The sequence below is a fragment of the Echiichthys vipera genome (genome assembly GCF_963691815.1).
Source record: "Echiichthys vipera genome assembly, chromosome: 22".
Taxonomy (NCBI): domain Eukaryota; kingdom Metazoa; phylum Chordata; class Actinopteri; order Perciformes; family Trachinidae; genus Echiichthys; species Echiichthys vipera.
In genome coordinates, this window is record NC_139847.1 from 19,885,273 (window position 1) to 20,013,233 (window position 127,961).

Below are 127,961 nucleotides of genomic sequence, written 5' to 3' on the forward strand. Positions count from 1 at the left end.
AAAACCAGTGAGCACAAAACAAAAGGGAGCAGTCGGGCTGTACAAGCGCGTGTTTGGGGATCTAACTAAACAGCAAGAAGTCTGTCTGCCCATAACCTCTGAACCAGAAGTCTCAAACTCAATCAGACTCATTTTCTGCCATTTTGAATTATGTCCAAATGTGGATTTTCCTTACTTCTCCGACAAATTTCAAAGACAACTTTGGAGAACAGGGGTCACGCAATCGACCCCCTCTTAACGGGCGTCGCATTACTTTTCAACAATATACGGTAAACATGACGTGTGAGGCTCACACACACACACACACGCACACACACACCCCTCATGTTTTGTGCTCACTGTGTTTTTGACAGTGAGGGACAGAGGTGGAAGAAGGTGTAGGGACGAACTTGGCCGGTCAGGATTTCTGAGTTTCTGAACAGGTGTGTGTGTGTGTGTGTGTGTTTGTCTCCCGGCTGATGGGAGGAGCTGACATGGTGCCGTCTGTGAGAGAAAAGCAGGACCAAACACTGAGTGTGTGATCCCACTGACTGAGGGAACGGAGTAACGGAGCGTATCAGTGAAACCTTCTAATCAAATGAGACCTTCGGCCAGATGCAGCTGTCCCACAGCCCCCGCCCACCCGACCCCACCCCATTCTCCTCACACACTGGGGGTGTCACCACTTAAACGGTGCATATATTTACACAAAGATAGAGACGTGGAGAAAAAACAAAGTGTGCTTTATCACCATTGTTTCAGGATGAGAAATATCTTGATTTAAATTACACATTTAAAAACAGGCTGCATTGAAAAGGGAGCAAAAATAATTCAGGGTCTGGAATAAAATACTACAAAGCCCAAGGTGTTGTGTGTATTACAATGGAAGTGTACAGTCATCTAAGTGTGTGTGCGTGTGTGGGTGGTGTTTGTGTGTGTGCGCGTGTGTTGGACACATCAACGTTTGGGAATTAACAGAGGACTAAAGAAAGATGACACTGGAAAGAGGGGAAATAAAAGACTACTGGTATGGCGTACTGTGCTCCCACCCGACCCCCATGTCCTGTTAAAAGACCCCGTCCGTCATTCCCCTTCAGTCCTCCAGGACGATGGGTTCACTGGTGCTGGAGGGGAGCAGGGGCATGGCCAGGGAGCGGGGGGGCGGCGGCGGCAGTTTGATCCGGACGAGGAGATGAGGTTTCCTGGCCGCCCGACGCATCTCTGACTGGGTCAGGTGTTTCCTCAGAGCCCTGGATCAAAGAGAGCAGCAAAAGATCAGTCAACGTTCACTGGGGTTCAGTCAAACCGTCGGCTGATGAAGGCAGTGAGCTGCAGCCGAAACCAAACTGATGCGCTCACATGTTCTGTCGTGGTAACAAAAGAAATCTATCAATGTTGAAAAATATTCTAACAGTGACAGGAAAATGTGAAGACCGTCCTTTTGACAGATTAAAACACTGAAGACCGTCTGCCCTAACTTTAATTCACACCCCGTCCATGTCCACTTCAACTGAAAGTGTATGCAGCAGCAGGAGTCAGAAGAGTTTGCCGATGGAGGCCATGCTGGAGGATTTGGTGTCAAAGTGAAAGCAAAAGTTCCTATTTATCAATATTTCAGGTTTAAACCCAGCTCTAATATGGAACCTGATAACGTTACTGAGGCGACCTTTAAACTGTAAACTGCAGCTCCAGCAGAGAGGCCACAGCTGCACGGCAGGTGAATGCAAATGTTTATGTGAACCCCCGTCCTACTGCAAAACAGGTGAAGCAGTTCACTGAAGCTGAGAATATTGAAACAATGAAATGTTCAGCCCAGAGTCCAGAACTAAACCCCATAGAGAATCTCTGGAAAATCCTTGGTGACAAAGTAATGTGTAAGAAACCCACTCCAGTTAGTGAACTGTGTTAGAGAGTGAGTCAGAATGGACCCAGATCAAACCAGAGCAGTGTGAGAAACTAGTGATGTCCTGTGGGAGCAGATGTGCTGAAGTCATTCAAAGCTGTGGCCTCTACACTTCCTGTTCAGTTTTAAATCCTAGAGAAGAAAACATTGTTGAAATCTTCTCTTCTGACACAATCAACACTGTTCTCTCATTCTGATCACTGTTTTTTCACTAAATAAAGGTTTTTGTTGAAGTGCCTTGGTTATTTAAAAAACATGCTAGTGTTCTATCAAATAATGAATAAGTAATAATATATATAATTTTGTTTTTATTAATTATTAAAAATACGAGAATATATTAAATGAAATGCTTTTAAATATGTCTAACGCAGCCTCTGTCTCTGAGCAGCAGAAAAAATCCACCATCAGTTAAACTTCAGAGGACATGCTGGTGGACTGTTCTTCTCCTCCCGTCCTGCTGCCTCAGCTGTCAGAGCACAGGGCTGCAGTGACACCAGTAAAACAGTCACATGTACCTACCTGGTGTCCTTTGTAGCCACAAACACCACCGGGTTGGGGGCCTCCCCCTGGCTGACCTTCTGCCGCTTGATGACCGACTGAGAGGTGGTCCTCATACCTGAAGTATACGGCCTGCCATTGGCTGGGTAGGGCACACCTGTAGCCTGTGAACCAATGACAAACCAGGAGAGCGAATCAACCATTTACCTCAAAGGCAAACAGCCGGGGATCAGACTGATGTTGCTGAAGATGCCAAGTCTCTGTGTTAGAGGGACATTCTCACATGTAGACAGAGTGCTGCAAACTTCAGCTTTGTGTATGCACTGGTGAGGGGGGGGCAGTAGCTCACTCCATGGGTGACTTGGCTGGGAACCGTAGGGTCACTGGTTGAAGTCTCGGTGTGGAGCGTGGACTGGTGGCTGGAGAGGTGCCAGTTCATCTCCTGGGCACTGCCGAGGTGCTGTTAAGCAAGGCACCGAACCCCCAACTGCTCGGGACACCGGTCACTGGCAGCCCCCTCGCTCTAACATCTCTCCTTAATTGCATGTATATAGGTCCTGTCTGTGCATGTGTGTGTATTTCGGACCTGTGTGTGTAACATGATTAATAATAAGAGTGAAAAAATTAAATTTCCCCGTTGCGGGATCAATAAAGTAATTCTTCTTCTTCTTTCTGCTCATATTTTTATGTAACACTGGGAGGCTTCACATGAAGGTGTCCAAAAAAAGAGATGTTTACAAAGTCCCTCTTGTTTGAATTCTATGGCCAGTCATGCAAGTTGATTGGTTGATTGCTTTTGTCTCAACAGAGACAAAAAGAGGAAGTGTTGGACGTGTAACTCCAGTGTATGTGCGCATAAACCAGTAGTGCATGTGTGTGTGTGTGTGTGTGTGTGTGTGTGTGTGTGTGTGTGTGTGTGTGTGTGTGTGTGTGTGTGTGTGTGTGTGTGTGTGTGTGTGTGTGTGTGTGTGTGTGTGTGTGTGTGTGTAATACTAACGCTGTCAAAGCCTCTCTTCCCCAGCAGGCTTTGGCCCACTCGGGGCTGGCTGGCCTGATTCCTGTTGATGGGGGTTGGGGGTCCTCTAGACGCCTTGAGTTTCAGAGGAGCTGAGATGGCTGAGACACAACAACACTCGTCAAAAACCAGTAAGACGGGGAAAGGTGGAGACTTGCTGCTAAGTGGTGCTCCCACCACATGCTCTTACCTAAATCCTTCACTATGTTAGCCAGCGACGGTCGAGGCACCAGCTTGGTCTTCAGAGGGGTTTTTGTGGCTTTAGGCAGCCTGATTATACCTGAAGACACAACCAATGAAACTGGTTAATCCAAAGGATGTGACACCAACTAACCTCTCCTTGTTAGCATTTTCAAAATAAGCTTTTCACACTGAATGCATTTTTTTTACACATGATGGCTGCACATAAACCCTCATAAACCTTATCAATAACATTATCCAGGAGACTTAGTGAGAGCAGTGTGTGTGTGTGTGTGTGTGGACCTACACTCAGCCTTGACGGCGTTGGCGTTGATGGAAGCATAGGGCCGGCGTGCAGCGCGGCGAGGCTGCAGGATGTCCTCACACACCCGTCGGGCGATGCGGGTCAGCTTGGTGGTCTGCAGGATGAACGTCTGGCGGTTCTTGGCCAGCAGTTTGGCTCGACCCTCGTTGCGGGTGAACGGCGACATGCCCTGGACCTCCTGGCGTGTCATGTGACCGCGGGGGCCTGACTCCTGGACGCAGAGGCAGAAGAGTCAATGAGGCTGCACCATGTCATTGTGAGAGGTCAACTCTTGGGAACAATGTCTGAGCAGCTGTGCTCTTCTGACTGAACTGAAACACGCGACCTAACGTTCCGAGAGACTGAGAGGAAGGGGACTCACAGAGCCAGCTCGAGCAGCGCCCTCCAGCTGTGTGGGGGTCTTCAGGCCTCCGTACTTCTTCCAGTAGATCCAGCAGGAGGCGCACAGCCTGCACTGCATGTTGGGGGGACCCCAGGCATACCACTGAGGAGACTGGGCCGCTGGGTTGGTGAAGGGACAGTCAGTGTTAGGAGAGGGCATCTCTATAGGCAGACAACCAACGATTCATGTTCACTTCATGGACACAATGACATGACAAAGTGTGCAGGGGCATTTTCTACATGACAGCTTATATTCTCTACTTCTTCTGATGTTAGTCTTGTAAAATGTGCCTCATTTAATCTTCTATCATACATGTTTTCTTGTAATAAGTGTTATTTGATCTCATTCTTGTAAGAATCATTTTATATATATTATTCTTGTAATAAGTGTTCCTTATATTAAGTACTTTCTTCTGTAACTTAAATACTGTACTTTAGTCTTGTGACATACTCTTACTGACTCCACTCTCAATTAAAAAATTATTGAATGGCCAGTCTTTAGTGTTGTTAAACAATAAAACAAGAAATATTCACATCACTTCATCTTATTCAGGACATTATCCCCTGGACTTAAACTGTAAACTCCCGTCTGACGGTTGTTAAATGACCTGAACGTGCTGACAGTCAGCTGTCCTTTGAGCGGTGACTGTGGTGATCAGTGGTGTTCTCCTGCAGCTGTGTGTACTTACTGTGGCAGCTCTCGCAGCTGAGTCCTTTCTGAAAGCCTGCTGCCCCGTTCATCCCAGGCTTGCTGCCAGGCACCATGATCTGGTTGGGGTTGGGTTTGGTGCTGGTGAGGGGTGGAGAGGAACCAGTTATTCTGTCGGCAGTTCTAACCAAAGGTACTACAGGATGGAGCAGTTCACAGCAATACTCACTAGGTGGGGATGTACACCTGCTTCAGCTTGCTGTCGGCCTCTGCTGCCTTTAGTCGTTTCTGACGGAGAAAACAGTGAATGGGGTTGTTAAAAAAGGGCAGTCACAGCCAAATGTCATTGCTTTTGGTGATTTTGACTTACTGCAGACCTACCTGCTGGATGTAGCGGTCGGTAGTTTTCCACATGTAGTAGAACTGGACCACACTGGCTAGAGACTTCCAGGGCAGCTGAGAGACACAAACAGGACAGTTCAGCTCCACCTCATACTAAAGTTTAGAATGTGTCTCAACAGTCAGACATCAGTATCACCGCCAGTCAACACGCAGTATATACAACGCAGAGGAGATGAGCTTACAAAGTCCTGGCGGATGTCGTTGAAGTCTTTTCCGTATTTCTCCAGAGCCTCCTCAAACAGCATGGCCTCTGAGGCGCTCCACTCCTCCATCTCGTCGCGGCAGAGCACCGGACCCCCCTGAGGAACCAGGGTGGACATGGCTTTGGCCAGGTCATAGCTGTTCTTCTGCAACGTGTCCATAGCGTGGAACTGAGAGCAGAGAGGAGGTCGAGACATTAGAGACATGGCTGCTCTGAGAAACGATACGCTCCACAGATATTACCACAGAGTGACGCAGACGTGTCTCTCATGTAGTTGAATGGACGTAGCACTGTGCCTGCTCTTAATGTGACGGCCCATTAACCAGCTGCAGACATAAAAAGGTCTCATATTTTCAAAATGCACACATTCTCTAGGTAAAGCATTTTACCTTAGGTGTATATTAGTGATAGACCGACACACTGGCTCATATTATCGGCTGATATTTGTGTTTTTTAGGTGCATCATTATCAGCCCATGCAGGTTTCTGTGTTTTTCCTGTCATCATTTACAGACAGGCGTCCACAGGCAGCTCTGTGTTGCTGGAGATGCATTTAAGTTCAATAAATGTGCCTTTTTGTTTTATTTTATTGAGAGTCGTAACATTTGTTTTCATCATTGTGTCATTTTTATGATGTAGACTGAGGGAGAAAAAGTAGTATTGGCTCCAAATATCGGCTCAAAGAAATCATCAGTGCGTGTCAGTCATCGGCTAAGGCTGATGAAGAAGAAAATCCATATGGGTCTTTCCCTGGGTAAATGCCACATTTATTTTTATGTTAATGTTACATTTTCAGATAAAACTGTGAAACTCATCACACAAACGATGAGGGCAGACATGAATTTAAAATTTTGCTTTTCAACATTATCATTAGTTAAAATCATTTAAAGCGACCTTTAATAAAATACCGTACGAATAATAAGACAATCGATTAATCATCAAGATCTTTATTAAAATGAATGTGAAATATTAGAGACTAGAGGCAAATAGTGAGGTAACAGTGGTGTGCTTCTCCAGAAAATGTGGTTTCTGCAACGGGCCCCAAAAGCTAGAAGCGGCCCTGCTAAAGCTAGAAGCGGTCCTGCTAAAGCTAGAAGCGGCCCTGATAAAGCTAGAAGCGGTCCTGCTAAAGCTAGAAGCGGTCCTGCTAAAGCTGGAAGCGGCCCTGCTAAAGCTAGAAGCTGTCCTGCTATAGCTAGAAGCGGACCTGCTAAAGCTAGAAGCGGCCCTGCTAAACTAGAAGCGGCCCTGCTAAAGCTAGAAGCGGCCCTGCTAAAGCTAGAAGCGGCCCTGCTAAAGCTAGAAGCGGTCCTGCTAAAGCTAGAAGCGGCCCTGCTAAAGCTAGAAGCGGCCCTGCTAAAGCTAGAAGCAGTCTTGCTAAAGCTAGAAGCGGTTCTGCTAAAGCTAGAAGCGGCCCTGCTAAAGCTAGAAGCGGTCCTGCTAAAGCTAGAAGCGGTCCTGCTAAAGCTAGAAGCGGTCCTGCTAAAGCTAGAAGCGGTTCTGCTAAAGCTAGAAGCGGTTCTGCTAAAGCTAGAAGCAGCCCTGCTAAAGCTAGAAGCAGCCCTGCTAAAGCTAGAAGCAGCCCTGCTAAAGCTAGAAGCAGCCCTGCTAAAGCTAGAAGCAGCCCTGCTAAAGCTAGAGGCAGTCCTGCTAAAGCTAGAAGCGGTCCTGCTAAAGCTAGAAGCAGCCCTGCTAAAGCTAGAGGCAGTCCTGCTAAAGCTAGAAGCGGTCCTGCTAAAGCTAGAGGCAGTCCTGCTAAAGCTAGAAGCGGTCCTGCTAAAGCTAGAAGCAGCCCTGCTAAAGCTAGAAGCGGACCTGCTAAAGCTAGAAGCAGCCCTGCTAAAGCTAGAAGCAGCCCTGCTAAAGCTAGAGGCAGTCCTGCTAAAGCTAGAAGCAGTCCTGCTAAAGCTAGAAGCAGCCCTGCTAAAGCTAGAAGCGGTCCTGCTAAAGCTAGAAGCGGACCTGCTAGCTGGTGGTAGAAGTGTGGAGCTCGGCTGGACAACATGCACCTGTCATGTTCCCAAAGACACCATGAGATGGAGGGATCTGATTGCAGCCTCATGTCCCATGAAGAGGAGGAGTAAGTGAGTGGGTAATATTAGTAACATGATTTGAGCTGTCGCAGGGTTCCGACTCCTCATACTGTAGTTAATGGAACGTTCTCTGGAGCTCATTCACTCTACATGCAAAAGTCAGCTGCTGACTTTAGTCAAGTGTGAGCCAACCGTTAACTTGAACAATAATAATAACAAGCGAGCTTAACGGTCCCCTGCAGCTGAGGCTGTCATCAGGCCAGAGGCTGGTGGCTCAGGGTGCCTCTGCTGAAACCTTTCCTGAGCTTTGTTTCCTAATGTGTCGTTAACAACTACAGCATCCCTCCACAGGGACGGACAGTCAAAACCGGCAGTGATAGGCGTCTGATTCTGCGGATCTATCTATGTGCTGTGTGTGTGTTTATGTTAGGTCTAATATGAAAAGTGTGTGTGTTTATTTTTCATCGCTGCTCATTGTAACATCATCAGGGGTTTCTTCTTTCAACTCTTGTCCCAAATTCATCCCAAAATTAATTTACATCCTTCAAAATCATATTTTTTCCAGCTACAGGATGAGGGGACATGGTTAAGCTCTGGCCTCATCTTCACAGTCCGTCACATGGGCACAAACGCTCACGAAGGGCTGATACGACGTCATTTTAAAGCCATTATTGGCTAATACCACTGAAGTGCCGATGTCATAGTGCAGTCATATTGGTAATCCAACCTTGATATGTTTATTCACATAGTAAACTGTTCTGTTTTGTACGAACAATAAATGATACAGAAGACATTTGCCATGGGAATTCAAAGAAACACACACACACGCACACACACGCCTCACCAGTGTGATGTCTCTGGAGGCTGCGGCTGCACTCATGTGGAGGCTGGGCTGGCGGATGGAGCTGCTGCAGTCCAGGGCCCGAGCAAAGGTCCCCACAGCTCTGAAAAACAGACACTGGTTAGTCTTATTGTCTGGAGATAGTGCAGTAGTACTGTTTATGAGCAAACAGTGAAGTGCTGACCGTTCACTAAATGAACACTAGGTGGAGCATTGGACCAATTCATGAGCAGCAGGAGGATTCCCTCCAAAAATACCACTTATTGTGTAGATCCTTACAAAAACTGTGCTGGACCTCCAAACACTGGTGTGGGACACTCTCTCCCAAAGTCAGGGCCCACCCATTTTTATTGGGCTGCCAGTCAGCACAGTAACAATGCTGTGATATATGTTCTGTTTTCGCTCTCTGGCTGAGCATCCTCACTCTCCATTAACAATATTTCTGTAAGTCTGGGTCTGGATGAGACACCAAGTTTCTGTTTTGGGTCTCAAGCTGAAAAAGTCTGGGAACTCCTGGTGTATTAACATCGTTCCATTGCTAAACCACAGTGTTAAAGGCATACTTGTATGCATCTCTGGTATATGCTGTATATGGTAGCCCAAATATGTACTGTATATACCCTGAGTAGTAACAAATACGTCCAGGCAGTGATATTCTGACCTCAGTCTCAGAACATTTTACAGTGTGAAGCTCCTGCAAACATGATGTTACATGCATCGACCATGAAAAGAGGTTTATGTTCCCATGAGATTATCAAACTTGTTGCCAATTCACACATTCCCTGTAGAAAAGCTGTCCTGTGGAAGGCAGAGTCAGAAGTCGTCATGGAAACAGGATTTAGTGATGATGATGCAACTGAGTGACAGATGGCAGGGGAGCGTTACCTTGCCACCACCAGAAACTGGTCGATCTGAGGGTCCTTGAGCTGGTTGTTGGGGTCCCACACCTTGGTCTCCAGCTTCTCCTGGATGCGTGTGTCTGATTCACCTGAGACGAGGAGGAACCGGGTTACACTTTGCTGCTTCTGCTCGGTTTCTTCTTCGTTTTATACATATATAGGTTGAAATAGCTCAGGCAGTGAGTGAATCCAGGAAACATTTGCTTGCCTGGTATTTCTGACCGTAAATGTTGTGCTCACCTTCAGCTAGCTTGTCAGGGATCTCTGCCTGGTACTTAGAGCCCACCCGGATTTCGCCCTGGTCCGCCAGCAGGGTCTTCTGGACGGGGTCGAACACCAACGAGTAGAAGAAACAGTCCTGGACACACAGTAAGAGGTTACAGCTGCTTGCAAAATGCACATTGTTCCAATGATTCATTCATTCAGGTGAAAACTAATCATGGAATCTAAATGGTAATCTCTTCTAATAATGTGCTGATGACGGATGAACAGATGGTGTGTTACCTCTTTCTCCAGGTAGCCGGCCAAGACGTCTGTTTCGTTGAGGAGGGTGACGTTACATTTCCCCCTGAGGAGACAGAGAGGAGCGTGAACCTCCCTTGTGGAGCACAAGCAGACTTTCTATTTCACTTAAGCAATTTCTTCAGTCAGACCGGTCTTATGATTGACATTCACAGGAGAGGACAGAAAAGAGCTCGTCTCAACTTTTCTCTTCGGGTTCAAAGGGTTTCAAAGGTTTGATGCAAAGACGTGCATACTAGAAAATCAGGCCCAGAATAAGCCAATCATGGCTAAAGACGGGTTTCTTATCACAAACAATCATGTATGTGTAAAACGCACTGACTGTATATTTGGAAAATACAGGAGCCAATTAAATGACTGTTACGAAGCAAATGTGGAATATTTGATGGAATAAATGGAGATAAATGATGTGGGGAATGAAACTGACGGCCGTCCTCTGCACTGATCCAAAGCCATTTCTTTTCTCTTGATATGTGATTTCTTTATTCTGTGTGAACGGCACATCTAAATTTGTGTTTTTGATCTATCCATCCACAATAGTGAAATAACTTGGGCCAACTATTGATCGTTTGGGTTGGTTTTCTTGTGCTTCTGTTTGTTTTGTAGTCTTTCACCTAAGTGTTGCTCTGTGTTATCTCGTAAATACCTGACTTGTAAAGAAGGACAGTTTATCTGCGGGACAATCATTTAGTTCTCCCCGACATGAGAGCACTCTTATTTCTGTATATATATGTATTTTTGAAAACATTGTGAAAACTCAATAAAGATCATGTTGAAGAAGAGGCAAGTGTGTTTGAGCGACTCCACTTTTCCAAAACCGTTTTACGAATTTAACAACAAACAAAACACTGGAGCCAGAGCGTTTTATCAGTCTGCTCATATCATCACAGGCATATTGGATCTATGGGCATCAGAGAAAATGTTTTCTGATATGCTGCAATATGAAAACGTTCTGACACTATAATCTGTTTGCATGTAATCAGGGTTCGTACGCCTTTTCCCAGGTCAAATCAAGCACTTCTAAGGTCCATTATCAAGCTTTTCCAGCACCTTAGGGCTGTGATAAATGACATGTTCCTACAAATACATATTGAAAAGGATTATTTCACATTTTTATCCCATCAAAAGAGATGGTATTGTTCTATAAACAACTAAACTTGTGTTTTGTAACACCAGAAGGATGAGAAATTAAATTTCTGTTCAATAGCTATTGGCTGTGAAAGAAATGCAACACAGATACAATTTCAAGCATTCTTCAAACCTTGAAATCCTTGAAAATGCTTGAATTTTATTGTGTTTTCAAGCACCGTACGAACCCTGTTTAATGCAACAATAATGCAACTGTGAGCATTAATTGTACCAATACTGCATTTACTGCACAAAAGTTCATTTCATAGTTCAGTTCTGAAATTTCTGCACAGCATTATTAGTTCAATCTTTTCATATATTGTATTCTAATAGACATATTTCACATATTCCCTTCTTCCTGATATAGTAAAAATAATGCACACATTTTATTTCATTAACAATACCCGTTTGTGGCTCATGTTTAAACGTACATATTCTATTCCATTGTATTTATTATTCTTATTGAGTGTTATTGTTCATTCTTTATATATCAAGTGTAACAAACTAAATTTCCCTCTGGGGATCAATCAAGTATTCATATTCTATTCTATTCTACCATTAGCTGACGTTGTCATATATTGTATGTACAATGTATTATAATGTTAAATATCCTTTAATTATTCTGTTATGAAAGCAGCCTTCTGAGCACCTGTACATTGGTGCAAACTCTTTTAATCAGCTGCCACATTGTTCATTTTCCCCTCTAATCTGTATCAGTGTGTCTCTTAAAAAGCCGATCTGAAGATAAATCATTACTCTTCTGTCTTGTTCTAATCATCAATATGAAAGGAATAATGTAACAACTTGTACATGTGTTGCTGGTGCAGCTGCTTTTGCGATAAGAACACAGAGTGGCCACCATACATGGATACTGATGTAACACGCCTGCGTGACTAAGTCCAGCATGTGGTCTACACGTGTCCCTTGAGAACCCCTTCATCAGCAGCTGGAGAGGATGCTCCAGTGCAGGGACACGACGTATCTCAGCCTGAGCAGTTGGGCACAGGGCTCCGACGAGGAGCGTTTCCTCAGCTGTTCAGTCCCAACTGAGCGTGGCAGGTGTCTGGAGTCTAACGTGACCGCAGCTCTGTCAGTCTCTCCTGTTAGTAAACACATACCTTATGTGAGTGGCAGGTAGAGATTCAAACTGTCGGGACAGGAAGAGTTCTCTGTGTTTGAGCTGGTGTTTCTGTTGTTCAGACGGCGTCGGCTGCTTCGACTCCTCCTCGAATTCTCCTGCAACACAAATCGGCATGAGTGCGCCTTTTCTCCTGACGTGATACACACCATACACTGACACAGGTACACACTTCCAACACGTCCTGCTGGCTTAAAGGTCTGAAACACTGATCTGCAACCTTTGGATCGGCGCCCCACAGGTTTCAGGGTTTTCAGACCTGGGGGAGAAAAAAGATTTTGCCCCCTGGTGGCCGCCGGGCCCTGAGCAGTCACAAAGTAGTCCTGAGTGTGAGCATGAAATGTGGATCCTGTCATGGTTTGTTTCTTTCTCACATGGGGTGGGAAGAGGACAATTTCATCAGAGCCAAAAGTTTATCATGAGTTGTTGTCAATGTCAGCCCTGTGTGTTGCTTCAGGTGCAGGTGAGAGAACTAAATAGTTTCCATGAAGTCCAGTTGGAGTAATAGATCCAGGATTCTGAAGGCTTCTCACAATCCAAACTACTAACAGACTGGATTTTCAAACTCTGGAAAGTGTTTCCAGTGCCATCATCTATGTCCATCTATCTATGTCATCATCTATGTCCAACAGTTGAATGAAGGGTCACTGCCTGCCACTGAGGCAGGAAGCAGGCGGACATAACAGTTCTGTCCTTTATTGACAGGCCCATACGTCAGCCAGCTAATATTTGTGTTTTTTTAAGGGTACCGGTATCGGCCGATGCGGGCTGCTGCATTCGCTGATACGTTTCACAGATATTACCACACAGAGTGACGCAGACACGTCTCTCATGGAGTTGAATGGATGTAGCACTGTGCCTGCTCTTAATGTGACGGCCCATTAACCAGCTGCAGACATAAAAAGGTCTCATATTTTCAAAATGCACACATTCTCTAGGTAAAACATTTTACCTGAGGTGTAGATTAGTGATAGACCGACACACTGGCTCATATTCTCGGCCCATATTTGTGTTTTTTAGGTGTATTGTATCGGGCTGCTGTGTTTTTCCTGTCATTATTCACAGACAGGCGTCCACAGGCAGCTCTGTGTTGCTGGAGACGTCTTTAAATTCAATAAATGTTCCTTTTTAAAAAAAAAAAAAAAAGTTGAGACTCGTAACATTTGTTTTAATCATTTTGTAATTTTGATGATGTAAACTGTGGGAGCAAAAGTAGTATCGGATCCAAAAATCAGCAGTCCGTATCAGTCTTCAGCTACCTAAAAAATTCCTATCGGTTGATGCCTACTGTTGTTTCTCAGTCATCTCCCACTCCAGCACAGGCCATGGGGTCTAGTAAGCGAACGTTACGCTGTATCTTTAGCTGGATGCTATCGCCGGTATATGTGTTGTTTTTCATTCCTTGGATGCCCGCAAGTAGATGGGGTGGAGGGTCACTGTTTATTGTGTATTTCATACTTTGCTTTTATTGTATTTCCTTCCTAATCCTTCGTAAAAAGCACTTAATAAAAGGTTCAAAGATCATCAAACTATCAGGTTCGAGAGAATCGGTCCTGCTGATCAACGGTGTGCTTTCTTGAATCGAGGCTTCTAAAAGAAATGGAAGAATTTAAACAGTTCTTGATCTTTACCCTCCACTACAATGCACAGGCCCACAGACACAGTTATTAATGGACTTGGAGTAAAACAATGCCGCTGTTTCAAATGACCAAACCCATGTGACACAGCCAGTAAGATACATCAAAAAAAAAAAATGAAGCCATAAGCAGCTGTGTGTGTGTGTGTGTGTGTGTGTGTGTGTGTGTGTGTGTGTGTGTGTGTGTGTGTGGCCACTAGATTGCGCATTCCTAATTTCAGGCGGGTGAGTAATTTGTTTCAAGCTTGAGGGGAGGGACTATATCGCTCCATCTCCGTGGACTCCGCCCCTGCACTCAGCCACAGGAAACCCTGTCAGTGAGGGCAAGGGGGGGAGAGAGAGAGAGAGAGAGGGACGTACCTTAAGCCACACCCCTTTTCTGTTAACCTCTCAACCCCCCTCCCCCCTCCTGTCCGGTTAGTCCCTGCCAGACAAAGTAGGAAACCCTGTGTACCAAACCTGAGGCGCCCATCCCCCAAACATATGACACACACACACACACACACACACACACACACACACACACACACACACACACACACACACACACACACACACACACACACACACACACACACACACACACACACACACACACACACACACACACACACACACACACACACACACACACACACACACACACACACACACACACACACACACACACACACACACACACACACACACACACACACACACACACACACACACACACACACACACACACACACACAGAGAGCTAGGAACACACTCTTGCAGACACACACATTTTCTTTGCTCTGACAAAGACACAAGGCAAGTCAGAATTAACCCGTTGCAGGCTGTGGCCCTCGGGGACAGATCAAGGGCCCTTTGTTCTGCACAAAGAATTGGTGTGTGTGTGTGTGTGTGTGTGTGTGTGTGTGTGTGTGTGTGTGTGTGTGTGTGTGTGTGTGTGTGTGTGTGTGTGTGTCTAATGACGAGGAAGAGGAGGGAAGCAGTGATGGAAAAAAAAGTGAGGCAGATAAAGCGAGGCTTAGTAGAAATGAGCCGCAGCAGCAGCGGCAGCAGTAAGGAGGAGCGGACACACACTTCTTCGTTAGGCACATACATCACTCTGTGACAGGTAAGGTTGTCCCCCTACCTGTCTCACCTGCTCTTAGGGCGCACTTACACTGTCCATCCGTACCGTGCCTCGTGTTTTAGGGTACTTGTCCCCTCCTCCCTCTCCCCCCGCGGCCCAGGCCCGTTTGTACTCATGCTACCTGGGCCTCGTGCAAATGCTTCTTGCGTGTATACGCTTTGTTTACAAATCTTTCCATAGACCTCGGCATTTTTGTGCGTCTTGTCGACTGTTTTTGAATCTTTTCATCGACCAAATCTGCAGTAAACACTCCACCTCCGCATCACACCAACGTGAACCTTTTGCCGCCATTGTTTTAAATGTCCGCGCATGGTCCCTCCTTCTTTTTTCTATGTCCCAACAGGCGCACAGAAAATGACAACAGAACTGCCGTAGGCCTCGTGCGCGTGCTCGTACACGTGCGCACGCTTGTGCTGTTACATTTGCAAACGTCCTTTACAAAAGCTCACCTCTCCCAAACGGGCCGTGGACGGCAAGCGTGCCGAAATAGACTTTATCCGTTAAACGTGCTTGGGCATGATATGGATGGACAGTGGGAGTGCGCCCTTAGTCTAAATGCATTTTAGTGATGGCAGTAACTGGACAGGTAAGGTTGGCGCAACAGTACTGTTCATCCCTGGGACATCTGAGCAGCTGGGCTAACGGTAGCTACGTTACAAACACACTAGTCGTGGACTGATTTTACAGACACGTCATGTCAGTGGTTAAAGCTGTTTTCGAATAGAAAAAAACGTCTTAACTCATTTCCTCAATTATTAATGAATCGTCAAACATGGATTGTTAAGGCGGACTATGGATTAAAGATATTGCTTCAAATTTGCGTTCCTTATCTGAACCTTAAAGAACACGCCCCAACTTCAGGTGGTAACATCTTACTAGAAGCAATCCAGTTTTTAAGTCTGGACGCAACGCCCTTTCAAAATACAATTTCCGGGTCCAAGCCTTGCATTTCTACAGTGCAGTGGTCCTTGTTTGAACAGACCTGAGTAAAAAGACACAGCATCATTTTATTTAACCTCAGCGTTACCGATGAAGAGGTGTCTCTCAAAGAACAGGGCTCCAGACTAACTTTTGTCACTGGGAGCACTGTGGCCCCAAGTGAAGATTTTAGGGGCGCACACGTTAAATCAATAATAGATGAAGACATTACAATGTTGGTACTTTCAGAATAAGGGCTGTGACGAGACGATACACAAGAACGAGACGCAACGAGATTTTAACGCTAAAAAGGTGTCTTTGCATAGTACTTGGTGTAGCCTACAGTACTCACGAAGGTGCACCCTGTTGCCGTTTGGCCTCTTACATATTGATATGGAGAGACATCTGGTCGCGCATGTGCAGCTAGATGTAAAATTCAGTCGCAAACTCTCAAATTTTGGTCGCAGTCTGGAGTTCTGAAGAAGTGATTGTAATTGTTCACAGGTTCAGCCGTTGTTGTTTGATGGAGCGTTTGGACCCGGAAATAGTATTTTGTGTTACCAAAGACTTAAAGAGCGGATATTTCCAAAGGAGTGGACAAATGCAACATGTCAAGTCCAAACTACCATGAGATTAACGATATGGCTTGAAAACTACTATTATATTGATGATGCAGACACCAAGATCAGAAATGCCTCAGATACTATAGTATGCAAGTCTATGCAAGTGCAGGTATCGGAATCCTGAAAGAAAATCCATCTCTAACTCCACCAGAAACCGCTCCCACTGTCGGCGAGAGTGTGAGTGTGTGTGAAACTCTTACACAGGCAGAGAGAAGACTGTTTGGCAGTGATGACCGCAAAACATATTCCAGCATAGTTGTTTCTCTTTCTTACGTTACGCACAACTTATAGAGATATACCTTCAAAGGAGTTTGCCACTTCTTAAACACTTTTATGTCAAAATCATGTTAAAAACACATAAGAAAAAATCTCCCATGCTTAAACCAGGCCTGTAATATACTGGCGCACTGTGTTTTCCGCAGGGATTATTATTATGGTTGCACAAAGGGGTGTGGAAACCACGTCCATAGTGGACACATAGCGTGAAGAGTGGGTTACAAAGTGGAGGAAGAGATAGAAAATGGTGAGGGTCGAAGAGAAGAGACAAGTTGACAGGGCTCTCAAGTGTCATGCATTGAGCGTGACAGTCACGCATTTGGGTCTATATCACGCACTCCCGCCACACATTGGATTTCTCACACAGAAAAACATTTTATAATAAGCTGCAGCAGCGCTGCTCTCACTATGGAACCGGCAGGAATCAAGCGTGCCTCCTCTGGCACTCACCAGCCAATCAAAAAAACAACAGGGGCTACACAATGGCCAATCAGAAAATAGCACTTTCGTATCTGGGTAAGATTTAACGCAACAACCAATGGGGAAGAGGCATAGTTTTATTCACGCAAATCTTTGTTTTTTTCGTTTCGTAACACCTATGGTCATGAAAGTTTGGTCATGACGGAAAGAACGTGGTCGCGGGTACAAGCGGCCGAAACAGGTTTTCTCAGGAGGGTGGCTGGAGTCTCCCTTAGAGACAGGGGGAGAAGTTCAGCATCCGTGAGGAACTCGGAGTAGAGCCGCTGCTCCTTTGCGTTGAAAGGAGCCAGTTGAGGTGGTTCAGGATCATCTGGTAAGGATGAACCCTGGGCGCCTCCCTAGGGAGGTGTTCCAGGCACGTCCAGCTGGGAGGAGGCCTCGGGGAAGACCCAGGACCAGGTGGAGAGATTAGATCTCCACACTGGCCTGGGAACGCCTGAGGATCCCCCAGTTAGAGCTGGTTAACGTGGCCCGGGAAAGGGAAGTTTGGGGTCCCCTGCTAAAGCTGCTGCCCCCGCGACCCGACCCTGGATAAGCGGATGAAGATGAAATGAGAGGAACTTTTTTTCACACAAATAGACTTACAACAGTGATTACTGTTCAATCTTCAAACAATATAACAATAGTTACAATAATATCGCTCGAGGTAGTGCATATATCATAAATAAAACAAAACACTGAAGTACATAAATCATTACAGATCAAATTCATTACACGTCTTTGGTTTTCACAGTTTGCAGTTGCTACAGTAAGTAGTCCAGGTAGGAGTTAAAGTAAGAAATAAAAACAATACAATTAGGTTTCTGCTTTGCAAATTTACTAGTGTGTGTATAGAATTTAACTGATAAGATTAAAAACATACAACAATGCAAATTTCTAATCAGCCAATTACACGGCAGCAGCTCAGTGCATTTAGGCATGTAGACATGGTGAAGAGGTGCTGTAGTTCAAAGCAGCATCAGAACGGGGAAGAAAGGTGACTGAAGTGACTTTGGACGTGGCGTGGTTGTTGGTGCCAGACGGGCTGCTCTGAGGATTTCACAAACTGCTGATCTACTGGGATTTTGCCTTGTTTTAGCCAGAGGTCAGAGGAGAATGGCCAGACTGGTTGGAGCTGATAGGAAGGCAACAGTAACTCAAATATCCACTGGTTATAACAGAGGAATGCAGGAGAGCATCTGTGAACACACAACACCACCTACTTTCTAGCAGAGAGGGAACAGCAGCAGAAGACCACACTGACACTTTATCAAGCACCAGGTGTGCCTAATAAAGTGGCCGCTGAGTGTATGTCTTGGTTATTCCAAATGTAACATTTGTGAGGAGAAAAAATATGTTTATACATTAGGGACCAGCTTGGAAGCAGCTTTATGGGAATCAGAGACTTTTATGGGAAGCTTTTCTATCTTATAATTACATCTTAATAAAAAACTTCAATCCTCCTAAAGCTTCAAAAACATATGTTGAAATAAAATTCCGTAATTTTTTAACCACTCAATTTTAAGAGTGGAATGAAGAGTATGAAAATCTAAAATCCACCATTGCTTAGTTTGTAAATCATAACATCAGAACTTGTTTTGGTCAAGATTTTAAATTTGTTTGTAAATTAAGACATTTAATTAAACCAGTTAACTTGTGAGATTGTTTCTAAAGAAAGGAGATATATTTCATGTATTTTGTTATTTAGGATGACCATTTAAGTTGCACTTTGCACTGCAACAGAGTTTTCGGAAGAAAAAAAAAGCACCTCTAAAAATGTTTTCCTGTGAATATAAGATCATTTTATTATTATTATTATTTTTTTTTATCTTTATTTAAACAATCTTGAGAAAATCGTATTGTGAACAAAAAAATTGTGAAGCGTATCGACTTGTGAGTGGAGTGTATCGCTACATCCCTATACAGGCCACGCGGAGCCCAGCCCAGCAAAAGTCACACAGGACGGACTGAAAGTGGCACTTGTATCAGACCCCCTGTATTGTAATGTGACACCTAAACGCACTCAGTGGCTTTCGTTTTTTTATATTAAAGCATTATATTATTATATTATTATTATATTATAGCAGTATGCAATTTGAACATTTTTCAAAAAAAGGATGTTCATTCCTTGTTCATTTAAAGAAAGCCGTCATATTTTCTCTTTTGTATATTGACTATTGCTCTTTCAATAAGAAAAAGTATTTTGTATCCAGTTACTCAGATGGAATTAGCGATAGAGTATTTGATTACTGAAATAACTGATAGCTGCAGCTCTAGACTGAATACGGCAGTGGAAAATCTCAAGATAGTGAATGCTCATCAGTGTATGATGATAAGGTAGTCAATAATAACCAAAGCACCACCTTTCAAGTTGGTTAAAATGTTTAGAACAGGGCATTTATTTCACCATCATTGGAGACTTAACGCTTTGCTATTGAGGAAAGCTGCATGAAACCAAAGACACACACTGCTGTACGTGTCCATTAAGTTCATAATGTGCTGTCGTGGTTTGGCTCTGTCACCGCATCACCTATAGAATCTAAACAGACAAAGCCATGTGAGGCCGGTAAACGGCTCGGCCTCTTCAAAATAATAAGAACCTTTAAAGAGCGCAGGCGGCTAGCAGGCACGACGCATGATGAAATTACCATCACCGCATTTAGTCACATCTCAGACTCACAGTCCACACAGGACCAAACACCTAGCATCTGCGTGTGGGGCTGAGTACAATAAAAAAAAGCAGCATCAACGCATCCATTTTGAGGTGTGTGTGTGTGTGTGTGTGTGTGTGTGTGTGTGTGTGTGTGTGTGTGTGTGTGTGTGTGTGTGTGTGTGTGTGTGTGTGTGTGTGTGTGTGTGTGTGTGTGTGTATGTCTTTGTCTGGAGCACTGCGGCCCAGGAGGAGGGAGGGAGGAAGGGGGCTGGTGCTGATGTCGGGGTGGGGGTAATGAGTGAATGTGATCAGGCTTCAGTAGTCTGCATGCCATTAGCACCACCCCACTACCTCCACCCTCCCACCTCCTAGGATCCCTGATCACACACACAAGACGGAGGCTGGGCTCATAGGCTGGATCAGTGGCAGTGGGAGTTACACGTTAATGGCCGGTTAGTGCAACGTCCTGTGATGCGTTTTAACCCCCCAGTGTAGCACAAGTAGACTTCATATTTCACAATTGCTGTTTCCCGTCATATCATTTATAAGATCTTGACTTGCGAGCGCAACTGAGGGCAGCTTCAGTGCACGAGGGACTGAGCTTTGTGCTGTTGCAAGAAGCGTCGGCGTTCTGGAGGCAAAAGAAGCCCCAGTGTCCAGTGTGTCAGGGCCGAGCCGCACCGTTTATCAACCAGTCGAACACGACAAGGAGCCACTGCCCACTTTATACATTTAAGCACCCCAGCTGTCAGAAGAGAGGAGGACAGAGGCTAGGGTTGGGTACTGTTCACATTTTTTTAGAGATTATTTTTTTTGGCAGTTTTTCAAGCCTTTATTATGTAGAACAGACAGGAAATTGGGTTGAGAGAGGGGGTGACATGCAGCAAAGTCTCGCAGGTCGGAGTTGAACCCGCGGCCGCTGCCTCGAAGACCTTCAGCCTCTGGGGGCGACTGCTCGCCCCAGCCACGCGCAGCCCCACCGTTCACATTTGAAGTGATACCGGTGCCTGGAATTCAGTCCTTTAGTCTCTCTATTGTAACAAAACAATAAAGTAATTTCAGTTGTAAAAGTGAGTCAAAAAGTTATTTATCCAATTTACTTACAACAAATGATTTCTTTTGGATATTTTACACAAAATAAAAACCCCTCTCACCTCCCAAACCAACCTTACAACCTCCAGCCTGTCAGTCTGTGACCAGGGCACAGAGAACGCAGTTGTGGGTTCAGTGTAAATACCCACGACCACTTTGACTCGCCATTGCCCTGACTCACTGTAACTTAAACAAGATGCAGGTCGACCGTGTCTCACTCCGTGTGTGTGTGTGTCTCGGAGCTGAGCTGCACTCGGTCAAACACAGGAGGAGAGGGCAGAGAAGCTACGACTTAAATCAACCGGTAATGGTAAGTAGTGACAGCAGAAATGCCGCTGGAGATGTTTGTCATTTGAACCTATGGAAGTGACGGTCAGTGCCAGGTAAAATGGAATCTGAATGTTTTGAACACGGCTCTCTGCCAACGGCTAAGACAAAGTAGGGAAAAAAAGAGTCTTCAGCTTTTGAGTTTAGAGAATCAGTGCATTTCCCAACCTGGCTGTGAAAGTTTTTTTCATATTCTAATTCCCACTCATATATGTATGCAGCGTAACACTCGCACTAGGAGAGCTGCTCTGAAACACTAACAGGTGGACAAAAGTACAGAATCAGAGGACATTTACCTCCTACTACTCTCATCTACCCCCAGGTCACACTGCTGGAATGGATGATTTTTGAGGTTTGGGAACCAGCAGCATGAGAAGAGTCCCTTCACATAAAACGAAGCACCAACAATGTAGTTAGAGAACCCAGAGTTTATTAAAAGAGTCTTTTAGGTCGCACTCACACTATCCATCCGTACCGTGCCCAAACAGGTTTTATGGGTAAAGTCTAGTTTCTTTGATCAGTGTGAGTGCAACCACGTCCACGGCCCGTTTGGGAGAGGTGGGCTTTTGTAAAGCACGTCTGCACATCTACGAGCACGAGCGTGCACACGTGTATGAGCACGAGCACGAGGCCTACGGTGGTTCTGAGGTCATTTTCTGTGCGCCTGTTGGGACATAGAAAAAAGAAGGAGGGACCATGCGCGGACATTTAAATCAATGGCGGCGAAAGGTTCATGTTGGTGTGATGCGGAGTGTTTACTGCAGATTTGGTCGATGGTCGGACAAGATGCATAATAAATCTGAGGTCTATGGAAAGATTTGTAAACAAAGCGACGCATCGCGATGACGTCAATCAATGCGTGTGACGTGTTACGGCGTGATGACGTATAGGCAGCAAGAAGCATTCGCAGAGGCCCAGGTAGTGTGAGTACCAACGGGCCTGGCCCGTGGGGGGAGAGGGAGGGGGGACAAGTACCCTAAAGCCCGGGGCACGGTACCGATGGACAGCGTGAGTGCGCCCTTAAATACTTACCTACTGGCCCCTGTACCAGCTCCTCTCATAGTAAAGTCCATTCAAGTGGATTACCAAAGTCAATCCCAAAGGAAGGAGCCCATTGGTGCTTTGTTTCCTGTGTAGGGACTCTTCTCATGCTGCTGCAGAGGTTTGCTGTTATTTTGAGCAGTATTAGTGGTTAAAAAAGATGCTTTAATGCCTTCACTGTACTGCCCCAAGCTAATCACTGTTAGCCACATCCGTCTCTTAGCGACTATCCAGGATTTCTCCGTTAATAGTTGTTATACGAAAAAACTGCCTCGATGGTGTATTCGATGTATGCAGGTGTCGAAAAAGACCTTGGGATGATTTTGCACCAGAATTACACTTTAACTTAAGCAACCCAAGTTACAGTGCCGAATGCCAACTATGTTAAAGCATGCACAATATGATGGCTACATAACATTGACGGGCAGGTATTTTAGGTCTGGAACGGCTCCATGCAGCTTAATGTCTATTTAGATCTGCTGGTTATTAAACACACAGCATTGTAGCTAGTTCAACTGGTTTTGGGCTTGAATCAAATATTCTGGGCATTAGTCAGCTGTGTAGTAAGTAACTTGCATTGTATGCCGAGATGTAACAAATGTTTTTATTTTCAAATGTATGTAAATGCTACAAACTACTATAGTGTAGTTCAACACTACCACTAAGGCCATGTTGTTGAGGCCATGTTGTTTACAGTCGCTGTCAACTGTAAAGACAGCTTGTTCCATACATCCGAGGCTCTTATTGGTTCAACTGTGTTGGTTCAGAATAAAAACGCAAATAACAACATGATTCATGCCTGGACATGTTGCTGAAAATTGGTAACATCTGATCAGATGCGCTCTCAGCAGAGACTTAAGGTTTGGTCACCTAACAAAGCATGAGGTTATCTACGTATAACCAAAACTAACATCAACTTTTGATTTTAGCACTTTAAAGTAGCCCTTTTTCAATACACTGATTTATAGGAAACATGCGCTGATCATAATTTCATAGCCAACACATTTGAAATAAAACGGATAAACACTTTTCAGCACTGAGCCGTACACAAAAGTGATGGGCTTTCTTTAACCCCAGAAGCAGGCCTTGGTGCAGTTTAGAACATAAAAGCTGAAGAGGTGCTTTGAGGCTTTTATGTGAAACACAATGGGGAAGAGGTTCATTAAAGGCAGCGAGCCATATCATACCTGCTCTCACGCTGATGAGAACAAAGGGGGGAGCTGAGAGGAGCTGTGGGCTCTGTGGATGCTACTCACTTGCATTGCTGTCAGCCAGGGTGTTGAGGTTTCCTGAGATGTCTCGCCTCCTGAACAGACACACCACCTTCGCCTCCACATTCCCATTGGCCGTCTGTAAGGGGAGAGTCAGAGGTTACAGGATGCATTAAGAATCAAAGATGCTACAGATGATCCTAATAAAACAAACAAATACAGCACTGGTATAACTAGAGACGGACTGATATATCACCTGGATGATATCATTGGCAGATATCCTTTTTTGATATTCATTGTGTTAAGATCTTTTTTACATCTCATCTCATCTTCAACCTCTTATCCGGGGTCGGGTCGCGGGGGCAGCAGCTTTAGCAAGGGACCCTAAACTTCCCTTTCCATATAATGCAGAAAACTACCGTATTTTTCGATTATAAGTCGCAGTTTTTTTCATAGTTTGGGGGGTGCGACTTATACTCTGGAGCGACTTATGTGTGAAATTATTAACACATTACCGTAAAATATCAAATAATAGCCCGGGCTATTATTTACCTCAGTCACGTAAGAGACTAGGCGTATATCAGCAATCGTCACACACACAAGTCAACCAATCAAAATTTGACGGGGGCGGGACATGGCAGAAGAGCATTGTGAAAAAAAGATGCTACCTGCTACTTGGAGTTGTTCAGAAGTGACACCGAGGAAGAAGAGTTCAGTGGATTTAGTGATTAGGAGTGACAGATTGTTTGGTAAACGTATAGTATGTTCTCTATGTTATAGTTCTGTGAATGACTCTTACCGTAATATGTTACGTTAACACACCAGGCACGTTCTCAGTTCGTTGTTTATGCGTCATATAACGTACACTTATTCAGCCTGTTGTTCTCTGTTCTAGTTTTATTTTAAATTGCCTTTCAAGATGAAATGTCGTTTCTTGGTGTTGGATTTTATCAAATACATTTCCCCCAAAAATGCGACTTATACTCGAGTGCGACTTATATATGTTTTTTTCCTTCTTTATTCTGCATTTTAGGCCGGTGCGATTTATACTCCGGAGCGACTTTTAATCCGAAAAAATGCTGACATTAAGCTATTCATTATACATCAATATATATCAATTGACTGAATCTGAGTGAGCAAACAGTACTGTTTAGTTGTGTATTTTATTTTGATTTATTCTTTATGAAAATGGTCAGCAACAGACGGATACTGAACGTACCGTACTATTATTTACAGACAGGCATCCACAGGCAGCTCTGTGTTGCTGGAGACGCCTTTTTTAAGTTCAATTAAAGAAAATTTAAAATTGAGACTCGTGACATTCGTTTTCATCATTGTGTAATTTTTATGATGTAAACTGAGGGAGCAAAAATAGTATCGGCTCAAGAAAATCAGCAGCCTGTGTCAGTCTTCGGATAAGGCGGATGAAAAAAAAATCTGTATGGCTCTAAAAAAAATCCATATCAGTTGATCCCCACTATTTAGTTATTTATTTTATTTCTTATTTATCTAAATGGTCAGTGATTGACTGATGCTGAACATAATATTAAGCCATTTAAATGAGTTTCATTTCTTTATTTTGTAAGTGTTCACTTCTAGAATAAGGTGACAGTGGTAAATACATTTCATAACGTATGATAAATGTTAAATGCTCTGTAAGTAAGTTATTTGTTTTAGAAAGCAGTCTTCTGGAAACCTTTGAAGAGGCATATCGGTGCACAATCCACATAGAATAGGTCTAAATTCATTCCAGCTCAGGAACTCACCGTACTGGCAGCTGATAGGTAAACGTGAACTGTTCCCATCTAAAATCAGCATCGTTCTCAAACATCCCATATCGGTCGGGAACTAGTTAGAACTCCTGTCATGAGTCTAAGCCTTTGTAGCTGCCACTCATTTCTCTCAGTCTTGAGCCACACATGATATGTCAAAGCCAGAAACTAGGGCTCAGAATCACTGACGTTTGAGCCATACGGTTTCCCAATTCAGCTTTACTTTTCAGTTCTGGTTATCATAACGTCTGATTATGGTCATGTTGTTTGAGCGAGGCGAAAAGAAATTGCAGGTAAAACCACTTTAATTATGGGCAGCTGTAGGCTGCCACAGGGCGTTTTGCCAATCCTATCTATGCCAACCACTCACTAATCACAACCAACAATTCCCACAAGGAATCTGTGTTCTCATCGGCTCTGTGATCAAGTGGCATCCACGAGTAGAGCCGCACTGCTGAGCCGTCCCACACAGCAGCGACAATATAAACACATGTCGCATAGGTGATGACACAAGAAGGCTACTTTGGTGTGGAATAGCAGAGTGATTGTCTGCACCATGTTGTTGACTTGAAGGTTTTGGTGATTTGGTCATTTTTCCTTGACATTTGTGCCACTGGAGCTAACAGCTAACACAGCTAAACACGCCGAACTGCTGTGATAGCAGCAATGAGTTTAATATTCAGAAGAACATGAACTGCTGTTTAATGTGACACAACAGAAATGTACAGTTTGAATGGAGAAAATGACCATTTCCTCAACCTTTTAACCCTGAGGAGTCTGCTGTTTTCATTATGCCAGGGTATTACGTATGTTATTATTTGAATGATTATGCAAACACAAAGTGCACAGTGCTGTTATTTTATGTGTGATTTTCAATATAGAACTTGGTGAAATGACCAGAATGTATATTTGTATTGTATTATAGTCATGTATTTTGTATTGGCTGCTCATTAAGTTTGTCAGAAATGTGTTCGGTCGTGCTGCTGAGAGATAAAAAAAAAAAAGAGATGTTTAATGTCAGCGAGCTGTTCATGTGAAATCAATAAAAAATCCTCCAGCCTCTCAAACACAGTGTAATGGTTAAAGCTAATAACGCAGAAACATTAAAATGATGTGGTCAACAATAAAGCTGTATTGTAAACTTGCCTTTACTTGCTGACATTAATAATTAACGAGTATTGCTCACGGTTTAACGGCGTTAGTCAGCAGATGGAGGCACCGGCAAGAAAACCCTTTTCAAAAATATGTTATTTAATGAAAGCTAATCTAAAAGTTAACCTCTAACAAAGCTAACATTAATAGCAAGCTAAAGTTGATAGTTTATGCAGCTGAGCTGTGATTCTGTTGTTTGGGCTGTGCCTGAAGTTATTAAAGGCAAACAATATGACAAACTGTAATGTAACTGCAGCAGCAGAGCGGGGTGAAGTTAGTTTGAAGTTGGATATTTGGAGAGACTGGGACCAGGGTGGGTCTGTTGAATAGCCAACCTAAAACTAACTTTGCCCCAGCAGCAGCAGCAGCAGCAGCAGCAGCAGCAGCAGCAGCAGCAGCAGGTGACGTGTCATCTCTCCGTGTCATCCGTCAGTGTTGCCGCTCGTGCATCTCTGTGGGACAGAGGGACTTTCTGCTCCTGATGTTAATGCTCCAAAAAGGAAAAAAATAAAAAGATTGTGCACGAGTCTCAAAACTCAAGTCCCCATCTCTGCTGGACAGACAGCTAGAAATGCTCTACAGTGACACTGGTGGCTGGCAGACCTAATAGCTCTTCCTGCAAAGCCAACGGGGAGGAAATGGGCAGCCAGCAGAGTAATGGGGATTTGAATGGGACTAATGTATCGGTACTTGCGGCCAAAAACCCCCGATACTTTCTTTGAAAAAAAATATCGATTTATATTGCAGACTCGATAAAATCCTACAGCCCTACTTATAACCCGGGAGTATGTGCAGACGCGTAACCAGATAGTAATCCGGGAATGTTGTTTGTATGCACGAATAATCGGGTAACGGAGAAGTTCTCTAGGTCTGTTAACCGGGGTATGAGAACTCCCATTTCACCCTGGGTGTGGTGTTTACATGGTGTTTGAGTGTGCCCTTAACCTGGATATAATTGGGTTTTTAAACTGCATGTAAACCCAACGAGTGTGTGTGTGTGGCCTTTGTTGTGTCTTTCCCCCGAAGGTAAATGTTATCAAACCACCACATTGCTGAAGTTGTTCCTTTTCATGTAACCAATCCCTCCCTCGCAGTGTGTATCATGTGACACTTTTTTTCTTTTTAAATCCCATGAAGATTTATACGGGTGTTGTCATGAAGGCTGCGATATGGCACCTCCCTGGTAGCAGTACTTGATATGATGAGGGATGTCATTCTCCCTGAATTGACCGTGATCACACACACACACACACACACACGGCGCACACGCACACGCCTGGAGCTGGAGAGCTGGCCACTCTCTTACTAGCCATTCATTTGGCTCAGCAGCCATTAGCACTCAGGACGATGCAGTCCTCCTGGTGCTCAGCACAAGCCCTTCAATGTAAGAGTGTTACATAAATGAGCTTAATCCTTTGACTGGGAAACAAGCCTGTGTCATATGCTGCTGCTGTTATATAACATGGGCTCCTGTGATTACAGTAACCACGGTTTACCATGAGCAGTGTCCGGGAAAGACCGGGGGGAATGGGGTGTGTGCCTGCGTGCCTGCGTGCGTGTGTGCGTGCGTCACAGTATCCTAACTAAAACCATATTTGAGGTGTCCTAATATAAAACCACTGGCCAGTCGATGAGAATGTTGTGGGCCTATAGTATTTGACGTATGAAGACACGTCCAGGTTAGAGTGGACAAAAGCAGCGTTTAGTTAAAAACATTAAGTTATTGCTGCCACCAGACACCAGAGGCGGACCTACCATTAAGGCGAAGCAGGCCATTGCTTTATTCCCCCAACCAGTAGGGGCCCACGGCCACTGAGCATCAGCCCCAGGCTTCACAGGTGAGGAGACATTACAACTGACCAATGTTTCTGAGTGATATCAGGGCAGCCTGTAGACAGGCTCTGCAGCCTCTCATTAATGATACTCGTACATTGTAAGTATATAGCGCTTTTCTGGAAAGTGGCTCATTTAGATGAAAAGGGAAATAGTGACATTGATGTTTAAAAATGAGGCTTATATTTAATACCTAAAAGACGTTCAGTTTATTCATTTATTTATTTGTAGGTATTATTTGTGTTTTTAAAGGCAGCAGCTTGAGGTCATGTCATTTCTCCTTTTCCTGATTTAATTTGCACAGTTGACAGAATATGCTGAAGACTATCTGTGCTGTCGTATTTGACTTAAATCTCAAATCCATCTTGATGACACGTGTTCAGTGATATTTAACTTAACTTGTTTTCATGCAATTAAATTAAATGTTAAAAGAACAAAGGAAGAGGGCCCCTGGCCATTTTCTCATTAGGCCCCCAAATTGTTAAGTCCACCACTGGCCGCCACTGCTTTAGAATTTTATAAAAGGTCCTGACGTGGCAATAACTCAAAACTGTCCTCTCCAGTGAACTCAAACAAACAGCCTCCTGCTCTCTCTTACTTTGAGGATGAGCAAATGAAACCGCGACAGGACGTCAATCACTGGCAAAGTCATGGCAACCACACAGACAACAGGAAGTACGGTGTTTTCTCTTCAGACAGTGACAAATAGGGACAAAAGCATCAACAACTGAGTTCCTATATGACAGCTATGGTAGCTTGGAAAATGAAAAGGCGATTTTAGGGCACTGATTTAGATGCATTTACTATATATCAGACTTTAAGTGAGACAAGTATTAGCTTGGTAGCACACCCGCGGTCCCTCTGCCTCACTCTTCACCACTAGTAAACTTAACTACTTAGCTGGGACGTAGGGCTGAACGATTTTAATAAATGCATTTGGAAGTGGGAATAGACCGATACATCGGCCGGCCGATATTATCGACCAATATTTGTGTTTCTTTAGGGGAATCGTACCGGCCGGTGCAGGCTGCTGCGGTCGCCGATAGTTTTTCCCACTATTATTCACAGACAGGCGTCCACAGGCAGCTCTGTGTTGCTGGAGACGCCTTTTTTAAGTTCAATAAACGTTTCCTTTTTTTAAAAATGTAGACTGGTAACATTTGTTTTCATCACTGTGTAATTTTTATGATGTAAATTGAGGGAGCAAAAGAAGTATGGGCTTAAGAAAATCAGCAGTCTGTATCGGTCATCTGCTGAGGCCGATGAAAAAAACAAATAAATAAATCGGCCCTAAAAAACCCTCATCGGTCGATCCTTATTTGCAAGCAATTTTTAGCTTTAGTTTTCATCCTTGCATTAGAGTAACATTTAATGTTTCGAATCGCAATCTCTGCCAGAGGGCGGCAGCCAGCTCCCAAAACGGACCTTTGGTTAGTGGCTGTAGACACTTGAATTCACTGGGTCCATGCTGTGTGAAGGCAGCGACAGAAAGTAATCTGACCCGGCAGGGTTCTGGAATCAGTCAACTTTCTGTTAACCCTAATCCCCCCCACTGTTGAAAACGCTGAATAGGACAATACAACACTGGCAGGTATTACAGAAACAACTTTTGGACACATGTGAGGTCGAAGGAAGAAAGAGAGACAACCCACCTTGTTAAGCTCTTCTATTCTGCGGATCAGGTAAGGGTTGCTGGAGGAGTTCTCAAAGTACACGTAATCTGGAAAAAAAACAAGAGAAAACAAGATTAGACTCAGTAAATATTCCTCTAACATCAGCCCCAAATATGCATCAGGGGTTTGTCCTCTTGATGGTTCAGGTCTCCTCTGGACAGACACCAGCTCAGTTCTGTGGCTCCACTGATGGATAGGAAGTCATTCAACCTGACACACAGCTCTAATTGGAAGCCTGTCTGTACAACACTGAGAAGCTGTTAGGAGAACCAGACCGTGCCAGCTCAGTAAATGGACTCGTGTAATATGAGCTCCGGGCAGCAGACTGACCTCATGTGATACGATCAACTGAATTCCAGTGTTAACTAGAATTAGAATCATACTAGGTATGGGCATTTTAAGTCATTTCGTGCTCATAAATAAAAGTCTAATTTAAGAACAAGGTCCAAAATAAGTTCTTTAGGTTATATTTGTGGAAGTAGATGAACAGGGGGGGACAGGCAGACTTTAAGTAAACTGCTTTAAGCAACTCAGGTTCAGCCTGTGCACAGCCCAGCACCAGGGGTCTGATAAATGAGTACAATTGAATGCTTCATCCACACGCTCTTGTCAGCTGTCTTGAAAGCTCACTGGAAATGTCTCCCCGGGGACCATGTATAATCAGCGCCTTGACTTACTTTATGGAAAACTGCACAAGCACAGAATGCAGAAGTATAACTTGACTGGAAGTTTGAAGACGTCAATAAAAAATCCTGTCACATGCAGTGGCCTTTGGTGGCAACGCGTGCCATCGTTTAAGGACTAACACTTATTGAAATAGTAAAGTAACTGCTGGGAACGCCCCTAAAAGACAATATGAGTCATCAGTAGAGAAGACCTCGGGTCAACTTGCATTTTGTCAGTTAACGGGTCGGCAGGCTGGCAAAAAGACATCAACTTTTGGTAGGGAAAACTGAAACTATGGTTGTCAGAAGACACTATGAAGTTATGTCAGCCTAATAATGAAAATGTGACATAAAAGAATAGAAGTTATATTACAGTAACGGAATCAAATGTTTCCACCGTCAAAAAAACTTCTATTGCCTGACTGAGTAAGTCTATGTCCAGAGAAAGGCCAGGAATTGGTTTCAAATTTCTCAAAATCGCTGCCAATGGCAACCTGGCAATGGTCACTGTCACGGCCTGCAGATGCTGGTACCTGCCCTCCAGTGTGACCGAGCGAGCGAGCGGCTGACAGTGCTGTCAGCAGCCTGGCAGGTGGGATTTTAGAACTCAGCTATGATCAGGACACACACTTCGACTTTCTTTGACTATGTGAAAATGAACAATGAAATAAACTACAGCACATGGCTTGTGTTTTAGAGGCAAAACAAGAGACTAATGCTGAAACGATTCCTCCAGCCGTTCAATTACTAAAAATCATCAATGTTAATTATTTGCATTGAAGCTTTGTTTAATTTATTAATGAAATGTAAGTATACAGCACACTGTTTCCGTACAGATGATCATTACAGTCACACAACGGACTTATGTTGTGAACACCACATCCATTGAGGACAGGACACATGCTGTGCAGAAGAGAGGATGGCTGCCCCCCTGATTAGTCGGGGGGCAGCCCGACCAAAAAATCATTAGCCGACCAAAATTTCATTAGGACATTGGTCGCAGGAAAGAAGAAAAAAAAAGATTAAGTGAAAATCTATGTGCCTGGCGGTCGGCCTAAAAGGCTGGAGGGCTTTTAATTTGAAGAGCAAGATACATGAAGTCATGACACTCACTCACTGTTTTTTTAAGACGGCAGGTCACTTTGACATCGCGGTTAGACAGTTAATAATTAATAACCAACCATGTCGGGAAAGACTATTAAAATAAGAACGAGGACGACACCAAGAAGGTCACACAAACTTTGAAAGAAAAACTTTGCCTATCACTCGTCCAAGACAAACCTTAAACCTTAACCTACCACCTTAAAACATGTAAGTAACGTTAGACGAACATGACCTACCACCTTAAACATGTAAGTAACGTTAGACAAACATGACCTACCACCTTAAACATGTAAGTAACGTTAGAGGAACATGACCTACCACCTTAAACATGTAAGTAACGTTAGACGAACATGACCTACCACCTTAAACATGTAAGTAACGTTAGACGAACATGACCTACCACCTTAAACATGTAAGTAACGTTAGACGAACATGACCTACCACCTTAAACATGTAAGTAACGTTAGACGAACATGACCTACCACCTTAAAACATGTAAGAAACGTTAGACGAACATGACGTACCACCTTAAACATGTAAGAAACGTTAGACGAACATGACCTACCACCTTAAACATGTAAGTAAGGTTAGACAAACATGACCTACCACCTTAAACATATAAGTAACGTTAGACAAACATGAACTACCACCTTAAACATGTAAGTAAGGTTAGACGAACATGACCTACCACCTTAAACATGTAAGTAACGTTAGACGAACATGACCTACCACCTTAAACATGTAAGTAACGTTAGAAAAACATGACCTACCACCTTAAACATGTCAGTAACGTTAGACGAACATGACCTACCACCTTAAACATGTAAGTAACGTTAGACGAACATGACCTACCACCTTAAACATGTAAGTAAGGTTAGACGAACATGGCGTACCACCTTAAACATGTAAGTAACGTTAGACGAACATGGCCTACCACCTTAAACATGTAAGTAACGTTAGAGGAACATGGCCTACCACCTTAAAACATGGTCACCAGATAAATATATGCAACACAACGATGTTGTGTCCGATTAAATACACACTTGGGTTTAAACTGTGTTTTAAGGTTTGATGAAATCATATTGTGAGGGGACCTCATGTTCCAACCCTGTTGGGCTTTTCTCCAGCGGCCCACATGGCTAAGTAATAATCATTAAAATTCCCATAGACTTAATAACCCATCTACTTGCTTATGAATATTGAGTAGCCACATGGACCGCTGGTAGAACAGCCTTACAAGGTGGGAACACACAGTCTCCTCACAATACATCTAAATCAGACCGTATATCCACACTGTTTGATAACCTGTTACTTCTGTTTTCATTTTCAATATAGAAAAGAGCATTGAAAAGAGTATTCCACCTGTAAAGAAGTTTTTAAATGTTGAATTACCTGTTTTTGCCATTAATGGGTTACTTGTTTATATCCCTAATTATTTTACACCCCAATTCCCTTACAAGAAAAACTTCCAGGAATCCTCACCTGCACTGTCCAGTATCAAGGTATTATTCATTTGTTTTATCATTTTTGGGAAGAAAAAAAAAGTATACTGATTTCAAATCATTAGATCATATCATTGTAGAAGAGTCAAATATCGTCCTTTAATTGTATCAGAACCGTTGAAAATGATACGTATCTTATTGTTTTAAAAACATTGTTACACTCCTGCATTTATATCACGAATTCCGACGTAGCAGAAGAGTGATTCACACAAAAACAGCAACAACTGGAGAAACCATTGGGAACTTCTGTCAGTAAGGAGCGAGGCCTAAGTCATCAGACAACGTCAAAGATCAGCAAGAGACTTGTTATTTATGAGCAAATAACGGCTCCGTCAACGCAGTGCAATCTGCACCGTGTGCGGCCTCCTGCTGCTATACCCAGTCGCCCCTGGTCTGAACCAAACAGAGTTTTTCCAGTAAGTGAGAAGACGTCTGACACGGAGAATCTCCTATTGTGTGCTCTGTGTGTGGAAGAGAAACTCCGGATTCTCCCAACACTATCCAAGAGTTCAGAAGTGAAAATGGCTGGAGATAATACGTTTACAGCTGATCATGGGCGGGCGATGGTGGGTGGCCTATCAGATAAGAGTAATGCCACTGTTAACTAGTGCTGCAGCTAGAGTATTCTACCGATTAGTCCACCGATTAATCGGATTAAAAAAATTATAATTCTGCGTAAAAATGTATTATAATTTTCATGATTTTGCAAGAACAAAATACGTCTAGGGTAGGCCTATTTGGTGTGGTAATCTGACAGGTGTGTGTGTGTGTGTGTGTGTGTGTGTGTGTGTGTGAATACACAATAAGTTGACTTTTTAAACAGTTGAAAGTGGAGCATGAAATTCTCTGTGACACGCGCGTGTTTACTCAAACAGGTTTCAAAGACAAACAGATTAATTTATAAATGAATTAGAGATAGAGATTATCCCAGACGCCACGTTGAAGCCAAAAGATATTTCATATATTATATTTCAAGTGATATAAAAACAGAACCTCATCAGCTAATTTTCGCATTTTGAGGAACGTGAAACTGTTTTGATTAAGTGAGTAGAGGGAAGCTGGGTTCCAGACTAACTTTGGTCACTAGGAGCACTGTGGCCCCCAACTGAAAATTTTAGGGGCGCAACCAGAAATTCTAGGGGCGCACACGTTAAATCAATAATAGATGGAGAAATGACAATGTGTGGTACTTTCAGAATAAGGGCTGTGACGTGATGATACACAATATTGAGTCCATGAGAACGAGACGCAACGAGATTTTAACACCAAATTGTCAGTATTTTCTTTTCAGGGGGTTGATTTTAGCAGAGAGCTGTGGTGCTGCTGCAGGTGTCTTTGCATAGTACTCTGTTAGCCGCGGTGTAGCCTACAGTACTCACGCTGGTATAATATAACCCCATCCCCCCACCCGGTCCACTGCGGGGGGCTTCGCCGCCTAAAAGAGCCCCGCCCCAACCGACAACATACGGCACTGCTACACAGAGAGCGAGATATTAAGCGGCGTGTCAGCCGTCACTCGCTCATCTCACAGAACAGATAGGTTTCCATTTTATCTAGTGGATCAACTCACACCCAAGTTTTCTCCCGCTGTTTACGTTTTATATGAAACATGAGAAACAAAGTCAAGGAATCAGTTAAACACTGTTGATTTCTTCCCATAGAGCCGACATGAAAACTATTTTGGTTTGGTACATTTCTGTCACTGGCTTTCGTCACAGACGGAGACTTCAGGTCCGTCAGGTCCTGACTCTGTGACTAGTGTGTTACGTGTTTGTGTTACGGTGCTGATGGCACTTTCTTCTTAGGGCGCACTCACACTGTCCTTGCGTACCGCGACCCGGGCTTTAGGGTACTTGTCCCCCCTCCCTCTACACCCGCGCCCCAGCCCCGTTTGTACTCACACTACCTGGGCCTCGGCCAATGCTTCTTGCTGTCCATACGCCATCACGCCGTAACACGTCACACGCATTGATCACGTGTGTGTGGCTTTGTTTACAAATCTTTCCATAGACCTCGGAGTTTTTGTGCTTCTTGTCGACTGAATATTGAATATTTTCATCCGACCAAATCTGCAGTAAACACTCCACATCAACGTGAACCGCATGGTCCATCCTTCTATTTACATGTCCGAACAGGCGGACATAACGCTACTGCCGTAGGGCTCGTGCTCGTGCTTGTGCTCGTACACGTGCGCACGCTCGTGCTCGTACATGTGCAAACGGCTCCGCTAAAGCCCAACTCTTTCAAGCGGGCCGTGGGCGACCCGCTGTCGGCTTTTATGCGCGGAACGGTGCACTCACACTGTTTGAAAGGTACTAGGCTTTAGCTGAAAAAAAGGTTTTGGCCCGGGCCAGAAGGACAATGTGAGTGCGTCCTAACACTGCTTACATATTGTTCCTGTCTGATCTGTTGCTGTTTAGCCCCCTACATATTAATATGGAGAGACATGTGCAACTAGATGAAAAATTCAAATCAAACTAAAATTTTAGTCGCAAAATACTGGAGTCCTGGGAAGTCATGGCTGACAATGGAAAATAAACTTGCGCGGGACTGTCCAACTATTGTGTTGCATCGACGCTGTCTGTCCACACTTTGTTCACAGAATGCGTGGAACAAGCTGTAAAATATACGCCTGAAAAAATTAAATGTTAAATGTTCTGAGCACCAGCGGACTACTAATGTTTTTAAGGAGTGAATGCCATCACTTCACAGAGGCCGCCATCTCCCCAAAATCGTGATTTTACTGTAAAAAAAAATAAATTGGGTTATGATATTTTTGCCATATCGCCCACCCCTGTTGTATACTGCATCTTATCTAGTGTTCTTGTGTAGCCCTTTGTGTAAACAGCATACAGTCAAATGCTGCTGTAGTAGACTTGTCAATCTGGTTTTTACAGCTTCACTGAAAGCAAACATTAGGAACAGCATTGAAAGACTAGATTTAGAGCCTCTCATTGAGAGACCACTCTTATTTCAGTGTATACTGGGTTCTATTAATTCACCAATATTCTGTACGTAGAAATGTGTGCTGGCCTCAGCAAATCAAATCGAGAGCTCTTCACAGCTCATTCTGCCAACCACAAGCAATCCTTCCCACACACACTGACCCAGCCTATACCTCAACTAGGCAGTTATTACCAGTGAAATCAATGTGGCCGAGGGGGAACAGATCAAGTGAAATGTGGTTAAAACGTAATGCACACAGAAGAGCCTCAGACCCATACCCCCATACTGTCCATAATATCCAACAGCCTGTTTGGATCAAATCCAGCAGCTTAAATGATTTTTCTGCGTTAATGGTTCAGGTTCAGCTCCGGTGTGAATGAGATGAAGTTTCTCGTGTAGAGAAGCGCCTGCGTCTGTTTAGGAGACTTCTCCAAAGGGGGTTCATCATTGGCACTTTTGGTCACGCTGGGTCAAACCGTGAGGTGTTTATTTTGAATTACCAGCTGTGCAAAGTCTAGTGTAGAAATTAGGTAGATTTCCATCATGATTTCAGAATTCTGGCATCTACTTGGTACTGAAGCCTTGGTTCTCGTTCCATCCCTACTGTTGAGTATGGAAAAGGGGCTCAAGCTGCACCTAAAAGGTCAAAAGGCCAGCAGGCTATCCAAGAGCAGCATGACGGTCAGATGAGCAAGCAGTCTGCATTGGCATCAATATTCACTCCACACACAAAGCAAATGTCCTCACATTACAGCCCTTAACACTGGCATCAGTTCAGTCAAAACAGAAACTAGGTAAGAAGGAAGCTGCTGTGTCCGTAAAATCACCTCCCCATGCTTACATTTACATTGGAGAGATGTAAGACGCCCTGGGGCTCATGCAGGACCTAATATACCAACAAATGTTCAAATCCACAATGTTGTTGGTACCCATCAGAGCCAGGTGTAACCTCACAGCACAATACATATCGCACTACGCGTTGACTTTCAATAATGCCCATGTCCCGTACAGAATGTACTACGGCAGTCCTTTTATTTTTTGATTCACTTGCACAACTTTAAACACGTGAAATCCAAAACCAGAGATCTTAAGACAGCTCAAATATTCTTTTTCTGAAGTTATTAAAAATGCACATAAAATCTTGGCTGCCCCCTATCATCTTCCTTGTGCCCTGCACCCTAGGCCATGTTTCTTTTTCAAGAAGCTTTATTTATCCCGAGGGAAATTATTTTCAGAACTGCAGTCACAGCGTTTGCTGCTTTAGACATACATCACATTTTCTTGTACCAACAGCCCGTTTAAATCTAGTTATTTGATCTGGAACTGTAAAAAAAACTAAACAAAAAAACAATCAGAATGCAATCCAATTGTTCTCATATCCAGATTGTATCTCGATGTGATTGAACCGGATTACATTTACACCTGGTATTAATGTGTGTCTCCAGTGTTCACATTGAGATCAGCTCGCTCTGTTCAGCCCAAATAATTAAAAATGTCCTCCTGCTGCAGCTGTTGGTTGTTTTGGAGGCGTCTGGCTGCTGCTGCACTGAGGAACATGACGGCCACACCGCCCCACACGACGGATATACATGTTGCCGACATTTGCCATTTGAAATAAACGCAGTTTCAGGATGTTTAGGAGGTGCACAATCCACCAGAGCCGGCCGCTCTGCCTCAGCTCCCAGCACAGACACTACAGCAGGCTGCCCTTTCATTCTTCAGGCTTTTTTATTGTTATTCCTTAACAGGACTTTTCTTGTGTTGCTGCATGGACCTTTTCTTTGTGTCCGCTCTCAAAATTGTGTGCTCCTCCGTGTCCGTACTTGTTAATGGATGGTGCTGGTAGTTGTTCTGTGTAGTTTGAAAAAGGCCCGTCTGGCCTAAGCCCTGGGTCGGTCGCAGGCAAAAAAAGACACTTGTCACTGGGCCCTTTTTGGGGAAACCCAGGTGCATTTCAACCTGTACTTTTATGTGGTCAAGAACTATCCGATCACATTCCAATCAGCCCAAACACATTTTAATGCCAGGTGTAAGTGGGGCTGTAGAGATGGTGATAAGATCTCAGCCAGGTGTAAATGACATCTGCCCAACAAGCTGAAAGGACATCTAACGCCACCTCTTCCTGCTGACTTGAACCGTCTGTCCAAAAGCTACAGATGAGCTCCTCCTCTGCAATGCAAAAACAAGTAGAGCCCATAAAGCAGTATCACTTCCCATGACTTGAGACACTCCAGGTTTACTGACAAGCCCAGCAGCACAAAGATATCGAGCACACTTGATACTAAATGCAAAGTCTCGTGTTCAGATGGCATCATCCACACTAGGAGATCAGGATTCATTTCTCAATTAGGAAGCTGTTGATCAAATAAGAATTCATCTACGGCTGAGAAATGCGTCAAAAAACTCAATGGAAATGAGTTATTTTATCTTTTACGATATATAACATGTGTGTCTGTCCATGTTTTATGTTGGATTGTGAAGCTTGTGTTATGTGCAGTGGTGTAGCGATACATTGCTCTGGATCAATATATCGATTCAATGATCAACGATCCAGTGAAATTATCAATACATATCTTTAAGACGCACCCGTTTTTTGTAATTCCTGATTTATATTAATTCTTATATTTAAAAAGAATTGTTTATTATCGAACTCTTCTAGACATTGAAATAAAAAACCGTCAAATCATATTTTAGTTGCCTTTTTTGAGTCGATATAATTGGATATGTTAAATGGACACATGATATTGTCTCACATTGACCACAGGATGAAATCAATCAAACTAAAATTGTATGGTGGCAGACTGAGATCAGCAAATATCTCAATAGAATATTGTTTTGTGATCAAACTTGTGATTTACACCCTGGTTATGTGTATGCTGATTTTTGTTAGACTGAATCCAAACCATGTGCAACACAGTTGGCAAGAATAGGCCACCATATGCAAGGCTGTCTCATGCACGCTGCAATACGTTCCCACGGTGCAAACCTTAGAGACATCATGCAGCCCTAACTAAACCATTAAGGTTACTGCAACATTTAATACAAATGTTATGGACACGTATTTGTTGAGAAAAGGCATGGGTGCAAAGTTCAATCTCAGGTCAATTTTAAAAATCAATATACCATTCAAGTGAAAACTGCAATCAAGCTAATTATTTGTAGGCTAATTTAATCTTATTTGGTGCACACAAGCCAGTGATTTATCCTTAACCGTTGGCTAAATTGGTTCTTAGTTTAGAATAACTCACTGCACTTTTTAATGACCTGTAATTACTGGATTGTTTTTTATTTTTGTAAATATGTTCACATTTAATGAGTGAATATGGGCTCACAATACCAGCTGTTAACACTTGCTGACAGCTTTATCTGAGATATTTCTGCCTTTAAAATATTGATCCATTCATTCATCCTACAACTACCACAGACACAGTGCTTCCTTGGAGTGTTTGATGCGGTTCTGCACAGCACTGTGGCTTCGCATCAAGCTCCATCTGGTCCTCCCACAAGCAGGGACACAGCGCCTCGGGAGGATATCAGTGGGTTTCTGATGCATCATCACAAGCAAAGATGGAGAAGGAAGGATTCAGACAGGGAGAGGATTTCTTGCTCTACTTAGCACACTGATGAGGAGCCCGACCAGAAAAGCATCACCTCCTTGTTCACAGTGAAGGAACACAACAGCACCACATTACATAACACTGGCTGAAGCACCAAAAGGGGATCTGCACTCTCATGTGCCTGACATGACTGATTCTACCTCCAAAGACCGCGATGGTGAATGTAGGGAGTTTGTCTTTTATATTGCAGCCCTCCATCTTGACTTCTTGCCCAATTGGAATAATTAAAGAATGATCCTGTTCCACCAGCACTGTGGCCAGCTAAGTGTATCAGTGAGTGAGGCGGCTGATAGATCAATGATCCATGAAAAAAAAAACACACTGGACTTCAGAAGGTTCACGCCATCTACCCTTCAGGGGAAAAAAAGAATAGAATAGACTTTATTGACACACACTTCTCAGCTAAACCTGATGTTCAACATACTCACGTCAGGGATTCAGGGATCAGCGGGTTGTATGTTAATGTATGTGTGCAAGTAACAGTGGGTAGAAAAAAAAAAGATCTAAAAAAAGAAAGTGTCTGCTGAGGAGCTGCTGAGGCAGCCATGAGTGTTTGTTGTGGACGTATGCGGCTGGAGTGGCGCAGTATGCTGGGTACTTGGGGGTGAATGAAGAGGAGGAAGCCCTTTGACTAATCTCTGGGGAAGATAATGATCTTACATGCAGGCTGAACACTGTGTGCTTCTAGAGGACTGGTAACATAGGCGCCTGCTTATTAACAACTGCCAGCACCAGCCAGCTGCATCAACAGAAATCCTTATGGAATGCAACATTAGAAATCCATGGGCACTCGCTTCATACATGTGACCTCATTCTGACTTAAAGTTGAACAACATTTCTAATGATGCTTAGCCTGCATTACAAAACACATTTGTTTCTTTTTTGTTTCTGCATTAAACAGCCAAACGACTTAACATTGTTACTGTGTGCTCTACTTAAAAAAACAATTTCCGAGTCATTACATAATCACATGCTTGTTGCTAACTGCCTGACTTAGCAGTACACTGTAGCATTTTATTTGCTACATCATACTGCATTCTTGCTGTCACAGCACACTCATGATCCAGCAAGCTGGCAAAAAGGACAGCTTTGCCTGAGAGACCCAGCAGCTCCACACAACAATGGAGAAGGATGAGTGCCCCCAGACTGCATGTGGACTGTACATGAGACAGAGCCATCACAGGTAGAGCTGCACCACAAGGAAACTATGACATAATGTTCATGAATATTGTGATAACGATCTTATTTACGATATATGAAACTGATATTAAAGTGTACTCAGTTCTGCTGCTTTCACTATACTGCTCAAATCCAACAAACTGCTTGTTGAGTTAAAAAATTAAAGGAATATTTTTCTAACACCCTTTTATTGAACTGAATGCAAAATGCACCATTCGATAAAAGGATGATAGTTACATTCCAAAGTGCAGTTTTTACTGATACTCAAAAAACCTGTCTTTCGCAACGTGTCACAGTCTTTTGCAATGGGTTTATTGTGCAAGCCGATATCGTGATGACAATTAAAAAAAGAACTTTTGGTGCAGCCCAAGTCATGGGTCCATAACGGTTTGAAGAACAGCCATGATCAGCATGCCTCTGCATATGTCTACCTTTACATGTCTCATGCACACATTATTTGGATCAATAGCACATAAACCAAAATACACCTGAAAGCGTCCTTCGTGAAGTCCGAATGGGGAACTAAACCTAATAGATGTCAATGTAAACGCAAACACAGTAAGACTTAAGGAAGGCTGAAAATTTTAGAAGACCTCTTCACTGGGGAACAGTTGTATAGCATCACAGGACAAAACCCAATAAACCCCAATGTAATGTTTTAGTGGAAGTCATCTGTGCAGACTGAGCCACACACATGCATTACACCTTGACTGGAGAAATGGGGGGAAAAAACATTGTCTGAAACAATCACCGATACCTCATATTTTAAAAAAGCCCAATGTCAGCCATACCAGTGAGCCTCTAACACAGACTAGAGGTGCTCTTGCTCTCTGTGGACACACGTATTAACACCACACTCACCAGTGCACAAACTGGGATATGATGCAACCTTAGAACAAACCAGTAACATTGTAATATGCGACAAGAAACGAGTCTTTAAGTTAAGCAAATACAATTCTGCAGCATATTCGCCATTATGTTTAATCTACATGACCTAAATAGCCCACAGACATTACACAGCAGTAATAGCACACACTGTCACACCGCCGCTGTCAATTCAACCACCTCGACCCTCACACTCAAAGAAGGTACACCAAGTCCTAGCACCATTATTACTGATTAGAGACAATACACGTTAGCCACAAGCACCGGAGAGACGAGGCGACGGATGGACACTCGCTACGGAGCACAGCTACACTCGTCCGTATCGCAGTATCGACGGAAAGGGGAAGAATAGTACAAGCACACCGCTGGCAGCTAGCCGCCTTCTACCGGCGTTTCGTTTCTCTCCACAATAATGGTGATGCTGGGAAACCCGGTGTTAGCAAGCGAGCGAGGCGAACATTTAAATAAGGAAACATGCACCATTGTACCGTGACACACGTGCAAACACTTGACATTACATGTTGTGTAAGTTAATGTTGGTTATATATCTTAATTTAATTTTGCTGAGATGCTACGGTGTCCACCCAGTGACAAAGTAGCGGGACATAATGAAAGAGACATTGTTACACTTGTAGCAAGTTGGAGATAGCTAACTTAGTTAACTCGCGTGTTTTACCCGCCGGTGTTTGGTTGTTACAATGATAAATGGCGTAAGGCGAGATAGTTAGCATGCTCTTAACAAACTAACCACTTATTTGCAAGTGTTTTAAGAACACCGGCTAACACACGTAGCGCTAAGCTAACCAAACTTAGCACTCAGAGTTAGCTAGCACGGTTATTCGTTCCATGTGAAGTGATATGGCGGAGGCGATAATGACATTAACCCACCACAGACAAAGCTAGCCGGCCAGCTTCAGCTAGCTAACGACTCCCCAGACGTCTCTGTAATGTGTTGAATGCTGACCTCCCGACAGCTAACATAGCACTTTATGCTAACAGACACTGTGTTCACTTCCAGGACCGTATGTACAGACTCCACGTCCAGAAATGTGGTGAATTACAGCCGCTTCACGTACTTACAACTACATATCCAATTCGGTTAACTCTAATATCCACCGGGGTGCTTTTATTTATAATTAAATAGAAACTTTCACAGTCGGTTCATGCTGCCTGGCAGCCGCCCGCCCCGGGGTAACTTAACGTATTTAGGTGGACACTACTCGGGATATCGGTTTTAAAAGTTGATATTTTCTTGAAAAAAAATAACACTGTTTGGTTCTTTATAGCCATGCCGAATACCGGAGCATTTCCGGTGTGTTATAACTGAGTAGAACAAGTTATTAACATTTGCCCACTGGCTGAGTAACATTACATTGTTGTATGTTTTAATAGATTTGACGTTGTTCCATGCAGAGTGGACGCACGTACAGAGGCGAGGACAGAGCTAACTGTTAGCCTTAGTTAGCGGCTAACCCGAGCAGACAGCTAAAGCTAACTAGCCCCCTTGATGTCGAAAGGAACAATCACGTTGTGTGGGGGGTGTCTTAAAAATGTAAAACATTCCTTACCTCCCACTCGGTACATGTTGGCCGCCATTCTCTCGTCACCTTTATCAAAAGCAGTCCCAGGGTATTCCCCGCTCGGGTAGAAAGAGGTCGATGGGGATCTATTTTATTCCTTCATTTATCGCAGACACCCCCGCCGTGAAACAAAGCCGGCTCCGGACACAACAAGCCGAGATGTGGCGGGTAAAAAGTTGAAAGTTTCCGTTAGTAATGTTCCGGAGGTGATCCCCAAAATATTCGAGTCTTTGTTTTCGGTCCCTCCGACGACCTTCCTCTCCTCTTCCTCACTCACTCACTCATTCACACACACACACGGCTAGCCTGTCTCTTACTCCACTCTTCCTCCCATCCTCCGCTCCCAGCTTCATCCTCCTCTTCTTCACCTCCGCTCAGTTCAACACACACACTCGCACACAGAGAACACACACTCACTGGCCCCCTTCGTTCGTGCGCGAATCGTCATCTTCGGAGATTGTCGACAATTGTCGGCATCTCGCAATTAACTTTTCCGCCGGCCATGGTTTAATAAACAACCTGTTTAGAATATGAAAATAAAGCATACACACACACACACACACACACACACATGACCCAAGATGTAAACCTGTGTATATGTTATAGAGGCAAAAGGGATTCTCGTGTGCTCACCGGGGACCATAGTGTCAACATATTACACATACATACACAGGAGGTAAAGAAAGTTAAGTGGATGCGAGATCAAGTCAATTCAATTCAATTCAATTCAATTTTATTTATAGTGCCAAATCATAACCAAAGTGATCTCAAGACACTTTACAGAGTAGGTAAAGACCACACTCTATGACTTATTTATGATTTACACAGACCCAACAATTCCTCCATAGAGTATGAGCAGGAAGTTGGGAATGCGCACATACGAACAAACCCGCGTACACGCGCGCACGCACGCACGCACGCACGAACGCAGTAGAAGCAAATAAAACATACCTCCTTCAAAATAAAATCCTGAAAGCACCAAGGACATTGTTAGAATGTGTATGGCCATAAGAGTTAGGAGAGGTGATTCAAATGATAATAATGATAATAATAATGTATCAGCAACAAGGACTGGGCTGTATGAGGAGCACGCAGAGGGATCCCCACGCTCACAGGGTGTGTGTACGTCTGTGTCCAGAGAGGGATTTGTGCTCCACAGATTTGTGTGTTCCAGTCAGATATTTTGTATATTTAGATAATGTGTGCCTCGTGACTATTTTACGTCACATAGGGTCTGTATAAGCCAAAGTTCAGCCTATGTCTGTATGGTAGAAAAGCAATGCTGTTGTTTTCTCCTGCTATGTATTGTCGGGTAGAATTATTATCTTTCGCTATATTTTTTCATCTTCGTCCATTTGTTTGTGTAATTACATCAGGGACATAACCTATGTCACTTTATATTTTGACTTAATTATGTGAGGTTTGACTCTGTATCCCATTATTGGTGCTTAATATCACACACAGTCACAATTTGAATTTATTATCTGGTCCTTTTTGACTTACCATGTGTAGGGGTGGGACAAAATATTGTAAGAGCAATATAATACATTACTTACTCTTGCGATACATTATCAGTACATCAGGACATGGACATTAAATAGCAATATTTGTATTAAAGAGAAATGTGTATGTGTATGTAATGTATATTCGATGTATTTATTTATTCATTTTATACAATATATATTTATATATATATATACTGTATATATATATAACATTTGAATTATGGCAGAGATGGACAAGTTGCAGTAAGTGTGTGTGTGTGTGTGTGTGTGTGTGTGTGTGTTAAAGCTAATACTCAACTACAATTTATTGTGAATTGTTTCATCTCCGTTTTCAAATCCTGTGAAACTGTGAACACAATGCAGTGAATCCTCTCATAATTCCTGCTTACACAGATATGGTGATGTATGGTAGATGATTGTCTTGTAATGTATCGTGTATTGAGAATGGCGATAGCATCATAACTGTGGGCAACATAACATGAAAGTACTGTATCATGAGTTACTCTGTGATTCCCACCCGTAGCAGGAGTATTTCCATAATTCATTAGTTTTCATTCGTTGATTTTTCTTTGCCTGACAGAAATGGAGGTAAAACTGACATTGCACTAGTAAAAAAAAGAAAATAGACAAAGAGTCTGAAGAATATTAAACAACGTTGTGTTGCAGAAATCATTTTTCTTTTCCTTTCCTTAAAACTCCATCCTCATATGTTGTTCAGTAACTAAGTCCATTTACTCTCACATTGCTCTTTAATACAAATTAAGGGACTTTGGGTAGTTCTCATGAAATGGAAATACTACCTAAAGTACATCAATATTGCAATGCTTGAGTAAATTGACTCAGTTACTAAACAACTTGTGAGGGGTGAGTGAAAGGGAAAGAAATAACATTTCAGTTCTATATTTTCCAACTCCACTACACTGCAGAGGGACAGATTGTACTTTTTACTGTACGTTGTACAAAACAGTCGAAGGCTACACGCAAAATCACCTCAACCAGCTAAATACATGCATCAGTAATAATAATCCAGTCGTATACATTATATTATCCTTAACTAAAGTGGCCATTGTGTATCAGGAGTACTTTCATTAATAAAGTAATAATTCATCTCCTTCTTCTTCTTCTTCATTTGGTCACTTTTAAGTCAACATTTAGACCTTGTGGTTTTGTGACTTTCCTTCAGTAACTGATCTGTGTACTTGTTTCTTCACTGTTGAGGGCACCCTGACCCTGAAGACGTGTATCTGCATGTAAGTTTCATGAACTGAGCTGGGTTGGAGGATCCGACCCTGCTGTAGGGTTCAGTGCTTGGGAACATGGGTTTCCATCACCACAGCCACACACACACATTCCTGGAGCAGCACTGCCCACTAGTGACACTTGTCGCACGTTACACTCTCCAGTCTGCAGTTATTTATTGGTAAGCTTGACAGATACAACATCACAGTATTCCCAATGTTCTCTTAAATATATAAAACTGTACTAAAGTAATCATTTTCAAGTGCACTGATCTACTGTTAGAGAAACTAATTAGTCAGAAATGCTGAGGATTGATTTCATTGGAACAGGTTTGTCACAGTCTGTCTGATGCAAGCGTTAAAACAGCTTCACTATTAGCTGAGATGTTAACCCTGCGCTACACAGCTTAAAATGTTAAAAAGATGTAAAAACATTATGCAAACTTCTTTATAGGCCCAATGGCGAACGGCACGATGCAGCACTTTGGTTAGTTTGATACAGGAACACTGGTACGTTCAGTAAAACCAAAGTCTTTGTCCCCACAGAAGTCCTGTTCTGTACCAGCAAACGTAGATGACCGCCTCTAATGATCCTTGCCGCACATCCAACAGAATGACAAAGACTCTGTGTTAAGAGAAGAATCACACTGTCCAGTCTCACAACCATTTACATGATTAAGGAGGATTGTAAGTGGAGAGGATTCCTCCACATGTTGTGTATGAAACTGACGCAGCGGTGGCCCCACATAGGCCCGGCTGAGCCCACAACTGTGGCTGCTGTCCACTGACTAACGCCTCTCTGGCTGTGTAAACACCTTCCCTTCCGTCACTGTTGACAACGCGTGTCCTTCCTAGCCGGTGGCAGGTTCTGGGGAGCTGGTGGAGGTGGAAGAAGCAGAGGCCGGTCTCTCCCTGCTGTCGCCCGCCCCGCCTCCGATCACCCTCCACTGAAGGATGCAGGTGTCCTTCCCGCCCATGGAGAGGAGGTGGGAGTCACAGTGGGTGAAGCAGACGTTGGTGACGTGGCTACCGTGGCCCTCGTACCTGTGGCTCGGGGCCTGGAGAGAAAAGAGATGATTACGGATAAAACACTCGTGTGGACGGAGGTGGTTTGGTTTTAACAGGAAAATGCAGTTGTGCGGATGCAGCCTTGGAATCACTCAGCACTTACAATGTACTGATGTGCTGCCATTAAAGGACGATATTCCTCTTTATGTGAAGGAAGCAGTTAAAGTGTAATTCTGGCCTAACATCATCTTAGGTCTTTTTCCTAACTTACATACATCAAATAAGCCACCGAGACAGTTTTGTATCCTCTTTTAACGGAAATCCAGGAGAGTCGCTAACAGCCGAATGCGGCTAACAGTGATTAGCTTTGGGCAGCACGGTGAAGGCATTCAAACGTCTTTTTTAACCACTAATACTGCTCAAAATAACAGCAAACCTCTGCAGCAGCATGAGAAGAGTCCCTACACAGAAAACAAAGCACCAACAACGTAGATAGTGAACTTAGAGTTTATCAAAATGGTGTTTTAAAGACTTACCTACTGGTGCTTTATTCCAGTAAAACACGTAAAGTTTGTGGTTTGTGGCAGTTTGGTGAAATAGAAGTTAATAATAGCTGTAAAAGGTTTGGAAATATTTGGCATGTGTTGAAGGGGCTACAGGTGGAGGTAGCATCAGACCTAGCATCAGTCTCGGTGTTCAGCATTTTTTGGTGTGCCTGTGGGTACTGTGAGCCCATGGGCACTGAAGAAGAATGTTTATGCTGCCAACAGAGGGACATTTTTCACTGTGGCCTGGGATCATTGAATACTGCAGCACGCTGTGTGACTGCTCTGGAGGATCTCCCATCCCTCATCAACAGCACCGTACTGGACACTGTTTTCCATGTCCCCAGAATTAAGTGAAAGAGGCACCGATTCCTTAATTAATCACCTTTGGAATTGACTTTGGTAATCCACTTGAATGGACTTTACTATGAGAGGAGCTGGTACAGGGGCCGTAGGTAAGTCTTTAAAACACTCTTTAATAAGCTCTGGCTTCCCTAACTACGTTGTTGGTGCTTTGTTTTCTGTGTAGGGACTCTTCTCATGCTACTGCAGAGGTTTGCTGTTATTTTCAGCAGTATTAGTGGTTAAAAAAGACGTTTGAATGCCTTCACCATACTGCCCCGAGCTAATCAGTGTTAGCCACGGCCGGCTGTTAGCAACTGTTGGCGACTCTCCTGGATTTCTCCGTTAATAGTTCATACACAAAAAAAACCTGTCTGAATGCGTTATTTGATGGATGTAAGTGTCATAACAGACCATGGGATGATTTATGGCAGCGTTACACTTTAGGGAGTGTTGTGTAACATGTGCTACCTTAGGTTTAGGACAGGGGTACTGGAAGAGGTGGACTTTACAGAAGTCATCAGCCACAGCCACCATCCTCTCACTGTGAGAGCGACACAGGGCGTTGATGTCCGTGCCATCAGAGCCCTCCAACCACACACCTGGAACACCACAGCAACACGGTCACAAATGGGACTCCAGTCAACAACACGACGGCCACAGAGCGGCAGAGTGTCTCACCCATGACGTGGAAGCCCAGCACACAGGTGTAGGAGGCCCATTCTCTGTCCTTGCTCTCAAAGCGATTCCTCAGCAGTTTACACCCTGTTGCTATGTCCCCTGTCACAATACATCAGAATCAGAAGAGTAGACTGGCACACCGTCTGAGGATTTAGGTATTAAATGATACTTGTTCACTTACAGTAAAGGATCTCATAGTCGCCTGAATTTGACATAATGTACTTTCCATCTTTGGACCAGTCCAGGTGCGTTATGAAGCTGGAGTGACCCTGATTGGACAGATAAGCAGAGGCAATGTCACATAATGCTCTGTAACCCAACGGTAAAATCCGAGTTAGAGGACATGCAGATAGTGTTAGCCTTTGTTATTGGAATGAGAGAATAAATTACATTCTTTGTCTGTTTTAAGGTTAAAGATTGAAAGAAACCGTCCAAAAAGCGGGTAAAAAAGAGGCCACAACAAGAACTGTTACTACAACAATTACTGTGAATATGTAGTTTTAAAAATCCTTCTAACTCCAGTGGAAATGTGTTCAAAGAGTGGTGGTTTACCTATAATAATGTCAGTGATCTTTATTATGGACAGTTCTTTGATCCAGTCATTGAACCTGGGTTTAGCCTTCTTCTTCCAAAAAGAGTAAGACAACTATTTTTGCATGCAGTAAACATTTAGATTTAAAGCAACGATATCTTTCTTAGGTGCATGATGTTAATCAGGTTATAGACCTAGAATGAAAAGCTAGTTCTTTATAGTTGCCTTTTTCTGACGACTCCTTTTATAGAAACTATGGTATTTGGTGGTATTTAGTGACACAGCTGGTGAACACAGAGCATCAGGGTTCCTCAGTGTGGATAATCACATCATTATCATTATTGTCATTATAGTTAAAGTTATAGGTGTGGACGGCTCTTCAGCCTCAGCTCTTGGGTCAGGTTCACTTCTCAAATTTGACAAAGTTTGGTTCAGCTGGATCGGATTTTAAAGACACGAGCACGGGCCAAGTTGAGTGTCAGTAACAGCTCATAAATATATAGTTTTTTTAAAAAGCCTCGTAGTTTTTGGCAAACATCACTCAAACAGAAGGAATATTTTGATTGGAAATATTTTCAGCAGCAAAATAATCGGCATTCGGTGTTCTAGTGAGTATTTGTGGCAGCAGGACGGTGTGTGTGGGATTGAGTCAGTATAAACTGCAGTGTGTGTGTGTGTGTGTGTGTGTGTGTGTGTGTGTGTGTGTGTGTGTGTGTGTGTGTGTGTGTGTGTGTGTGCTCATAGTAATGAAGAAACATGTCACTCAACAGCAACAGTGTGGCTCACTGATGTGTTTGTAACAACAATGGAGCAAGAAGAGATGTCAGGCTGTGATAGACACACAACGATCACTTCATTGTTGGTTTGGGTCTGCACATGAGGTTTGTTGTCAGTCAGGCTCAAACCTTAAATCTGGTGACATTCTTTACTTTGTTCAAGAAGAAGCGTTAAAGGTTGAATATGTAGAATCTTTATTAAAAGCTATTTAAAAAAATGCACCCACGTTTTGAGGGGTACAGAATGAAAGTAGTGCTTTTCCGTAAAAACAATAAGATATTTATAATATTCAAAATATTCAGAATAAATATATATATATATATATAGTCTGAATTAATATTTATAAATGACGGGTTTGACAATGACTTTATGTCCCGTTGTGTTTCCATGGTAGCAGCCAATAGCGTTTGCCGTTGCTGTTTGCCAGGGTTGTCTGTTGTTGGGTGCAGCTACTGTAGGCTGGCACTGGGTGAAATCGAGTTTGCCAATCCTGCAGCTGCTTCGGAGCCTCAGTGAAGGGGGCGTTCTTTGTCCCAGCAGCTGAGTGAGCGGAGACGGGCAAAAACCAGAGTCACTATAGGCCGAGCATTCACTCCATGGACTGAGAGAAAGGAGAGGAACGCCATTCAAACGCACGCCCACATGGCTACGGTTCTCCTTGATCCCTAACATCACTTTCATCTTTCATCTTCTACTTAGCTGGAACGGCTAATGCTAGCTGCTAACGCTAACTGTCAGTCAAACTCCTCTAATCCATGTTTTTATGGTGCGATTTCCCGGAGGGGACGGGTTAAAACAGGCTCAAACAGACTCCGGTCTCCTCGCTTTACACACTTGCAACGAACATGGCAACCCAACTGCTGGAATTCTTTTTTGTTGTTGCCACTACGATCTTGAGACACTAGATGGCGGTGTTCAGCTCATTCTCCATATTCAACCTTTAACATTCGTTAGCATTAGCAGCGATAGCCGCCACAGCCACACAGGCTAAGAAGAAAAAACAAAGATAGAAAGTAAGCCTGGATCAGGAACAAATGGATCATTTAGACGTGGAATTGATATTTCACTCACATTACATTTCCCAAAGCGTGTGTAACGCCGGCCACTCTCTGTCACATTGTAGATGTAGATGAAGTTGTCATGGGATCCAACAGCTAAAAAGCTGCCATCTGAAAACACAAGAGGCCATTCAAGCAGTTAAAAGGTTTTCCACAATATCTCTTTTTTCATTAAGTGCATTGAAATGAAGTTCAGGCTGATGTTTTGGCTTTGGATCACGATCATTGTGAGATTAGTGAGACATCAGAGCGTCTGACCTGGTGAGTATCTCATGACTGACAGCTGCTCGTTCCCATCAGTGGACTCAGAGACCACCTCTCTGGTCAGCAGGTCAAGGACCAGCCACCTGTTGGTGTGACAGGCACAGGTGTCAACTCAAGTCACTGTATCGATGACTAGCATTGTCAAGTCAACCTGACAACTCCAACTTGGAAGTTAAAAACTTGACTGGAGGTATGGTGACTCGAATGACTTGTCTGTGTTAATTTGTGTTTTCAGTTGAAATCTATAAAAGTCTGTGTAACATTACCCGGTGTCTGTGAGGGCTGATGTTGGCTAACTCAGGATCAGAATTGATACGATTCTATTGATTGGTTCTTGTCAGAACCCTGAGCTACCTCTGACTCGGAACATATATAAAATCATTTTGAATAAGATGTGGGACAGGAACCCCTAATCAAATCCTAAAATGTTCAAATTATTAAAGTAAGGGCATTTATTCATGAATATTCATATTCATACGATTTATGTTGATTTTGAGGCTTGAGACACTTCTTGAACAGTGCAAAGCTGACTTTCTTACGTTGGGGGGGGGGGGGGGGGGGGTATTCAATTTTCCCACCACTTTTACTGAGAATGCTGACCAAAAGTAGTCTTTCTAAGTTGTGGTACCAAATCTCTTGGTGATGCTCTGGTCCTGACGCTGACAGCTCTGTCATTGCTAGGAAAGGCCAGGCTTGCTCTCAGAGGGGGAGGGGCCAGCCCATGGGGAGGGGACTTGACTTTGGACTTGACTTGCCTTAACTACTGACTTGACTTGACTTAAATTACCCAAGAAAAAGTGACTTGGACAAAATGACTTGAGTCACATGCTGCCATGGTTACAGGGGGATACGAGAAGTTCATTAATAAGAACATTTGTCTGGATTGCAGGCAGCACTTAAGTCTTTCTTGCATTGTGTCATCACTAACATCTATGTAATGGCATCGACTACATTGTTTGGATATCTCAAAGTGTTGAGACAAGACATTGATATTCACTTATATGATAACTTTTGTTAAGATTTGGCACTATAAATAAAATTGGATTGAAATTGAATTGAATTATATATACATGTATATTTTCACATGACTGGGTGTACTGTAAAAAGTGCCACTCGTAGTGATGACCGAGAGTTATCATCAACTCCTCTCTGCTCTACTGAGCTTTTTCCATCCAAACGTCTTAGAAAATTAATAAACATTTTACCCCAAACTTTTCCTTTTAAATGTTTCAGGTGCTGTATATACTGTACATATTGATTATTAAAATGATTTCCATGTAACAGTGTAACAGTGCTGTGTTACCTTCCTGTGCTGAGGCCGACCGAAACCACTGATCCGTTAGGGCAGAAACCAGCACACAGCCCGTACTCCTGTCAGAGACACACAGGACGAGTTAACAGAATGTGTGTTCTCACTGGAAGGAGCATCAGTGTGTTTCATTCACGCACAAGAATTGTTAGTCAGCTGAACGACAGTACATGAGAGCAGTGTGTCCTACCTCCAGGCTGATGCACCAGTCCAGCTTGTGTTCCTCTGTGTTCCACAAACACACCTGCCTGTCATGGCCACAGGTGAGGAAGATGTTCTGAGAGGGGTGTGTAGCCAGACCCCACATCTCATCTACATGCCCCTGAGACACACACACACTTTCATTTGAGAAAAATACGATCCAAGCTGTGCACTATATTAAGGTTGTGTAAATTTGGTTACATAACAAAATAATGGTGGTCGTTTGATCTTGTGAGGTGCAGTGATCACCGTAGCCTCTAGGAACCACCAGCATGGCTTCAGACTTCATGTTATCTGTATGGAAGTTGTTTCAGTTTCCCACAGATGCGAATCAAATGTGAGCAGGAAGCCAAATTCCAGTGGTCGGTTGAGACGTTGCAAAAATACATTTTGGTGCCAGCTGTTGACTGTAATCTGTTTGATCCAAACACGCTGAATGAATGTGGATACATGTTAGGGGACCATGAGACAAAAATGAGCCTCTGATCTCCAATTCCTCAATCTCCCCTGTGCCCATCATGTACAGTGTACACAGTAAACACTGGGAGCCCAGAGATTTATTCTGAAATACAATTATTTCCTGTTTTGCTGTGTGTCAGGTCGGGTAATATAAGGGTAACAGGGCAATGAAGGATTTATAACTAGATTTTGACAAGTGGTTCATAAAGAAGGGACTTGAGATGAAGTGAATATGCAGGACTTAAAGTCACAATCCTTAAAGTTTCCATGAAATCAAACTCAGTGTTTGATACTATTCACTCACTAGTATGGTCCAGCAGAACCCATTTTAAGTATTTACATTTAGTTATTATCCTTCTCTATAGTAGCTTTCAATGATATTGGCGCCATTCCTGCACTGCATTCAAATACCCCTTGCATGCGTGGGGGCTTATCAGGGAACCATGCAGAATGTAATCCAGTGTTACTGTTTATGATCTTATCTCACTGATGTTTAGGGCTGACGTGTTCTGGTCGGTCGGTTGACTAGGTGGTCGATATGCTCTTCTCTGACCATTCTGATTAGTCGGACAATCGCCGGTGTTACTTTTATGAGGCTGTGTCCACAATAGCATTTTTCCAAGCTGAAGATGCCATGCGCCCTTTTGAAAATGCCCAGCAGAGACCGCCAGAGCACTTAGGAGCCAGGAGGAGGTTTTTTTCAGTCAGCCAAGATTTTCTTTGGTTAACTACAGTAGACCATCATGTTAAAATGGGTCAATCCCAAGCCCCCACCACAGTGACTTCCTGGTTGATCCAATACGTAAGTGCCAAAAACTGCAGTTCTCTGAGTGTCCACTAAGAGTAGATTGCATAATAGAGCAGTTTCGAAATTGACCCCCATGTTAGACAAGCCGTTTTCAGCATCATTAAACCTGTTTAAGGCCTGGGACAAAAAAATTCTAGTCTGTATGTTTAGGTCATATCTCCATGACAACACTGAGGAGGGTGAAGTTTTTTGTAACAGGCTAGTTTTTATTTTATTGGAGGTTAAAGTTTATGAATAATTCGGGGTGTGGTCTCTTGAGTGACAGATAGCCTCTGGCCCTTACTTCTCCTCGGAGGCTAGTTGTCAGGATTAGCATCATTAGCATGCTAACTCTGTCATCAGGACCTGGGCTGCGGTCATTCCTGTGGTGGTGTTACGATAAGTGTCAAGATGGTTTGCTCTTCGCTCAACTGTACAAACAGATGGTTTAGGAACACACCGTGTAAACGTTAGATAGGTTATGCTAATTAGATAGCCGCACTTGCACCATGACTGACAGTAGCCTGCTATCCCTGACACATACACTCGATGCTAATCTGGAGCAGCGGGAGGATTCGGGCTGTGAGGGTCGGTGTTTTACAGTCTATGGGCATGGTACTGTGTTTAATATCAGTTTAAATCATAGATCATAAACGCTGCCTGCACTTCACTACCAGAGCCGGTGTAATCTCCGCTAGAGACACGTGACTCCCACTACCGTTTATCAAGTAACGTGTTCTGTTAGCCTAGCTCCCGGGCGGTGGAGCTAATGTGAGCTAATGTGGCTAATTCTGTAAACATCATCCAGACAGACGTATCTCCCTCCCCCCAACGTCACATCAATGCCCTTTTTGGTAAGAGGCAATGAGGCGAAGTCAAAGTCTGAAATGGCAGCTCCCAGAGGCGAATATGATTGGATCAAGTTGAAAGAATGGGCCCCAGCGGAGAGGCAACATCCATTTTTTATACAGTCTATGGTCACTTCCCATAGACCCCCCATGTTAAAATGGGTCAATCCCCATAGACCCCCAAATTAAAATGGGTCAATCCCCATAGACCCCCATGTTAAAATGGGTCAATCCACATAGACCCCATGTTAAAATGGGTCAATCCACATAGACACCCATGTTAAAATGGGTCAATCCACATAGACCCCCATGTTAAAATGAGACAATCCACATAGACCCCCATGTTAAAATGAGTCAATCCCCATAGACCCCCATGTTAAAATGAGTCAATCCCCATAGACCCCCATGTTAAAATGAGTCAATCCCCATAGACCCCCATGTTAAAATGAGTCAATCCCCATAGACCCCCATGTTAAAATGGGTCAATCCCCATAGACCCCCATGTTAAAATGAGTCAATCCCCATAGACCCCCATGTTAAAATGGGTCAATCCCCATAGACCCCCATGTTAAAATGAGTCAATCCCCATAGACCCCCATGTTAAAATGAGTCAATCCCCATAGACCCCCATGTTAAAATGGCCAACTTTACAGCAGCTGTTACAAAGAGCCTATTAACTGTGTGAACCTAAAAAGAGTATATGAAGCCCTTTAATGATTTAATGACAATTTAGTTCTGCTTCAACTGGTGAAACGCAGGTTGACTTTCATTGTGAAGAAGCCACAGGAATCGTGATGTATTTGTTGTCGGTTAGCACTGACTGAAATAAAAAAAGAATCAACAAAAGAATCAAATATTTGTTCATCAGTGGATCACTTTGAAATATGTCAGCCCTGTGTGAAGGAGGAAATCAAATCATAGTTGCTCACGACATGATGGAAAAAGACCAATTATTGTTGCTTTGGCTGCACTCTAAACAGATACACCAGCTATTCTTCTTCTACACTGAATAGCAATGTATGCTAACTTCAAGTGGAACTAGCAAATAAGAAACTTCCATTTAGTTGCTTCACTATGTTGATAGTAAAACTGCTTCTGCCATTTCTGCGGTTTGTGATTCTATCATCCATAAACAGAAGCATTTTCTTACACAAAAGAGTGGAAACGAGGCATCAGCTGCATGCTACCGGCTGGTAACCTTTGCTGTGTTGCCTCTGTTGTGATGTGTTGGTTTTTAGGTGTGCAAGTAAGCAGGGGTGGAGAAAAACAAATACTGTGTGAATCGTCAATACTGCTTTGGATATGGGTAACGTTGACACTCCTATTGATTAACATACCTGTACTATGGCCACAAATCCGTCTGAGAAGGTGCCTCTCAGGATGGCGTTACGGGTTGTACCAACCAATAGTTCTTCACCATCCACATCTGCAATGGTACGGACTGCACCGTAATTTTCTGGAATCTGGACAAATCATCACACTAATCACCAAGGCTGTCCCTCTTAATTGAATGTATCTTCACAAAGCCCTCCAACAACAGCATCACACACACACACACACACACACACACACATACAGTTGTGGTTCACCTCACACTCTCTCTCAGGTGCCAGGTCGGCGCTCCAGCGGATGATCTTACGGTCTTTCCCTCCTCCACTGAGCAGAGAGCCACCCTGCAGGGTGCACAGGGTGAACACGCTGCCTTCATGGGCTCTGGTCTGTCGCATGATCTGGAAGGTCTCTGTGGAAAAATAAGACAGTTCATCAGCGTATATGGAGACTAAAGTGTTGTCAATTTGCCCATATTAGTGTTGGACATCATTTATCTAGTAATATGGTTTTATTCATATTCTTACAGCTTCAAATTTGAGCTCTACATCTGGTTTTGTTATTCCAACTGACAAAACATTAGACTTCATATGGACATTTCATTTTGTACAGCGTATATTGATCTCCAGCACTGACCTTTGGCTCCTTTACCGAGCGTTTTGACATCTGCAGCTGATTTCCCCCACGTCAGGATGTTTCCTTCAGAGTCTCCGGTCAGAACATCTCCAGTCAGACTGAACACAAAGCACTGGATGAACTTGGGCTTCTTGTATTTCTGAAAAGATAGGTTTTAGAACAAGAATTTGATTGATCGTTAGAACAGGTGTAATAACTAAATTCACTTAACTATACTACACATTTCAACAGTTGACGTTAAATCAGATTTACTGTTCACCTTAGCTAGTCCTGTAACTCTCAAGTGTCACTCAAACTGAGGAAGCTTCATTTTGTAGTTTTACATGTTCTCAGACAGTAAAGGAACTGACAGGATAAAGTGACTTTGTCTTACTCCAAAGATGCCTTGTTTCTTGGTGAACTGTCCTGCGCTGAGCGTCCAGAAGTAGACGTGGGATTTACCACATGTGATGATGTTGGTGCTGTCGCTCGGATTAAACTCCACAGCGAACACAGCCTCGTTGGTGCTCTAGAAACATGACACGCAAAAACATGTGTTCAGCAGCATTACAGTGTTAAATGACTACTGGGTCAGTCAAGCCTTTGTCTGGAACTCATTCACTGTCCATGTATCGGTGTTTCATGCCGACATTTTGAAACAAAAGAATAGTTTGCAGTGTTTAGAGTCTCTGTATAAAGATGGCAGGTTTGTGCATTGTGCTTGTCGAGCAAGAGTATGTGAAACAAACGGAACTGAACCGAACTGCTCCCCTTAAAGTGTAATTCCATATCATGTCATCTTGTCTTTTTCGTCACTTGCATACATCAAATGAGCCATCAAGACAGTTTTTTTCATCTAATAACTATTAACGGAGAGATACAGTAGAGTCGCTAACAGCTGACGTGGCTAACAGTGATTAGCTTGTGGCAGGCCGGTGAAGGCATTCAAACGTCTTTTTTAACCACTAATACTGCTCATAATAACAGCAAACCTCTGCAGCAGCATGAGAAGAGTCTTTACACACAAAACAAAGCACCAACAACGTAGTTAGTGAACCCAGAGTTTATTAAAAGAGTGTTTTAAAGACTTACCTACTGGCCCCTGTACCAGCTCCTCTCATAGTAAAGTCCATTCAGGTGGATTACCAAAGTCAATCCCAAAGGAAGGAGCCCATTGGCCAGTAGGTAAGTCTTTAAAACATTCTTTTAATAAACTCTGGGTTCACTAACTACATTGTTGGGACTTTGTTTTGTGTGTAGGGACTCTTCTCATGCTACTGCTCGGGTTTGCTGTTATTTATTAGCAGTATAAGTGGTTACAAAAGACGTTTTAATGCCTTCACCATAATTCCCCAAGCTACTCAATGTTAGCCACGGCCGGCTGTTAGCAACTGTCAACTGTTAACTCTCCGGGGTTTCTCCGTTAATAAACTATACACATAAAAATACATAAAAAAACTGTCTCGATGGCTTATTTGATGGATGTAAGTGTCGAAACAGACAATGGGATGATTTCACACCAGAATTACACTTTAAGGTCAAATTGTATATTGTCATACTTTCTAAAGAGAAGAATAAAGGGTTTATTTTCTTCAGATGTTTTCTGCCACCAGGCACAGACACACAAAATGCACCCACAGACCCAGGGGCAGGTCCTGGATGACCATGTATACAGAATGTACAGAATGTATCATTTCTACACAAAAAGCCTCATTCATAGCTGTGCTGTAAAGTGGCATATGGATTCTTCCACTGCTGTGGAGAGGGGAGGGCGGTATAATTATCTTGTTCCTGTTGGCCGAACTCGTATGTTTATACAGTATGGGTCAGCACTGAGCTGAGCCATGTACACTGGATGCTGCAATCCACAAAACATAAGTTCCTCACAAGCCCATTATATTCTTGACTTGAGATGATATACAAGTTCAAACGCCGCCTATGCATTCCCACTGCTGCATTGGAGAACATACAGCTGGACACATTAACTGTATAAAATATTTACACTGTTGCCATGACAGCCGTGTTGAAATTGCTCTCAGGGAAGTTGAGGCGTTTTGGGATAAAAGCCCATAAAAGCATAGCAGAGACACCACCGCCATCTTTCCCCCCCTTAATCTCTCCAACCAGACCTCTTTTAGAGAGAGCATCTACACATTCAGCATGCAGCCACGCCAGGCTTCTGGCTGTCACTGATCCAAAAGGTTCTTATTGTTTCTGTAGGGATAATGAAACCCTGTGGGGACATCATTTCATAAATGTCAGATGACGTCAGACTTTCTAAAACTATAAATTCCTATCACCCTAAAGCAAAACCTGTTTAAGGAACAATCACTACATTTTGGGACCTAGGTTGACGTACATTTCTGTGTGTACAGAGATGCTTTAGAACATATGTAGCCTAGTTTAGCTCAAAGAATGAAAACTGGGATAAACTGCTGCGACATGCAACAAAGGGCCCCAGGTCAGAGTCGAAAGCTGGGCAAAGGTCAATCCCCTTAGACCCCCATGTTAAACTGAGTCAATCCCCTTAGACCCCCATGTTTAAATGAGTCAATCCCCATAGACCCCCATGTTAAACTGAGTCAATCCCCTTAGACCCCCATGTTAAAATGAGTCAATCCCCATAGACCCCCATGTTAAACTGAGTCAATCCCCTTAGACCGCCATGTTAAAATGAGTCAATCCCCTTAGACCCCCATGTTAAAATAAATCAATCCCCATAGACCCCCATGTTAAACTGAGTCAATCCCCATAGACCCCCATGTTAAACTGAGTCAATCCCCATAGACCCCATGTTAAAATAAGTCAATCCCCATAGACCTCCATGTTAAACTGAGTCAATTCCCATAGACCCCCATGGTAAAATGGGTCAGTCCCCATTGACCCCCAATGTTAAAATGGGTCAGTCCCCATAGACCTTCATGTTAAAATGGGTCAATCCCCATAGACCCCCATGTTAAAATGGGTCAGTCCCCATAGACCCCCATGTTAAAATGAGTCAATCCCCATAGACCCCCATGTTAAAATGGGTCAATCCCCATAGACCCCCATGTTAAAATGGGTCAGTCCCCATAGACCCCCATGTTAAAATGAGTCAATCCCCATAGACCCCCATGTTAAAATGAGTCGATCCCCATAGACCCCCATGTTAAAATGGGTCAGTCCCCATAGACCCCCATGTTAAAATGAGTCAGTCCCCATAGACCCCCATGTTAAAATTAGTCAATCCCCATAGACCCCCATGTTAAAATGAGTCAATCCCCATAGACCCCCATGTAAAAACTTTACAGCAGAAATAAACATGTTTACAGCAGCTACAAAGACACTTCAGGTTTTCCGTTCATGATAACTGTAGTGGGTAGTGTCCTGTATCATAAATAAATAACTTTCTGGCATTTGTAACAAACCAAACTCACTCCAATGGACAGCAGCGGACAATGCAACTTCTACGTATACTGTATATCTATGAATGTAATATCCTTGAGTAGAGCAGGAACTCAAAGGCAGGGCCAGCGGGACTCTGCACATATTCAATGTGCGGTATACCACGGAAGTAAACCCGGAAGCCCAAAAACATATTCGCTGTCAGACGAGGAATTTCCATTGAATTGAACTGAATAGGCACCATTTTGGGGTCCAATATCCAGTTCTTATTATACATCCATGGTTCTGTGTAGTCAGTTCAGATGAAGGAAACTTTATAATACACACTAAGAGGAATCCCCAAAGCAATTTCAGTCTAAAGCAACTGGACTTGGTTGTTTGTCTAGGAAGACGTTTCACCTCTCATCCAAGAGGCTTCATCAGTTCATGTACGCATCTGACCAGGCTGGGACTGGTCCAACTATCTGGTGTGGAGATCCAGGTATTTAACCTCTCGCAAGGCCGATGATGTCACTGAAACCCTTTGTGCTCCAAGTGCCAACGGCCGTGACAGTCGCTGGTGGGAAGTTGGTTTGGACTTTGTTAGCGCTCTACCGGGTCATAACGACAGTCGTTGGTGGGAAGTTGGTTTGGACTTTGTTAGTGCTCTATTGAGTCTGAACAACAGTCTTTGGTGGGAAGTTGGTTTCGACTTTGTTAGCGCTCTATTGAGTCTGAACGACAGTCGTTGGGGTCACCCGGGCCTTTTGTGAACAGTTGTTCTTTGAGGTTAGATTGTTGAACCTCCTGGGAAGGGATGAAAGGGCAGCATTGTAAATTGAAGATTAGTGGTGTCTTAGACCTCCTCCTCTGTTTAGCGATGGAAATAGACTCAATAGAGCACTAGCAAAGTCGAAACCAACTTCCCACCAACGACTGCCACTCTAACGACGGTCGTTGGCAATTGGAGCACAAAGGGTTCCAGTGACTTCATCAGCCTTGTGAAAGGTTAAAAACCTGGATCTCCACACCAGTTAGTTGGACCGGTCCCAGCCTGGTCAGATGCGTACATGAACTGATGAAGCCAAGTCCAGTTGCTTTTGACTGAAATTGCTTTGGAGATAACGATGACCTGGACAAATGAGAACATTCACAGACTAAGAGGAATGTTAAGTATTTTCTGCTGAAGTAAAGGCTGCTGAAATAGCTTCATCATAGTAAAGTCTTGAGCTTACTTTATGACTAAGCCTGTTCTTTACCTTGACCTCTGCATGCTTTGTCCCCTTATTGCAGTCCCATACTGACAGCATGTGTTCATTCGAGTCGTCGATCACACACAGGAACGCTCCACAATCCTGAATCCAGAACAAATAAACATCGTCAAACTCTGCTGCTCTCACTTCCTCTTTTGTGCACAAATACTCTTACTCACTAAATATTTCCAATCACTTCTACTAGAAGGTGTTCTCAGTCAAGTCAAGTCAAGATATCTTTATTGTCCTCGGATGGCAATTTGCGGTGCAGCCAACAACATGGTGACATGGGACCACGACACGGGAAAACAATTAACATCAACAACAACAAACCTCATTAGATAAAAACTGGATAAAAATAAGGAGTTAAAGTGACCACAGTGCTATTAATTGTTAAGAAGGCCAACAGTACCCAGGATTTTCTAAACCTGTCAGTCCTGCATCTGGGCACATTAAACCTGTCAGTCCTGCATCTGGGCACATTAAACCTGTCAGTCCTGCATCTGGGCACATTAAATCTGCGTCTTGATGGAAGCAGTTTAAATTCAGGTGCAAAGGGATGGCTCGGGTCGGACAGGACAAGTCTCGCTTTGTTCAGGGCCCCCTGATTTTGGTGGTAATATAACATGGCTGTTGTACACGGAAATGTACATCAGACTTGATCCAGGCAGGTAATGGTGTTGCCGTAAAGGCTGCGTTCTCGCTGCATGTTGAAATCAACTCACGGCAAAGGAGAACGCAACTGATCCCACTCCCCTCTGGAAGGTTCCCAAGCCGATCTGCTGCAGCGTGACCAGGGTGACGGAGTCCCAAATGTGAACACAAGGCTGCAGGGGCTAACACACACACACACACACACACACACACACACACACACACACACACACACACACACACACACACACACACACACACACACACACACACACACACACACACACACACACACACACACACACACACACACACACACACACACACACACACACACACACACACACACACACACACACACACACACACACACAGGTTATATGTTATAAGTGGCACAGAACACTGTACGTTTGCATGATGTTTGCGTTGTTACTAGGGTCACCAATTGGGGGTCTGACCTTCAATGCCTGCATTAATGCTGTATGTATGCAGAAATACAATGCTATTTAAAGATGGAGATATATGTGTAGTGGATCAAAGAAGAGTGTCAGACTGGTATCACAGCAGTAGTCACCTTGCCGTCTTTATCCACCCCTGCTGCCTGGCCGGATGCCACTCGCACCTTGTCAGGGTGGAGGGTAAGACTGCAGAGAGAAGGAACATTAGCGAACCAAACAGCAAAAAGGGCTTTTGGACAAAAAACAAAATCCAATCCAAAATTCAAGCACTTTTCAAAACTTGAAAAACACAACATTAAAATTCAAGCATTTTCAAGCACTTCAAGCACCTGTATGAACCCTGGGCTTTAATTTGTCTAATTCAGTTGCACATTGGAGGATTATATTCATTGATTCCCTGAGTTATAGGGGGGGAAAAGAAAAAAACGTAAACATACTTGTTATATTAAAAGCCATCTTTGGCCACTGGAAGGCAGTTAAACAAGATGTGACGTGTGACATATTATCATCTTATTATCAAATGTGAGAAAACAGTTTCCCTTTTTACACATTCAGCAGACACAGAGCAACATTAGCATTCAGAGTTGTGTTTGTCAACCTTAAGGGCGCAATCACACGTGCCCCAGCACGTTTCACTGCTAAAGTCTAATTCATTTGACCAGCGTGAGTGCAACCGTACCGTGCCTAGCTGCCGCACGCTTGCCGGCCACGTCCCGTTTGGGAGAGGTGGGCTTTTGTAAAGCACGTTTGCACATGTACGAGCACGAGCATGCGCACGTGTACGAGCACGAGCCCGAGGCCTACGGCGGTTCTGAAGTCATTTTATGTGCGCCTGTTCGGACGTAGATAAAAGAAGGAGGGACCATGCGCGGACATTTAAAACAATGGCGGTGAAAGGTTCACGTTGGTGTGATGCGGAGGTGGAGTGTTTACTGCAGATTTGGTCGATGAAAAGATTCAAAAACGTCGGACAAGACGCACAAAAACTTGATGACGTCATCAATGCGTGTGACGTGTTACGGCGTGATGACGTATAGGCAGCAAGAAGCATTAGCCGAGGCCCAGGTAGTGCGAGTACAAACGGGCCTGGCCCGTGGGGGGAGAGGGAGGGGGGACAAGTACCCTAAAGCCCGGGGCACGGTACGGACGGACAGTGTGAGTGCGCCCTAAGTCCAACATCCTCGCTTCTTTTAGCTCCTGTTTGGTCTCCACCAGCTCCTGAGAAAAATATCTGCCCGCTCTCCTCTGTGTTCTCCAACTAGTCTCCGGCTGTGTCTGTCTGCTTTGCTTAAATGGGTTTGATGTTGTGTTGATTGATGGCTGTTTCTGCCAACTGGAGAAACAATCGACCAATCAGGGCTTTGTATGCACGGTTAAGAGCGAGGATGCCATTGTCGGACATAAAAGAGTACATCCATGAAAAATAGTGTCAGAAAAAAGCATAAAGGAGCAAAGAGGAGAGCAGCTGTGCAAGTTGTTGTTAACAAGTCAGTTCACCGAATGAACAACTCTTAAATGAATGGAAAAACTGGCTCCAACTGCTACAATGGTGTAAAGATGGCGTCAGTGGAATGGACACAACTAAACACAGTCACACTGAATAATTAGTCTGGTAGTCAGGGTCAAGTTGGTAAACTTTACTCCTTTCAACCTTGACAAAGGCAGCCAATACCAGATCCACTCTTTCTGTTCTTACCTTTCACAATAAAAGCCCTAGACTAACTGTTGACCTGCAGGTATGACTATTCGCAGGTGAGCATTTTCCCCCATGTTATTTATTTGTCACGCCCTGACCTTATAGTCATTGTTTGATTTCAAATCCAAATTGTTGGAGTACACAACCAAAGACATAAAGAGATGATGATGTTCTGCACTGTAGGGACAGCTGAACTGTAGCCTGCCACAAAGCCTTTAAGGGCCACTTGGAGTCCTAACTTGTCCATTAATTCAGGAATATACATATTTGGCCTCCATTTAGCAAACTGTAATTTTACACAAGCCTCCATCGCTTTTATTTTTCTATACATCAAAAACAAAAATTCAGCATCTATTCCAATTCCCATAAAGTCTGGTGAAGTGTCCAAGACATAGATTGAATCCGGTCTCCGTATATTCCCCATGCTTCTAGTTGATGAACAAACACATTTTTATTTTCACTGGTAAACTTTGGCATCTCTAGCCCTTCTATTCATTATCCAAAACACCATAACACTCTCAATAAATATGTCTATATACTTGAGTAGGTGTGTGTAAATGACTGTCAGCTAACTCTCCAAAATAAGGCTCATTATTTGGTCAAGTTGCTTCATGCTGAGAGCCTGGCACTTCCAAACTGGAATTCAGGGTGATTTGTTGAGAAAACAGGCTATGAATTTCCGTATACTCCACTGAGGGCCGTGTAAATCCTATTTGCATGATGCAGTAGGAAAGTCCCCTGCCTCTGACACCTGATATGAACCTTTTTTATATAAGCTGTTTAAAGAGACAACAGGTCACATCCATTCTTTCAGTATTGTTTTGTACACTTTTTTTGCTTAAAGTGGTTTAAAGATGTGCGCCAACATGCCAACGTGCTGATAAACTACCAGATCTCTAATACAGAGTAAAAACTGAACCAACCTCCAGCAGCCACGTGAAGAACTGGGTTCAATTAAGCAAAAAAACAACTAAATAATGATTTGCCCTTGGCGTGTTGGCTGTCAGTATGTTGATACCTCTTAATGGGGAGTTAAATGGACTTTAAAATGCTGTGACAGGTTCTAAAGGTCTGTAATGATGATAGGTTGTAATAGATTTTAGACAGGTTATAACAAGTTTCAACCCTTTGAACCCAAGACTATGTTTGATTTTACGGCCTTAATAAAGAGGCAAGTCTAAGATCAGCATGCCAGATTCCGATAAGCATGAGTTAGAAATGCTATCAATGTGCATGTCAGTTGTACTACACAGTGTATGTTCTAGGACAGTGATTTCACCATCAGGCACCTTCGTTCCCATCACCAGGGTTCCTAATATTTTTTCCAGATCGTTTTCCAGGACTTCTCCAGGACATTCACAGTGATGGTCTAAATCAGGGGTGTCAGACTGATCCAGTAAAGGTGTGTTCTTGCTTGGCTGGAATAAAAACCTGCAGCCACAGCGGCCCTTTACTGGATCAGTTTGACACATGTGATCTAAAGTGTATGACAGACAGGGGTCGCACCATAAACTAATATGTCTATATGTTAATGCAGTAGTAGAGCGGGAACTCACAGGCAGGGCCAGTGGGACTCTGCACATATTTAATGTGCGGTATACAACGGAAGTAAACCCGGAACTTTTAGTGACGATCTAGGTCGACAAACCAACCGCTGTCAGCACTAACATGGCTGCTTATTTACATCTAGCCCCGGGATGTCTCCACAGACACACAGATTGGAATACTCATCAAAAAGGCAACAAGTGCTTTCATTAGTGGGTCACATGATCAATCACCATTGTTTTAACTCACTATTTGATAGATAGGAATTTATAAGACAATTAAACAGATGAAAATCTTACAACTTTAAAACCAAAATGGTCCTAGCCAGAGTTGAATGACAAACCTCAAACCTCTGCAGGCAAAATACACTTTGGCAAGAAAACCACACGTGCTAACAAATTTACCTTATTTCAACCGTTTAAAAGAGGTTGGGAAGAAAGCAACGCTAATCTATAAACCTAATAAATCTACCAGTTACCAGCCAAAGTTACTAATATTTACATGTCAGGGCTCATTCTAAGCTGACAAAAACTTTTCTACATATGTTTACACAACCTACAGTAACCAAGAGCAGCCTATTCAAAATACTCTCATCCATAAGCTACCATTTGAACCCTGAGCATTATTTAGCCCTATCAGATGGCAGTGTTATACGTTTTGGCGAGAAGTGATGGATCGACTAGTAGTTTGTCCACAGCTAAAGGAAAATAGAAATCATTTTCAGGATATTTTTCCTTTTCTCTCATTTTCCATGTGTATTCCATAACTGGAAAAATGGTCAACAGTTCCAGGTTTTCCAGGATGCGTGGGAACCCTGATCATGCTTTGGGTTATGCAGACATGAAGTAATTTGTCATGGAGTCAGTGAGTTCGCTGTAGCCCACACCTGACCCTGGAGCTCTTTTCAGCCTTGGTTATGCCAGGCTAACACTTCCTGTTCAGCTCTTCAACTGTAAGTGTATAATTGTTTAAGTTCATCTCATTTATAAATGTTGATTATATAACTTGTCTTCTACTGACCAGCGGACGCAATCTGTGTGTTTGTGATAGTGGCGCTGTGTGCGGTTGTTGATGTGGTAAAGCACAACCACACAGGCGATGAAGTACACAGCCTCGCCCGTTGGAAGGAAGTACATGTTGGCGCGGCAATCCCGTCCCCTGTAACCGTAGCTGGCATGACAGTGTTAAGGCGACATTCATGGTAATCATTGATCCACTTCGTCGTTAAAGGAATGGTTCATCCAACAATGAAAATTATTGAATTGACTAATCTGCATGTGAGAATATTAGTTTATATTGATTTTTTCACTGACGAAGTTGATTCAAAAGTGACACCAACAGTTTCACTAACTGTTCATCTGTGGTCTATGATTCTCTCACAGAAACTAGACTATAAAAGAGAGATTTTCCAATACAGAGAGTGTGAATGAATCCAGGAAATGATCACACAGGGAAATCAGCACTGTCTGAATGTAACATCACCCTATGAAATATGAACAAGAGGCTGAACACTGCTGTGGCATTCTGGAAGGATACACCCAGTCTAACTCCAGTCTCTCCGAGGGCGGCTCCATCTTCAGGTCTTCATAGTTCTGGATGTTTGAGGGGATGTACATGGTTATGGGTCGGCCTCGGATGAACATTTTGATTGACTGTCCTGGAAGACAAAAACAGCAGAGGACCAGTACTGTAGCGGTAACACACAGGTAGTCAGACAAAGACAGCTGTTTATTGGATCCTGTATCCTATCATTACTTCCTCTTACTACCATGTATTGTACATCATAAATTTGTGATTCCCAACCAGTGTGTAATTGTACCTCAGTGGCTACTTCTGCCACTGGGGGTACTTGGAAAAAATGTGGAACAGTAAAACTAATTTGAAAAAGTTGAAATTATGATTTGATTATCAGCTGTAACATCTTAACACTACATGTTGATGGTACGTAAGAGTGTGTGAAAAATAGTTATCAAGCTAGAACAGATATTTAAACGCAATGGACAAACTGTTGAAATAGTTAGCTAAAAGTAATGGTGAAACGGTTGAAATAGTTAGCTAAAAGTAATAGTTAAATGGTTGAAAGAGGTAGCTAAAGTAATGGATAAACAGTTGAAATAGTTAGCTAAAAGTAATGCTGAAACGGTTTAAATAGTAAGCTAAAAGTAATTGGTAAATATTTGAAATAGTTAGCAAAAAGTAATGGGGAAACGGTTTAAATAGTTAGCTAAAAGTAATGGTGAAACGGTTGAAATAGTTAGCTAAAGTAATGAATAAACAGTTGAAATAGTTACCTAAAAGTAATGGTTAAACGGTTTGAATAGTTAGCTAAAAGTAATGGATAAGCATTTGAAATAGTTAGCTAAAAGTAATGGTTAAAAGGTTGAAATAGTTAGCTAAAAGTAATGGATAAACAGTTTGAATAGTTAGCCAAAAGTAATGGATAAACAGTTGAAAGAGTTAGCTAAAAGTAATGGTTAAAATGTTGAAATAGTTAGCTAAAAGTTATGGTTAAAAGGTTTAAATAGTTAGCTAAAAGTAATGGATAAACAGTTGAAATAGTTAGCTAAATAAGAGCTTCAGTCCAATTCGTATTACGGTTCCAAACCAGCCTATATTGACAGTTAAATGTATGAAACAATTAAGAACCTCCACTTTAATGGAATGAATAGTTTTACATATGCAACATACACTGGGAATTTCACAATAGGTGTATCTATGTACACAAAACATTATTTTGTAAGATTTTCTCAAGATCTGTCTGAAAAAGCACTTGACCTCAGTTTTTCCGCATAACGGAGCTGCCCGTCAGGCACGTACAAGGCAAGACGGGTGAAAAATAATATTGTGTCCCTTATCATGCACCCACAGCCTCTTCTTCCTTGCTGCTTCCCTTACTCTTCTTACTGGTAGGGCTAGTGCTAGCGCCTGCTTCTTAGTAGGGGAATGCTGCATCTTTGTGGCCGGCAACAACAAAATGAGGTTGTCTGCCTGCCGCAAATTCTCTGAACACTTAGTCAGATGTGTGCTAAACCCGGCAGAGAGTGCAGCTCAAATTGCCTTGTGTCTGAACGGGCCTTTATGGTGAGTTTCAGCTCATTATTTAGCTGTCCGGTCCATAACTTCAATGTCATTTTTGGATGCAGCAGAGACAGATAGGACCAACTGGTAAACATAATGGACCATATAGAAGCTACAGAGGGAGAGATTTCCCTCCGGAGTTGGTGGAGACCAAAACAGAGCAGAAGAGAGAGTAAATATTGGACTCCAAATGAATGCTAATGTTGCTGTAACTGCTGGGTTAAAACAAATGGTGTGGAATGATATCATCATAGCACCAATAACATTTGAATGGGCTTATTTGATTGACAAACAGCAAAGATGTGTCCAGTGACGTTTAAGCATTTTTTACTTAAAGCTGCATTAATTGGTTATTTGGACCGCGTGGGGGAATCAGGGCAAATTTCCAACAGTGAATGGGATCTTGCTGGAAAAGAACAGCATGCTCTGTTGACCTTTGCAGCGTAAAAAAATAAAGACATAAAGAGACATAATAGCAGGTCTACCTTGGCTGTAGGTTCCTCGTCTGGATCCGGGGGATCCTGTGTGACAATGAAAATGTGATGTTAGCCTAACAAATAAACACCAAGATCCTCTAAGCCAGGGGTGTCAAACTCAAATTCACAGTGGGACAAATTTAAAAACTGGGACAAAGCTGCGGGCGAAACTCAGTACTTGCTAAAAAAAAAAAAAAAGACTGCAAATGTGCATGTTTCCCTTCTCCCCAGATGTGTAATGTTGAACCTTTTCAGTGCAGGTCCTTGTTCTTGTCGTGGTGTTTCTTGGGATGGATTAAGTGTGTCTGCAAAGACTGGTAGCATGGATGCTCATGTTTGTCAACAGAAAAGTAGACGTGTATGTGCTTTATACTCGCGGGCCAGCTCTCACAGAACCTTGATATGATCTTGCGGGCCAAATATAATTACACCGCGAGCCAGATTTGGCCCACGGGCCTGAGTTTGACACCCCTGCTCTAAGCTTTCAGCCGCAGCTGATTCCAGCCACACCTGATTCCAGCCACACCTGATCTAATCTCCACTTTACCATGCTGCTCAGACTCAGGGCCTTTAAAAAATAAAATAAAGGCTGGGCAAGAGAAAAAAGAAAAGCTTGTTTCAGGTTCACCAGACAATTTAGGAAAAGGAAGAGAACAATCAACATATAAAAAAAACGATAAGAACTGTAGATTACAGTTAATATGACGGTAAAGACGCAAGTCACTGTTTGGGGAATATTACCAGGAAAGGTAAAAATAAGGCTATATAAACTATTTAAGTGTTATGATCAATGAAACCAACACAAAAAAACACAGTGGGGCTGTCTCATGTACCACGTACTACTACATACTAGGAGAATGCTTAAGCTGCAGGTTTTGAGGTGGATTCAAGTGACGAAACGAGAAGCGACTGTTCAGTGTAAACAACATGGAGGCTTCCACAGATGAGATGAGCAGCTATGGATCAAGCTGCTCCCTAACTCTTTTTTCTCTGGATCCTTCTGTTGAATATGGACCGGGCTCCTGAAATTGGGCCTTTGATCCTTAAATTCACGTTACACAAACGGAAAATATCCTTTACCCACATGTTATCTACTTTCTGAGCTTTGCCAGATTGGTTGATTTGGCCCGTATGTTGGTGATAGACAGATGGTTTATCCAATGAGCAACCAGTATTTTCAACCCTTCCCAAAAGATCTCCAAACCAGAGTTCCCAGATGGATCTGCCGAGACAAATGAGTATCAAATCATCTGGAGGAGTCCAGTTATGGACAGGCAGCCATACTTGTACACAGTAGAAATACAGGTCAAAGAATGAATAGGAAAATGACTGATCTGACCAGGGAGTCAATGTCAGCTTTGAGTGAGAGTTTTAACAGTATTTAAAATTAGGTCTCCAGAGACATTTGTCCTATGCCTGCTAAATTTCCTGCTGCTCTCCACCGTCAGGAATCTCAAAAGCTCATGCCAAGCACAACTATTATTCAATCAAACAAGAGTTATGAAGACAGAAAGAGAGCAGGGGAACACTTGAAAAATGTTTTTATGGCAGCCTCCTCCGCAGAGCTGGCCATCCATCATTCCGTCAGGCTGGTTGGAGTGTTGAGGCAGCTCGCTAACCACAGTGGGTGTGATTCAAGGCTGCGCCCTCGGCCCAAACTGGCCCTGCAGTGTTTGGCTTCACAAGAACTCACATAAAAGAAACGTAGTGGCCAGTTTAGAAAAAAAGAAAAGCGGGGGAAATGTCCTGTGGATATAAAGGTAGCTTCTTAATGATGTGGTGACTTTCAGCTGGGTGTCAAGCTGAGGTTTTATGTCAATAGTTATCTAGGCAGGTTTTCCTGAGGGAGAGGTTTGAAACGTTCAGGTTCCCCAAAGCCCTTTCCTTTTCTGTCATCATGTTACGTAACTTCCACACTTGTGTGAATGGTCATTAAATAAGGTGATAACACATGTAACACTGGCAGCACAGATGTACTGGATTGTTCATGCAGATTAGAACAAAATGTTCTTAAACTGTGCTTCCCATGCTCGCGTGAAGCCTAAAATGACCCAGGTGTAGCTATTTCACTTTTGGATAAAATAATTAACACCTTCTTCTGGCCAATAAAAAGTTGAATTCATAATAAAATAAACAATAAAACACTCCCTTTCAATCTCAATTCAATTCACTCACAGTTTTCACTGCTACATCTTGACTTGGTCTGGTATGACAAGTAGCTAAATGTGACTAATGTTAGCCAACTTTAGGTAGATATTGTTTTATAACTGACATGGCTGACTTAGGAATGGGAATATTGGAATTATTTTGGTTATTTAAGGTTTTTTGAGGAATCTGTTTATTTCTGCCCCGTTCTGTTTCCATGGTAGCAGCCAATAGCGTTGGGCGTTGCTAGTTGCCAGGGTTGTCTGTTGTTGGGTGCAGCTACTGTAGGCTGGCACTGGGTGAAATGGAGTTTGCCAATCCTGCAGCTGCTTCAGAGCCTCAGTGAAGGGGGCGTTATTTGTTCCAGCAGCTGAGTGAGCGGAGACGGGCAAAAACCAGAGTCACTATAGGCCGAGCATTCACTCCATGGACTGAGAGAAAGGAGAGGAACGCCATTTAAACGCACGCCCACATGGCTACGCTTCTCCTTGATCGCTAACATCACTTTCATCTTTGCTTAGCTGGAACGGCTAACGCTAACGGCTAACAGTAACTGTCAAACTCCTCTGTAATACTTGTTTTTATGGTGTGATTTGCTGGAGGGGACGGATTCAAACAGGCTTAAACAGACTCCGGTCTCCTGGAGGTTACTGGGCCGGGTCTGACCAACCTGGCAACCCGACTGCTTGAATTTGTTTTTGTTGTTGCGACTATGATCTTGAGACACTAGATGGCCGTGTTCTGCTCATTCTCCAGATTCAACCTTTAATGCAGGATGTTGCTTGTTGAAAAGTCAGCAAAGAAGTTAACCTTAGAGTTCCCCATCCACGGTGTCAAAACCAAAATGCTTGCAAACATTATCTCTTGTACTATTTCGTGTCACGATTGTTTGTTCAACACAGCTTGCTATTTTTTTCTTTTCATGTTAATGAAAAGAACAGCAATACCAGGAACTGCCTGTTGCATTCAAATAGGTCATTTTTTTCCTGTGTAGGAGTGTAGTTTGAGTACAGTCCTCTCTAATTAGTGTTTTTTTAACATCACTCAAAGAAATATGATATGTCACTTGTAACATCCTGTACAGCTCTGTCAATCTCAGCCTGGCTTGTGTTTAAAGTTTTCCACTTTGACAAATAGAATTCTTGTTTTGCTTGATTTTCACAAACAATGTGAGAGCATGAAAGACAGAGACAGTCCTCTAACACTCTGTACTGTGGGAATGAGGCCGAAACCAGACTAAACGTAACCAGACTGAAGGCCAACACTCATAAAAGCTACGCTAACCACAAATGCGGTTGGTTGGGAAATGCATTCACTCTTGCACAAATAACTACATGTGTGAACCAGTAAGAAGCAGCATGGGCACAAGTACAGAAAAGTATAGTTCAACTCTGGTCCTGCCAACACTGAAGTCAGGAAAACTTGAAAAAGTCCCTGATTATAACTAAATCTATGGGATTATACTTCTGTTACAACTGCATTCACTGGAAAAAATCATCCCTTGCTCTTCTGTTTTTGCATTGCACTCCATATAAAAGGTCACCTGTCAATCAAAGGGACTGTTTTCATGTAAATACACAGCAGAGCCTGTTCTGTAATGTCTGACTATAGACACCGTCTGGCAGGCAGCATACTGAGGAAAAACTGCCAAGGGCGTTTATTCCATCAATAGGATGGATCAATATCACAGTGATTCACAGAATTTCCAACGGGAGCCTATAAGATGTTAACGTTATGCTAACCCTTACACTTATTATACAACCCTTTCTTGGAACGAAGATATACTTGGTTGTCCAGTTATTTTTATGGTTCTGTCTGCGTATTTGTCTTCTGTGTCTTCCAATAATGGAAGATGAGAGCGACAATAAAGTGTAGCGCTGTCAAACTTTCCCTTTTACGTGTTCCCTTTCTGTGTACAATCACGATGTTGTTTGGGGACTTATTTTTTGTTTCACTGACTTCTACTACATGACAGGACAAGACAAAGGCTTATCCAGGCTTATCCTTTATTAGATGAGAGATAGACAGACAGGAAAGCTGAAAGAGAGAGAGCGGATGACACGCAGCAAAGGGATTGGAACCCAGGCCGCTGCCAAGGACTCAGCCTACGTGGGGCGCACACTGCCAGTTGACTTAGAGCTCTCCCCAAGACCCTGATTATTGACATGTGTGTGCATTAAACAGTGTACGGCACTAGTTGTAATGAACTGAAAAGACAGTTGGCTGTCTGAGACGGTCAGCCGGTACTTGTCTCAAACTCAGTGACCTGTCAGTTCTGTTCTTCTTAAGGCGCATTTCTGCTCCCATTTCGTGCGTAAATAGAGACGTACGTTATCAACGTGATAATCGTCTCTGCTTTCAGGGGTCCTTTAAGTTGGAATGAAAACTGAGCAAAACATCCTCTAGAGGGTGCTGTTCAAATTTAAAAGTTACTCTAATTAATTTTGGAAAAAGGGTTTTTACAACAAAGAGGAGATAATGATCCTGCGTCTGTTGAGAAGGAGGCAAAATGGCGGGCAGCGTTGGTCTGTGAGACCCTAAATACATCCCGGAGTGTGAACGGAGAATTCTACACGTTGGTTTGACAGATTAGAGAAGTTGACGACAAACGTGATTTTCAGTATTTCAGGATGTCCGTCTGGGCTTTTGATGACTCGGTCTCTCCTGATATTCACGGTACTGTTTGTGTAAAGTGCCGACACTGCCCCCACAATTTCAGGTGGTACTGCAAAGTTTAGATACGGACAGAAATACGGACCAAAATGAATCAGAGTATGGACAGAAGGCTCCGTCCGTATCCGTATGCGTTTCTAACGTAGAGCAGAAATGAGCCTTGCAGTTGCAGGCGACTCTACACAGTGACAGCGTCCCATCAGTTCCAATTAATCCTTACAGAAGAGGAATGTTTATTCTATAACTTTTCATCACAGTAAACTGCTCAAACGTTACAAAAGTGGCCTAAATTGTCACAACCTCTCCAAAACTATTTAACCTGCCCATTCAACAAAATGTACCCCAGTGGAGCGGGAAAATAATCAATCTGGTGCGCTATTTGTGTCATTTTTTCTATTCACGTCTTTGCATTGACTTTGTTTGTAATTGTGGTGCACAATTTGTGTGAAATCTGGCTGGTGTGAATACAACATAAGGCAGCATCACACACAGCAGAAACAGCACCTATATGCAATCAAAGATAATAAATACAGAAAACCAAAATAGAATTAGCAAATGGGTATAAAGAAAGAAACCACAAGTTATGAGAGTTGCCAAAAAACTAATGGAATGAACTGGCCATTTGGATAGTGGTGAACAGAGTGATGTGATCTGTTTCAAGATTAAAGACAAAATAGAAAAGTTAGAAGATACATCACCTGCACTGGTGACCAGCTCTTTAGCTCGGCTGTGGAGACAGAAAACAACTGTGTGAGAAAGATATATGACACCATCACCAGTCTCTCACTTCAGAATCACACTGCGTTACTGCAAGGTTTTCATGGGATAGGAATTTTATTATTATTCATAGGGGCCCATCAGTGTTCCAGCGAGTGTCTCTTTGATGAGATATGTGAGGCTGCAGCGGCGATAGGAAAAAGTGAGCTGTGTGACTGTGTGGTGACAGCTGTGAGTGATAGCAGTGTGGCTCACTTCTCCAGGCTGGGGGAGCGGGTAAGGAGGTTGGCCGAAGATGCCGCCTTCTTGTCCAGACGTTTCCTCTGCCTCTCCGGGTTCCCCAGTTTCTCGCTGTTCCTACGAACCCTGGGACACCAGAGGACAGAAATCAGTTAGTTTCCAGGCTAAGGCTGTGTGTCCACATGCAGGCACTGAACCCCACACAGACACAGGAAGTTGACCCCAACATTTATGCATGCAACACAGTAGTTTACAGATCTTTTGCATGTATAAAGAGAATGGCAGACAGAAACATGCAGGTTTGTCTTGTGATGTTTGGGATCTTTATGATTTAATTCCCAACCTTTTAAAAAGGATAAATCTGGGTCTCGTATTTAGTTTTGGCCATCATTACTCTCTGTAATAATCACATTGCACTCATCAAAGTCACTATTAGAGCAATGGTTGTTGATTTCAGACAGGTGTAGAGGAGAAGCTTCTTATTTCTATCTGGCGACTGTCAGTTTTGCTGTATAAACTTCAGCTATAGCTAGCTAGCTAATGAACTCCAGGAGTTAGTCTAAGGCTACATGGTCTACGCTTTCATTCTAAAAGGCATTTTAAAACGCAGCACACAAGTGTTTTAGCTCTGCATCAGAAATAGTTACCTTCCATATTAATCGGCTGAAAATACATGTTATTATTTGGGAATACTGGGCATGTGCAGTTTCTCAATTAAAAATACAGAAAAGACTTCAGGGGAAGAACAGAAATGGTCAAATGTAAAACCGGAGACTTATTTGCTTTGGCCGTCGACGAGTTGGAACGGTTACTGAAAGTAATAAGAGTACAAGGTGGTTGTTTATGTTCGTCTAGACTAAAATACAAACACCTCTGCTTTAGGGGTTCGGAAATGTCGGAGTAGTGCAGACGCAAGGCATGAACGTAGCAAAAGATATGCGTTTTAAAAACGTTGTAGTGTGGATATAGCCTACAACACTGAAGACTAACTAGTCCAAGGTAAAGAGTTAGCTGGACAAGCTAATGTGTGGCAAATGTATCTCCGGTAAATCCATTACAGGGCAGGACAGAGCGGTTAATGTTAGCCTAAAGTCTGAAATAGCAAACAGGACCAGGTGTTACACTTCCAGTCCTGAACAGGTTTTTTTCTAACATCACCTGTAACCAGACGGTATGTAGTTAGCCGATGACATGTTAACTCTTGGCACCGGAAATAAAGTGCCAAGTTATTACTTTAGGTATTAAACTAGGTAGTAGGTACTGCAGCTAGTGTGTGCTTCCAGAGCAGGAAGTAGGTCTCAAGATTTTGACGGATGTTTACAACAGACAGTTAGGGGACTAACTTCTGTTCATCTTCTCTTCTCTTACAAACAAGTTTGGCTGACCTGGAGGTTTGTTCACAACCTTTCTTGCCCCATCAGACTTCTATTTAGAATGCCATCTTGTTCCCAGAAGCCACTAGTGAAATTGGTGAGTTCAATGTCATTATTACAAATAAAAGAGTTGGGCTAAACTAAAATGACCCTGGCCTAAGACTAAAATGATTTTATTGGAAATCATCCAAATTCCTACTCCTAAACTGGAAACTTGTAGAAGAGAGGATTGGTGAGGGTCTCAAAGTGAATTTGAAATGGACAGATGAACAAGAACCCACCCAAACACACTTGTGCACCATAATGAATCTCTTACTGAGGATTTCTTGAAACACACCCTGTGTTTCCTGGTGACATGCCGTTGTAGCAGTAGCATCACCGGAGGAAGTGTTACGAGACTTAAAGCAGAAAAAAAGCTTTACTGTCTTTCTACGTCACTGGCCTCAGATTGAGGAAGTGAAACTCAGCTGGCAACCACCCCCTCCTTCCAAATTTGCTTACAACTAATTTTAAATAAATTGCTGAGAATGTAGAGGTGTAGTAGACGGAGCACCAAGCCCAAACTTTCCCAGTACCTCAGGTTTCCATAGAAGGGCGTGACAGAACAAAGGGACTAGAGCACATGTTCCCATCACCAATGAAACCCTTTAACAAGCCACAACAAGGGGGTAGGACAAGAGAACACATGCATGGCCGAGCACATACACAAGTAAACAAAAGCCGCAGTGCCCTGGCACTGTGCTCTCTTATCACTATAAAGACAATCATTGAATTCACAGTGAAAAACAAATCACAGCATGCAAGAGATCCTTGATTTGTTAAATGTCTGATTAAAAGAGCAGAACTGCATTAAAAGCAATCACGATTCCAGGCAGTATGTGTGTTCCCGCAAAACCCAGTTGAATGGCAGATACTTAGTGGCACTGTGTCAACTCTGCACATCTGCATCGTCTTACAGAACCATCGACTTAAATAATGTGTGGTTACAACAAAGTTGTAACTGCGAGGACCACTCTGGAGGTTCTTTTGATTGATATTAACTCTGATGTTTGCCGTTTGGACGGATATTCAATTTCAAAACATTTCATGTCCTCGAAAGGTTACATCTGCACAGTCTTGCAAACCCCCTGACCTTTCTCATTCAGTGTAGGTGTATGCATACATAGTGTAACCCTACCCCTACTAGCCCTTTTTGTACATTATGCTGTGTCCAATTGCCCACATTTTCCACTTGGCTCAAATCTCTGTGGCGTGAAGCTAATCTTGGACATGTCACTCAGTGTAGAAGAGCGTTGCCATTATGTTCTGCTACGGCTTTATGTTTCGCTCGCCCCCTGCTCAAACACATGGGGTAGGAAGCCCGTGGAGGCTGGAGCGAACATAACGACAGAACATGTCATCCCCCTCGGGTTTCCTACTAAAGCGCGGCTCAGTCACACCATGGCAACTTGAGGCTGATTGCAATGCAACTAGGGTCTGCAGTCACACAAGTCAGAAGCAAGATCATTCTAATTTGTCCTTAAAAGCCATGCAATCAATCACGAGAGAGAAGGGGATTATAAAAGCAGTGGTGGAGAGGAGGAGGATGGTGAGATCACACACAGCGGTTTCTTCTCTGCTTCGTGGATGGGGCTCAGGGGACCGGAGCGGGGGCTGAGGTTCTGGTCTGAGGTCCGGACTGAGGCGGAGACAGGGCCCAGCTCCTCTGGAGAGCAGCTTCCATCCTGGAAGTCCTCCCTCTGGAGGCCTCTGATCGTGGTGGGCTGAATGGGCTCCTCCACTGACGACGTCCAACTCAGCTCCTTTTCCTGCTCCCCTCCTCCTTCTACATCCTCGTCCTGCTCCTCGTCATCCTCTTCCAAGCCGGGGACGCGGTGGAGCTTTCCCCGTGTGCCCTCAACCACGGGCTCCCCTGGAAGGAGCGCGTCCTCCAGTTGCAGACTCTTGACCCGCCTGGGGAGAGGGACCCTGTCCTGCCCAGTGTCCTGCCCTGGAAGGGGGGGCTCTGTCTGGGTTGACCTGTCCAGTGTTGCTGGTCTTGGTCTCGGCTTCATGGACACTGGACTTCCTACGTGGCCATTCTCATTGGTCACGATGCTGTCTGACAGCTGGCTAGAGATATTTCAAAAGGTTGAGGTCAACATGAAGGAGTCATACAGGCAAATCACACAGACATCAAATAAACACAAGCAGGAAATATGGCTATAGGTTAGCCGGTACTGGTGTCACACAGTGTTTGGGCATACCCTGGTGTCATTTTTTGCCCACTGCTCCCACCATCGGTTTTCTTTTTTTTTTTAGAAGGTTAACTTTAGAGCATCAGCACCCACATGAAAGTGGAGTCAGGACGAGAGCAGGAGTCGGGACAATGGTGTCAAAGTGAAAAGCAAGACTGCAGATTTACTCACGGCTCGCAGAGAAAACCGACTAGAAACTAGATCTCGAGCTGACGACGCTAGGCTCTGAACAGCCCAGTGGGTTAACGTCACATTTACACACAGTCTGGGGTTAACATGGGCTGAGCTTCCGGATGCTTCCAACTTCTGTCTTAACCAAGGGTATCATAGTTTTTGCTTGTTTTAGTTTAGTCAGATATGAAACAACTGTGGCACAGTGCCATCTCCTGGAATGTCAAGGCCGTTCAATTGATACAATGCTAGTATATAAAAATGACATTACTCAATACCTCTCTCCATACCACAGCAAAAAGCAAAAAGTCTTTGGCACTCATTCTTCATTAAAGACCTGCACACAGTGCTGGTTCAGACAAATGTTACTGATAACACACCAACACACAGTTGGTTTAATTAGTGTTGTTTAATGAATGCTACCTTTGGGTTAAAAATCTGATCATAGATCTGATTTTTTTTATAGCTTCTGTACTTTTGATACTATCAAATGTGGATATCATATTGTTTTGAAACACACGGTATTGAATGGCATCAATACTTTTGACAACCTCAGTCCAAGAGTTGATGGAAAAGTCTCATTTCTTCCGGTCGTGAAATATCATAGTTAAAAAGCTAAAACTGAAATGATTTTACATTTTTACATTTATAGGTTTGTTTTAAACTGACTGAGTTTTAGTTTTTCTTGAAGGTTTTAGTTGTTATTTAGTTTCAATTTACAAAACAATTAAAATCTTTTTTTCCACATTAGCTTACTATAATAACGCTGGTCTCAAAAGTGTGCTGCCTAACAAAAGCTTGTGTGCGCCGGAGAGGCCAGACATAGCTGTGGTGTGTTTGAGGTGTAATCGGTAATCTCGGTGTTGTCATGAGGTTATTAACCGGTGGGAATATGTCCTCAGTGTAGCCTCCCTACGATACATCAAGTGAAATAAAACAATAATGGGCCCTCATCGGCCCTGCTGTCCCTCTGAGCCCTGGGCGTGTAGGTCCAGTACCTGGTAGCAGGGTGGCGGATCCCGTCCACGGCTGAGCTGGAGGAGAGTCTTTTGCTGTTGTTGCAGCCATCTGAACAACACACTTGGTTCAGCACTCGAGCAGCGCCTGGGTTCACTGAGTGGGAGGAGAGTTGATTATTATTTGACTGATGACTGTTGATGTGGCGTAGTTTCCCATGAACAGTCGATCAGAGATTTACAGTGTGCTCCATCCAGGGCAAGGCTTCTTTTGAAAAAAAAATGTATTCTATCGCATATCACAATGGAAAACTATAAAACAATATTTGATTTGATACTTCTGTGTCAGTCACTTGTGCTATCTAGTCCCAGTGTTTCACTCAGTGGATCTGAACCTGATGAGGCTCCTGATGAGTAGGTTTATAAAAAAATATATACATATACATTTTTCTACACTACACTATTATTACTGTCATAACTTTTTAATATCTCAGATTGTTCTATGCCTTTGTGAGTAATGTTGCAAATACATCACCAAGACATGAATCTGGATTTATGTAAAGCACAGGATTAAACAAAAACGTTCCCATTTGGTTAATCTATGTGCAAACACAAAAATGCACTACTGTATATCACTATATAATATCACACTATGAAATGACACATACAGAGACAGAAGATTGTATCCGTATCCCCCACTTCTTAAGTGGATTAAAGTGACTGGTAAGGTACAACATTTCTGGTTTCATGGGAAAAACAGAAACCACTTTGAGTGCACATGAGGACACTTGAATCAATACTTTGGTTGTATGATAATGCATGATAATGATGGCAATCAGATAATTACCCTCTTCTTTTATGCACTGATTGGTCTTATTCCAATCTTCAAAGCAAACATAAGTGTCTGAAACGGGCCTCACATTCCTTTTTGCAGCTCAGCTCAACAACCACAGCACCTCACTGTTCAAATTAATTGGAGAACACATTTGATGAACTTAGTTTACTTGCTTAGTTTGGCTCCATTCCAGTGTGCTCTTGATTGGTCGGCTGCTCTGCTCTGCTGTGATTGGTCAACTGCTTATGCTGCGTACCGGGAAATGTTATGCCCCTTACGGTATACAGAGTCAGTTACCTCAGCAGCTGAAAACACCGCCTATATGGAAGCTAGCATTAGCTGCGCAACATGCTAGTGTTAGCTTTAACAGGTTAACTTCCAAAATAAACACCAAAAAAGCATAGAAGTGGCAGAACTTCCAGCTTACAGTTTGATCATGTGTTCAGCAGCCAATAGAAAGGGCAGGATTCTTCTATGGAGACAAATTCCGGAAGTTCGAAGAAATCTCTAACAGCGACTAACACACTAGCGCTAAGAGCTGAGCACAGCCAACCCAGACGGTCGGCAGGGCTCACGTCTGAATGCAAGTACTTCATTATCTGATGCTTTGGTTTTATTAAACATGACTATAAAACATTAGAACTACATTTATAGGTCAGAAAAGACGGAAAAGCATAATAGGTCCTCTTTAACAATGGACCCTAATATTGCTGTTTGACATAACTTCAGACTACACCAAATACATTTGTTTTTAAAATGACTATCCTTGGGCATTTATTAGTTTCTAATCATTTTAGGTTCCTTCATTGACAAAAGTGAAATGCACAGCATTGTGTACATGTCTTTGCTTATGTAACAGTCAAGTGTGAAAACACTGGACAATCTCCTACTAATGTACCAAATATCAGGTTGAAGATCAGTCACCTGCAATGAGCTGCTGCGTGAGGATCGGTAAGAGCTGATCATGGAGGCGGATCCTGCGCAGGGCATCAGCCAGTGAGGATTTCAGCAGCGTGATCTCATCGTCCTGCGCCTGCAGACGCACCTCCATCATGGATGTTCGGTCTGGGAACTCGGCGCTGCTGTCTGCGGACGCGTCATCTATAAAGAGACCAAAGAGGTGTTACATTTTATAACGGTGGCTCAGAAAAGCAGCGCTTGTTGTGAAAAGCCTGGCTTGAATGAGCCAAACAAACTAAAGAGGAAGCATCCGTTTTATCAGATGAGTTCTAGCGTTGCTATAAGACAAAACTTTGTGCTCACAGTCACAGAACAACACATTAAACATAAAATATGAACAATCACATATGACAGCAATAAATCAACAAAACCACTGCCATAAAAAGCCAAAGAGAAACTCTTAGCAGCATGTTGTAGACCAGCGGTGAGCTCAGACTGACACAAGATCAACTCCGTTTGCTCAGTTTGTTGAAGCGCTCTGTTTCTAATTATGATGGGCTCAAAACACATGAACATAGTAAATAACATTTGTGTACAGAATGTAGAGACACAACATGGCATTAAACAAAACTGAAGTAGTAAATACGACTTCAGCAGCAGGATATTTGTTTTACAGCAAGAAAAGAAGAAACTTAGAATTTTAGAGATACTAGGGTTTTGAATCAGTTGGAGACATTCGGACGTTTTTATTTGCCTTGACTCAACCAAAGTAATCATTTAGGCTGGCCTTAAGCAGTGGCTCTTCAAATTCATTGCACCCAGCGACCTTTGAAAGGGATGTTTTTATCATGGTATCCCTCAGTTTTTCACAATTACTCCCACCTCTTTACCTTTAAAAGTTTCTTTTTATCACAGACAACACACATTAATTAGCATTAATATGATGTAAATGGGCAAACAACATCATTATGCTTTGTTACTTTGTAAAAAGCAATGTAAAAATGTAGTTACTATCCTTTTTTTTTTTAATTCCTCTCATCTCGCCAACAATAAAAAAATAAATAAAATCAGAAATAAATCTGGCAGCACCCTTGGTCAGCCCTAGAGCCAAAGATAAGACAGTATTTGCTGACGGTCTAAGCTCTACAAGTTGGGAACCACTCAGTGGAAGTCAAATATTGGACATGCGCTCAACCGTAAGGTAGTAAACAACAGAGCAAATGTATTTGACGGTAAAAACAGAATTTAGTTTGTCCTAAACAATACAGTCCCAGTGTTTGTTATGGAATCGTGACCAGTTGGAGCATGAGAATGATGCCTCATTTCCACAGCATGGTTCAGTTTGGCTCAATTCAATTCTGGTACCAGAACTCTAAAGGTGTAGGCAGGACTCTCCGCTGACATTGATAGCGACGCCTATTGACTTCAATTGTTTGCTGTAGTGTACGGTGTTTTGCAGGCTGCCATTTTTGGAAATCTGGGTCAATTGCGGTCGCTATTAACGGTAGCTATTGAAAAAAATCTCGCTTTTGTACTGTTGGGCTAGTGACAATTCTCTCCTGGACAGTCAGTAGTCTGCAGTGTTTTCACTGCATCTTTTAGTATCAGCTCAGCTTGCTAGGAACCTGAAAAAAGGTATCAGGTACTATCCAGGACTTTTGCAAATGGAAAACCAAAAAAGAGCAAGTTGAGTTACGTGGAGGCATAAACACATTGCTTTGTTTGTCTCTTTGGATGACAGTATGAAATCAACTCAGTTTAGCTGACACTTACAGTAAGGACACCAGCAACCTCTCTCCCACACATTAACCTTTGCAAACGGAACGATTTTTTTCCATCACCTTCGTCTTTTATTGGGCAATCGCCAATTTGTGCTGACTTAAATGATGGAAACACAATTACACTGCAGGTTTTTCCCTATACTGTGAAAGATTGTGTAAATTGGATGGCACCTGGTGACATCTGGATGGAAATAGAAAAGCCTGAATACATGTCAACAATACTGTAATAGATGACTAAAAGTATACGTTTGTGTGTGTGTGTGTGTGTGTGTGTGTGTGTGTTGGCTTGTATTGCCAGCTTTGTGGGAACCAAGTTACTTTTAAAATATTATAGTGATGACATCTGTGCATTGTGAGGACATGTTGGCAGGTCCTCACTACTTGAAAGGACTGTCTGAAGGTTGTGCTTTGGTTCTATGGTTAGATTTAGGTTTAGGTTAGGCATTTAGCAGTGACCGTTAATGTTAATGATGGGGGCCTGGAATGCATGTTGTCAGTGAGGGTCCTCACAAGCACAGAAAGACAAACAGATGTGTGTTTTCCTGTGCGCTGTCCCTTTGGAGGGGGGATTACAGCTGCTCGGAGCGTTGTACTCAAACAGAGGAGTGTCCAGAGTCTCTCAAAGACCCTATTGTGTTTTGATTACAGCTACAGTTCTTGAGAGTGTGTGTGAGTGCATATGAGGGACATAGCTGGTACTGCTCCAAAAACTGTGTGTGTGTGTGTGTGTGTGTGCGCGTGTGTGTGTGTATGTGTGTGCGTGTGTGTGCGTGTGTGTGTGTGTGTATGAGAGAGAAAGAGAGAGTTTGTGGAATGCCTTCTTCTGTTCTTGTGTCACAGGATAGAACAAAGCTGTGCGTGGTGAGCATCAGGAGGATATTTTCCTGCTCCAGCTCTGCCGTGTTGGTAGTTCTCATGATTACTCAGCCACTCAGTTCTCGCTCAGCCATTTTAAGTTGTATTTTTGCACTGCAATCCAACACAGCACAAGCGTGAACTGACCGAGCCGTTCCAAGGAAATAGTTTTCCCACTCAGTAATAAGTAGGTAAGACTAAGAGGTCCTCAGACACCAATCCTTTAAGGCGTGATCCACTCAATTTTTAGCAACAACCTGGAATTACCAAGTGCCAGTAACTGTAGTCTAAAGGTCCCCTTCCACACGGCTCTAAACTCTCTGCCAGTACTATGTTCCCTAGAACACAGAAATAACTGTGTTCAAATCTTTGCTAATGTTCCTTGTGGAAACAGAAGCAGCAAAACTGCCAGGTTCTTATATTAAACCATAAACTCTCATCATCACATCATCTCTCACCTTTCATTACCTCAGCTGCAGAGAGAACATGACCTGTATTAGAAACAGGATTTTAATTAGGTTTTTCCATTTTCTAAATAGATTTCTTCACGATATTTTAGCCACATGTATTCCTGTTTTATGTTTTTTTTCTGTTAATTATGTTTATGCAAACTCAACAATTCCTCTATGTTTACCTTGTCCTGACAAATTCATCTTGTTGTTTAACAGAAATTCAGTTCAATTCACTACAACCAGTCGCTTCTAATTTGTGATTTTTTTCAACAGATAATTTATGACAATAATTTTGTCAAAGGATTTCTTCACTTAAAGTGTTAACACAACGTCATGGGGCCCGACAGTCCTCATCAGTTTACGTATTCTGCTAACACGGAATGATGCCTCACTTAACAGCACTTGAAGGTTTTATGAGGTGGTCTGACCAGAAATGAGCTGACAAAATAAAAGCATTCGGTGTGACTGTAACTGGACTTCATTCATAATAAAACCCACACAAGGCCCGAGAGAAACGGTGGGAGGAGATGACCGAAACACCACCATGATAAGTAAACCATAACATAACACCCTCAAGTTAAGTCTGTGTCGTTGTTGCATCCCAACAAGAGAAAAGTTTGAAAAAGAGTAAAGGCTGGTGCGTTTCATTTTCTGGAAGACGCGAGAATGATCACTTGATTCTCCTGACCTCGAAGCTGTTATCAAATCTGCATGTTCTAAACATGACTCATCACTGCAAAACAACCCTTTTCTCAGAAGTCACTCATACCCTGATGTGCACTTGGCACGCATCCAATCTGTACTGCTTTACTTACTGGGAGATTTCATCAGTCTTTTGACACTTTGTCTCAACCTGTCTCTTCCATAACATGTCACTTCACTGTGGAGAAGAAACCTTGCTAATTCCAGTTTTAGAGAAAAGCTGTGGGTCTTTAATTCTGAAGACACCAAAATATGACTTTTAGAGCTAATAATATAGATATTCATAATTTCCTGCTCATGAAACACACTGTAGCTCCCCTTGTGGAATACCTGACTAATATTTTTAAATGGTGCTAAACGAAATACTGAAGTGTGTTAAAAAAACAAACAAGCAAAAAACAGAGAAACTCAGATCACAACACACACGGAGGGAGGTTCATTTCATTCTCTGCTAACCGTCTGGGAACTCTCATTTTGGAGATCTTTTGGGAAGAGGTGAAAATACTGGCTGCTGATTGGATAAACCATTTGTCTATCACCAACATACAGCGTATGATCTATAAACAGCATTGAGTGTTGAGTGTTTTTTTTTTTTTTTTGTAAAGCAAATTTACAGTTAAAAGGCTCAATTTCAGGTGCCCGGTCCATATTCCAACAGCCATGTTGTTTACACTGAACAGTCGCTTCAGGTTGTGTCACACTCTAAACCAACGCTGATTGGTTCGGTCTCTGGTCAAATTTCTCCAAATTTTCTCTGCCTCACGTTACCAGACTGATCTGAGAGTAAAACACTATGGAGCTCAGAGATCAGGATTGGCTTACGACGCTAGCTCAGGACGTCATTACTCCACTATATTTTTGTATAAACTGGGCTCGACAGTAATAGTTGCCAGGTTGCCAGTGGCAACAATTTTGAGAAATAGGCAACCAATTTTTGTCCTTTGGTTGCCATTAGTGACAACCACAGCAAACAGCAAAATGTTCAGATTTTTAGTTAAATATTGCTGTTTCAGTCAGAACCAAACGCTGCGTGTGTTACACACAGATACCTGTTTTAGAGACAATGTCAAAGCGAATTTAGTTGTTTGACTATTCTTTTCCATTTTGTTGGATTCACAGCACGACTGCTAGACCTTTAAAAACTGACCCCAAAGGGTCCGTTACGGCGACCGTTACCATGTGAATAGATAAAAACAGCAGACACCTTCTAACCCATAATTATGAGGCTGATGACTGGTTGCCAAAGAGGAAACCACTCTTAACATCTACTGTTGAGCCATGATAGCAAATATTTATTTACTGCCATATTAATGTTTTGAATATCGCGTTAAGTGTCTTTAAAACTCAATTGGGTACAAAATCATACTTTTGAAGATAAGTATGTGTTAGTGCATAATAGTGTATCTATATTGTATTATGTTTATTTGGGGGAGCTCAGTGTTGGCGGGTTTGGGAACCAGAAGATTGGCCGGTCAAGTGTGAACTGGTAGCTGGAGAGGTGCAAGTTCGCCTCCTGGGCAGTCCCCTCGCTCGAACAGCTCTCCAATACGTGTGTTTTTCCTGTCTTTGTAATCAAAGAGAGTGGCCACGTATGCATGTAAATGTCTTGTCTGTTTTTATCAGACACCTATATATATATATGTTGTATATTCCCAGTTTGATATTGTAAATGTAAGCCAGCGTGGATCCACACGCCCACACCTGCCCACAGTTTACCTGCACTCTGTATGGTGACTGTCAACACCAGGACATGTCAGTGCCTTTGCCAACTGAGTGATGTAAGAGCGGCCAAAAGCCTCGTGGAAGTTTTGACGCATTAGGATTATGATTTGACTCATTTTCCTTTGCTGTAACCGTTTGACTGGAACAGGCATTTCATCATCACGCCTGGAGCCCATCCAGCTCGCCGGCAGAGGAAATGTTCCTTCCACAATTAGGTCGACTTGGAAATGCTGCTCACTGATTAGCCTTTAGAATAACAAGTACAGCGTGGAACACAGCAGACATACACACATACAGGCTAATCCAATAAGGGCATAAAATAATGATGAATCTTTCTTGGACTATACAACGCTCTGGAGTTACTGGAATATTTGGATCCCACGAGTTGAAAACAATGCTGCAGCCACCGCTGGAATCTGATTCTAGAAATAGTTTGATGTTATTAGTGTGTCGTGTCTTATCTTCAACTGTGGACAAATCTTGGGTTTAAACTGAATTAATAGACATGACAAAAGTGGTGATGCATTTGGTCAATTCAGCAAAATATCCATTTCCACAGCACTAATCCCTCACTACCGTCAGTATCAGTACAGTAAAGGCTAGGTCACACCAAGCTGAGGGTCAGCCGGCAGTCAAAGTCGGGCTGATGCCTCTAGTTTTTGCGGTGTGTCCCGTACCGTTGGCACTAGTTGAGAAACAGAGATAAGAAAAACAGAAGTGAGGACAGTGAACAAACAGCTAAAGTCAAGAGGCTGTGAGATGGAAAATAACTCTTTCAACATCAGGTTGTGTTGTTAATGTGCTAACTGGCTAACAAGCATCTTGAGCCCTCCTGTTAGTCTTCCAGTTTCCCTTTCTGAATGGCGAATACAGACTAGTGCTGCTGGTATGGAGAGTTATTCCCTTTCATTTTCAGTCAGATATCTTGAGGTCAGAGCTGAAGGGACCCCTTTAAAAAATGCCCATACCAGTTTTCCCTCTCTAAAATTTAGCCTAGCGTTATTTCGCCCCCTTTCCGACAAACTAGCGTGTTATAGAAAGACAAAAAGTCGTGCAAGTCAAGGAGTTAACAACCATCCTAAAGCCTCGTCTCTAAACACCACCTGATTATAAACAATTAAAACATTCCGACCCTCTTTTTGTGACGCTGTTGCTGAAACGTGTACGCTGAGGAAAGCAGAAACACATGCTTTAAGCTCGCTCCTGCTGAGGGCCTCCGTCTGAGAGGAAAAGAGCCTTCATCGGTCAGTGAGGAGCATCAAAGACCCAACATCATTAGCGAATAAACACATTTCCACACTCAGTTTGATGGATGGGCACATTATCCTAAAGCTTTATTGTAGGCAGAACCTATTTGGCCCGTGTGGTTGCTGCCTTTGAGAATTGAAATTGTTGTTGTGGTGGGATGTTGTCTTTAGTAAGGCTTGAAATGCACGTTGTGTGTCTGTTCTGTATTAAAACGCACCATTTTGGCCGGCTGCCCTGCAATATTTTTTTCTTGAAGAAAAAAAGCAATGAAAAAGAAATGAAATGGCATCACATGTAAATGTAAAATAAAAATCAAATGTATATTTCCATTGCTGTCTGTCCCACAACAAGTGAAGTGTACCGCACAACCAAACACAGCAGGAAATTGACAGCATCTGTCCTGGTGTCTCTTATGGTGTCGCCTCAATTTTGCTTTGTAAAACATTGATGTTAATCTTGCAGACTAACTCTTGGACACAAAATGAATAAATGTATTTCCAAAATGTTGGCTGCTTCTGGAGGTTCTGAGGGATTGCCAATTCAAAACAGACGAGTCTATCCATCCTCGCCTTTGCTCTGAAGTTCTGAGCTGCAGCTTCATTATACAAGCATGCATGTCGGATCACTGCTGCGGCCTGGACACAACCCAAGCTCTGGGGCTTAACTCTCTCCAGCTCGCTCTGGACTGTTGAAACTTTACAATCAACGCGCAATGCCTCGCTGAAGAGCATTTACCTTCAATCTGCAACACACCTCAGCCTGATGAAAGAGGGTGCTGAATGCTGGAGATGGACCAAGAAGTCACCTCACACATTCTCAAGGTTTACACACATGCACCGCTGAAGAAAACAATACAACTAACCTAGAAAGTGGGTGTTCCTATACGAGTATCAGAAATGCCTCTGATGCTGCCTTTATTGCTGGTAAAGGTTTCGGTGAGTACGCAGATCTATGCACTGATCCGATACCACGTTATCTTCTGTTTCCGTTATGACTGACTCAAGCTAGATAATAAAATAAAGTTATTTGGCAACAGTGATAGCAATAACATCATATCCATATATATAAGTATATATATATCTATACTGTATATATATATATATATGTATATACATAGTAACACACTGAAATCGGAAAGGTACTCTATTGGACAATGCAAAAATTCCGATTGGTAAGGAAAAAACAATAATAATAATTTTGGTGGTCCTTGAGTCCATATTTTTAACAAATTAACAGAAATATGGAGTCACAAGCAACCATACACTACTTACTTCCTTACATGTAGTTTTTAGGGCTTCATTGGAACATCTTGGGGATAAAGGTACATTTTTTTCTGGTGACTGAGCTTCTTAATCTGGGTAATCTTTTTCATGTGAAAGAAGGTTATATTACAATGTGGGTTTCTACTAGAAATTTTTTTTGTACATTAATGTTCAAAAACACATTATTTTTCTTCATACTGTGTGTCTGAATATTCCTGTATTTCCCCTTTGTCTATTTTAGCTCCTGTCTCTTTAAGACCCCCTCCTGAAAAAGCCCAGTCTGGTCTGATTGTTCGGTGTTTCCGCATCTTGTGCATCTGCACTCTCTGCACCGCCATTGCAGCTGGGTAATGACTGTAGCAGCACTTTCTACAGTATAGTTGTGACATCACAACTGTGCAGAAACCCTGACCATTTGTTTAAAGCAAGCCCCCACCACAGCGAGGTGCCAAAAACTGCAGTTCTCCGAGTGTCCACTAGGAGTAGGTTTCATAATAGAGCAGTTTCTCATTGACCCCCATGTTAAACAAGCTGTTGTCACAGCATCATTAAACCTGTTTAAGGCCTGGGACAAAAGAACATTCTAGTCTGTAACACTGAGAGAGGTGAATTTTTTTGTACAAGGCTAGTTTTTATTTTATTGGAGGTCAAAGTTGATGAATAATTAGGGCGTGGCCTCTTGAGTGACAGCTAGCCTCTGGTCCTCACTTCTCCTTGGAGGTAAACGTCAGCCAGATGGACGTGTCTCCCTCCCCCCAACATCACATACATGCCCTTTTTTGGTAAGAGGAAATGAGGCGGAGTCAAAGTCTGACAAGATGGAGACTCCCGTAGGAGAGTACAATTGGATCAAGTGGAGAGAACGGACCCCAACAGGTATGCTCAACCATTTATTCTACAGTCTATGGTTTAAAGACACAGTGTCTGAATATATGGGCTGTGTGCATTTCTGTGGATTGAATGATTCAATACTTTCTCAGCATGTATACAGAATCTTAACCTGCTTTATAATCAGAGAGGATATGGAAATCTCACTTTTTACAATATAGGACCTTTTAAGGGTGTTTGTATGATTGCATTTGTGCTCTTTCAATCAAGATTTTTTTCAACATTGTCATCGGCCAAATTGTCATTTTAAACATCTGTAGCCGAGGATTTCACAGGCCGTGCATCCCTGTTTCCTATCATCACACTCACTGCTCAATGCACTCACTCACTGGAAATATCTGGAAATATCATTCTGTCAACATCTGGTCCATTCTGTGCAGGAAGGTACACCAAACAGGAAGTTGGAGTTTTCCTCCACAGGCACTGTTTATTGCTGAGTTTCCCCTCAGGGAAAAAGACTATTAACGTTCACCAACCAGCTTGGGTCTGTCTGCAGCTCCTGCTCACACCTATAAACACCACACTGGCGAGAAACGTGGACCTTCAAGAATACCAGTGTGGTTCAGAGCACTTTGGTATTTCAGTCCACACACAATGTTTCCGAGTTCTGTTTCTGTGCAGCCTATCTTGGGAAAAAGTCTTTTTTTACAGAGTCCATGTTGTATTTATGGTGAGGCCATGACCGGCAGTTAGGTGGCACCACACCCACTCCTGCTGCAGAAGAGCTTCTTACCATGATCTGTTTTTGGCACTGGGATCTTACACTTAGTAGGCTGGTTTTATACATGGACTAGATGAATGGAGGGTTTTATTGTCTGTTTTACTGGTAGCGGTAGTGTGCAAGATAAATATAATAATACAATAAAGGTTTTTGAAGAGTCAACACACCAATGCCCAAATGAAAAGAGAACGTTTAGGTGTCTCATCTTTTCAAAGTGCATGTTAGGACAGCCACAGTGAGTGACAGTCCTTTTAATATACAGCGGACTATAAATATGACTCTGCCTGCTCTGTCCTTTCAGAGAGTCTAATAACATCGAAGCACGCTCAGCTAAAGGTTTATGTCTGCTGATTTTGTTTTTTGAATCAAAAATGTCACAAGCTCACCAGTTAACCCACTGGCCTAGAAATATACCTGCTTAACCTATGCTCTCTACAACAGGAAGCAGTTTAAGACGACAATGTTCAATGTCTGGACTCTGAGCCACATGCATGGGAATGAATTAGGCCGACCACAGATTTCTCCCGTTTCCCTGATGCTCTGAATAAGGAGCTTAACTGCTCTCTAGTCTCTGTTTCTAAATGCAGTTCTAAGAAGGTGTGAAAAGTCTCTAAGGGCGCACTCACACTGTCCTTCCGCACCGGGCCAAAACCGTTTTTTCAGCTAAAGCCTAGTGCGTTTGAGCAGTGTGAGTGCACCCGCTCCGCGCATAACTGCGGACAGCGGCCGTCCACGGCCCGCCTGAGAGAGGTGGGCTTTTGTAGAGCCCGTTTGAACATGTACAAGCACGAGCGTGCGCACCTGTACGAGCACGAGCACGAGGCCTACGGCGGTTCTGACGTCCTTTATGTGTGCCTGTTTGGACATAGAAAATAGAAGACCATGCGCGGACATTTAACAACAACAACAATGGCGGTGAAAGGTTCACGTTGGTGTGATGCGGAGGTGGAGTGTTTACTGCAGATTTGGTCGATGAAAAGATTCAAAAACAGTCGACAAGACGCACAAAAACTCAGAGGTCTATGGAAAGATTTGTAAACAAAGAGACGCATCGCGATGACATCAACCAATGCGTGTGACGTGTTACGGCGTGATGAAGTGTGGACAGCGAGAAGCATTTGCGCGAGGCCCAGGTAGTGTGAGTACAAATGGGCCTGGGGCGCGGGGGGAGAGGGAGGGGGGACAAGTACCCTAAAGCCCGGGGCACGGTGCGGAAGGACAGTGTGAGTGCGCCCTAAATGTAGTGAGACAGTGGCGCCTGTGAGTGCTTTGGGACGGGGAAGGGGCTCCCAGCAGCACCCTCTGCTCAGTGAGGACACTAACTGCAGAGTGATCGGTGCATCAGAGTCCAGCACAGCACAAAAGTCTCCACTAACACCAGAAACAGTGACACATTTCTCTCTAGGATGGAGGAGGATTTGGGAAGTCTCCAGATTTAGAGAGAAACTCTCTGGTGTTTGTATTCTCCACAGCGTCTCCCCATCTCTTCTTCTCTGTTGTTGGTGTATTTCTGTGGCGGTTACAGCTCCACATCCAGGCCTGGCATGTGAACTACAGCGTTTGGAGTCAGTTTACCTGGTTTCCTGTGGACGCAGATATTTCTTGAGCCAAGGCCGAGTGGACGGAAAACTTTTTCAGAACCACGGAGAGAAAAAAGTTTGTTTTTGATCGAGTGGACGAACCCCCAGTCTTTGCTGTCGCGTAATTAACATGTGCTCATGTATTCTGTTATCATGCAAATGCAGACATAAAATACAAAGCTGAAAATGATGAAATATTCATTCCTTGTTAAATATAAGAAAAATACTTAAGCATACACTCACTTTATTAGGTGCACCTGGTGCTTGATAAAGTGTCAGTGTGGTCTTCTGCTGCTACTACTGTTGCCTTTCTATCAGCTCCAACCAGTCTGGCCATTCTCCTCTGACCTCTGGCTAAAACGAGGCATTTGCGCCCACAGAACTGCCACTCACTGGATCTTTTCTCTTTTTAGGAGCATTCTCTGTAAACCCTAGAGGTGGTTGTGCGTGAAAATCCCAGTAGATCAGCAGTTTATGAAATCCTCAGAGCAGCCCGTCTGGCACCAACAACCATGCCACGTTCAAAGTCACTTCAATCACCTTTCTTCCCCGTTCTGATGCTGCTTTGAACTGCAGCACATCCTCTTCACCATGTTGCTGCCGTGTGATTGGCTGATTAGAAATTTGCATTAACGAGCAGTTGGACAGGTGCACCTAATAAAGTGGCAGTGAGTGTATGTTGCACTTTTAATTTATAACAATTGCTTTTAAACTAAACAAGTAAGATATATCCTACCTACATGTCACGTTGCGCTGCGCACATAAACATCTCGATGTGGGGCATTTAATATGTTTTAATCATAAAAGCAGCTTTGTATTTATTTATTGGTTTATTATATTATCGTGTTAGCCGATATCCAATAATTCATTTAACAGGCAATATCAGACGACACCGATGGCTGATATTATCATGCAACCCCAATTGGGGAAGTGTAACTAACACACACACACACACACACACACACACACACACACACACACACACACACACACACACACACACACACACACACACACACACACACACACACACACACACACACACACACACACACACACACACACACACACACACACACACACACACACACACACACACACACACACACACACACACACTACTCTGAGCTTCTGTTTTTCTTGATTTCATTTTTTGAGTAACAAGCCAAGACTGGTGGTGACTCAGCTGTTTGGCAACAGCTCTGGGGGAGCAGGAATTTGATCTACTTCACAGCAACTGCACTGGAATTCTGATTAATATTCATTGTAAAACTATTGTGTCTGAATTACTATGGGAAATGCTGTATTTTTTTAATTATGCTACACAGCAATTCAATGTTTTCAAGTCCTCTAAATGCTGCTCGTGTGCTAGTTTCCACTGAAGGCGGTGGCGTCCAACATTCCTGCCCGGAAAGTACCAGCATGCAGAAGAAGAGACAGGAAATGATGCATTCATGCAAATCAAACAGGGTACACAAGAGATTCTTATTTCGTCTTCTTGGCTCCTAATAAAACGTTGATGGTTGTACATTTAGCAATGAATACTTGATGTTACAGAGAAATAATTGAGTTAAAGCATGTCATCAGAGGCTTTTACTTTCTTAAAAATGTAAATTGAATTGAATTCTTATAGCTTTGTGACAAATGATTATTATTATTATTAGTCATGGTTCAGGTTATGGTGGGAAATGAATCACATCTATTGACCAAAAATCAGATTTTGGTGAATCACACATCTAACAAGTGGATGTGAGGCCTCAGAGGGTTTGGTGGTACTCCTATGAAAAGCCACAAATATACAGAGATCCGGGAGAAAAAGCAGGAGAACTTGATTCCAACACTAGCAATATAAATCCTCTATTTGATTTTCACTTTCCTCAAAGGCTCTGGGTCATTCCAGGTCTTGTGGGAGGTTGGCAGTGTGACAGCTGCACAGCCACACACTCTTTTGGACTGATCAGAGTCTTTTGTTGAGTCTGTGCACAGCTACAGTCTTTCTTGTCCGACTGGTTGATGTACGAGTTTACAAAAACGTCCCTTTTCATTCAGCTTGATTAAAGACACAACTCTTCTAATGGGTGTGTGATTCGGATTACTGTGGGCAACGGCAGTGCTAGGGTGGGGGCAGGGCCCACCTAACTGTGGAATTTTATTTCCGATCTCGGCCGACATTAAAGGCCGTAGGGGGCTTGTTGAGTGTGAAGATATTGGTCTAAATAACGTCATGGCATGTCCTCTGTGGTTCGACCTCTGACCTCAGCATATCTGAATGAAAATGGGTTCTATGGGTACCTGCGAGTCTCCCCTGTACAGACATCACCTCTTCAGATAATCCAGACAGTTTGGGATAGGAACATGCAGCTTTTTGACTATTCTAAAATGGTGTATTTGAATATTTATGCATACTGCGGTCTGGAATTTGCATAACTTGGGTCTGACTGGATAGCTGAGACTCTTGTGGATTCAATGAGTCCAGTTATATTCATGTGAGCTGATGTTAGTCCTCATAGGAGCTATTTCATTGTAGTGAAAGCATTTTTTGAAACTTTAGCTCACTGTATAAACTGAGCTATTGTGACCTCTAGGATATTCACAGCCTCATGAAACAATTTAAACAATTCCCCCCAGGAATTATTAAAGTATTATGATTCTGATTCTGAAACTTTACGACCACAAACTAGAGACCTGGGGCATTCAGAGGATGGATGCTTTCCTAGGTTTATTGACGGTAAGGGGGTTCGTGGCAGTTTACACAACACAAGTGCTCTCTAATGGCTAAAAATGTAATTCTTACAGAACTCTGCAGATGTCAAAGGTTTTCCTAAATCACAGCATGGATTATTCTGGTTGTAAGTCTGGTTGTCTTATTGTAAAATTTTGGATTTTTTACCATTTTTATCAATTCTCGAGCGGAAAAAAAGGTTACACTTAGCTCCAAATAACACACTCAATAACTTCTACAACAACGTTTGAAACATTAGTGACCATGGAAATGGCTTTCATATACATCCATCATAATGTTCCAAGTCCAGCTTTCTTCTGTGGCATACACTGTTGAGCTGCTGTCTCCCCCTAAAGGTCCCTGTCCCACCTGAAAAAGACAAAAATGTGTGGCTCTCTAAGGGTTTATATCTTTGGTACCCTCTATAATCGTATGTGAACCCAGCCTGCCCACCATTTGATATGCTTTTGCATCTAAAATATCAGTCATTAAAACCCAAATGTATATCCTGTAGCTGTGCGACAGTCACACGTAACTTATTCTCACAGTGTCCACCCACTCATTCTCTCTGCCTCTTTCCACCCAAGGGTTCTACATAATGACCTCAACCACCTACACATGCCGCTTGTCCCAAAGCACACTGCTCTCTGCTTTGTGCTCCTCTTTGATTGTGACACCTTGCCACAGCTCAACATCCTGTACGCCCCTGCAGGAGTGTTTGAGGTCCCGTCTGAGAAGTGAAACAGAGAGCAGCGAAACACTTTCTCTTCCCACAGCTGCACTGTAACGGCACTCTTCAGGGCAGCATAGCTATTATTTGATTCACCATGGGTTTTTATATTGAAAATCCGTCACATTGGCGTCCAGGCAAAGGCTGCAATTTGAAGTCCTGTCGGTGAAACCAGAGGAGTAATATTCCTCTTTTCCGTCTTCCTGGAAAAGGCGTAAAGATGTGACGTGAAGCACAAAGTTGGGCGTACAGTGATGTACAACATATGCGTCAGAATAAGTTAGCCCAGTGATCTGATAATTCACGACTTTCTCTGCTGTTCACCATCTCACAGATTTCACAGGCTTCAACGATATTTTGCGGTCTCTTATTCATGTGATCAGCTGTTTCCTGCTCATAAAACTCCTGACTGTGCTTTGTGCTTTGTCGTCTCGCAGGTCTCTGCTGATCGTGGTGGTGCTTGCTGCCGTGGTCCTACATGACGCTTCCTGCTGCTATTGTCACTGTTACTCATATATACTATCACTAGTTTAATAAACTATAAAATTTGTAGCTGTATCGTAGCTGCTATTGCCACTACTCATCATTGATCGTGTTTGCCACCATAATTATTATCATTTTCATATTCTGTCACCTTAGCTGTGCTTGTTTCTACTATTCTGTTGTATTAACTGCCTTAACATATACGTCATATTCACATTACTATAAATATTATAGTTACTGTTAGGCTTTGCTTGCATCTCTGGAAGTCTGTCTGTCTGTCTCTCCCTGTCCATCTGTGTGTCTTTTCTCTCTTTCTCTCTCCTTTTCTTCCTCCCCAACCGGTCAAGACAGATGGCCGTCCTCCACAGAGCTGGGTCTGTCTGACGTTCCTGCCTGTTATAGGGAAGGTTTTCGTTGCCACTGTACTCTACAGAGGAATTGTTGGGTCTATGTAAATCATAAATAAGTCATTGAGTGTGGTCTTTACCTACTCTGTAAAGTGTCCTGAGATAACTTTTGTTATGATTTGACACTATAAATAAAATTGAATTGAATTGAATTGAATTGAATTGACTGTGGGTCGCAAAAAAGTTCACGTCATCGACACCTCCGCCCAAGTCACGTCTGTCGCCAAGCCGCATCAACTCTATTTACATGGAAATCGCGTGTTGAGTTGAATGAGTGTTGGGTCCGTTGAGCCGTCACTTTAGGGTGCTAAATCAGACCGGAAATATAGGTAAAGGACTTCCTCGAAGAGACAAATCCACTGAGAATTATCAACAACTCTGCAGCTCTATGAGCTAATCTTTCATCCTATTTTAGCTCTTTGTTTTGGTTCTCTCATCAGCCTGGTTTCCAGTAGCAATAGGCAGCTGTTTCCAGAGAAAAGCCTCCGATAAACCAACTTTGCACTATAGTGTTTCACTACGGACCAATATTAAATCTGAAATCTGCTTCACTCAAACCTTTGATCACAACACACAAGACCAAGATGATAATTCCCGATATATTTTCTATTTCATAAACAGAACAATGCATGTGGCGGCTTCCCTGCAGCCATGGACCATGATTCCTGTCGGTGTGCGTGGCCCACAAAGGTAGATTCTTCCTCACCTCAGATCTTGTTGCCTAGCCATGTGGCCTCAGCAACCGCTAGTGTAAGTGTGTGGGTGTGTGTACGGCTATGTGTGTCCGTGAGAGTGTACCGTATGTCTTTGTGTATCTCTGTGTGTATATTTTGGGGGGAGGGAGGTTTGGGTTTTCATGGTGTTTCTTTGTTGTTCACGTTTTGTTTTGTTTTTATTTTCTGTGAGGCACTTTGTGCTACTGTCAAAGTATAAAAAGTGCCATATGAATAAAGAGTGACGGATTGATGCAAATGAATGCTAATGTCGCTCTCTGTCTGCAGGATGTTAAAATGAGCAACTGTTTGCTAAAGCCCAGTTCAGACCAAAGATTTGCAACAAGACGCGCTGAAAGTTGCAGCTACTTGCAAGTTCTGAAAACTGCAAGTTTACACCAATGTGGCGAGACAGTGTATCATCTCCATGGCAACGACACTCTGGACCTCTGTTCTAACTTCTGACTTTTCGTAGCTGGGTATAATTTGTAGCATCTTAAAATATGAAGGGGACAGAGATAGTGAGATACTTGCTGCAGCTTTCTAGTATTATAGAAATGTACTTCTCTGATTCACTGCTTTGTTCTTGATAACGGCGCTCTCTCTCTTCATTTACTCTCACTCAACACTGCTGCTCCAAAACTTGTCCATTTTGACCAACTGACAATTTGTAACCCACTTGACCAGAATCGCCCCCTGGCAGCTGGTTGCATTATGGTTCATATGTCCTGCCCCCTCCATGTTAGCAGATGGAACATGGGCATTGCTACGTCGGGTAGCTAGCAATCATAGACTGTATGCTAGCCATAGTATGCTAGGAGTTTGGCTGCAGTAACAAGCAAGCTAGCAGCACTAGCAGCACAAAACAAGATATATTTCACATTACAGTGTACACTCTTGGATTTTTATCAGCTTGGATTTTTAGCACAACAAATGTAAAACAGAAGACCAGCATGTGTGGACTGTCGGTTCATTTGTTGATGTTAGCCGCCTCCATTAGCTATCACTGTTGGCTGTAGGCGAGCTGAAGAGAGGGGCTTCCTGGAAAATCTGTCCCGAATCCTTAACATAGAAGTCAGTCCATAGGCTGTTGGTTGTAGACAACCGAGAAAGTCGGGGATGGACTCATTTTTTAAGTCAAGCAACAACCTGTTTGCTCATTGGCAATAATAAAATGACTAATAAATGTAAAAAGTTACACATACAGTTAATACTTTTGAATCAGGACCTCCAGTATTTAGATCAAGAAGCCCTTAAAATGAGATATGTCAGATTTAGTGGCTATAGTTGTCATTTCAATATGCCAGATACATATTTCTGGGTCAGGATCAGGGCTGAAATAAGATCGGACAAGTTGACATCCACCTTTCAATCTCTCTCTCTCTCTCTCTCTCTCGCAAATTTTACAAACTAAATCATTGATCAGTCGTAGTGTTGTTTTCTATCTTTTAGAAGTCATATTTCATCAACATCACCATCATAATGTGAGCACATGCAACAGTGACATTGCATAGGATGCAATGTGACTTATGAAAATGTTTTGCTGCTGAAAAAAGCTTGCAAGGTTTGCATTGACCACATCTACTCATCGTCTGGTCTAAAGAAATGAGGTCTCATTTGTTTACTGCTTACACCTGTGCTCAATGCTGGTTGTGTGTGCTTGTGTTTTGCTTTGAATTCCTTCACCCACGCTTTTTTTCAAATCACAGTGTACAGTACATCACAAACAACAGAAGAACAGAGGCGGCCGGTGGGACGGTGGTTAGAGCAGTCGCACCATGTAAAGAGGCTGAAGGTTCGACTCCGACCTGCAGCCCTTTGCTGCCCCCCTCTCTCTCTCTCATCCCATTTCCTATCTAATAAAAGGGCTTGAAAAATTGCCACAAATAATCTTTAAAAAAAAACAACAACAAGAGAAGATATCAAATGTTTCAGTCAGGCTCTCAAGTAACACTGCACCAGCTCTGTGTCAAAATGTTGTTTTTTATTTGACTTTATACTGTTCTTCTCACACTATGCACGATCCTTAATAAAGTTGTGTTTAATCAAACTAAATAAGAATACAGGCTAATCCAGCCATGGTGAATGGGGACAGTTCCTTCAGTGAAAGGTTTCTGGAAAACCCCAACATTCTCATTTCTTGCTAAAACTCTTTTTTAGCTGCACCAAACGGTTTCATCACTAACAGCTTCTTTATTTTTAATACTTCAGCAGACAGAGATTCAATCAGCCTATGTGCTGTGCCTGCTAAATGCATTAGAGGATAAAAGCATCTAAAAATAACTGTCAAACAGCCAAATGAGATGGTACATGTGTGAGCTCTCAGCGCTGGCAGCAGGTCAACATACTGCCGCAGATTTGACTGTCATATCTGGCTGAAGCAGACACAGACGTTGTGCAAGACCATGCTTGTTCTGCATACAGATAATAAAGCAGAGAACTAGTCTGTTGACTGCTGATGCAACGTGAAGCTCTGCGGCAAATGAGCTCACTGGGTGAAGGGCCATGAGGTTTAAAGTCAACTGATTTAATAACCAGAAAGCCTTCACCTTTGGGACTAAGCTTAGTCCACAATGGTCTGTTTTTGTTGGTTCTGATTTAAATGTCAGGTGGCAGCTTCATACAAACACACCAGGGATGGGTAAGGTTGTCAAGTTTCCAGAATAAGAAATTTCTACACAATACTAGAATAAAAATAACGATACTCCATGCCACAGAAAAAAAGAAAAATGTCCATGGCACACAAAAGAAATATCAACAACCTGCACACGGTGCTTGTTCAGGAAAAGTCACAGACAGTTGATTTTATTCCCCACTGTTGCATCTGTGCAGCCTCGGCTTGAAAATCTGAATGTACTTCTCCTTTTTTTAAAGATATGATACTTTCAATACTGTTAAATGTGGATATCTTATTGTTGTAAAGAAGTACCGATAGCCACCTCGGGGGCTGGGAGCGAGATTCGGGAACCGGTTCCAGTTGAGAACTAGTAACAAATTGGAAGTGGAATCATATGAGTCTGAGGTAATCAATTCCTTTTATCAAGGCCGGCATGTTTTTAACCGTTGCACATGACGTCCAACTCATGCGTTTACGCTGCTGGAAACTTGCAACAGGAAGGAGTCATGGTGCAGAGGAAGAAACAGTCCAAAGCGTGGAGTAATAATAAAATGGTTTCTTTGAAAAACCTGAAAACCTGCAAAAACAAGAAAGCTGTACCAATATCCTCTCATTTCATCTACACTGTGTTCAAATTTAGACATAATAAAACAGTAGCGTTGACGATGAATAGCAGACTTTTTTACACACAGAACATGGATCAGGAATCAGTGAGGAAATCGATAGCGTCACATTGATAAGCAGAATCGATACTAGCACTGGTCTCAATTCCTATCCTTACTAATGATATACACCGGAGATCAAAATTAAATTATTCTGAAATATTGTTATTTTTATTGTCCAGAATTTGCTAGAAATTGTACTGTCCTAGCATGTTTTTTTAAATAACCAAGGCACTTCAACAAAAACCTTTATTTAGAGAAAATATCAGTGATCAGAATGAGAGAACAGTGTTGATTGTGTCAGAAGAGAAGATTTCAACAATGTTGTAGAGGCCACAGCTTTGGATGACTTCAGCACATCTGCACCCACAGGACATCACTAGTTTCTCACACTGAAACCCAATAGAAACCCAATCTTAACCCCATAGAGAACTTCTGGAAAATCCTTGGTGACAAAGTAATGTGTAAGAAACCCACTCCAGTTAGTGAACTGTGTTAGAGAGTGAGTCAGAATGGACCAAGATCAAACCAGAGCAGTGTGAGAAACTAGTGATGTCCTGTGGGTGCAGATGTGCTGAAGTCATTCAAAGCTGTGGCCTAAATAAAGCTTTTTGTTGAAGTGCCTTGGCTATTTAAAAATAAACATGTTAGTGAAGCAGTATAGCCACAGAAGATATTCTATTAAATTCTTTATATTAATACCTTGTCCTCTAATTTTTTATCTTCACTGTATATATTTAAATCTTTCGCTGATATAAAACCTGAATCTCAGTACGGAGACATTGACAAAAACAAAACTTTCTCTGAGAAATGTTTTTCTACAAAGTCCTCTTTTAAAAAAAAAAATCAGTCAAAGAAGGTATTCATTTTCAGTAACTTAGCATCTCAAATTGGCAGAATTCTGTTTCAAATCAAGAACAACCTAATTGAGCAAGAAACAAGTAACAAACCCATCTCAGGTGGATAGCGAGCAGGCTCCCAGGCTCCCAGGCCTGACACAGAGACCGTGAGTGTCTCCCTCCAGACTCCGGAGGAACAGCACGTCTGCTCTTCTCAAAAGAAGCACTATTGCAACATTCTGGGAAAAACACTGAAATAGCTGCCATCTGCTGATGCAACTTCCTGCTGATCTCTGCACAATGTGTCCCACATTTCTTTGTTATTCACACTGAAAAAAATACAACATTAAAGGATAATTCTGCTGTAATAAGACCTGGTTCTTGTTTTCTTAGTTTGAGCTGTCATTACTGTCAGCTTTGACAGTCCGACAAGGCAGGAAACCTACTGGATCGCTGCTGATAGACACTATTGTCCCACAATGCACAAGGGACACGGAAAAATGACTTAACACTGCAAAAGAATACAAAAAATCGCAGATGGCAGTGACACAAAAGGAATACAAAACTATTTAACAAATGAATTCAAAGCAAAAAGAACAAAAATAAATCTTAAATCCTTGCTTGATCTCAGTGAGGTTTAATTGGCAGCCCTTTGATTAACATCTGGCACACACGCGTAATTCCACTCGAACCCTGCCATGTTGTATGCAAGGAATTAGTTCAAATAAATACTATTATAGAAGATGTGATTCCACACATGTTATGGTATTTCCATTTCCACAAGTAGAGTCAAAATGTGTTTGTTCTGTAAGCTGCGTCTGGATTTGTCCATCAGCTGTGAGCAGACATCAACACCACAGTTTTTATCCAGATTTAAGTCTGCACGGTGGCATTCTTAACAAATATTTCACTTTGGCATTAAATGTGAATGCACACTACTCACTCAGAACTCTACATGGTTAGACTTAGTACATAGGGTTGAGAATAGGGAATTCCTCTTATCGCTGAGGGATGGTCTTGTCGAACTAGGGCTGGGCCATAATTAAATCGGATCATTTATCTTGTACCAATGAAATCAGACTGATGAAATCATACATCCTAATTTACACTTATGTCGTCTAAATTGATAATAACTAGCACATTATCTCAAATTTCTCAGGAAATCTGATCCGAAAGGTTTTTGAAGGGAATATCACTTTTAGATTGCTGTTTTATTTTTCCTTCACCCTATTTGCGTGCGTGCATCTAAACAGTGTGTAGTTTGAATTCATGTGTATTTTGAGAAAAACTCTACTTTTCATTTGTCAAGTATTTAGTCACACAGAAGTCGCCCACACAAAAATAGGTCTACGTGTGGTTATTTCAGAGACTATTTATTGATGAAAATTCCCAGAAAACTATGTCTATGTCATGAAGAAAGATGACAACAGAGCTGCAGCTTGTGATGTGTGTAAAATTACCATTTCAAGTAAATGTGGAAACAGCAGCAATATGCTGAAACATCTTTCTACGCAGACTTAAATTCCAGGAATGCCATGACTTTGACTCTACGCACCAGTGCCATTGCTCCCCGACAGGTAAATATGCTCTTAGAATAACATTAGCACCCGTGAGTGCTGTGTTCACACTCAGATAACAAAACCTGTGTAAGCATACTTTCTTTTAGGAATCAATAAGGGAATCGATAAAGAATCGATAAAGGTGTCAATATAATCTCACCAATTTCCATCCCTGTTAGTACAGTATACCTATACAAACAAAAGGGGAAAGCTTCAGTGTCTGGCACCTGCAGTTTCTAGGAAGAATCTCTCTGGCTCACAGGAAGTGATGTATTCTAGCTTCCTGCCTGTTTGCAGTGAATACAGGGAACTAGGCAGTGTAATAAATGTGTATTTATGTTGTTATGTATCTCTGTTTTCCTGGGGATAGGTGTTCTTCTCCTGTGTGGTTGGGGAGGCGCTGTTTCCCTGGTGCCTTGCCCATTTTTGCTTTCCAGGTCAGGTCCCATCCAGGTGCACATGGTTAGGTCTGGTTACCTAGGAGAGGATTTAGGGAGAAGATTCCAGGGCCGTCTCACTCTCCTTCCCTCCCTCCCTCCCTCCCTCCCTGCCTGCGATGACAACTGCCAACAGTTCTTCTTAGTTATTTCTTGCTATTTTGCACATTATCAATGCAACAGTCCATATCACACCACACACATAGCCACCACTTACACTGATCTTTATTTTCTTTGTGACTTAGGGCCTAGTTCTAATAAATATATTGAAATGGTTTAACTTTGTGGTCTCCCCTTCGTTGTGGTCTGCCGTGAGCCATGTGATCATAACAATGTGTGCAAGTGTACATATGAAGAAAAAAGTGCCACTTTCCAAAAGGCAAACTTCAGTGACAGGGCGTCCGGGGACAAGTGCCTCCACACTTCTCCAGGTGGAGAACAGACAGAGAGATTTGCAGACACTGGTGACACCTCCCAAACTCATGAGCGTCACATGTACCGGGCCTTATCCACTTTTCAGTAGTAAGCTTTTAAACTGAAGTTTACATTTACATACATTAAATACACAGCGGCTGTCATGTGTGGTTTCACTGCAATCTTCCACCTGTTCAGGACCACAGGTCATTTGTATGAGCTTTGGCTTCCACAGCAACCGTTTACCCTCCTGCTCTCCTTACTATACTTATGTTCCTTACAGGCCACCGTGGACTGTCCAGACCTGAAGATGCTGTCTCAGTGTCAGAGTACGGATCGACCCATATGGATCTTTTAGGGCCGATGCCCATGCCCATACCAATTAGGTTTTTCCCCATCAGCCTTAGCCGATGACCGCGATTTTCTTGAGCAAATATTGTCTGGTACATGATAAACGTTTACACGAATTAGTATTCAACTACGTATAAAACAGATGGGGGGGGGGGGGGGGTTGCACTGTGATTTCACTGCCATGTCAAGGGAGCTCCGCCCTGGTCCAAGTAAAGAGAGAGGGAGAGACACACACACACACACGCACGTCCAAACCTCCAGCCAGGTGGTTGCTAAATAAAATGCATGCTATGTATGGTCTGCAAGTGAACTGCAGCTAAATATTATATTTATATATTATTATCTATTATTATATTATGCGCTGATAATATTAATGTATCATCTATCCCTATTTCAGTGTTATCAAATTTTGTTGATAGTGTGAATTATTTAAAAATACAGGTGGACTGTTTCTGCCTGTGTATTCACTACAACTACAACTACAAAGAAAACACGAGTATCAGCTGATAAAAGTTTACAATTCACCATAAATATGTATGTTTAATATGTTTTTTTATGGCAAATATTTATTGGTGCTACTTCTGTACAATTGTGTAGGAGTATTGATCATTTTAGAACATTTTGCTGTCCAAATAATGATTCCAAGCTAATTCAAAACTAACAAAGTGTCATGTACTTATGGTTGACCCATATGGGTTTTTCATTGACAGATTGCGATATAGAGAGAGAACAGGGCAACCAAAGGCTGATAATATCGACATTATATTGTTGGGTTGTCGTTTTTTGCATCTGATTAAAATACATCAATTTAATAATAATAATAATAATAATGAGACACAAAATGGCTCAACTTAGATGAACATTTATTTAACACTGTAATAGTCTGCGTCGTCTCTGTTTAGTCTGTTTTTAGTTGTAAGCTATACAGAACTTGCAGCATCGGTTTTAGATCTTTCCGCTGTTGTGTAGACGACCCCTACCATCCCACATGACAAATCGGATGAATGTTTTACCCGTGGGGACCAGGAGCGGCAGCTGGGGATGCCCATACAACCGTTTTTTGGGCTCTGTAAGCTAGTTTAGCTGGTAGTTGGAAGCTTGCTACGTGACGCTGATGTCTGCCCGTAGAACAGGGAAATTGACACAAGGGGGAATGCCATCTTCTTTCTACAGCTGTCACACTGACAAGGTTGTCTGCTGACATTTTTTAGTCGATCATCCCTGTGAGCGCAGACATCGGCAGATACTGATCTCATCCGACCCATGATACAGTGCACGCCAAAATGTCTCACAGTCAGCTGACAGTGAGACACAGAAAGGAGCAGCTGTATAACAGGCCAGCACAGTATCAATACACATATCATAGCTTTTCAAAGTTTCAAGTGTTTTCTCTCTCTGTCCATCTGTCTGTCTTTGTGTCTGTCTTTGTCTCTCTCTGTCCATCTGTCTGTCTGTGTGTCAGTCTTTGTGTCTCTCTGTCCATCTGTCTGTCTTTGTGTCTCTCTGTCCGTCTGTCTGTCTTTGTCTCTCTCCGTCCATCTGTCTGTCTTTGTCTCTCTCTGTCCATCTGTCTGTCTTTGTCTCTCTCTGTCCATCTGTCTGTCTTTGTCTCTCTCCGTCCATCTGTCTGTCTTTGTGTCTCTCTCTGTCCATCTGTCTGTCTTTGTGTCTCTCTGTCCATCTGTCTGTCTTTGTCTCTCTCTGTCCATCTGTCTGTCTTTGTCTCTCTCCGTCCATCTGTCTGTCTTTGTCTCTCTCTGTCCATCTGTCTGTCTTTGTCTCTCTCCGTCCATCTGTCTATCTTTGTCTCTCTCTGTCCATCTGTCTGTCTTTGTGTCTGTCTTTGTCTCTCTCTGTCCATCTGTCTGTCTTTGTGTCAGTCTTTGTCTCTCTCTGTCCATCTCTCTGTCTTTTCTCTCTTTCTCTCTCCTTTTGTTCCTCTCAACCGGTGCAGACAGATGTCCGTCCTCCACAGAGCTGGGTCTGTTCCAGGTTCCTGTCTGTTATAGGGAAGGTTTTCGTTGCCACCGTACTCTAGGGGGGAATTGTTGGGTCTATGTAAATCATAAATAAGTCATAGAGTGTGGTCTTTACCTACTCTGTAAAGTGTCCTGAGATAACTTTGTTATGAAGCATTAGTACAAGATCAGAAGTGTTAAAGACTGAGCAGAGTGGCAGCCTCTGTACTGTATTTTACACTGCAGCTCCCTCAGGCACTGAGCCACAGCAGTCCTGCCCACAGATGCTAGCCACAGTCTTCCTGTGATATTTACTGTTCCCCAGTGCCTTGCCGCCCCACCAATTTACAAGACAAATAAACACAACATCAGCACGTAAGGTGGGACAGCAGGGCCTACAGATGTGCAACAAAAGCAGCGTTGTGCAACAGTGTCACAGCTCCCGTTACAGTGGGCACCATGGGGGACGAGCAGGTAGAACAAAACAGGCTCATGTAAGAATAAAAATGAGTACTCTGCTTGTGCATAAATATGGACAGTCTGTTAAAGGATCACATCATGTACTTTTAGCTTACTTTAGTTCTCTGTGATCCTCTGACCACTGCAGGTGGTCTGTTCATGGCTGCTCAAAACAGACGGAACAGTCATTCAGCTAGCAATGGGAATCTTCATTCACACATTAAAGGTTGAATCTGGACAATGAGCAGAACACCTACAACTAGTGCCTCAAGATCCTAGTCGCAACAACAAAAAATAACTCCAGCAGTGGGGTTGCCAGGTTTGTCAGACCCAGCCCAGTAGCTACAGGAGCTCAGAGTCTGTTGGAGCCTTTTTGAACCCATCCCCTCTGGCAAATCACACCATAAAAACAAGTATTAGAGGAGTTTGACTGACGGTTAGCGTTAGCCATTAGCGTTAGCCGTTCCAGCTCAGTAAAGATGAAAGTGATGTAAGCGATCAAGGAGCAGCGTAGCCATATAGGCGTGCGATTGAATGGCGTTTCTCTCCTTTCTCTCAGTCCATGGAGTGAATGCTCGGCCTATAGTGACTCTGGTTGTTGCCCGTCTCCGCTCACTCAGCTGCTGGGACAAAGAACGCCCCCTTCACTGAGGCTCTGAAGCAGCTGCAGGATTGGCAAACTCCATTTCACCCAGTGCCAGCCGACAGTAGCTGCACCCAACAACAGACAACCCTGGCAACTCGCTAATGGCTGGTACAATGGAAGCACAACAGGACAGAAAGTCATTGTCAAACCCATCAAAAACATTTTAAATGTTAATTCAGACTAAATATACTTTTTCAAGGAAAAGCAAATCTGTACCCCTCAAAACGCCCCGTGGGTGTATTATTTTGAAATATAGCTTTTAATAAAGATTCAACATATTCAACCTTTAATTTAGACCAGACTAAATGTTTGCTAAGCTTAACTAACCCAGCTGCCAGTTCTCATTAGTCACAACATCGCGAGATGGATGAAGAAACACAGAGAAACAGTTACAGTCACGCCTCGAATTAGACTCGACCAGCGTGCCACAATCTGGACAGCTGTGTGAATACGAGGCTAACATCACGCGCTGCAACCCAGACAAGCCAGCAGCTGTTTATACACACACACACACACCGACACACACACACACAGACACACACACAGACACACACACACACAGACACACACGCACACACATGTACACACACAAACACACACACATACACACACGCACACACACAGACACACACACACATGTACACACACCCACACAAACACATGCACGCACGCACACAAACACATGCACACACAGACACACACACACACGCACACAAAGACACACACACACCCACACACAGACACACGCGCACACACAGACACACACACACGCACGCACCCACACACATGTACACACACACAAACACACACGCACACACCCACACACATGTTCACACACAAACACACGCACGCACACACACGTACACACGCCCACAGACACATATGTACACACACACACACAAACACATGCACGCACGCGCACACACACGCACGCACACACACACAGACACACACGTACACACACCCATACACACACCCACACACACAGACACACACACGCACGCACGCACACAGACACACACGCAAATGCGCGCGCGCGCACACACACACACACGCAGTCACACACGCGCAAGAACACACACACACACACGCACTCACACACGCAGACACACACACTCACACACACGCAGACACACGCACACACACACGGTGCTGCTGTCATGTTGCAACTCAGCTTGTAACGACCCCGTGCCCACATCACTATTAAAGAAGTGAAGTTGCTGGACGGTATATCAGTGCCAAATGTCCACGCGCCATTCTTTAACTCGTTCACTAAACTTCCCTGTAAGATATTTAAATGTTGTTTCCCCCACTATCCTCTTCCACCAAAATACACCAGGAGCGTGACAGGAAGAACACTTTAGAAAACACTATAAAAGCTGCTTTCAGAGACATTTGCACACGAACGAGTCTGAAAGTGTGACTTTTCTGTAACATGGTGTCAGTGGTGTTGCCAAAAAACACAATTATTGCCTTTTGGTTGTTATGGTGTTTTGTTAAATTGTTGCCCCCATAACCATGTGAGAGCCACTTCCGAACACAGTCACTGAAGTTTCTATAATGTGTTGTCGGTAAAAAACCGCCACACAGAGACAGTAAACGCGTGTGTGTGTGTGTGCTTCACTCACCCAAACTGTTTGTAGAAGAATCCATAATCAGGAGTTTAGGTTGAGGGGAGTTACTGTGGAGTTACTGTAGAGTTGTGTACAGCCTGGACTGAGGTGTGTTTTCCATGCTGAGAGAGGAGTGTCACAAGCCCTACTCTGGGGGCTCGCGTCAACCGCACGGGCTCAGCAACGGCAACACCGGAAACGTGGGCCGTTTTCCGGTAAATAAAGCGCTATGGTTTATTAAACGAGACAAATTACCGACACAAAAAGTCATTAACGACGTGAATTTTGCAACGGAGTTGTAATTATGACAATAAAAGTAAAAAAAATGTCGAAATAAAAAACAAACACGTCGCTAGTCGGAAGATTGAAGGCGCCATCCGGAAGTTGTGTGCCTCATTATGTCGAGCTTGACAATATCGTTGTGAAGGCACCATGCTGAGCTAAAGTAGCATCCGTTAGCTCTGTCCAACAGTTACTGTCTCCAGTCTCTGTGTGGCACAGCCGACACTTTCTGATGTAGTGTTGCAGAAGAATGCGTTTGCAAACTGGCAACAACATTTCCAGGCTCCGCCACAGCGCCTGTCAAACATCAGCAGGACACATGTGTTCACACGCGTTCTGTCGCCACCGCGTGGCAGGGCAGGGTAACACAAGCACCAGTGACGACTAATAATATTAATAATAAATGTCATTCATATAGCACATTTTATAACACGAAATGCAGCTCAAATGTCTTTACAAAAGATGAATACAAATCAATGACCCAAGTAGTAGCTGGTAAAACCTTGGATGTGTACAGACTTTTTGAAGGGCAGGGGCGAAAAGGGAAAAAAGGGCACTTGAGCACACGTTTTAGTCTTCAAGAGGGCACTTTACCGTGCATTTGGGCTCTTTGGCTAATAGCGAGCACCTAGAACGCGTTTGCACTATTGCATGTTTTTTGGCTTCTAGAAGGTACTTTAGCACGTGTTTGGGCTCCTACGAGAGCACTTTAGCACACGTTTTGGCTCACAAGAGGGCAATTTAGCACACGTTTTGGCTTCCAAGACAGCAATTTAGCACACGTTTTGGCTTCCAAGACGGCACTTTAGATCATGTTCTGGCTTCTAGAAGGTGCTTTAGCACGTGTTTGGGCTCCTACGAGAGCACTTCAGCACACGTTTTGGCTCCTAGAGGGCACTTTAGCACACGTTTTGGCTCACAAGAGGGCACTTTAGCACACGTTTTGGCTTCCAAGACAGCAATTTAGCACACGTTTTGGCTTCCAAGACGGCACTTTAGATCATGTTTTGGCTCCTAGAGGGCACTTTAGCACACGTTTTGGCTTCCAAGACGGCACTTTAGATTATGTTTTGGCTCCTAGAGGGCACTTTAGCACACGTTTAGGCTCCTAGAGAACACTTTAACACGTGTTTGGGCTCCTAGAGGGCACTTTAGCACAAGTTTTGGTTTCTAGAGGGCACTTTACAACGTGTTTATGCTCCTAGAGAGAACTTTCGCACAAGTTTTGGTTTCTAGAGGGTACTCTAGCATGTTTGGCTCCTAGAGGGCACTTTAGCACACGTTTTGGCTCCCAAGAGGATACTTTAGCACGCATTTGGCTCCCAAGAGTGCACTTTAGCACGTGTTTGGGCTCCTAGAGGGCACTTTAGCACGTGTTTGGGCTCCTAAGAGAGCACTTTAGCAAACGTTTTGGCTTCAAACAGAGCACTTTAGCACATGTTTTGGCTTCCAAGACGGCGATTTAGCACACGTTTTGGCTCCTAGAGGGCATATAAGCACGTGTTTAGGCTCCTAGAGGGCACTTTAGCACAGAGTTTGGCTCATAGAGGACACTTTAACACGTGTTTGGGCTCCTAGAGGGCACTTTAGCACAAGTTTTGGTTTATAGAGGGCACTTTAGCACACGTTTTGACTTCCAAGACGGCACTTTAGATCACGTTTTGGCTCCTAGAGGGCACTTTAAGAAGAAGAAGCAGAAATACTTTATTTATCCAGCAACGGGGAAATTGAATTTTTTCACTCTTATTATTAATCATGTTACACCCACAGGTCCGAAATACACACATGCACAGACAGGACCTATATACATGCAATTAAGGAGAGATGTCAGAGCGAGGGGGCTGCCAGTGACCGGCGCCCTGAGAGCACTTTAGCACGTGTTTGGGCTCCTAGAGGGCACTTTAGCACACGTTTTGGTTTTTAGAGGGCACTTGACCACATGTTTAGGCTCCTAAAGAGAACCTTAGCACAAGTTTTGGTTTCTAGAGGGTACTCTAGCATCTTTGGCTCCTAGAGGGCACTTTAGCACACGTCTTGGCTCCAAAGAGGATACTTTAGCATACGTTTTGGCTCCCAAGAGTGCACTTTAGCACGGGTTTGGGCTCCTAGAGGGCACTTTAGCACGTGTTTAGGCTCCTAAGAGAGCACTTTAGCACACGTTTTGGCTCCCAAGAGAGCACTTTAGCACACGTTTTGGCTTCCAAGAGAGAAATTTAGCACACGTTTCGGCTCCTAAAGGGCAGTTAAAAATGTGTTAAGGCTCCTAGAGAGCACTTTAGCACAGGCTTTGGCTCGTAGATGACACTTTAACACGTGTATGGGCTCCTAGAGGGCACTTTAGAACAAGTTTTGTTTTTTAGAGGGCACTTTAGCACACGTTTTGGCTTCCAAGACGGCACTTTAGATCACGTTTTAGCTCCTAGAGGGCACTTTAGTAAGTGTTTATGCTCCTAAAAGGCACTTTAGCACAAGTTTTGTCCCCTAGAGGACACTTTAACACGTGTTTGGACTCCTAGAGGGCACTTTAGCACAAGTTTTGGTTTCTAGAGGGCACTTTACCACGTGTTTAGGCTCCTAGAGGGAACTTTAGCACAAGTTTTTGTTTCTAGAGGGTACTCTAGCATGTTTGGCTCCTAGAGGGTACTTTAGCACACGTTTTGGCTCCCAAGAGGATACTTTAGCACACGTTTTGGCTCCCAAGAATGCACTTTAGCACGTGTTTGGGCTCCTAGGGGGCACTTTAGCATGTGTTTGGGCTCCTAAAAGAGCACTTTAGCACACGTTTTGGCTCCCAAGTGTATACTTTAGAACACGTTTTGGCTCCCAGAGTGCACTTTAGCATGTGTTTGGGCTCCTAGAGGGCACTTTAGCACACGTTTTGGCTCACAAGAGGGCAATTTAGCACACGTTTTGGCTTCCAAGACAGCAATTTAGCACACGTTTTGGCTTCCAAGACGGCACATTAGATCATGTTTGGCTCCTAGAGGGCACTTTAGCACACGTTTTGGCTTCCAAGACGGCACTTTAGATCATGTTTTGGCTTCTAGAAGGTGCTTAAGCACGTGTTTGGGCTCCTACGAGAGCACTTCAGCACACGTTTTGGCTCCTAGAGGGCACTTTAGCACACGTTTTGGCTCACAAGAGGGCACTTTAGCACACGTTTTGGCTTCCAAGACGGCACTTTAGATCATGTTTTGGCTCCTAGAGGGCACTTTAGCACACGTTTTGGCTTCCAAGACGGCACTTTAGATCATGTTTTGGCTCCTAGAGGGCACTTTAGCACACGTTTAGGCTCCTAGAGAACACTTTAACATGTGTTGGGCTCCTAGAGGGCACTTTAGCACAAGTTTTGGTTTCTAGAGGGCACTTTACAACGTGTTTATGCTCCTAGAGAGAACTTTCGCACAAGTTTTGGCTCCTACAGGGGACTTTAGCACACGTTTTGGCTCCCAAGAGGATACTTTAGCACGCATTTGGCTCCCAAGAGAGCACTTTAGCACTTGTTTGGGCTCCTGGAGGGCACTTTAGCACGTGTTTGGGCTCCTAAGAGAGCACTTTAGCAAACGTTTTGGCTTCAAACAGAGCACTTTAGCACATGTTTTGGCTTCCAAGACGGCGATTTAGCACACGTTTTGGCTCCTAGAGGGCATATAAGCACGTGTTTAGGCTCCTAGAGGGCACTTTAGCACAGAGTTTGGCTCATAGAGGACACTTTAACACGTGTTTGGGCTCCTAGAGGGCACTTTAGCACAAGTTTTGGTTTATAGAGGGCACTTTAGCACACGTTTTGACTTCCAAGACGGCACTTTAGATCACGTTTTGGCTCCTAGAGGGCACTTTAAGAAGAAGAAGCAGAATTACTTTATTTATCCCGCAACGGGGAAATTGAATTTTTTCACTCTTATTATTAATCATGTTACACACAAAGGCCCAAAATACACACATGCACAGACAGGACCTATATACATGCAATTAAGGAGAGATGTCAGAGCGAGGGGGCTGCCAGTGACCGGCGCCCTGAGAGCACTTTAGCACGTGTTTAGGCTCCTAGAGGACACTTTAGCACACGTTTTGTCCCCTAGAGGACACATTGACACGTGTTTGGGCTCCTAGAGGGCACTTTAGCACACGTTTTGGTTTTTAGAGGTTTTAAGAGGGTACTCACTTGACCACATGTTTAGGCTCCTAGAGAGAACCTTAGCACAAGTTTTGGTTTCTAGAGGGTACTCTAGCATCTTTGGCTCCTAGAGGGCACTTTAGCACACGTCTTGGCTCCAAAGAGGATACTTTAGCATACGTTTTGGCTCCCAAGAGTGCACTTTAGCACGGGTTTGGGCTCCTAGAGGGCACATTAGCAAGTGTTTAGGCTCCTAAGAGAGCACTTTAGCACACGTTTTGGCTCCCAAGAGAGCACTTTAGCACACGTTTTGGCTTCCAAGAGAGCAATTTAGCACACGTTTCGGCTCCTAAAGGGCACTTAAAAATGTGTTAAGGCTCCTAGAGAGCACTTTAGCACAGGCTTTGGCTCGTAGATGACACTTTAACACGTGTATTGGCTCCTAGAGGGCACTTTAGAACAAGTTTTGTTTTTTAGAGGGCACTTTAGCACACGTTTTGGCTTCCAAGACGGCACTTTAGATCACGTTTTAGCTCCTAGAGGGCACTTTAGTAAGTGTTTATGCTCCTAAAAGGCACTTTAGCACAAGTTTTGTCCCCTAGAGGACACTTTAACACGTGTTTGGACTCCTAGAGGGCACTTTAGCACAAGTTTTGGTTTCTAGAGGGCACTTTACCACGTGTTTAGGCTCCTAGAGGGAACTTTAGCACAAGTTTTTGTTTCTAGAGGGTACTCTAGCATGTTTGGCTCCTAGAGGGCACTTTAGCACACGTTTTGGCTCCCAAGAGGATACTTTAGCACACGTTTTGGCTCCCAAGAATGCACTTTAGCATGTGTTTGGGCTCCTAGGGGGCACTTTAGCACCTGTTTGGGCTCCTAAAAGAGCACTTTAGCACACGTTTTGGCTCCCAAGTGTATACTTTAGAACACATTTTGGCTCCCAGAGTGCACTTTAGCATGTGTTTGGGCTCCTAGAGGGCACTTTAGCACGTGTTTGGTCTCCTAATAGAGCTCTTTAGCACAAGTTTTTGCTCCAAAGAGAGCACTTTAGCACACATTTTGGATTCCAACAGCACTTTAGCACACGTTTTGGTTCCGAAGAAAGCACTTTAGCACACGTTTTGGATACCAAGACGGCACTTTAGATCACATTTTGGCTCCTAGAGGCCACTTAAGCATGTGTTTAGGCTCCTAGAGGGCACTTTAGCACGTGTTTAGGCTCCTAGAAGGCACTTTAGCACAAGTTTTGTCCCCTAGAGGACACTTTAACACATGTTTGGACTCCTGGAGGACACTTTGGCACACGTTTTGGCTCTCAAGAGAGCACTTTAGCACACGCTTTGGCTTCCAAGACGGCACTTTAGCACACGTTTTGGCTCCTAGAGGGCAATTAAGCACGTGTTTAGGCTCCTAGAGGGCACTTTAGCACGGGGTTTGGCTCGTAGAGAACACTTTAACACGTGTATAGGCTCCTAGAGGGCACTTTAGCACAAGTTTTGTCCCCTAGAAGACACTTTAACACCTGTTTGGGCTCCTAGAGGACACTTTAGCACAAGTTTTGATTTCTAGAGGGCACTTTAGCACGTGTTTGGGCTCCTAAGAGAGCACTTTAGCACGTTTTGGCACCCAAGAAAGCACTTTAGCCCACATTTTGGCTCCTAGAGGGAACTTAAGCACGTGTTTAGGCTCCTAGGGGGATCTTTAGCACAGGGTTTGGCTCCCAAGAAAGCACTTTAACCCACGTTTTGGCTTCCAAGACGGCACTTTAGCTCACAGTTTGGCTCGTAGAGGGAACTTAAGCACGTGTTTAGGCTCCTAGGGGGCACTTTAGCACAGGGTTTGGCTCGTAGAGGACACTTTAACACGTGTTTGGGCTCCTAGAGGGCACTTTAGCACAAGTTTTGGTTTCTAGAAGGAACTTTAGCACACGTTTTGGCTTCCAAGACGGCACTTTAGCACACATTTTGGCTCCTAGAGGGTACTTAAGCACGTGTTTAGGCTCCTAGAGGGCACTTTAACATGTGTTTGGGCTCCTAGAGGGAACTTTAGCACAAGTTTTGTCCCGTGGAGGACATTTTAACATGTGTTTGGGCTCCTAGAGGAAACTTAAGCGCAAGTTTTGGTTTCTAGAGGGCACTTTACCACGTGTTTAGGCTCCTAGAGGGAACTTTAGCACAAGTTTTGGTTTCTTGAGGGCACTTTAGCATGTGTTTGGGCTCCTAGAGGGCACTTTAGCACAGGGTTTGGCTCAAAGAGGACACTTTAACACGTGTTTGGGCTCCTAGAGGGCACTTTAGCACACGTTTTAGCTTCCAAGAGAGCACTTTAGCACACGTTTTGGCTTCCAAGACGGCACTTTAGCACACGTTTTGGCTCCTAGAGGGCACTTAATCATGTGTTTAAGCTCCTAGAGGGCACTTTAGCACAGGGTTTGGCTCGTAGAGAACACTTTAACATCTGTTTGGGCTCCTAGAGGGCACTTTAGCACGGGATTTGGCTCGTAGAGAACACTTTAACATGTGTTTGGGCTCCTAGAGGACACTTTAGCACAAGTTTTGATTTCTAGAGGGCACTTTAGCACGTGTTTGGGCTCCTAAGAGAGCACTTTAGCATGTTTTGCTCCCAAAAAAGGACTTTAACCCACGTTTTGGCTTCCAAGACGGCACTTTAGCCCACATTTTGGCTCCTAGAGGGAACTTAAGCACGTGTTTAGGCTCCTAGGGGGCACTTTAGCACAGGGTTTGGCTCCCACGAAAGCACTTTAACCCACATTTTGGCTTCCAAGACGGCACTTTAGCCCACATTTTGGCTCGTAGAGGAAACTTAAACACGTGTTTAGGCTCCTAGGGGGCACTTTAGCACAGGGTTTGTCCCCTAGAAGACACTTTAACACCTGTTTTGGCTCCTAGAGGACACTTTAGCACAAGTTTTGATTTCTAGAGGGCACTTTAGCACGTGTTTGGGCTCCTAAGAGAGCACTCTACCACGTTTTGGCTCCGAAGAAAGCACTTTAACCCACGTTTTGGCTTCCAAGACGGCACTTTAGCCCACATTTTGGCTCGTAGAGGGAACTTTAGCACAAGTTTTGGTTTCTAAAAGGAACTTTAGCACACGTTTTGGCTTCCAAGACGGCACTTTAGCACACATTTTGGCTCCTAGAGGGCACTTTAGATCATGTTTTGGCTCCTAGAGGGCACTTTACCACGTGTTTAGGCTCCTAGAGGGAACTTTAGCACAAGTTTTGGTTTCTTGAGGGCACTTTAGCATGTGTTTGGGCTCCTAGAGGGCACTTGAGCACAGGGTTTGGCTCATAGAGGACACTTTAACACGTGTTTGGGCTACTAGAGGGCACTTTAGCAAACGTTTTAGCTTCCAAGAGAGCACTTTAGCACACGTTTTGGCTTCCAAGACGGCACTTTAGCATACGTTTAGGCTCCTAGAGGGCACTTAATCACGTGTTTAGGCTCCTAGAGGGCACTTTAGCATGGGGTTTGGCTCGTAGAGAACACTTTAACATGTGTTTGGGCTCCTAGGGGGCACTTTACCACAAGTTTTGTCCCCTAGAGGACACTTTAACACCTGTTTGGGCTCCTAGAGGACACTTTAACACAAGTTTTGATTTCTAGAGGGCACTTTAGCACGTGTATGGGCTCCTAGGGGGCACTTGAGCACGTGTTTGGGCTCCTAAAAGAGCACTTTCGCACACGTTTTGGCTCCCAGAGTGCACTTTAGCATGTGTTTGGGCTCCAAGAGGGCACTTTAGCACGTGTTTGGTCTCCTAATAGAGCACTTTAACACACGTTTTTGCTCCCAAGAGAGCACTTTAGCACACGTTTTGGATTCCAACAGCACTTTAGCACAGGTTTTGGTTCAAAAGAGAGCACTTTAGCACACGTTTTGGATTCCAAGACGGCACTTTAGATCACGTTTTGGCTCCTAGAGGCCACTTTAGCATGTGTTTAGGCTCCTAGAGGGCACTTTAGCACAAGTTTTGTCCCCTAGAAGACACTTTAACACGTGTTTAGACTCCTAAAGCACACTTTAGCACAGGGTTTGGCTCGTAGAGGAAACTTATACACGTGTTTGGGCTCCTAGAGGGCACTTTAACACGTGTTTAGGCTCCTAGAGGGCACTTTAGCACAAGTTTTGTCCCCTAGAGGACACTTTAACACATGTTTGGACTCCTGGAGGACACTTTAGCACACGTTTTGGCTCTCAAGAGAGCACTTTTGCAAACGTTTTGTCTTCCAAGACGGCACTTTAGCACAGGTTTTGGCCCCTAGAAGACACTTTAACACCTGTTTTGGCTCCCAAGAAAGCACTTTAACCCACGTTTTGGCTTCCAAGATGGCACTTTAGCCCACATTTTGGCTCGTAGAGGGAACTTTAGCACAAGTTTTGGTTTCTGGAAGGAACTTTAGCACACGTTTTGGCTTCCAAGACGGCACTTTAGCACACATTTTGGCTCCTAGAGGGCACTTTAGATCATGTTTTGGCTCCTAGAGGGCACTTTACCACGTGTTTAGGCTCCTAGAGGGAACTTTAGCACAAGTTTTGGTTTCTTGAGGGCACTTTAGCATGTGTTTGGGCTCCTAGAGGGCACTTTAGCACAGGGTTTGGCTCATAGAGGACACTTTAACACGTGTTTGGGCTCCTAGAGGGCACTTTAGCACACGTTTTAGCTTCCAAGAGAGCACTTTAGCACACGTTTTGGCTTCCAAGACGGCACTTTAGCACACGTTTAGGCTCCTAGAGGGCACTTAATCACGTGTTTAGGCTCCTAGAGGGCACTTTAGCACACGTTTTGGCTTCCAAGACGGCACTTTAGCACGTGTTTAGGCTCCTATGGGGCACTTTAGCACAGGGTTTGGCTCGTAGAGGACATTTTAACCAAGTTTGGGCTCCTAGAGGGCACTTTAGCACAAGTTTTGGCTGCTAGAGGGCCCTTTAGCACACGTTTTGGCTTCCAAGACGGCACTTTAGCACACGTTTTGGCTACTAGAGGGCCCTTTAGCACAGGGTTTGGCTCGTAGAGGACACTTTAAGACGTGTTTGGGCTCCTAGAGGGCACTTTAGCAAAGGGTTTGGCTCATAGAGGACACTTTAACACGTGTTTGGGCACCTAGAGGGCACTTTAGCACAAGTTTTGGTTTCTAGAGGGCACTTTAGCACACGTTTTGGCTTCCAAGACGACACTTTAGATCACATTTTTGCTCCAGAGGGCACTTTAGCACATGTTTAAGCTCCTAGAGGGCACTTTAGCAAACGTTTTGTCCCCTAGAGGACACTTTAACACGTGTTTGGGCTCCTAGAGGGCACTTTAGCACAAGTTTTGGTTATAAGAGGGCACTTTACCACGTGTATAGGCTCCTAGAGGGAACTTTAGCACAAGTTTTGTCCTCTAGAGGACACTTTAACACCTGTTTGGGCTCCTAGAGGACACTTTAGCACAAGTTTTGGTTTCTAGAGTGCACTTTACCACGTGTTTGGGCTCCTAGAGGGCACTTTAGCACGTGTTTGGGCTCCTAAGAGAGCACTTTAGCACACGTTTTGGCTCCCAAGATGACACTTTAGCACACATTTTGGCTCCTAGAGGGAAATTAAGCATGTGTTTAGGCTCCTAGGGGGAACTTTAGCACAGGGTTTGGCTCGTAGAGGACACTTTAACCAAGTTCGGGCACCTAGAGGGCACTTTAGCACACATTTTGGTTTCTAGAAGGCACTTTAGCACACATTTTGGCTTCCAAGACTGTACTTAAGATCACGTTTTGGCTCCTAGAGGGCACTTTTGCGCACGTTTTGGCTTCCAAGACGGCACTTTAGCACACGTTTTGGCTCCTAGAGGGCACTTTAGCGCAGGGTTTGGCTCGTAGAGGACACTTTAACACGTTTTTGGGCTTATAGAGGGCACTTTAGCACTAGTTTTGGTTTCTAGAGGCCACTTTAGCAAGTGTTTAGGCTCCTAGAGGGAACATTAGCACAAGTTTTGGCTTCCAAGAGAGCACTTCAGCACACGTTTTGGCTTCTAAGACGGCACTTAAGATCCCGTTTTGGCTGCTAGAGGGCACTTTAGCACACGTTTTGGCTTCCAAGACGGCACTTTAGCATACGTTTTGGCTCCTAGAGGATACCTTAGCACGCATTTGGCTCCCAAGAGTGCACTTTAGCACGTGTTTGGGCTCCTAGAGGGCACTTTAGCACGTGTTTGGGCCCCTAAGAGAGCACTTTAGCAAACGTTTTGGCTTCAAACAGAGCACTTTAGCACATGTTTTGGCTTCCAAGACGGCGATTTAGCACACGTTTTGGCTCCTAGAGGGCATATAAGCACGTGTTTAGGCTCCTAGAGGGCACTTTAGCACAGAGTTTGGCTCATAGAGGACACTTTAACACGTGTTTGGGCTCCTAGAGGGCACTTTAGCACAAGTTTTGGTTTATAGAGGGCACTTTAGCACACGTTTTGACTTCCAAGACGGCACTGTAGATCACGTTTTGGCTCCTAGAGGGCACTTTAAGAAGAAGAAGCAGAATTAATTTATTTATCCAGCAACGGGGAAATTGAATTTTTTCACTCTTATTATTAATCATGTTACACACACAGGTCCGAAATACACACATGCACAGACAGGACCTATATACATGCAATTAAGGAGAGATGTCAGAGCGAGGGGGCTGCCAGTGACCGGCTCCCTGAGAGCACTTTAGCACGTGTTTAGGCTCCTAGAGGACACTTTAGCACACGTTTTGTCCCCTAGAGGACACATTGACACGTGTTTGGGCTCCTAGAGGGCACTTTAGCACACGTTTTGGTTTTTAGAGGGCACTCGACCACATGTTTAGGCTCCTAAAGAGAACCTTAGCACAAGTTTTGGTTTCTAGAGGGTACTCTAGCATCTTTGGCTCCTAGAGGGCACTTTAGCACACGTCTTGGCTCCAAAGAGGATACTTTAGCATACATTTTGGCTCCCAAGAGTGCACTTTAGCACGGGTTTGGGCTCCTAGAGGGCACTTTAGCACGTGTTTAGGCTCCTAAGAGAGCACTTTAGCACACGTTTTGGCTCCCAAGAGAGCACTTTAGCACACGTTTTGGCTTCCAAGAGAGCAATTTAGCACACGTTTCGGCTCCTAAAGGGCAGTTAAAAATGTGTTAAGGCTCCTAGAGAGCACTTTAGCACAGGCTTTGGCTCGTAGATGACACTTTAACACGTGTATGGGCTCCTAGAGGGCACTTTAGAACAAGTTTTGTTTTTTAGAGGGCACTTTAGCACAAGTTTTGGCTTCCAAGACGGCACTTTAGATCACGTTTTAGCTCCTAGAGGGCACTTTAGTAAGTGTTTATGCTCCTAAAAGGCACTTTAGCACAAGTTTTGTCCCTTAGAGGACACTTTAACACGTGTTTGGACTCCTAGAGGGCACTTTAGCACAAGTTTTGGTTTCTAGAGGGCACTTTACCACGTGTTTAGGCTCCTAGAGGGCACTTTAGCACACGTTTTGGCTCCCAAGAGGATACTTTAGCACACGTTTTGGCTCCCAAGAATGCACTTTAGCACGTGTTTGGGCTCCTAGGGGGCACTTTAGCACGTGTTTGGGCTCCTAGAGGGCACTTTAGCAAGTGTTTAGGCTCCTAAGAGAGCACTTTAGCACACATTTTGGCTCCCAAGAGAGCACTTTAGCACACGTTTTGGCTTCCAAGAGAGTAATTTAGCACACGTTTCGGCTCCTAAAGGGCACTTAAAAATGTGTTAAGGCTCCTAGAGAGCACTTTACCACGTTTTGGCTCCGAAGAAAGCACTTTAACCCAAGTTTTGGCTTCCAAGACGGCACTTTAGCCCACATTTTGGCTCGTAGAGGGAACTTTAGCACAAGTTTTGGTTTCTAAAAGGAACTTTAGCACATGTTTTGGCTTCCAAGACGGCACTTTAGCACACATTTTGGCTCCTAGAGGGCACTTTAGATCATGTTTTGGCTCCTAGAGGGCACTTTACCACGTTTTTAGGCTCCTAGAGGGAACTTTAGCATAAGTTTTGGTTTCTTGAGGGCACTTTAGCATGTGTTTGGGCTCCTAGAGGGAACTTTAGCACAGGGTTTGGCTCATAGAGGACACTTTAACACGTGTTTGGGCTACTAGAGGGCACTTTAGCACACGTTTTAGCTTCTAGAGGGCACTTAACCACGTGTTTAGGCTCCTAGAGGGAACTTTAACACAAGTTTTGGTTTCTAGAGGCCACTCTAGCACACATTTTGTCTTCCAAGACGGCACATTAGATCACATTTTGGTTCCTAGAGGGCACTTTAGCATGTGTTTAGGCTCCTAGAGGCACTTTAGCAAAAGTTTTGTCCCCTAGAGGACACCTTAACACGTGTTTGGGCTCCTAAGAGAGCACTTTAGTACACGTTTTGGCTCCCAAGAGTATACTTTAGAACAAGTTTTTGCTCCCAGAGTGCACTTCAGCATGTGTTTGGGCTCCTAGAGGGCACTTTAGAACGTGTTTGGCCTCCTAATAGAGCACTTTAGCACACGTTTTTGCTCCCAAGAGAGCACTTTAGCACACGTTTTGGATTCCAACAGCACTTTAGCACACGTTTTGGCTCCCAAGAGAGTACTTTAGCACACGTTTTGGATTCCAAGACGGCACTTTAGATCACGTTTTAGCTCCTAGAGGGCACTTTAGTAAGTGTTTATGCTCCTAAAAGGCACTTTAGCACAAGTTTTGTCCCTTAGAGGACACTTTAACACGTGTTTGGACTCCTAGAGGGCACTTTAGCACAAGTTTTGGTTTCTAGAGGGCACTTTACCACGTGTTTAGGCTCCTAGAGGGCACTTTAGCACACGTTTTGGCTCCCAAGAGGATACTTTAGCACACGTTTTGGCTCCCAAGAATGCACTTTAGCACGTGTTTGGGCTCCTAGGGGGCACTTTAGCACGTGTTTGGGCTCCTAGAGGGCACTTTAGCAAGTGTTTAGGCTCCTAAGAGAGCACTTTAGCACACATTTTGGCTCCCAAGAGAGCACTTTAGCACACGTTTCGGCTTCCAAGAGAGTAATTTAGCACACGTTTCGGCTCCTAAAGGGCACTTAAAAATGTGTTAAGGCTCCTAGAGAGCACTTTACCACGTTTTGGCTCCGAAGAAAGCACTTTAACCCAAGTTTTGGCTTCCAAGACGGCACTTTAGCCCACATTTTGGCTCGTAGAGGGAACTTTAGCACAAGTTTTGGTTTCTAAAAGGAACTTTAGCACACGTTTTGGCTTCCAAGACGGCACTTTAGCACACATTTTGGCTCCTAGAGGGCACTTTAGATCATGTTTTGGCTCCTAGAGGGCACTTTACCACGTTTTTAGGCTCCTAGAGGGAACTTTAGCATAAGTTTTGGTTTCTTGAGGGCACTTTAGCATGTGTTTGGGCTCCTAGAGGGAACTTTAGCACAGGGTTTGGCTCATAGAGGACACTTTAACACGTGTTTGGGCTACTAGAGGGCACTTTAGCACACGTTTTAGCTTCCGAGAGAGCACTTTAGCACACGTTTTGGCTTCCAAGACGGCACTTTAGCACACGTTTAGGCTCCTAGAGGGCACTTAATCACGTGTTTAGGCTCCTAGAGGGCACTTTAGCATGGGGTTTGGCTCGTAGAGAACACTTTAACATGTGTTTGGGCTCCTAGAGGGCACTTTAGCACAAGTTATGTCCCCTAGAGGACACTTTAACACCTGTTTGGGCTCCTAGAGGACACTTTAACACAAGTTTTGATTTCTAGAGGGCACTTTAGCACGTGTTTGGGCTCCTAGGGGGCACTTGAGCACGTGTTTGGGCTCCTAAAAGAGCACTTTCGCACACGTTTTGGCTCCCAAGAGTATACTTTAGAACACTTTTGGCTCCCAGAGTGCACTTTAGCATGTGTTTGGGCTCCAAGAGGGCACTTTAGCACGTGTTTGGTCTCCTAATAGAGCACTTTAACACACGTTTTTGCTCCCAAGAGAGCACTTTAGCACACGTTTTGGATTCCAACAGCACTTTAGCACAGGTTTTGGTTCAAAAGAGAGCACTTTAGCACACGTTTTGGATTCCAAGACGGCACTTTAGATCACGTTTTGGCTCCTAGAGGCCACTTTAGCATGTGTTTAGGCTCCTAGAGGGCACTTAAGCACAAGTTTTGTCCCCTAGAAGACACTTTAACACGTGTTTAGGCTCCTAAAGCACACTTAAGCACAGGGTTTGGCTCGTAGAGGAAACTTTAACACGTTTTTGGGCTCCTAGAGGGCACTTTACCACGTGTTTAGGCTCCTAGAGGGCACTTTAGCACAAGTTTTGTCCCCTAGAGGACACTTTAACACATGTTTGGACTCCTGGAGGACACTTTAGCACACGTTTTGGCTCTCAAGAGAGCACTTTTGCAAACGTTTTGGCTTCCAAGACGGCACTTTAGCACAGGTTTTGCCCCTAGAAGACACTTTAACACCTGTTTTGGCTCCTAGAGGACACTTTAGCACAAGTTTTGATTTCTAGAGGGCACTTTAGCACGTGTTTGGGCTCCTAAGAGAGCACTTTACCACGTTTTGGCTCCCAAGAAAGCACTTTAACCCACGTTTTGGCTTCCAAGATGGCACTTTAGCCCACATTTTGGCTCGTAGAGGGAACTTTAGCACAAGTTTTGGTTTCTAGAAGGAACTTTAGCACACGTTTTGGCTTCCAAGACGGCACTTTAGCACACATTTTGGCTCCTAGAGGGCACTTTAGATCATGTTTTGGCTCCTAGAGGGCACTTTACCACGTGTTTAGGCTCCTAGAGGGAACTTTAGCACAAGTTTTGGTTTCTTGAGGGCACTTTAGCATGTGTTTGGGCTCCTAGAGGGCACTTTAGCACAGGGTTTGGCTCATAGAGGACACTTTAACATGTGTTTGAACTCCTAGAGGGCACTTTAGCACACGTTTTAGCTTCCAAGAGAGCACTTTAGCACACATTTTGGCTTCCAAGACGGCACTTTAGCACACGTTTAGGCTCCTAGAGGGCACTTTAGCACACGTTTTGGCTTCCAAGACGGCACTTTAGCACGTGTTTAGGCTCCTATGGGGCACTTTAGCACAGGGTTTGGCTCGTAGAGGACATTTTAACACGTGTTTGGGCTCCAAGAGGGAACTTTAGCACAAGTTTTGGTTTCTAGAAGGAACTCTAGCACACGTTTTGGCTTCCAAGATGGCACTTTAGCACACATTTTGGCTCCTAGAGGGAACTTAAGCATGTGTTTAGGCTCCTAGGGGGCACTTTAGCACAGGGTTTGGCTCGTAGAGGACACTTTGACCAAGTTTGGGCTCCTAGAGGGCACTTTAGCACAAGTTTTGGCTGCTAGAGGGCCCTTTAGCACACGTTTTGGCTTCCAAGACGGCACTTTAGCACACGTTTTGGCTACTAGAGGGCCCTTTAGCACAGGGTTTGGCTCGTAGAGGACACTTTAAGACGTGTTTGGGCTCCTAGAGGGCACTTTAGCAAAGGGTTTGGCTCATAGAGGACACTTTAACACGTGTTTGGGCTCCTAGAGGGCACTTTAGCACAAGTTTTGGTTTCTAGAGGGCACTTTAGCACAAGTTTTGGCTTCCAAGACGACACTTTAGATCACATTTTTGCTCTAGAGGGCACTTTAGCACATGTTTAAGCTCCTAGAGGGCACTTTAGCAAACGTTTTGTCCCCTAGAGGACACTTTAACACGTGTTTGGGCTCCCAAGAGGATACTTTAGCACACGTTTTGGCTCCCAAGAATGCACTTTAGCACGTGTTTGGACTCCTGGAGGACACTTTAGCAGACGTTTTTGCTCTCAAGAGAGCACTTTAGCACACGATTCGGCTTCCAAGACGGCACTTTAGCACAAGTTTTGGCTCCTTTAGGGCACTTTAGCACGTGTTTAGGCTCCTAGAGGGCACTTTAGCATGGGGTTTGGCTCGTAGAGAACACTTTAACATGTGTTTGGGCTCCTAGAGGGCACTTAAGCACAAGTTTTGACCCCTAGAAGACATTTTAACACCTGTTTGGGCTCCTAAGAGAGCACTTTAGCATATTTTGGCTCCCAAGAAAGCTCTTTAACCCACGTTTTGGCTTCCAAGACGGCACTTTAGCACACATTTTGGCTCCTAGAGGGCACTTTAGCACGTGTTTAGGGTCCTAAAGGGCACTTAAGCACAGGGTTTGGCTCGTAGAGTGCACTTTAGCATGTGTTTGAACTCCTAGAGGCCACTTTAGCAAACATTTTTTGCCCCCAAGAGAGCACTTTAGCACACGTTTTGGCTTCCAACACCACTTTAGCACACGTTTTGGCTCCCAAGAGGAAACTTTAGCACACGTTTTGGCTCCCAAGAGTGCACGTTAGCACAAGTTTCGTCCCATAGAGGACAGTTTAACCCCTGTCTGGACTCCTAGAGGACAATTTAGCATAAGTTTTTGGTATCTAGAGGGCACTTTACCACGTGTTTAGGCTCCTAGAGGGAACTTTAACACAAGTTCTGGTTTCTAGAGGGTACTCTAGCATGTTTGGCTCCTAGAGGGCACTTTAGCACACGTTTTGGCTCCCAAGAGGATACTTTAGCACAAATTTTGGCTCCCAAGAGTGCACTTTAGCAAGTTTTTGGGCTCCGAGAGGGCACTTTAGCACTTGTTTGGGCTCCTAAGAGAGCACTTTAGTACACGTTTTGGCTTCCAAAACGGCACTTTAGCACACGTTTCGGCTCCTAGAGGGCACTAAAGCACGTGTTTAGGCTCCTAGAGGGCACTTTAGCACACATTTTGGCTTCCAACAGCACTTTAGCACACGTTTTGGCTCACAAGAGAGCACTTTAGCAGACGTTTTGGATTCCAAGACGGCACTTTAGATCACGTTTTGGCTCGTAGAGGCCACTTTAGCACAAGTTTTGTACCCTAGAGGGCACTTTACCATGTGTTTGGGCTCCTAGAGGGCACTTTAGCACAAGTTTTGGTTTCTAGAAGGAACTTTAGCACAGGGTTTGGCTCATAGAGGACACTTTAACATGTGTTTGGGCTCCTAGAGGGCACTTTAGTACAAGTTTTGGTTTCTAGAGGGCACTTTAGCACAAGTTTTGGCTTCCAAGACGGCACTTTAGATCACATTTTTGCTCTAGAGGGCACTTTAGCACATGTTTAAGCTCCTAGAGGGCACTTTAGCAAACGTTTTGTCCCCTAGAAGACACTTTAACACATGTTTGGGCTCCTAGAGGGCACTTTAGCACAAGTTTTGGTTTTAAGAGGGCACTTTACCACGTGTATAGGCTCCTAGAGGGAACTTTAGCACAAGTTTTGTCCTCTAGAGGACACTTTAACACCTGTTTGGGCTCCTAGAGGACACTTTAGCACAAGTTTTGGTTTCTAGAGTGCATTTTACCACGTGTTTGGGCTCCTTGAGGGAACTTAAGCATGTGTTTATACTTTTAGGGGGCACTTTAGCACAGGGTTTGGCTCGTAGAGGACACTTTAACCAAGTTTGGGCTCCTAGAGGGTACTTAAGCACAAGTTTTGGTTTCTAGAAGGCACTTTAGCACACATTTTGGCTTCCAAGACGGTACTTAAGATCACGTTTTGGCTCCTAGAGGGCACTTTAGCACAGGGTATGGCTCGTAGAGGACACTTTAACACGTGTTTGGGCTCCTACAGGCCACTTTAGCACAAGTTTTGGTTTCTAGAGGGCACTTTAGCAAGTGTTTAGGCTCCTAGAGGGAACTTTAGCACAAGTTTTGGCTTCCAAGAGAGCACTTCAGCACACGTTTTGGCTTCTAAGACGGCACTTTAGCATACGTTTTGGCTCCTAGAGGGCACTTAAGCACGTGTTTCGGCTCCTAGAGGGCACTTTAGCACAGGGTTTGGTCATAAAGGACACTTTAACATGTGTTTGGTCTCCTAAAGGGCACTTTAGCACAAGTTTTGGTTCCTAGAGGGCACTTTAGCATGTGTTTAGGCTCCTAGAGGGCACTTTAGCAAAAGTTTTGTCCCCTAGAGGACACTTTAACACGTGTTTGGGCTCCTAAGAGAGCACTTTAGCCCACGTTTTGGCTCCCAAGAGTATACTTTAGAACACGTTTTGGCTCCCAAGAGTGCACTTTAGCATGTGTTTGGG

At 43.5% G+C, this 127,961-nt stretch overlaps 2 protein-coding genes across 4 annotated transcripts; both read right to left on the reverse strand.

Moving 5' to 3' along the window:
* Window positions 1-643: 643 nt before the first annotated feature.
* On the reverse strand, window positions 644-43,733 carry mta2 (metastasis associated 1 family, member 2). Of its 2 annotated transcripts, none has more exons than XM_083937463.1 (18): window positions 43,353-43,733; window positions 29,866-29,933; window positions 23,502-23,595; window positions 12,075-12,192; window positions 9,811-9,874; window positions 9,547-9,664; window positions 9,293-9,395; window positions 8,411-8,510; window positions 5,515-5,703; window positions 5,312-5,386; window positions 5,160-5,218; window positions 4,971-5,071; window positions 4,262-4,401; window positions 3,883-4,111; window positions 3,586-3,675; window positions 3,378-3,496; window positions 2,402-2,544; window positions 644-1,229 (listed from the first exon to the last, which is right to left on the reverse strand). In XM_083937463.1, exons 1-18 carry the CDS (start codon window positions 43,378-43,380, stop codon window positions 1,073-1,075), a joined length of 1,995 nt encoding a protein of 664 aa, XP_083793589.1. In that variant the 5' UTR covers window positions 43,381-43,733; the 3' UTR covers window positions 644-1,072. The 2 variants fall into 2 exon arrangements, with proteins under 2 accessions (XP_083793589.1, XP_083793588.1); XM_083937462.1 differs by having other exon boundaries at window positions 4,262-4,443.
* Window positions 43,734-46,274: 2,541 nt separating this feature from the next.
* On the reverse strand, window positions 46,275-109,585 carry eml3 (EMAP like 3). Of its 2 annotated transcripts, none has more exons than XM_083937063.1 (24): window positions 109,469-109,585; window positions 81,657-81,833; window positions 79,940-80,054; window positions 78,136-78,645; window positions 75,176-75,286; window positions 74,902-74,930; window positions 69,395-69,430; window positions 67,368-67,488; window positions 66,852-67,001; window positions 62,707-62,776; window positions 62,204-62,305; window positions 61,485-61,580; window positions 57,257-57,391; window positions 56,884-57,022; window positions 56,508-56,659; window positions 56,256-56,381; window positions 52,814-52,945; window positions 52,618-52,685; window positions 51,309-51,397; window positions 51,064-51,161; window positions 48,865-48,952; window positions 48,684-48,782; window positions 48,474-48,604; window positions 46,275-47,165 (listed from the first exon to the last, which is right to left on the reverse strand). In XM_083937063.1, exons 1-24 carry the CDS (start codon window positions 109,491-109,493, stop codon window positions 46,959-46,961), a joined length of 3,006 nt encoding a protein of 1,001 aa, XP_083793189.1. In that variant the 5' UTR covers window positions 109,494-109,585; the 3' UTR covers window positions 46,275-46,958. The 2 variants fall into 2 exon arrangements, with proteins under 2 accessions (XP_083793189.1, XP_083793188.1); XM_083937062.1 differs by having other exon boundaries at window positions 62,204-62,314.
* Between the last annotated feature and the right edge of the window lie 18,376 nt (window positions 109,586-127,961).

Excerpts from the sequence above, each read along its gene's own strand:
- mta2 (XM_083937462.1), bottom strand. The coding sequence starts at position 43,380 with ATGGCGGCCAACATGTACCGAGTGGGAG. Across the intron at positions 5,387-5,514 it reads ACGACATCCGCCAGGACTTT|CTGCCCTGGAAGTCTCTAGC; the intron begins GTAAGCTCATCT and ends TGTGTCTCTCAG. Across the intron at positions 5,219-5,311 it reads CCGACCGCTACATCCAGCAG|AAACGACTAAAGGCAGCAGA; the intron begins GTAGGTCTGCAG and ends TTTCTCCGTCAG.
- eml3 (XM_083937062.1), bottom strand. The coding sequence starts at position 109,493 with ATGGATTCTTCTACAAACAGTTTGG. Across the intron at positions 69,431-74,901 it reads AGAGCTGGTCACCAGTGCAG|GATCCCCCGGATCCAGACGA; the intron begins GTGATGTATCTT and ends ATTGTCACACAG. Across the intron at positions 67,002-67,367 it reads AGACTGGAGTTAGACTGGGT|CTACGGTTACAGGGGACGGG; the intron begins GTATCCTTCCAG and ends CTGTCATGCCAG.